Here is a 144179-nt window from a genome sequence, read left to right as displayed (position 1 = left end):
TTCTCTCCCTCTGCTTCTCTCTCTGTCGCCCTCACTTGCTCTGTCCCGCACTCAGAATCTTATATGATTCGATCAGGTCGCCTCTTACTCTTCCAAACGCCAGTGGATATAAGCCTAGCCTGTCCGACCTTTCCTAATAAGACAGCCCGCCCATATTAGTCCAGTAAACATTCTCTAAACTGCTTCCAACGCATTTACATCCTTCCTTAAATAATGAGACCAATGCTGTACACAGCACGCCAGATATGGTTTCAACAATGCCCTCCCTACTTCTGTATTCCGCTCACAATAAGTGATAACATTATATTAACTTTCCTAATTACTTGTTGAACCTGCAGAGTAACCTTATGTAATTCATGCACCAGGGCACCCAGATCCCTCTGCATCTCAGAGCTCTGCAATCGATCACCATTCAGACAAAATGTTTTTTTTATTATTCCTGCCGATATGTACAATTTCACATTTTCTCACGTTATACTCCATTTGCCAGATCTTTGCCCTCTCACTCAACCTATCTATGTCACTTCGTAGCCTCCTTATGTCCTCTTCACAACTTTGTGTCATCAACAGATTTATTAACCATACCTTCGGTCCCTTCATCCAAGTCATTTATTAAAATTGCAAAAAGTTGAGGCCCCTGTACTGATCCCTGTGGCACATCTTTGGTTACGACCTTCCAACCAGAAAATGACCCATTGATGCCTCCTCTCTATTTTGCTTTTAGCTAGCCAATTTTCTATCCATGTCAATATGTTACCCCGTATACCATGAGCTTTTATTTTCCTCAATAACCCTTGATGTGGCACCTTATCAAATGCCTTCTGGTAATCTATGTACAGTGCATCCACCGGTTCCCCGTTATCCACAGCACATGTTACTCCTTCAGAGAACTCCAGTTAATTGGTTAAACATGATTTCCCTTTCACAAAACCACATTGACTCTGCCTGATCACTTTGATTTTTTCTACGTGCCTGCTTTAACATCTTTAATAATAGCTTCAAACATCTGATTCATAGTCAGAAAGTCTTTCTCACCTGTCACAGGTCGTATGTCTACTATGTCTATTCTGATTTTGTGCTGTATTTGAAATGTCATTCCTCAATAAACTGCTTGTGACCCTTCGACCTCCTTTTGGGTAATCTGTGACTCTAGATCAGATCTTACAGTGGTATAGGAGAGGGATCACAGAGATCGGTATCATAGGCTTGGTTTACTTGGTTTTTGCGAAATGAGCGATCATTGCTGGGAATGGGTAGGAGATTTGGAGACAGAGAGAGGTTGCAAACGGTCAAACGCTTTTGGCTATGGCAAAGACTGGGCAGGGAGTTGTGACAGAGAGAGAGAATGTACACTCAAACACGTGCGATCATCGTTGAGACTGGTTTGGACATCTCGAGACATTGAGAGGTTACACTCAATCAAACGTGTGTGTTCATCACTAATCGCGGGTGTGGGGGGTTGCTTTCAAAAAGTAATGAATATGTAAAGCCGGAAATACAATGTCATTAGCATATCACAGGAAATAATCAATTGGTAAACTGGCAGAGGGAAAAAAAGTCAGTAACACCTGGAGAGACGGACATCCTCAGGATTATCGAGCAGTATGATGGGGATTACGATTTTATTCCCAATAGAATATCTCAGGCTGTCCAGAAATGCAAATTTAAGATAAAAACAATAGGGCTTAAATAAGTTGGTCAATGGAGTACATCTGTGAACCTGACGGTGAAATAAAAGACAAAAATAATTGAAGGAAGAGACGGACAATTTACAGAAGGAAGTGAAGGTTTGCAGGAGAACATTGGCATGCTGTACAATCAGTTACTCTGGGATCAGGAGCCACGTGATGGAGTATATTATCTACAGATAAAATTAGAATAAATGCTGGACCAAAACACTGAGTTACCGGCAGAAACTCCCAGACTAGGTGAGGAGTTAGAAGATATGAGGAGGGGCTTTGAGGGAATTAGACACATGTTAATGCTCTGCCTCCCCTGAAGCTGACCACACCCTGTGTTTAAATAAAATCCAACAGATTCAGACATAATGGGCGGCACAGTGGCGCAGTGGTTAGCACCGCAGCCTCACAGCTCCAGGAACACGCGTTCGATTCTGGGTACTGCCTGTGCGGAGTTTGCAAGTTCTCTCTGTGACTGCGTGGGTTTTCCCCGGGTGCTCCGGTTTCCTCCCACAGCCAAAGACTTGCAGCTGATAGGTAAATTGGCCGTTGTAAATTGACTCGAGTGTAGGTAGGTGATAGGGAATATGGGAGTCGTGTAACGTTGATATAAATGGCTGGTTGTTGGTCGGCACGGACTCGGTGGGCTGGAGGGCCTGTTTCAGTGCTGTATCTACAAATAAATAAAAGAAACAATCAGTCAACAGTGGGCAGTAGTGGCTGCTGTCTCCAAACACAAAGCTAGATATCTTGGGTCTTCTTAGGACAACATATTTGTGAGCCTCACAGTCTCTGCTCCACTTCCTCCATACAAGGACGACAAGATAACTGGAAAATACCAGGGTGTGTGGTAACCTGGGCCTAAACTGCAGGCCAGACTAAGAAGAAGATTTATATAGATGGTGTCAGTGAGAAACTAACCACTGTCACTGACAGTGAGAGAGATGTCACCACCAGAACCACACAGAGGTCCCTTACCGCCGATGAGGCCAGGGCTCAAAATCAGGAACTGGGAATGGTGGATATGAGCAGCAGCTCCCTCGATCTGAGTGTTCTGTGTTCCAATATCCAAATTATTTATATATATCACAAGACTATCAGTGGTCCAAGCACTGCCCCTTGGGGAAACACCACTGCCTACCTTCCTGCAGTCTGAAAAGCAACTATTTACAACAACTCACTGTTTTCTGTCATTAAGCCAGTTTTTTAAAAAATCCAAGCTGACACTGACCCTCATGCTCCATGAGAATCAATTAACTGTCCAGCTGTCACAAACAGACTGTGAAGGAAACTACAAGTCCAGCTTAAAATTAAGTGAAATGCGAAATGCAATAGTTAACTAACTTTTGGAAAGAGATCAACTTTTTGATCTTTAAAATTCAGTCACTCGTTAACTTTACAGTATTTAGTTCCCTGTACAAGTAGTACTCCCTAAAACTTGACTCTACGCAACTTACTGTATTTAGGGTTTAGGGAGAGAATTCCAGACCTAAGGCAAGAGAACAGAAAGTGCTGGAAATACTCAGCTGGTCTGGCAGCATCTGTGTCGAGAGAAACACTGTTAATGTTTCAGATCTGTGACCCTTCATCAGAACTGGTATACGTCAGAAATGATGATGTACAAGCTTGAGATGGTGAGACCATGGACGTCATGCTTTCCACTACCCCCAATCCCTCACCCAATCCTCCCCTTCTGATTTTATACTTTCCAATGACAACCCAGAACTGCCAGCTTCCCTGTCACAGCAGCTCCAGGAGACACAGAGAGAGCACTGATGGTGATTCCCCATCACTTCGTCTGATACTCACAGTCACCAGATCACTGTGTGTACCTTAGAGGCTGGTATAGAGCCAGAATCTACACGTGGTGAGTCACCGACAACGAGTGAGCTGCAGCCAGGCCAGGGGGAAAGGATAGTTCATGTATCAGCTCACTGGAGGGCGAGGTCACCAACGAGATATAATACACAGGACTCAGATGTAAACATTGCTGGAGCTGCTGCCTATGTCGAGGTTGTGCAGTCAGAATCTGGGCCCTCTAGACCCAGAGCTGCTCGAGGACGTCCTACAAGGCGATCTGCAGTCTCCCTCAGTAACAGTAAGCAGCCTTCCACCAGCCGTGCAGCAGCCACTGGGGAAACACAATGTAGGAGAACTAGGCAAGTTGAGGAAATCCATAGGACAGCACGAAAGGAATACACGAGTGAGAATAGTTCAGTTTGTTTGTATAATTGGATGTGTTGTTGGATAAAAATGTCAATGAAAAGGTTTATGTTGGTGTTTTTTATTGCAGAATGGTGACCAACGGGACACAGTGATGGGGCGTTTCAGGTGGGTGTAATGATGGAGAATGGGGGATCCATGCAGGGATAGGGAAGTTGTCCTATGGGAAATAAAATCTTCGCAGGGAATCTCCGACAGCCTGTCCGGGTCAAAGGCATCCAGGAAATATCCTCCCTGCCTCCTCCTCCTCCTCATGAGGCAGCCTCCGGATTCCTGGTACCAATGTCTGTGTCCTCATGATGGTGATGATGTGAAGGGTGCAGCAGAACACCATAAACTTGGACATCTGCTCCAGTGTGTACTGGAGGGCTCCCCCTGAGCGGTCCAAACATGGGAAGTATTGCTTCATCTGCAGATTTTGTGTGGGGGAGGGGAGTGTCTAGAGCTTAGAGGTCATGAGCCACATTCTGGTTCTGCATGGAGGCCCGAAGTGTTGGGAATGGCCGCCTGCTTCAGTATGAAGGTACAGTGGCTGCTGCCAGGATAGTGGACATTTCCCAACATGATGTACTGGGCATGCTCACACACCAACTGTACATTAATGGAGTGAGAGTTATTTCAGTTCCTGTCCCTCTCCCGTTGACATGGGGACCCCGCAAAGACACCTACACCATCAGGAATCCCGCTCTCCTGGCAAAGCCACGGGATCTCTCATCCTGCTTCTCCCTGTTGAGATAGCAGACAGTATAATTCACCTCACCCGACATAGATGGCCTCCGTCAGACAGCAGATACATCAATAGACAACAAAAAGAGAGATAATGGATACGTCATCCGCTCTTGTTTAGAAGGATCCAGATAAAACAAAAGAAGTAGGAGCAGGAGGAGGCAGTTCCACCCCTCGAGCCTGCTTCGCCATTCAATATGATCATGGCTGATCTCATCTTGGCCTCAACTCCACTTTCCTGCCTGTTCTCCATAACTCTTCAACTCATTATTCATTAAAAATCTGTATATCTCCGCCTTAAATTTACTCAGTGTCCTGGCATCCACCGCAATATGGGTTGGTGAATTCCACAGACTCACGACTGTTTGAGAGAAGAAATTTCTCTTCATCTTTATATTAAATCTGCTACCCCTTATCCTAAAACTATGACCTCTCGTTGCCCCACAAGAGGAAACATCTTCTCTATGTCTAGTTGGTCAATCCCTTAATCATCTTATATACCTCAATTAGATTTCCTCTCATTCTTCTAAACTCCAGAGAGTAAAGGCATTACTGCTTAATCTCTTCAGAAGACAAACCCCTCATCCCTGGAATCAATCTCGTGACCCTCCTCTGAACTGCCTTCAATGCAACTACATCGATCCTCAATTAAGGAGACCAAAACTGTACGCAATACTCCAGGTGCGGTCTCATTATTACCTTGTACAGTTACAGCAACACTCTCCTATATTCTGTTCCTTTAGCAATAAATGCCAAAATTCAATTTGCCTTCCTTATCACCTGCGGTACCTGCAAACTAGCTTTCTGTGATTCATGCACGAGGGCACCCAGATCCCTCTTCACCAAAGTACTGTGAAGTTTCTTTCCAATTAGATAATTTGCCATTCTATTTTTCCGACCAAAATGGATAACCTCACACTTATCCACGTTAAACTCCATCTGACAAATTTTGGCTTATTCACCTAACCAATCCATATCTATTCGTAAATCTCTTATATATTTATTGCAACTTACTATCTGCAAATTTGGCTGTAGTACCTTCTATCCCTGCATCCAAGTCATTAATATAGATTGTAAATAGTTGTGGCCCAAGGACGAACCCTGTGGCACCTCACTAGTTACATCTTGCCAACCAGAAGAAGACCCATTTATCCCGACTCTCTGTTTTCTGTTGGTTAGCCAATTCTCTACCCAAACTAATAAATTTCCCCTAACCCCATGTGATCTTACCCTGTGTGTTATCTTTTTGTGTGGCACCGTATCAATTCCCTTCTGGAAGTCCAGATATACAACATCTACAGGATCCCCATTTTCCACATTTCGTGTCACACTTCGAAGAACTCCAGCAAATTCGTCAAACACGATTTTCCATTCATAAAACTATGCTGACTCTGATGAATTGCGTTTTGACTTTCTAAATGTCCTGTTATTACTTCCTTAATAAAGGATTCTAACAATTTCCCAACGATAGATGTTAAACTAATTGGTCGAGTGTTTCCTACTTTCTGCCTCCCGCCCTTTTTTAGTAAAGGCATTATACTTTCTTTTTTGCAATCCACTGGTACCTTCTCCGCCTCCAGGGAATTTTGGAATATTGCAACCAATGGATCCACTATCTCCGCTGACATTTCTTTTAAGACCCTAGGATGTAGGCCATCAGGCCCTGGGGACTTGTCTGCCTTCAATCCCAATAGTTTGTTCAGTACTTTTTCCCTAGTGATTTATTTTTCTTTTTATTCATTCATGGGATGAGGGCGTCGCTGGCCAGGCCAACATTTATTTCCCATCCCTAATTGCCCTTGAGAAGGAGGTGGTGAACTGCCTTCTTGAACCGCTGCAGTCCATTTGGGGTACGTTGACCCACAGTGCTGTTAGGAAGGGAGTTCCAGGATTTTGACCCAGCGACAGTGAAGGAACGACGATATAGTTCCAAGTCAGGATGGTGTGTGACTTGGAGAGGAACTTGCAGGTGGTGGTGTTCCCATACATTTGCTGCCCTTGTCCTTCTAGTTGGTAAAGGTCGCGGGTTTGGAAGGTGCTGTCGAAGGAGCCTTGGTGCATTGCTGCAGTGCATCTTGTAGATGGTACACACTGCTGCCACTGTGCGTCGGTGGTAGAGGGAGTGAATGTTTGTAGATGGGGTGCCAACAAGCGGGCTGCATTGTCCTGGATGCTGTCGAGCTTCTTGAGTGTTGTTGGAGGTGCACCCATCCAGGCAAGTGGAGAGTATTCCATCACACTCTTGACTTGTGCCTTGTAGATGGTGGACAAGCGTTGGGGAGGCAGGAGGTGAATTACTCGCCTCAGGCCTCCTAGCTGCTGACCTGCACTTGTCGTAATTGTATTTATATGGCTACTCCAGTTCAGTTTCTGGTCAATGGTAGCCCCTCGAATGTTGATAGTGGGGGATTCAGCGATGGTAATGCCATTGAATGTCAAGGGGAGATGGTTAGATTCTCTCTTGTTGGAGATGGTCATTGCCTGGCACTTGTGTGGCGCGAATATTACTTGCCACTTACCAGCCCAAGCCTGGATATTGTCCAGGTCCTGCTGCATTTCTACACAGGCCGCTTCAGTATCTGAGGAGTCACGAATGGTGCTGAACAGTGTGCAATCATCGCGAGCATCCCCACTTCTGACCTGATGATTGAAGGAAGGTCATTGATGAAGCAGCTGAAGATGCTGGGGCCGAGGACACTACGCTGAGGAATTCCTGCAGTGATGTCCTGGAGCTCAGATGATTGACCTCCAAAATCACAGCCATCTTCCTTTGCGCTAGGTATGAATCCAGCCAGCGGAGGGTTTTCCCCTGATTCCCATTGATCTCTGTTTTGCTAGGACTCCTTGATGCCATACTTGGTCAAGTGCTGCCTTGATGTCAAGGGCAGTCATTCTCACCTCACCTCTTGAGTTCAGCTCTTTTGTCCATGTTTGAACCAAGGCTGTAATGAGGTCAGGAACTGAGTGGCCCTGTCGGAATCCAAACTGAGCGTCACTGAGCAGGTTATTGCTAAGCAAGTGCCGCTTGATGGCACTGTTAATGACACCTTCCATCACATTACTGATGATTGAGAGTAGGCTGATGGGGCGGTAATTGGCCAGTTGGACTTGTCCTGCTTTTTGTGTACAGGACATATCTGGGCAATTTACCACATTGCCGGGTAGATGTCAGTGTTGTAGCTGTACTGGAACAGCTTGGCTCGGGGTGCAGCAAGTTCTGGAGCACAGGTCTTCAGTACTAATGCCGGAATATTGTCAGGGCCCATCGCCTTTGCGGTATCCAGTGCCTTCAGTCGTTTCTTGATATCACGCGGAATGAAACGAATTGGCTGAAGTCTGGCATTTGTGATGCTGGGGACTTCAGGAAGAGGCCGAGAAGGATCATCAACTCGGCACTTCTGGCTGAAGATTGTTGCAAATGCTTCAGCCTTATCTTTTGCACTGATGTGCTGGGCTCCCCCATCACTGAGGATGGGGATATTTGTGGAGCCACCTCCTCCACTTAGTTGTTTAATTGTCCACCACCATTCATGGCTGGATGTGGCAGGGGTGCAGAGCTGAGATCTGATCCTTTGGTTATGGGATCGCTTAGCTCTGTCTATTGCATGCTTCTTACGCAGTTTGACATGCAGATAATCCTGGGTTGTAGCTTCACCAGGTTGACACCTCATTTTGAGGTATGCCTCGTGCTGCTTCTGGCATGCTCTCCTGCACTCTTCATTGAACCAGCGTTGGTCTCCTGGCTTGATGGTAATGGTAGATTGGGGGATACGCCGGGCCATGAGGTTACAGATTGTGGTTGAGTGCAATTCTGCTGCTGCTGATGGCCCAAAGCCCCTCATGGATGTCCAGTTTCTTATTGCTCGATCTGTTCGAAATCTATCCCTTTTAGCAAGGTGGTAGTGCCACACAACACGATGGACGGTATCCCCAATGTGAAGTTGGGACTTTGTCTCCACAAGGACTGTGCAGTGGTCACTCCTACCAACACTGTCATGGACAGATGCATTTGCGGCAGGCAGATTGGTGAGGACGAGGTCAAGTATGTTTTCCGCTCTTGTTGGTTCCCTCACCACCAGCCGCATACCCAGTTTAGGACTCGGTGAGCTCGGTCACTCGTGGTGCTACCGAGCCACTCTTGGTGATGGACATTGAAGTCCCCCACGCAGAATACATTTTGTGCCCTCGCCACCCTCAGTGCTTCCTCCAAGTGCTGTTCAACATTGAGAATACTGACTCATCAGCTGAGCGAGGGCGGTAGCCGGAAATCAGCAGGATGTTTCCTTGCCCATGTTTGATCTGATGCCATGAGACTTCGTGCGGTCCAGGGTCGTTGTTGAGGACTCTCAGGGCAAATCCCTCCCTACTGTATACCACTGTACCACCACCTCTGCTGGGTCTGTCCTGCCGGTGGGACAGGACATACCTGGGGATGATGATGGCAGTGTCTGAGACATTGTCTGTACGGTATGATTCCGTGAGTATGACTAAGTCAGGCTGTTGCTTGACTAGCCTATGGGACAGCTCTCCCAACTTTGGCACAAGCTCCCAGATGTTAGTAGGGAGGACTTTGTAGGGTCGACAGGGCTGGGTTTGCCGTTGTCGTTCCCGGTGCCGTGTTCAATGCTGGGTGGTCCGTCCGTTTTCATTCCTTTTTGTTGACTTCGTAGTAGTTAGTTACAACTGAGTGGCTTGCTGGGCCACGTCAGAGGGCATGTAAGAGTCAACCACATTGTTGTGGGTCTGGAGTCACCTGCAGGCCAGTCCAGGTAAGGACAGCAGATTTCCTTCCCTAAAGGACATTAGTGAACCCGATGTGTTTTTTACAAAAATCGACAATGGTTTCATGGCCATCACCAGACTAGCTTTTAATTCCAGTTTTATTAATTGAATTCAAAGTTCACCTTCTGCTGTGGTGGGATTCGAACCCATGTCCCCAGATCAATACCCTGGGTCTCTGGTTTATTAGCCTTGTGAAAATACCACGACGCCACCGCGTCCCCATGCTAACCCACCGCCTCCCCATATGATAATTGTTCTACATTCCTCTCTTTCTGTAACTTCTGCATTACCTGTTACTATTGGGATGGTACTAGTGTCCTCCACCGTGAAAACTGAGGCAAAATACTGATTTAGTGTCTCCGCCATTTCTGTGTCCCCCTCTATCAACTTCCCAGTCTCATCCTCCAAGGGACCAATATTCACTTTTGCTACTCTCTCACCTTTCATATACTTATATAAGGTTTTGCTATCCGTGTTTATATTTTGCGCTAATTTTCTTTCATAATTAACTTTTTCACTTTTTTAGCACTTTTTTAGTAACCCTTTGTTGATCTTTAAAAATTTCCCAATCTTCCAGCCTGCCAGTGGCCTTTGCAATATGGTATGCCTTATTCTTTGTCTTTATGTTATTCTTAACTTCCCTGCTTAGCCATGGATGTCTTTCCCTGTCTTCGAATCTTTCTTCCTCTCCAGAATATATTGGCGTTGGGAGGAATTGAATTTCTCCTTAAACATCTGCCACTGCTCATCAACTTTCCTACCTTCTAGTCTTCCTGCCCAGTCCACTCGGGCCAAGTCAGTCCTCATGTCTATGTAATTACCTTTGTTTAACTCCAGAACGCCGGAGTGGGACTCCAGTTTCTCGCCCTAAAACTGGATTTGAAATTCCAGCATGTTATGATCACTCTTCCGTCGAGGATCCTTAACTGTGAGATCATTAATTAATCCCACCTCATTTCACAATATCAAATCTAGAATAGCCTGCTCCCTGGTTGGTTCCACAACATATTGCTCCGAAAAACAATCTCTAATACATTCAATGAACTCTCCCTCGTGACTACCTTTGCCAATTTGACTAATCCAGTCTGTATACATATTAAAATCACCCTTTCCATACCTTTCTCACAAGCGCACAGTATTTCTTGGTTTATACTGTTCCCCACTGCAGAACTACTGTTTGGGGACCTATAGATTACTCCCACCAGGGACTTCTTCCCCTTTCTATTGCTTATTTCTACCCATACTGAATCTACGTCTTGATCTTCAGTGCCTATGTCATTTCTCACCATAGCACTGATCATCTTCTTTACTAACAATGCTACACCTCCTAATTTTCCTTTCTGTCTATCCTTCCAAAACACTGAGTACCCTTGGGTATTCAATTCCCAAACCTGGTTTCCCTGCAACCACGTCTCAGTAATCGCCAATAAATCATACCCATTCGTCTTCATTTGTGCTGTTAACTCATTTATTTTATTTCGAATTCTTCGTGCATTCAGATACAAAGCCTTTAAGTTTGTTTGATTATCAATTTTCAAAGATACATAACATTTCAATGAAACTGAGACCTCAATAGCCACTGAGAGCTCCGTCCTCACCCTGGTGTGAGGCTCCAGGTCGTCTTGCAGGAGTTGACATAGCTCTCCGTATTGAATCAGAGTCACCTCACACACTGCTCCTGGGTTCGGTGTAGGTGGGGAAAGTGCTCTTGGAAAACCCGTGGTGGGTAGGGACGAACCCCCTCCTCCTCCCGCTTTACAGAGCTTCCCCTCTCTGCAGCTTCTGCTCCTTTTGGTGGTAGGTCACAGACCCAGGGACACTGTAACTACAGTCCCAATACCTCGTCCAGAGTTGGGTCACAAATCCTCTGTCCTCCCTGTGTCTTTGCAGCAGATCCGAACACAACCACCAGAAAACCATCCACAGCATCTCCACTAACTTTACAATAGCAGAAGTAAGTCAAAAGACCCTCACCTGTAAGTTGGATGCCTGGTCCTTTTAAATAACACGAGATGGGGTTCCTCGCGCTGCTGAATGTGTTCAGCTGAGAGTGACTAACACAGGCAGTCAGTGCACATGCATGGACAAAGTGTCAAAGAAGTACATCAAAGCTGTCGGAATGGCTGATTGACGTCAATTCAAACCCTTCCTCACACGAACAGCACATGCATGGTATACCCAGGCTAGATCCCTTCACAGCATGGGGCACTGTGCTGGACACACTAGAAGTGGCTGGCTGTGTAGTTCACATTATTTTCTGGATCCAGGTTTCATCGCGTTGGCACCAGTGCTGCCACAGAGTCAAAATCACAGCAGATGAAGATATAGAGTGAAAGCAACTCACTTCAAGAAGGGAAATGGAAAAAGACTTGACGGCATAAGGTTTTCAATAATATGTGAAATGGAAGTGAAATGTGACTAATTAGAAGGGTGAGACCATGAGAATATTAAAATTAAGGTGCTGCCAGACCGGGAGCCAATGTCGATCAGTGAGTACAGGGGTGATGGGTGATCAGGATTTGGTGTGAGTTAGGATACAGGCAGCAGAGATCTGGATGGGCTGTGGTTTATGGAGGTTTATAACTGGGAGGGTGATCAGGATAGAATTGGAATAGTCAAGAGTGGATTTAACAAAGGCACAGATGAGGGCTTATTCAGCAGATGGGCTGAGGCAGAGGTGATGATGGGTGATGTTGCAGAGGTGGTAGTTGGTAGTGTTGGCGTTGGGGGGAATATGGCGATGGACTCATCTCAGGTATAAATATAAAACAGAGGTTCCAAACAGTCTGTTTCAGTCTCAGACATTGGGTAGGTAGGGGAATGCAGATAGTGGATGTAGTGTGGAGTTTGTGACAGAGACTGAACACAGTGGCTTACGTCTTCCCAAGATTTACATGACAAGAACACTAAATCAGTAAAATGTGGTTTATAGATCTAATGGTTGGATACAGAGACTTACCAGGGACACCAATAATTGTGAGGATGGGGTTGTAAATCGTTTCAATCATTTTCAGAGCATAATAGATCCGAAATTCTAATATCATCCAAACATAATCAGCAGTAACCAAGCCAAACCAAAAGGAGAAAGTCCTGCTGTAATATTCCAATCTATTGCCCTCAGAATCTGACCCATTGTTGCAATATTCCTATCTATTGTTCGGAGATTCTGATCGATCTTCTCGCTCTCTCTCTACAGCCACGGATCTCTGTTCATGCCGGGGGTAATGCTCCCACTGACACTATGAGTTAACACATTGACAGGACTCCCTTATTAATAGAACAGGGAAAACCTCCCGTGACACTATTAGTGTCCTTACTGACTGACATTGATTACATGCAATGAACAAACAGGTTCAGTTAACCCCTTTTTCTCCAACACTTTTTGTACCACAATAGTGTGTAAGTGTTCCTTTGTCTAGTTGGGATATATGAGGTTTGTTGAAAAAAGGAATGGTGGAAATAGCAGAGGCACTGGCCAGAAGCTTTCAACCCTCCTTGGATCTGGGAGTGATGACAGAGGACTAGAGGGTTGTAAATGTTACACCCTGTTTACAAAATGAGACATTAGCTAAACCCTGTAACTACTGACCAGTCAGTCCAATGTCAGTGGTTGGAAATTTCTAGAGGCCATAACCCTGTACAAACAGATATCTTTCTTGAAAAAACATGGGATAATAAATGACAAACAGCACGGATACGTTCATGACCAATCACGTCTGATAATCATGATCAAGTTCGCTGATAACATAACTGAGTGTTGAAGAGGATAGTGTGTTTTGTGTTATGTATACGGACTTTCAAAAGGCATGTGATCAAATGACATGTCATAGACTTGTTATGAAAAATGGAGCACATGGATTAATGTGACAGTCATAGCGTGGATATGACATTGACTCAGAGACAGAAAGCAGGGAGAAGTGGTGAACGGTCATTGTTCAGACTGGGGAAGGGGCAGTATACAGTGTTGTTTCTCAGGGGTTAGTATTAGTATCAGTGTTCTTTATGGCATGTAGATAGATATACAAGTGATAGAGACTTATATGTTAAAACACATAATTTCAATGCTTGCAGATGACGATGAAACTCGTAAATAAGGATGGCAAAGACGCAGACCACAGAATTATCCAATCTCACAGACTTTGTTTATTTTTGATTTATTCTGGACTCCAATACAAATTCAAATTTATTTCTCACTCTGTAACTTATTTGTGTGATTTGCCTATGAGTGTGTGTATGAATATGTACCGTATATTTTTATTATTTGATTCAGATCCAGTTTAGATTCTTAAGTATAATAAACTCACTTCTTGTTTAAACTCAAGAAAACCTGTCCGATTGGTTCTTTCACGATCACAATAAAGGTAAAAGGTGAAATACTCAATGAGGTGGTCAGCACGTCCACTGCTAAAAAGGAATAAATCCAGTTGCGAACAAATGAAAGATAGGGCAAGAGGGGAGAATGAGACCTCTCCTCACTTGCTGTAACAGAAATGTGGAAGTTATCGAGATCGTAACCCAACGACAAACGGGAAATTGGAAGTGTCAAAGAGTCACAGAGTTAAACAGTCCCTTCGGACCACTGTGCCCTTGCCGACCATCAAGCCTGTCCATTTTAATCCCATTTTCCAGCACTAGTCCCGTAACCTTGCATGCTGTGGCATTTCAAGTGCTAATCTATATACTTCTTAAATCTTGTAAGGGTCCTGCCTCTCCCACCACTTCAGGTAGTGTGTTCCTGATTCCAACCACCGTCTGGGCGAATTTTTTTCCCTCAAATCCCTTCTAAACCACCTGCCTCTTAAGTTAAATCAATGCCCCATGGTTATTGACACCGCCACGAAGGGAATAGATTTCTACCCTATCTATGCCCCTCATAATTTTTCGTGCTTTCTGTCTCTATCCCTTTTGAATAAAGGAGGTAGATTTGCAATAAGGGAGTAACTTGGGGCAGGCTAAAACCCGTCTCTGTTACAAAGTTGAGTAATGTAGCTGGGCAGTTAGGAATTAATCTCCGTCCAAAAGCTAGGAAACCCGAAATCCTAAGACTTGTGGCCAACCATTTTTCACTTGAAGCTGAAGACTCAAACAGGGTTAGAATCACTAACAGATAGAGCTATGTTAGCTAAGGTAAAACTAGAACAGGAGAGACTAGAATTAGAATTCCGGAGAGAGCGAGAAAGAGCAGAGTGAGTGTCATGAAAGGGAAAAAGTAAGAGTGTTCCAGAAGGAGAAGGAAGAAACGGAGTTAAGGTGGCTCAAAAAACTAAATGAAGACCCAGTACACCTAGTGAATGCACAGCTAGTGAGAGAGCTGCCCCTAGCTCAGGATCATGTGCTGAGCTTTTAAAGTTCTCCCAGTTCATTCCAAAGTTCAATGAGAAGGATGTGGCAGAATTTTACATCACGTTTGAAAAACTTTCAAAGCAGCTGAAATGGCCAGCAGAGAGCTAGATACTGTTTTTACAAAGCAAAATAACAGGCGAAGCCCATGGGGTTTATTCACTGCTGCCAGATAAATGTTCATCAGATTATGAGATGACTAAAAATGCTATCCTGGGTGTATTTGAGATATTGGCAGAAGTGTACCGCCAAAGATTCTGAACCCTCAGAAAGCAACCTGACTAAACTGACCTCAAATCTGAAGGAGTTAAGCAGCTAAGGAATATAGGAACATAGGAGCTGAATTCAACCATTCAGCCCAACGATCCTGCTCCACCATTCAATATGATCATGGCAGATCATCCTCTTCAATGCCTTTTCCCCACACTATCCTCATATCCCCTTCTGTCAGTGATATTTAGAAATTCTTCGAAACTCGAGAGAATGCATGTTCAGTTTCTTCAATCCCTTTTCGTAGAACAGTCCCGCCATCCCGGAAACAAGTCTACTGAACCTTTGTTGCAGTCCCTCTATGGTCATAATATCGTTCCTCAGGTAAGGGGACCAAAACTGCACACAGTACTCCAGGTGCGATCGAGACAAGGTTCTATACAATTGAATAAAGACTTCACTACTCCTGTATTCAAATCCTCTAACGGTAAAAGTAACATACATTAGCCTTCCTAAATGCTTGCTGCACCTGCATGTTAGCTTTAAGTGACCTATTGACAAGGGCACCCAGGTCCCTTTGTACATCTACACTTTCTCGTCTCTTACCATTTAAGAAATACGCTGCACATCAATTCATTCTACCCAAGTGGCCCACCTCACATTTTCCCACATTATATTCCATCTACCATGTTCTTGCCCACTCACTAAGTCTGTCCAAATCCCCTTTAAGCCGCTTTGCATCTTCCTCTCAACTCACATTCCCACCTAGTTTTGTGCCATCTGCAAACTTGAAAATATTACTTTGGTCCCCATATCCAAATCATTGATATATATTGTGAACAGCTGGGGCCCAAGTACTGATCCCTGTGGTACCCCACTAGTCACATCCTGCCAACGTAAGAATGGCCCGTTTATTCCTACTCACTGTTTCCAACCTGTTAACCAATCTTGATTCCATGCCAGTATATTGCCTCCTATCCCATGTGCTTTAATTTTGCGAACCAAACGCCTTTGGGAGACTTATCAGAAATCTGAAAATACAGGGAAACCATGTCCACCAACTCCCCTTTAACAATTCTCTTAGTAACATCCTCAAAATCTCCAACAGGTTCATCAAACATGATTTCCCATTCATAAACCATGTTAACTATGCCCAATTAGATCATTATTATCCAAGTGTCCATTTAACATTCTTCAGAAATGATTCTGGCAGTTTCCCAACGATTAATGAAAGGCTTACACGTCTGTAATTCCCTGTTTTCTTTCTCCCTCCCTTCTTAAATAGTGGGGTGACATTTGCGCCCTTCCAATCTGCAGGAAGCGCTCCGGAATCTACAGAATTTTTGAAGATGATCGGCAATGCATCCACTATCTCCATAGCGATCTCCTCAAACACTCTGGGATGTAGAATATCAGGTCCTGGGGACTTATCAACCTTCAGCTCCATTAATTTCTCCAATACAACATTTTTACTAATACTAATTTCCTTCAATTCATTGCAGTTCTGAAGAAAGATCACTGACCTGAAACGTTAACTCTGCTTCTCTCTGCACAGATGTTGCCAGACCTGCTGAGTGTTTCCAGCATTTCTTGTTTTTATTTCAGATTTCCAGCATCCACAGTATTTTTCTTTTAAATTCCTTCAATTCCTCATTCCCCCAATCCATTGGATCTCTAATTCTGGAAGATTTCTTATATATTCCTCAGTGAAGACAGACAAAAAGTAATCATTTAGCTTCTCTGCCATTTCTTTGTTCCCCATTTTCAATTCTACTGACACTGCCTGTGATGGACCCACATTTGTCTAAGCCAAACGGGTCCTTTTTACATACCTGTAGAAGCTTTTACAGTCCGTTTTTATATTTTTCCCAGCTAACATTCATATTTTTTTCTCCCTTTCTTTATCAGTTTCTTGATCCTCCTTTGGTGCATTATAAAATCCTCCCAATTCTCAGGTTTACTACTATTTATTGCAACTTTATAGACCTTGGATAGAGTCATAGAGAGATACAGCACTGAAACAGGCCCTTCGGCCCACCGAATCTTTGCCGACCAACAACCACCCATTTATACTAATCCTACATTAATCCCATATGCCCTACCACATTCCCACCATTCGCTTACCACCTACCTACACTAGGGGCAATTTACAATAGCCAGTATACCTATCAACCTGCAGGTCTTTGGCTGTGGGAAGAAACCGGAGCACCCGGCGGAAACCCACGAGGTCACAGGGAGAACTTGAAAACTCCGCACAGGCAGTACCCAGAACTGAACCCGGGTCGCTAGAGCCCTGAGGCTGTGGTGCTAACCACAGTTTTAATCTTGCACAATCCTCAACTTCCTTTGTTGTCCACAGTTGACTGCCTTTACTTTTGGGGTTTGTGTGCCTGGAATGGATGTATAGTTGCTGTAAACTATATAATATTTCTTTAAAGACTATGGATTGCCTATGTACTGTCATACCTTTTAATGTATTTTTCCAATCCACCTCGGGCAATTTGCCCCTCATACCTTCCTAATTTCCTTTGTTCAAATTTCACACCTTGGCTTAAGATTGAACGAACTTACTTTCAAGCATAATGTAAAATTCTATCACATTATGGTAATTCATCCCTAAAGGTAATTTTACAATAAAATTATTAATTATCCCTGACTCATTACATAATACTAGCTCTAAAATAGCCTGTTTTTTGGTCGGTTCCTGAACATACTGCTCTCGAATACCATCCTGAACACACTCCAGAAACTCATCATCCATAGCATTTGTTCTCATTAGGTTACCCAGTCTATAAGAACATTTTAATCACCCGTGATTACTGTATTAACCATGCTATATGATTCTCCCATCTCCATCAATGCCATGCCCCACACTGACACTACTGTTTGGTGGCCTATAAACAGCTCCGACCAATGTTTTCTGCCCCCTGCTGTTTCTTAGCTCTACCCAAGCACATCCCATATTTAGTTCTTCAGACCTGAGATCCTCCCTTACTAATGTACTGATTCCATCCCTTAATATCAGCGCAACATTACGTTGTTTCCCTTTTTGCCTGTCCTTTCTAAAGGTCGAATATGTCTGCATATTCAGTTCTCAGTGTTAGTCAACCAGTAGCACGTTTCCGTTATGACAATTCAATCATACACATTTACTTCTATTTGGGCCTTTAGATCATCTACCCTGCTCCGAATACTGCATACATTCATGTACAGTAGCCTTAACCGTGTCTTCTTTACATTCTACATTCTAGTTGATGCTCATCTTTGTTTCGCCGACCTTGGAATGTCACTTTCTGCTTTTCCACCTCCTATTACCAGCTTTACTTCCTCCCAATTTGATCCTTCCTTCCAATTTCAAAAGGAAACTGGATGGGTGCTTGAAGTGCATCAAGGCAGCATTTGACCGAGTATAGCATCAAGGAGCACAAGTAAAACAGGTCAATGGGAATCAGGGGGAAAACCCTCCGCTGGCTGGAGTCATCGCTGGCACAAAGGTTGTGGTTGTTGCAGATCAACCATCTCAACTCCAGGACATCACTGCAGGGGTTCCTCAGGGTAGTGTACTAGGCCCAACAATCTTCAGCTGCTTCATCAATGACCTTCATTCAATCATCAGGTCAGAGGTGAGGATATTCACTGATGATTGCACAATGTTCAGCACCATTCGTGACTTCTCAGATACTGAAGCAGTCTGTGTAGAAATGCAGCAAGTCCTGGACAACATCCAGGCTTGGGCTGATCAGTGACAAGTAACATTCGCGCCACACAAGTGCCAGGCAATGACCATCTCCAACAAGAGAGAATCAAACCATCTCCCCTTGAATTTAACGGCATTACCATCGCTGAATCCCCCACAATGAACAGCCTAGGGGCCACCATTGACCAGCAAATGAACTGGAATAGCCATATATACACCGTGGCTACAAAAGCACGTCAGAGGCTAGGAATCCTGAGGCGGGTAATTCACCTCCTGACTCCCCAAATCCTGTCCACCAACTACAAGGCACAAGTCAGGAGTGTGATGGAATACTCTCCACTTGCCTGGATGGGTGAAGATCCAACAACACTCAAGAAGCTCAGGACCATTCCCGACAAAGCAGCAAAATTGATTGGCATCCCACCGACAACATTCACTCCCTCCACCACTGATGTACAGTGGCAACAGTGTGTACCATCTGCAAGATGCACTGCAACAACTCACCAAAGCTCCTGAGGCAGCATCATCCAAACTCGAGACTTCCACCACCTAGAAGGACAAGAGCACCAGATGCATGGGAACACCAGTACCTGCAAGTCCCCCCCAAGTCACACACTAACCTGACTTGGAACGATATCGCCATTCCTTCAATGTTGCTGGGTGAAAATCCTGGCAATCCCTTCCGAACAGCACTGTGGGTGCACCTACCCCACATGTGCAAGAAGGGAGCTCAGCACCACCTTCTCAAGGGCAATTAGGGATGTGCAATAAATGCTGGCCTAGACCGCGACCCCCACATCCCATGAATGAGCGAATAAAATAAATGCCCTGCGTTTAGCTGAAACCTAACAGCTTCAGACACAATCAGTCAACAGTGGGCAGTAGTGGCTGCTGTCTCCAAATACAAAGCTGGATATCTGCGTCCTTGTTGGGACAAAACTGTAGAATTGAGTTTATTTTATGATAGGACTGTTAGAACATAGTTGTCATATTCTTCAGTATGACGGTTAAATAGTATTCTGTATGTAACATAACCACAACGCATGATGTTAACTAAACTTCTGGACAAGTCCTGACCTGTTTCGACCCGTTATTTAAAAGTCGTTAGACTGTGGATTATCTCAGGGAGACTGTTAGCTTTTTAACTGGTATAAAACTGTAAACAATGCCCGTGTGGACAGGAAGCTGTGAAATGAGATAAGTCCATATCAATGCCATTAAGTGGTCACTGTACTTGAACATCCACAACAGGGTGGCACCGGGTCAGATATGACCTTTTGTAAAGGAATTCGTGGAGTCAAGGCAGCTGGAATCTGGAGGTCCCTCCTCCACCCCCCCCACTGAATGACAATGATAATAACCTAAACCAGGCTCGAAGTACCATCATGGAAGGGTAGTTAGTTAATGGCTGACCAATCAAATGAGCAGAAACGGGCTTTTACCTAATATGGAACAGAACCAAGCTGGGAAAGGTGTATAAATTAATAACTTGTAAGACCCTAAAAGCGCACATCATCATCAAGAAGAAGACAGAAGATAGAGTTCAATAAAGAGACAAGGTTCCACAGATAACCGGAGGTTGAGGACCGGTGTTCCACTGTGAACACAACTGCTGACCACTGCCCTTTGCTCAGTATCACCATTTTGTGCTTATTGTGGAGAACTTCATTAAGTCTGTGAAAGCAGCCTCGTACCCATGTAGTCTTATAGCAAGTCTGAGCTGCAATCCCTTTTAGATCTGAACTCCCAGCATAGACAGTCATTGTAATTGAGCTAAGTCTAACAATTACATTAAAACAAACCCCGGATCTTGCAAGTGGTGCTGAAACCCGGGACTTTGACTACTGCACAAACCGAGGGTGTTGGAGCAAGTTGCATAAACATGGGAACAATCGTTTAACCAGTGACAATTCTTGCAGGGATTAGCTCTTTGGAGGGGCAGCAGGTTATACTGACCCAGTGATGTCCCTGTCCAGGCACAGGTCTTGGGAAGAGAAATAGAAAGAGAGACACACATCCATGGATGTGGATGACTCAGACTGATGTTTACTACAGGTTGAATCACATTGTTTGGAGTTAGCATGTTTACTTGTGAGAATTCACCTCTGTTTTCAGTTTTAATTCTAATTGTTTGAAAGTAATTTGAAGAAAGAACAGATCAAAACCAGTGAAGTTATTTATTTCCTTTGTTTTCTTTCTTTTAAAACCCCTTGTTATTCTAATCTTTTAACATAACTTTTAAATTGTTAAGATAAGTGTTGTGAATGGAGAATATAAAGTAAAGGATGGAAATCTTCCAGCGGCACTTCTGGCTGAAGATTGTTACAAATGCTTCAGCCTTATCTTTTACACTGATGTGCTGGGCTCCCCCATCATTGAGGATGGGGATATTTATGGAGCCACCTCCTCCAGTTAGTTGTTTAATTGTCCACCACCATTCACGACTTGATGTGGCAGGACTGCAGAGCTTAGATCTGATCCGTTCGTTATGGGATTCCTTAGCTCTGTCTATCGCATGCTGCTTACGCAGTTTGGCATGCAAGTAGTCATGTGTTGTAGCTGCACCAGGTTGACACCTCATTTTGAGCTATGCCAGGTGCTGCTGCGGGTATAGCGTCCTTCATTCCTCACTGAACAGCATATGGAAGCCATAGCAAGAGTTGCCCCCTGTCATGGATTCATAACAGCAGTGAAGGAGTCCATTCCACCCATCAGGTCCATGCCAGCTCTCTGTAGAACAATCCAGTCAGTCCCATTTACTATTCCATTCCCGTATTCCTGCATGATTATTTCCCTCACGTGTCCATCCAAAGTCCTTTTAAAATCGTTCACTGTTTCTGCTTCCAACATCCCTGTGGGCAGTAATTTCCAGGTTATTACCACCTGGTACATAATAACGTTCATCCTCACATTTCCCCTGCATCTCTTGCCCAAACCTTATCTCTAGTCCTTGTACCATCATCTACTGGGAACCGATTTTCTTTGTTTACCTTATCTAAACCTGTTACAATCATACACATCTCCTTCATAACTCCCCTTATTCTCCGTTCTACAAGGAAAATCACACAAGATTTTCCAAAATAACCTTGAACTCAAAATCCCGCATCCCTAGAACCATTCTGGTAAATCTCCTCTATACCCACACAAGGACCTTCACATCCTTCCGAAAGTGTGGTGACCAGAACTGGACGCACTTGTCTAGTTGAGCTTTATAAAGAGTCAGCATAACTTCCCTGAATTTCTCGGGGTACTAATCACCATGCTGATCTGGTACAGTGTGAATATGGAAAATATTTAATTGGGGGAGGGGGAATTGCAATGCAATTAGGCAGGAACTGGGGAGCATAAATTGGGAACAGATGTTCTCAGGGAAATGCACGACAGAATTGTGGAGGTTGTTTAGGGAGCACCTGCTACGAGTGCTGGATAGGTTTGTCCCGATGAGGCAAGGAAGGGATGTAGGGTGAAGGAACCTTGGATGACAGGAGAAGTGGAACAGCTAGTCAAGAGGAAGAAGGAAGCTTACTTAAGGTTGAGGAAGCAAGGATCAGACAGGGCTCTCGAGGGTTACAAGGTAGCCAGGAAGGAACTGAAGAATGGACTTAGGAAAGATAGAAGGGAACATGAAAAAGTCTTGGCGGGTAGGATTAAGGAAAATCCCAAGGCGTTCCACACTTATGTGAGGAACAAGAGGATGGCCAGAGTGAGGGAAGGGCCGATCAGGGTTTGTGGAGGGAACTTGTGCCTGGGGTTGGAGGAGGTAGGGGAGGTCCTAAATGAATACTTTGCTTTAGCATTCACTGGTGAGAGGGACCTGGTCGTTTGTGAGGACAGCGTGAAACAGGCTGAAATGCTCGAACAAGTTGAGGTTAAGAAGGAGGATGTGCTGGAAATTTTGAATGATATGAGGACAGATAAGTCCCCGGGGCCAGACGGGATATACCCAAGGATATTACGGGAATTGAGGGAAGCGATTGCTGCGCCTTTCGCGACGATCTTTACATCCACATTGTCCACTGGAGTAGTACCAGATGATTGGAGGGTGGCAAGTGTTATTCCCTTGTTCAAGAAACGGAATTAGGATACGAAATTATAGACCAGTCAGTCTTACGTCGGTAGTGGGCAAATGATTGGAGAGGATTCTGAGAGACAGGATTTATGATTGTTTGGAAAAGCATGGTTTGCCCCACAAGCCTTATTGAATTCTTTGAAGATGTGACAAAACACATTGATGAAAGAAGAGCAGTGGATGTGGTGAATATGGATTTTAGCAAGGCGTTTGATAAGTTTCCCCACGGCAGGCTCATTCAGAAAGTAAGGAGGCATGGGATACAGGGAAAGTTGGCTTTCTGGATACAAAATTGGCTGGCCTGTAGAAGACAGAGGGTGATAGCAGGTGGAAAGTATTCAGCATGGAGCTCGGTGACCAGTGGTATTCCGCAAGGATCTGTACTGGGACCACTTCTCTTTGTGATTTTTATAAATGACTTGGATGAGGAAGTGGAAGGCTGGGTTAACAAGGTTGTCGATGACACGAAGATTGCTGGAGTTGTGGATAGTGTGGAAGGCTGTTGTAGGTTCAACGGGACATTGACAGGATGCAGAGCTGGGCTGAGAAGTGGCAGATGGAGTTCAACAAGGAAAAGTGTGAAGTGATTCATTTTGGAAGGTCGAATTTGAATGCAGAATTCAGGCTTAAAGACAGGATTCTTGGTAGTGTGGAGGAACAAAGGGATCTTGGGGTCCATGTCCATAGATCGCTCAACGTTGCCACCCAAGTTGATAGGGTTGTGAAGAAGGTGTATGGTTTGTTGGCTGTCATTAACAGGGGGATTGAGTTTAAGAGCCGCGAGGTTATGTTGCAGCTCTATAAGACCCTGGTTAGACCACACTTGGAATATTGTGTTCAGTTCTGGTCGCCTCATGAGAGGAAGGATGTGGAAGCTTTAGAGAGGGTGCAGAGGAGATTGACCAGGATGCTGCCTGGACTGGAGGGCATGTCTTACGAAGAAAGGTTGAGGGAGCTAGGGCTTTTCTCATTGGAGCGAAGAAGGATGAGAGGTGACTTGATAGAGGGGTACAAGATGATGAGAGGCATCGATAGAGTGGATAGCCAGATACATTTTCCCAGGGCGGAAAGGGCTATCACCAGGGGACATTATTTTAATGTTATTGGAGGATGGCTTTGGGGAGATATCAGAGGTAGGTTCTTTACACAGAGAGTGGTGGGTGCATGGAATGCGCTGCCAGCGGTGGTAGTAGAAGCCGCAGCATTAGGTACATTTATGCGACTCTTGGATAGGTACATGGATGATAGTAGAATGAAGGGTAGGAATGCAGTTTGATCTTAGAGTAGGTTAAAGGTTCGGCACAACATCGTGGGCGAAGGGTCTGTACTGTGCTGTACTGTTCTATGTTCTAACCCGCCCAGGATACTGATCACCAGGCCGAGATGGTACTGTCTGAATATGGGTCAACCATCCCAGGATACCGATCGAAATGCCGCTCTGGTGCAGTCTGAATATGGGTCAACCAGCCTAGGATACTGATCACCATGCTGAGCTGGTCCCGTGTGAATATGGGTCAACCAGCACAGGGTACTGATCACCATGCTGAGCTGGTCCATTGTGAATATGGGTCAACCAGCTCAGGATACTGATCACCATGCTGAGCTGGTCCCGTGTGAATATGGGTCAACCAGCACAGGGTACTGATCACCATGCTGAGCTGGTCCATTGTGAATATGGGTCAACCAGCTCAGGATACTGATCACCATGCTGAGCTGGTCCCGTGTGAATATGGGTCAACCAGCACAGGATACTGATCACCTTGCTGAGCTGGTCCATTGTGAATGTGGGTCAACCAGTTCAGGATACTGATCACCATGCCGAGCTGGTACAGTGTGAATAGAGGTGAACCAGCTTAGGATACTGATCACCTTGCTGAGCTGGTCCATTGTGAATATGGATGAACCAGCCCAGGATACCGATCACCTTGCTGAGCTGGTCCATTGTGAATATGGGTCCACCAGCCCAGGATACTGATTACCATGCCGAGCTGGTACAGTGTGAATATGGGTCAACCAGCGCAGGATACTAATCACTATGCCAAGCTGGTGCAGTCCGAATAGAGGTCAACCAGCCGAGGATACTGATCACCATGCCGAGCTGGTACAGTGTGAACATGGGTCAAGCAGCCCAGGATACTAATCGCCATGCCGAGCTGGTATAGTGTGAATTTGGGTCAAGCAGCCCAGGATAGCGATCACCATGCCGAGCTGGTACATGTCAATGTGGGTCAACCAGATCAGGATACTGATCACCATTCCGAGCTTGTACATTTGTATTATTCATCTCCTAGCCAAGGATACTGATCGCCACGGCGAGCAGTTACAGTCTGAATATGGGCACTCACGGGCCTGTATGCCAATTTTCCGTCTCCTTAAGGGTAAGTCGGAAGTGTTCCAACAGCCATGCTTCCACCACCCTTCTGCCTACTGTCATTCATCAGCCATGTAATGGAAGGTGTCATCAATAGTGCTATCAAGTGGCATTTAATCACCAGTAATCTGCTCAACGATGATCAGTTTGAGTTCCCCTAGATCCACTCATCTCCGAATTTCATTAGAATCTTGGTTCAAACATGGACAAAACAGCTGAACTCCAGAGGTGGGGTGAGAGTGACTGCCTTGGACATCAAGTCAGCATTTGACCGAGTATGGCATCAAGCAGCCCTAGCAAAACTGAAGTCAATGGGTATCAGGGGGGAAACCCTCTGCTGGTTGGAGTGATACCTAGCACAAAGGAAGATGGTTCTGGTTTTTGGAGATCAATTATCTCAGTCCCGGGACATCACTGCAGGAGTTCCTCAGGGTAGTGTCCTAGGCCCAACCATTTTCAACTGCTTCATCAATCACTGTCCCTCCATCATAAGGTCAGAAATGGGAGTATTTGTGAATGACTGAATCGGGTTTAGTACCATCTGTGACTGCACAGGTACTGAAGCAGTCCATACCTAAATGCAGCAAGACCTCGACAATATCCAACCTTAGGCTGATAATTGACAAGTAAAGTTTGCTCCACACAAGTCAGGAGTTTAACGATATAATCTCCACTTGCCTGGATGGGTGCAGCTCAACAACACTCAGGAAGTTTTACACCATCCAGGACAAAGCAGCCCGATTGATCAGCACCTCATCCACCACCTTAAACATCTACTATCATCCAACATAAAAGAGAACCCAAAAAGCTTCTAATAGGCAATACAAACATTTGGTCCAGGCATGTAGATATCAATCAGGTAGGACTAGGTGGGGTGGTGACTATCCGGGACAAAGCGTGTATATATGCTTCGAGGCACAGGTCAAGGTTGAAATAGCTAATGGTTACTTCGTTTCGCTGTTGGAACAGGAATCTTATAAAATATCAGTGGAAGCGGAGGGAGTAGAGGCAATGGATAGAGTGAAAATTCAGAGGGAGGAGGTACTGGAAAGGCTGGCCATGTTAGAGCAGATAATCCACCTTGTGCGGATGGCTAAAGAAAGTGGGTATGTAGATTGCAGAAGAGCTTTCCATAATCTTACATTCGTCCTTAGATGGGCGAGGTGACAGAAGATTGGAGAGTGGTAAATGTGACACCCTTTTACTGGAATGGGTGTAAGTACCGTCCTCGCAACTACAGGCCATTCTGTTCAACATCAGTGGTAAGTCAGGGTATAGAAACAATTATCAGGGAAACACTCAAGAGGCACATGGAGAGTGTGAGGGAGAAAATGATGCATTCACCTCACTCAGCATAGATGGCCTTCATCACCTACTGGATACATAAATGGACAGCAGACTGGGAGATGTTGAATATGTCACGTGCTCCCATCTGGAAAGATCCGGATACAGAGAAGTTCAATTAAACTGTGACCTTAACAGCCACTTACAGCTCCGTCCTCACCCTGGTGTGAGGCTGAAGGTCGTGTTGCAGGAGGTGATACAGCTCTGTGACCATCTCCTTATTGAATCAGAGTCACCTAACACACTGCTCCTGGGTTAAGTGTTGGTAGGAAACCCGAGCTGGGCAGGGCAGAGCCCCCTCCTCTTCCCTCTTCACAGTGCTCCCCTCTCTGCAGCCTCTGCTCCATTTGTTGGTCATGTTACAGACCCAGAGACATGGGAACTACAGTCCCCATACCTCGTCCAGAGTTGGGTCACCAAATCCTCTGTCCTCCATGAATGTCTGCTGCAGCTCACAAAACAACCTCCAGAAAACCATCGACAGCACCTCCACTAACTTTACAATAGCAGAAGTAAGTCAAAAGCCCTTCAACTGTAAGTTGGATTCCTGGTCCTTTCAAATAACACTCGAGAGTGTTCCTCATGCTGCTGAATGTATGTTCAGCTGAGAGTGACTAACAGAGGCTGTCAGTGGACATGTGCAGACCAAGTTTCAAAGACGTGTATCAATGCTTTTGGAATGCCCTGCTCAGCATGAAACACCACTGGAGAGAAGCCACAAGTGGCCCGTGGTGCATCCTACCTTTTTAAGGGTTCTAGAATTCAAAGCTTCAGCACCAGTGGCTCTAAAGAGTCCACAATTACAGCCACAGAGAGATATAGAGGGAGAAAATTCACTTTTAAAATTGAATTGTATAAATATTACAAGGGAAACAATTTGCAGGAATATGGGAAACTGGCTGGTGAATGATACTAATTGGAGGGGTGAGGTCATAGAGGAGTCTGAACACAAGAATAAGAATAATAGAATTGTGGTGCGACTGGACCAGGAACCATTGTATATCTGTGAGCACAGGGTTAATGGGTGATTGGAATTTGGTATGAGTTAGGGTACAAGCAGCAAAGATTTCAATGGCTGTGGTTCATGAAGGTTTGTAACTGGGAGACTTGTCGCTTAGCATTCGGACAGCCGAGTCTGGTTTTAACAAAGCGACACATCGTGGTTTAAGGAGCATATGGTCTGAGACAGGGGATGATATTACGGAGGTGGCAGTAGACAGGATTGGTGATGGACAGGATACAGTATTGGAACTCAGCTTAGGGTCAAATCAATCAGCCTCATATATTGGTGGATTCATGAAGAAGAGAATAGAGTTTGCATTGTGGATTGAAAAGTATGGCTTCAATCTCCCCAGTGCTGAAATAACAAGGACAGTAATGCAGTTAAACATGGTTTATAGAACTAATAGCTGGACAGAAAGACTTACCAGGGACTCCAACAATAGCTAGGATGGGATAATAAATGCATTGAATCATCCGCAGTGCATCATAGATCCGCCATGCTAATGGTATCCAATCATCATCTGCAGTAAGACTATCAAACCAATAGGATAAACTCCTGTCTATTGTTGTAACATTCCAATCTATTGTTCTCAGATTCTGATCTGTCCCTCTTTCTGGAGCCGCTGATCCCTGTTAGTGCTGGGGATGATGCTCCCGCTGACACTATTGGATAACACATTGAGAGGATCCGCTTATTAATTGAAGATGGAAACCCTCCAGTGACGCAATTAGGGTCCATAGAGACTGACATTAATTACAGTCACTGAACAAGCAGGTTCAGTTAACACATTTCAATCCAACACTGTTGGTACCATGATAATGAATAACATTTACGCTTTCCAGGTGGATGTATGACGGTTGCTGATGGAAAGAATGCTTGAAATGGCAGAGGAAATGGCCCGATTCTTTCAATATTCCTAGGATATGGCAGTGGTGACAGATGACTTCAGATTCCCCAATGTATCATAAAAGCAAAATACTGCGGATGCTGGAAATCTGAAACAAACACAAGAAATGCTGGAATCACTCAGCAGGTCTGGCAGCATCTGTGGAAAGAGAAGCAGAGTTAACGTTTCGGGTCAGTGACCCTTCTTCGGAACTGACAAATATTAGAAAAGTCACAGATTATAAACAAGTGAGGTGGGGATGGGGCAAGAGATAACAAAGGAGAAGGTGCAGATTGGACCAGGCCACATAGCTGACCATAAGGTCACGGAGCAAAGGCAAACAATATCTTAGTGGTGTGTTTTTCTTTAGGTTTGCACTTGCTGCTGTTCAATATTCAGTGTATTCACACCTATTTTGTACTAATGCTTTGTCTTTCAACACACCATTAACATATTGTTTGTCTTTGCTCCGTGACCTTATGGTCAGCTATGTGGCCTGGTCCAATCTGCACCTTCTCCTTTGTTATATCTTGCCCTCCCCCCACCCCCCACCTCACTTGTTTATACTCTGTGACTTTTCTAATATTTGTCAGTTGACCCGAAACGTTAACTCTGCTTCTCTTTCCACAGATGCTGCCAGACCTGCTGAGTGATTCCAGCATTTCTTGTGTTTGTCCCCAATGTATCATCCTGTTTAAAACGAGATAAATGGATAAACTCTGGAATCACAGTACCAGCAGAATAACATCGATGTAAATTTGGGGAAACAGACTGTAATCTGGGACAAATCCTTTTTGCCTTGGAAAAACAGGAGTTTATAAATGACAAGCAATCTGGATATGTTAATGCCAATCATGTCTGACAAACTTGATCGAGTTCTTCAATGGCGTCATGGAGCGGCTTGTTGAAGGCAGCATGGCTGATGTTATTTATATGGACTTTCAAATGTCATCTGATCAAGTGCCATCTAATTGATTTGTCAGGAAAACTACAGCCCATGGATTAAAGGGGCAGGGACAGTGTGGATATGACACTGGCTAAGAAACAGAAGGCAGAGAGAAGTTGTGAATAGTTGTTGTTGAAACTGGTTGGGAGTATACTGTAGTTTAGTTTTAGTTTAATTGAGTTTAGAGATGCAGCACTGAAACAGGCCCTTCGGCCCACCGAGTCTGTGCTGACCATCAACCACCCATTTTTACTAATCCTACACTAATCCCATATTCCTACAACATCCCCACCTGTCCCTATATTTCCCTACCTATACTAGGGGCAATTTATAATGTTCAATTAACCTATCAACCTGCAAGTCTTTGGCATGTGGGAGGAAACCGGAGCACCCGGAGGAAACCCACGCAGACACAGGGAGAACTTGCAAACTCCACACAGGCAGTACCCTGAATTGAACCCGGGTCGCTGGAGCTGTGAGGCTACGGTGCTAACCACTGTGCCGCCCGTTTACGCTGCCTCTACACTGTACCCATCAAACACTCCCAGGACAGGTACAGCACGTGGTTAGATACAGAGTAAAGCTCCCTCCACACTGTCCCATATCAAAAACTCCCAGGACAGGTACAGTGTTTCCCAGTGATCAGTATTAGGATCATTCCTCCTTTTGCCACATATTAATGGCACAGACGTATATATAAATGGCATAATTTCAACGTTTGCAGATGCTATGGAGCTGGGAAATGTAAACTGTGAGGTGGATAGTCAGAGACTTCAGGAAGACATAGTTACCAGACCAGGAGCCAATGTAGAACAGCAAGCGCAGGCATGATGGATGAATGGGATTTAGTGTGAATTAGGATACAGACAGCAGAGTTTTAGATGGGCTGAAGTTTATAGGGGGCAACGTGGGATGTAAGTGATGAGAAGATTGGAATAGTTGCATCTGGAGCTAACAAAGTAATGGGTGAGGGATTCAACAACAGATGAACCAAGGCAGAAACAGAGACAGGCAAGGATATGGAGGTGAAAGTAAATGGTCTGGCTGATGGAGTTCCAGCTCGGCTCAGAGTTCTATATGAAGCCTCGTTTGTGAACAAGCTGGTTCAGCCACAGACTCTGGTTGGGGATTGGGATTGAATGGTTGGAGAGGGTCAGTTGAGGGAGCACATTATGGCAACCAGCAGTGACTGCTCCCATAGTTCAATAGCAACACTCAGCAATAACCAATGAGGCAACTACTTGATGAACACAAACTCCAGTGATAGACAGCAACAGAAAGAGTTGTATCATATAAGGACAGAACAGCGCAAACACCATCACAGAGATTAATGTTCCGGAATGCCACACATGCAGAATATCAATCATTTTAGTTTAATCTGCTCCAAGGACAGGTACAGTGTGGGGAAGATATAGAGTCAAGCTCGCTCTGCACTGTCCCCATCAATCACTCCCAGGACAGGTACAGAACTGGGATTGGCTGCTCTCTGATCTGGAAGCCTGAGTGCATCAACGAGGTGCAGCTGACTGTGGCTGTGTGCACAGGTTAGAGGCTGCAGGCTGTGTGACTGCTGCAAGAGGGAGATTCAAACTGAAACAAAAGTTTGTTCCAAATTTCAACAAAGGAAGGTAGGCAGAGAACTTGAAGAACTGGAAGCCCTTTTGAGAGTTTGTTTTATCCTGAAGTCTTTTTCATTGATTGTTGGGGGTGGGGAAAGAAGAGACTTGAAGACCTTGGGTGGGGCTGCATTGTTCAATAGGGAGCTCCTGTGTTTAACATCTTTGGATAGGGAGCCCCCTCCCCACCCCAACTACTAAGCCTGGGACAGCTGGAGATGCCCAGGTGAAGAGAACTCTCTTCTCTTTTCTCTTATCTGAACATCGAAGGAGGCGTGTGCCTTGGCAGCTTACAGCTGACCCAGGTGAAGACATCACCCCACCCTCCCAACTGGAAGACCAGCTACAAGACTTCTTTAAAATACCAACAAAGACTGATTCCTCCTGGCCTTCCTCTCTCTCAGCCTCTTCCCCTGTGCTACATCCTTTAAATGTTGCTTTTTTGATTTATTGCATTTGCTCTTTTTTTTTTCTCTCAGCAAAGTGCCTGTAACTCTTCTACCCCATGACTTCTAGGTCCTCTCTGGTGGCGGGGCCCTTCTGTGCTGCAGAAGCTGCGGCAGCTGCTCCTGTGGCCCAGTCACCATTTAAAATCTTAACATCAAAGCATGGGGTGAAGAGTTACACTCATCCTAATATGACTATTGAGGCTTGTGTTAAGGCAAAGGCCGTGGTTGTCGGCCCCTCGGCCATTGTTGCAGCCTCAAAGATGTATGGGAAGGCTGTGTTCTTCCTCAAGACCGAGCGGGCTGTGTCCCTCGCCCGAAGTACGGGGCTCACAGTGGGTGGGATTTTCCTTCCAGTGGACCATCTGGGGGCCACTGCACATCGGGTAACCTTGTCGAACGTCCCACCCTTCATTCCTGATGAGCTCCTCCTCCCCCACCTACACCATCTGGGGGAGGTGAGGTCAGGGATGACCCCAGTCCCGCTCGGTCTTCGGGAGCACAGCCTCCGACATGTGTACTCCTTCCGCCGCCAGCTATTTATGCAGCTGGCTTGGGAGGAGATCTTGGAGGGCCACTTCGGTATAGAGTTTCAGGGGACGGCCTACCTCGTCTTCTGGACCTCGGATGGGGCGCGGTGCCACGTCTGCAAGGGGGTGGGGCATGTTCGTAAGAACTGCCCCAACCTCCCGGCTGCCAGCTCCAACTCGGCGGCCCAGAGTGGTTCCACAGCACCTCCTCCCACTCCCCTCACACATCCAATAGACGCCGCTCAGTCGGTTCCGGAGGCTGTGGATTTCACTGCCTCCGGCGGGGAGGGGAGCGTCTGTCCGAACAGAAGGAAGACGCGGGGAAAAAAGAAACATCATGAGGTGCGTCCCCTGGACACTTTGACTCAACACGAGCCTGAGCTCAGCCCAAAGCCCATTCCCATGGAATCCGCCTGTCCCAGGGCTGGGCTCAGGCCCAGGGTGACTAAAAAGGAAAAAAAGGGTGCGGAGGCGGAGGCCTCTGATGACATGGAGGTCTCTGAGCCTCCGCGCCTTAGTGGGAAAAAGAGGAGAAGGCACCCCTCCGCAGAAATAACGCAGGGCCCTCAAATCTCCTCGAAACCACTTGCCCCTTACCTTGAATCAATGCCCCCTGGTTATTGTCACCTCTTCTAAGAGAAACATTTCTTCTTCTCTACCCTATCTCTGGGACTCATAATTCTTCCTGCTTTCTGTCTCCCTCCCTTTTTGAATAAAGGAGTTACATTGGCATAAAAGGAGTTACATACAGAGAGAAGTAACTCGGTACAGCTTAGAATCCCTCTCTGTTGAAAAGTTGAGTAATGTAGCTGGACAGTAAGGGATTACTCTCCGTCCAAAAGCTAGGAAACCCAAAATTCTAAGACCTGTGGCCAATCATTTTTCACTTGAAGCTGAAGCCTCAAGCAGAGTTAGAATCACTAACAGATAGAGTAATGTTAGCTAAGGTAAAACTAGAACAGAAGAGACAAGAATTAGAATTCCAGAGAGATCGAGAAAGAACAGAGTGAGCGTCAAGAAAGGGAAAAAGTAAGAGTGTTCCAGAAGGAGAAGGAGGAAAGGGAGTAAAGGTGGCTCAAATAACTAGAGGAAGACCCAGTACACCCAGTGAAGGCACAGCAAGTGAGGGAGCTGCCCAGAGCTCAGGACCATGTGCTGAGATCTTACAGTTATCCCACTATATTCTAAAGTTCAATGAGGAGGATGTGGCAGAATGTTTTGTCACTTTTAAAAAACTTGCAAAGCAGCTGAAATGGCCGGCAGAGAGCTGGACACTGTTTTTATCAAGCAAAGTAACAGGAAAAGCTCATGAGGTTTATTCACTGTTGCCAGATGAAAGTTCATCAGATTCTGAGATGACTAAAAACGCTATCCTGGGTGCATATGAAATAGTATCAGAAGCGTACTAACAAAAATTCGGAAAACTACGAAAGTAGCCTGAGCGAACTTACCTCCAGTTTGAAAGAGTTAAGCAGCTTCGGAACATCGGAGCAGGAGTAGGCCATTCAGCCCATTTAGTCTGCCCTGCCATTCAATACGATTATGGGTTATCTTCTATTTCAATTCCTTTTTACCACACTATCCCCATATCCCTTTATGTCATTTGTATTTAGAAATCTGTCAATGTCTGCTTCAAACATACTCAATGACTGAGCTTCCACAGCCCTCTGGGGTAGAGAATTCCAAAGATTCACAACCCCCTAAGTAAAGAAATTTCGCCTCATCTCTGTCCTAAGTGACTTCCCCCTTATTTTAAAATTGTCTCTGCTGGTTCGAGACTCCCCAACCAGGGGAGACATCTTAGCTGCATCAACCCGTCTATCCATTTAATTCTGTTGTAGGTTTCAATGAGATCACCTCTCATTCTTCGAAATTCTGGAGAATCCAGGCCCAGTTTTCCTAATCTCTTCACAGGACAGTCCTGCCATCCCAGGAACAAGTCTAGTGAATCTTCGTTGCACTCCCCCTATAGCAATAATATACTTCCTAAAGTAAGGGGAGCAAAGCTGCACACAGTACTCCAGGTGTGGTCTCACAAGGTTCCATACAATTGAAGCAAGAGTTCACCACTCCTTTACTCAAATTCTCTTGTGATAAAGGCTAACATACCATTAGCCTACTTAAGTGCTTGCTGTCCCTGCATGTCAGCTTTCAGTGACTTATTGACAAGGACATCCAGATCCCTTTGTACATCTACACTTTCTAATTTCTTACCATTCAAGAAATACCCTGCACATCTATTCCTCCTTCCAAAGTGGATAACCTCATATTTTCCACATTATATTCCATCTGCCACGTTCTTGCCCTCCCACGAAGTCTGTCCAAATTCCCTTGAAGCCGCTTTGCACCTTCCTCACAACACATACATTCCCACATCTTTTTGTATCATCTGCAAACTTGGGAATATTACTCTGGTCCCTATATCTAAATCAATGATTTATATTGTGAACAGATGGGGCCCAAGTACTTACCCAAATGTTTCCTTTTTACTTACCCCACTGGTCACAGCCTGCCAAAGTGAGAATAACCCATTTATTCCTACTCTCTGTTTTATGCTTGTTAACCAATCCTTAATCCATGCCAGTATATTACGTCCTATCCCATGTGCTTTAATTTTACTAACCAACCTCTTGTGGGGGACTTTATCAAAAATTCATCTGCAAATCCAAATAGACTACATCCACCGACTCCACGTTATCTATTCTGTGAGTAATATCCTCAAAAAACTACAACAGGTTCATCAAACATGATTTCCCATTCATAAATCCATGTTGACTATGCACAATCAGATCATTATTATCCAATTATCCATTTATCACACCCTTTATGATAGATTCTACCATTTTCCCTACTATTGATGTCAGGCTAACAGATTTGTAATTCCCCGTTTTCTCTCTCCCTCCCTTCTTAAATCGTGGGGTGACATTTGCGACCTTCCAATATGCTGGAACCGTTCCAGAAGGTGATCACCGATCCACCCACCGTCTCCATAGCTACCTCTGTCAACACTCTGGAATTTAGAATATCAGGTCCTGGGGACTTATCAACCTTCAACCCCATTCATTTCTCCAACACAAACTTCTTACTAATATTAATTTCCTTCACTTCCTCATTCCCCCCAATCCCTTGGATCTCTAATTCTGGGATATTTCTTGTATCTTTCTCAGTGAAGACAGACACAAAGTGATCATTTAGCTTCTCTGCGATTTCTTGATTCCCCATTATAAATTCCCCTGACTCTGCCTGCAATGGACACATACACGTCTTACCCAAACGTTTCCTTTTTACATACCAATAGAAGATTTTACAGTCCGCTTTTATGTTTGCCTCTGACTAGTAGATACGGAAAATCAGGATACAGCCCACATATGTAAACCTCAGAGTGGTGATCCTTCTCGAGGAGTTCAAAAACTCGCTCCCGCTCCCATTAAAACCCACACAGAGGAAAAAAGGTTCGAAGAGCCAGGAAGTTTGCAATTCTGGATGATGATTTTTTTCCATGTACACAAGGCCTTAACCCCAAAGGGAATGAATTCCCGAGTCACCCCAAAGGCCGGGAATAAAAGGTGGGAGGGTGATAAGAGCCTGAGCAGCCACAGGCAAGGAGGAAAATCTGGACACACAGGCGTCCACGCTCAGGCCAAATAGGGCGGTACTGAGAGCAGGAGTAATGGCCAATGATCTGTATGTTTCCACTGCAGCAAGGCAGGTCACCATCGAGTTGAATGCTGTAAGTGATTGGGAAAACCTGTAGGATTACTCAGGGTCCACCAGATCAGTGCAGGAAAACGGGCGCTGATGGAAAGCACAGCAGGTCAGGCTGTGCCTTTAACTGTAACAGTCAGACACAGTAACCCAACCACAGAGAGTGGGGGAAAACTTAACAAAATCCTTGAGCGTTACTAGGATTTTGAATCCCAGGGAAAAGTGACCCTATACCCTTTTAATGAGGTAAGCAAGCCTTGGTCATACTCAATGATAAAGGGGCCACCCAATCCCTTCTGATGGGAATAGGCATGACCTTTCTCCGAGAGTGCAGTGAATGCTAGAGTGTTAGAGAATGGTATTGGAAGGCAGTATATGTCCATACCTGTATATTGGGTGCACTTGGAGTGCGACCTATTTTCAGGACCAGTGGCCATGGGGACCTGCGCCTGGGTATTGATCTGGCAGGGAAAAGGTGGCAGCTTCCGCAAAGGTTCTGGAGAGACCACAAGAGATCAGGGACACAGAGCAGTTACAGGAGAATGTCCCCAGCATTCTCCCTGATTCTGTGGTGACTCGGTCCATGGCTAAACAATCCCCATCAGAGGTGGCTGAACTGACACTGGAGACGGATGACCCTACTGTCTGGTTGTCTGAAACCTTCTTTGGGAAGGTAGAGAACACAAAGGATGTGTTAAATAGATCTTCCTTAGTTGAGGCTCAACAACTCGACCCAGTGTTAAAATATATCACAGACTGTCCAAACCATAACTGAAGCCGAGGGAGTTGCAGAGTGCTACTATTTGAAGAATAGGGTGCTGGTGAGGAAGTGGAGACCTCCTCACAGACCTGCGGATGAAGATTGGACAGTGCTTCACCAGATAATGGTGCTTCTGTGGTCCCTTAAAGAAATATTAATGGCCCACGAACTTCCAATGACTGGACATGTTGATGGATGAAAATTTAAAGCCCACATAAGACAGCATTTTGACTGACTACAACGGCACAAAGATGTGGTGGAGTTCTGTGAAACTGGGCACACCTGCCACCTTGTGGGGAAGCTCCAACCGGCAATAAAACCTTCACCCTTATTCCCATACCAGATTTTGTGGAACCCTTCAGCAGAATGCTGGTACTTTATGTGGGACGGCTGCTGAAATCAAAACGGGACACCCAGTATCATCTCACCATGATGAATGTTGTGACCAGATTCCCAGAAGCCATTCCCCCGAAGAACTATCTAGGCCAAGGTAGTGGTGGAGGGGCTAACCCGTTATGGGCTACCTGCTGAGATTCAGATGGATCAGGGCACACATTGTACGTCCAGTATTTTTGAAAAGGTCATGGGTATTCTCGACATAACCCAGCTACAGTCTACCACCCACAGTCACAAGGAGCTTTGGAGCAGTACCACCAGACCCTAAAGGCAATGATCAGGCCATACTGCTATGAGTAACCCCATGACTGGGACAAAGGGATGGCATTTCACCTGTTGGTTACCAGTAACTTATCCACTGAGTCCACTGGCTTTAGTCTCTTTGAATTAGTTTATGGACACGAGGTGCGAGGTCCTCTTAACCTAATCAAGGAGAAGTTTTTGGGACACAGGGATGAGTCTTCCATGTCAGACTACATTTCCATGCTCCGGGAGTGGCTCACGACAGCCTGTGCAATTGCTCAAGAACACCTAAAGATCTCCCAGGCAGTTATGAAAAGGTAAGCAGGCAAACATGCCAAGCACAAAACATTTCAGGACAGAGACCATGTATTGTTACTATTCCCAATGCAGGGTGAATCCCTGAAATCCCGGTTCAGTGGTCCATATCGAGTGGCAAAATGAATCGTCAGGTAAATTATTTAATTGACACCCAGACCAAAGGAAAAAATCAAAGGCTGTGGAGGGAACAGACAAGTACAGATCTGGCAGACTGACAGGAGAGAAGGATTGAAAAGGACAGTGAGGACAGGTTAGAGGAGGGCCAGGAGGATTCCCAACTCTCCGATTTTCCAACCCTGAAATGTTAGATAAATGAGACCCCACACTCTCCTTCTTAAATGCAGGTCAATGAGGCAACCTAAAAAGTCTGCTAACAGCATTTACAGAAATATGCAATGACAAAGGAAAGTTCCCAAAAAGCCAAGCCAATAGTGAGGGAGATGCTTCACCGAGTCGAGGTGCCGGAGGAGAGTGCAGTGAAAGATGGACACCCACCTGCGAGCCATATAATCCCAGAGGACATGGGGCTGGTTAGAAAAATGATGCTCCCCATAGTAGAGGGAAAAGGGAAGGGAAAATACGCTAAAGTAAACAGCACTTGTGTACCTCACCAGAAAGCAAAAAGTAAGCTGAGTGTTGATCTACCCACTGAAGAACACAATGATCAGGTCCCAAACACAAAGCTAATCAAACCCAACAATTTCAAAGCCAAACTCAGCAAGAACAAAGGCCCAGAGGAAATCCCAGACACCTCACAGGGTCTAAAAAGACAATTTATTACACACTGTCCGTTTAGGGAGAAAGATTATCAAGGTGAAGGAACCTGAATGGTTAAAGATTCATTGCAGGAGAGAAAAAAAAAAGTATAATCGCTGATACAATGTCCAGGGTCGATTCCGACACATAACCATCCCAGACAAAACATCAAAACATTAAATCAGTACAACTGTAACAGACAATGTCAGCTGCAGTAATTCTAAGATTAATATGTCAGTTAGGGAAGTGATTATTGAGAATGAATGTGTGCTTTCTTCTTTTTATTCCCACAATTCTGCAATGAAATATTCTTGTTATCACATTTTTTCCCCGTGTGCTGTGGCGGTGTCAAGATAACACAATATGCCAAATAATGAAATTTAATTCATCGTTTGGAAACTTACAGTAAAAGTTTAATAGAAAAAAAATCTTGCAGCTATCCTTGAAAAAACTGGCAGCCAAGATGGCCACGGCAATTGGCATCTGAAACACCTTTTCACATTCTAAATCCTACAATAGGAGATACATGTCTGATGAGCCTGGACCCAAATCATTGGCTTGCTCCAGTGATTGAATTACCGAAGATTACATTCATTAACACGGCATACAAGGCCATCCTGACACATTGACTTTGAAAGAGTCACTCCTCCAAGAGTAAATACTGGTATCCTGAGCCCTGGACAGATAGAAGTTCCTAACCTTGAATCTCATTGTACGGGTCCAGCGAATGCACTGAGGCAGTCAGGAGACTGTCTATCTCTGTGAAAGCTGAGAGTTTCCCCTGGACAAAAATAGACAAGTCAGTGTTTCAAAATGTGATGAAACAGAAGGGCTATGTCCCCCCCCACACCCTTCCCTTTCTCTCCGTCTCTCTCTCCAGATAACATCACAAATTTGAAACCCACTTGCGACTGTGGGCCCTCCAAGCCTACAGATTGCTCCAGACAGAGTAACCAGGGGAAGAAAGCCTGCTACAAGTCTGCCTCAAAGAAATCCCTGAGCCATGTGGACCATGTGACAAACTGCACTTTGACCAGAAAAAGACTTCAAGGTTACAACTTCAGCAAGAAGACCACGGAATAGTCAAACCTCACAGAATTAGTTTTTTTAAAAAAATATTTCTTCTGGACGCCAATCCAACCACAAATTTACTTCTCACTCTGTAATCTATTTCTGTGTGATTCTCGTATGAGTGAGTGCATAAATGTGTTCTATTTATTTTAATGATTTTATTTAGATCGGGTTTATATAAGTATAATAAACTCACCTCTTTCATGTTTAAACTTAAGAGAACCAGTCTAATCGGTCCCTCCCCCATCACACCAAAGGTAAAATGTAAAACACTCACTCAGACGTTCAGCATATTCACTGTTTATAAAGGGCAAACACTGTTGTGGTCAAATAAAGACGAGCGACTTTGACCCCTCCTCACCTGGCCATAACAAGAGGCAGGGTTGGGGATGGGGAGAATATGGGGATGAACTCAGCTCAGCATTAAACAGATACCAGAGGTTGTAAACTTCCTGGTTCAGCCTCTGACAACGGCCAGTAAGGGGATGCAGATCATGGACCGGGAATGGAGTTTGTGACAGAAACTGAAGATAATGGTTTCAGTCTTCTCACGATTTAAATGACAAGAAAACTAAATCAGTGAAATATGGTTTATGAATCTAACAGTTGGATACAGAGACTTACCAGGGACACCAATAATAGCGAGGATGGGATAGTAAATAAATTGAATCATCTTCAGAGCATAATAGAGCCAGTATTCTAATGGTATCCAATAATAATCTGCAGTAACCAGGCCAAACCAATCGGATAAACTCCTGTCCATTGTTGTAACATTCCAATCTATTGTTCTCAGATTCTGACCCATTGTTGTAACATTCCAATCTATTGTTCAGATTCTGATATATCCTCTCCCTCTCTCTGCAGCCTCTGATCCCTGTTAGTGCCGGGGTTGATGCTCCCGCTGACACTATAGGATAACACATTGAAAGGAGTCCTTCTTAATAGAAGAGGGAAACCCTCCAGTGACACCATTAAGGTCCATGGAGACTGACATTGATTACAGTCACTGAACAAACAGGTTCAGTTAACACCTTTCAATCCAACACATCTTGTGCCGCAGTAAAGTAGAACATTTATCCAGTCTGGATGGGATGTATGATAGTTACTGAGGGAAGGAATGGTGGGAATAACAGAGGTATTGGACAGAAACGTTCAATCCTCCTTGGATATGGGAATAATGACAGAGGACCGCAGGGATGTAAACGGTACACTGTTTAAAAAAGTAGAGGTGGGATAAACCCTGTAACTATCAGTCGAACGTTGGTGGTTGGAGACTTCTAGAGGTCATAACCCAGCACCAAAATATATCTTGCTTGCAAAAACATGGGTTAATCAATGACAAGTAGCATGGATAGGTTAATGGAAACTCATTTCTGATAATCTTGATCGAGTTCGTTCAGGACGAAACTGTGAGTGTTCATGAGGAAAGCGTATTTCATGTAATATACTCATAGAAAGTTTAAGACAGAGAAAGAGGCCACTTGGCCCATTGTGTCTGTGCCGGCCGTTAAATGATCCACCTATTTTAATCCCACCTTCCAGCATTTGATCCATAGCCCTGCAGATTATGGCACTTGAGGTGAACATCCAGACACCTTTTGAATGAGTGGAGGGATTCTGCCTCAACTATCCTTCCAGGCAGTAAGTCCTAGACCCTCACTAAAAACAGGGGACCCAGGACTGCACCCTGTGGAATGCCAAAGGAAGCAGTCCTCCAGTCACTAAAATACCCCTCAACAATTACAGTTTCATATAAACAAGAAATGCTGGAAATACTCAGCAGGTCTGGCAGCATCTATGGAGAGAGAAGCAGAGTTAGCGTTACAGGTCAGTGACCCTTCTTCACTGACCTGAAACATTATCTCTGCTTCTCCATCCACATATGCTGCCAGACCTGCTGAGTATTTCCAGCATTTCTTGTTTTTACTTCAGATTACCAGCATCCGCAGCATTTTGCTTTTATTCTAACAATTACCCTTTGTTTCCTGTCACTGAGCCAATTCTGTATTTTTGGGTGAACAAGTTTCTCCTGAATTCCCTGCTAGTCCTTCTACCAAGCACTTTAAGTCACTGCCCTCTATTCACTGATCTCTCTGCTAAGGTGAATAGATGCTTGACCTCCACTCTATCCAGGCCCCACGAAATTATGTCCATTTCAATCAGGTCTCCCTTCAGCCTTCTCTGTTCCAAGTAGAACAACCCCAGCCTATCTAAACTTTCTTCATAGCTGCATTTTACCACTCCTGGCAACATCCTCGTTAATCTCCTCTGTCCCCTCTCTCGTGAAATTACGTCCTTTGTGTAATGAGGTGACAAGAACTGCACACAGTACTCAGGTTGTGACCGAACCAATGATTTATGCAGTTCCAGCATAACCTCCCTGCTCTTATATTCTATACCTCAGCTAATAAAGGAAACGAGTTCATATGCCTTCTTAACTACCTTATCGACCTGTCCTGCTACCTTCAGGTATCAGTGGACATTGACTCCAAGGTCTCTCACTTCCTCTACACTTCTCAGCATTTTCCGATTAATCGTCTATCCCTTTGCCTTGTTTGACCTCCTCAATTGCAACACCTTAGACTTATCCAGGTTGAATTCCATTTGTCACTTTTCTGCCGTCAATATCTTCCTGCAGCCTACAGCTATCCTCCTCTCTATCGACCGCACGACCAATCTGTGTACCATCTGCACAAATCTTGATCATGCCCCCTACATTTACGTTCAAATCGTTAATATATACTACAAAAAAGCAGGAAGTCCAGTACTGAGCCCTGTGGAACGTCACTGGAAGCAGGCCTCAAGTCAGTAAATCACCCATCAACAATCACCCTTTGTTTCCTGTCACTGAGCCTATTTTGCATCCAGCATGTTGAATTTCCCTGGATTCCATGGGATTTTATTTTTTTAACTAGTATGCCACATGGGACCTTGACAAAAGCCTTGTCAAAATCCATGTAGACCATATCAACTGCACTACCCTCATCTATCATCCTTGCTACTTCTTCGAAAAATTCAGTCAACTTGGTCAAACAATATCTTCCCTTATCAAATCCATGCTCAATATTCGTGATTAACGTGTGCCTTTCTAAGTGACACTTTATCCTGTCTTTCAGAATAGATTCCAATAATGTGCCCACTACTGAGGTTAGACTGACTGGCCTGCAATTATTCGGTCTATCCCTTGCTTCCTTTTTAAAGAGGTACAATTTTAACAGTTCACCAATCCTCTGGCTCTACACCTGGATCCAGTGCGGACTGGAAAATGATGGTCAGACCCTCTGCCATTTCCTCTCTCACCTCTTCTGACCGCCTAGGATACATTTCAACTGGCCCTGGCGATGGATCCACTTTCAAGGATGCTAATCCCATTAGTACTTCCTCTCTCCCTATGTATATCACATCCAATAATTCACACTCCTCCTCATTAACCACAATATCTGCATCGTCCCCCCTTCTGTTAAGACAGATCCAAAGTATTCATGAAGAACCATACCAACATGTACCTCCCCTACTCGTGTATATCCATTTATGTATATAGACTTTCAAAAGGCCTGTAAACAAATAACATTTCATAGACTTGTTATGAAAAATGGAAGACATGGATTAATGTGACAGTGATGGTGTGGATATGACAGTGACTCAGGGACAGAAAGCAGAGAGAAGTGGTGAAAAGTCATTGCTCAGACTGGAGGTGGAGGGGAGTACACAGTACTGTTTCTCATGGTTTGATTCACACCGTGTGATATCAAGATATGACAGAAGGCACTGGATACTGCAATGGCTATGAGCCCTGACAATATTCCGGCAATAGTACTGAAGACCTGTGCTCGAGAACTTGCCGCACCCCTGGGCAAGCAGTTCCAGTAGAGCTACAACACTGGCATCAACCCGGCAATGTGGAAAGTTGCCCAGGTATGTCCTGTAGTCAAAAAGCAGGACAAGTCCAACCCAGCCAATTACAGCCCCATCAGCCTTCTCTCAATCATCAGTAAAGTGATGTAAGGTGTCATCAGCAGAGCTACCAAACAGCACTTGCTTAGCAATAACCTGCTCAGTGACGCTCAGTTTAGGTTCTGCGAGAGCCACTCAGCTCCTGATCTCATTACCTCATTATCTCAAACCGTCCGCTGGCTGGTGTCATACCGAGTGCAAAAGGAAGATGGTTGTGGTTGTTGGAGGTCAATCATCTGAGCTCCAGGATATCACTGCAGGAGTTCCTCAGGGTAGAGTCCTAGGCCCAACCATTTTCCGCTGCTTCATCAATGACCTACCTTCAATAATAAGGTCAGAAGTGGGGATGTTCGCTGAGGATTGCACAATGTTCAGCACCATTCGTGACTCCTCAGATACTGAAGCAGTCCGTGCAGAACTGCAGCAAGACCTGAACAATATCCAGCCTTTGGCTGATAAGTGGCATGGAACATTCGTGCCACACAAGTGCCAGGCAATGACCATCTCCAACAAGAGAGAATCTAACCATCTCCCCTTGATATTCAATGGTATACCATCGCTGAATCCCCCACTTTCAACATTCTGGGGGCTACCATTGACCTGAAACTGAACTGGAGTAGCCATATAAATACCGTGGCTACAAGAGCAGGTCAGAGGCGAGGAATCCTGAGGCGAGTAACTCACCTCCTGACTCCCCAAAGCCTGTCCACCATCTACAAGGCACATGTCAGGAGTGTGATGTCAGGAGTACTCTCCACTTGCCTGGATGGGTGCAGCTCCAACAACACTCAAGAACCTCGACACCATTCAGGAAAAAACAGCCCGCTTGATTGCCACCCCATCTACAAACATTCACTCCCTCCACCACCGACGCACAGTGGCAGCAGCATGTACCATCTACAAGATGCACTGCAGCAATGCACCAAGGCCCCTTCGACAGCACCTTCCAAATCCACGACCTCTACCAACTGGAAGGACAAGGGCAGAAAATACATAAGAAAATCACCACCTTCAAGTTCCCGTTCAAGTCACACACCATCCTGACTTGGAATTATATCGCCGTTCCTTCAGTGTCGCTGGGTCAAAATCCCTTCCTAACAGCACTGTGGGTCTACTTACTCCAAATGGACTGCAGCGGTTGAAGAAGGCAGCTCACCATCAACTTCTCAAGGGCAACAAGGGCAATAAATGCTGGCCAAGCCAGTGCCGCCCAAATCCCATGAATGAATATAAAAAAGAGCCAGGGTGTGGGACTAACTGGTAGATCTTCAAAAGGGCCAGCACTGACATGTTGGACCAAATGGCCTTCTTCAGTGCAATGCTATTCTATGTTTCCATGATTGTTCTTGCCTCTACTTTCCTAATATTCCTATCCTTTAAACAGGCGTTTGATAAAGTACCAAATAACAGCCATGTTACCAAGTTAGAAACACATGGGATTAAAGGACCAATGACAGCAGTGGCTCAGTTTGTAGCTCTTCCGCTTTCAGTCACAAGCTTCGAGGATCAAGTGTCATTTGATCGCAAGAAACAAGTAACAGGACTTAATCACAAGATTCAAGGCCGATACTGCAGTGACATTACTGAGGGAGTATTGCACTGTCAGATGTGCCGTCTATCGAATCAAACATTAAACCAACATCTGCCCTCTCAGGTGGATGTTAAAGATCTGATCATTATCACTTTGCTGCTTGTGGGAGCTTGCTGTGCGGAAATCTTCTGCCATCTTTCCTACATTACAATAGTGACTAGGGTTTAATAAGTACTCATTGATTGCAAATCGCTTTGGGACATGCAGTGATCATGAAGGCGCTCCATAAATGGAAGTTATTTTAAAAATTTACAACGACAGCATGCAGGAAATTAGCTAAGTGTCCGAAAGCAGAGAGTAGTGGAGAATGGTTGTTGTTCAGTCCGGAGGGAAGTTCATTTGGGTTTCCCCAGGGTCACAGTTGGGATCACAGTTGCTGTATGTTAATGCAATGGGCTTGTGTAAAAAGGGGATAATGTCAAAGTTTTCAGATGGCAGGAAACTCAGAAATGTTAACAAACAGTGAGAAGGATAGTAACAGACTTCAGGAAGACAGGGACTGACTGGTAAAATAGGCAGGAACATAGCAGATGCAATTTAACACAGTGAAGTGTGAAGTGAGACATTTGGGTAGGAAGTATGTGGAGAAACAATATAAACTTAATGGTACCATTATAAAGTGGGTGCAGGATTGGAGAGACCTGGGCTGGACACACACAGATCTTTGAAGGTAACATGTAGTGTCCTTGGTGTGTGAGAGAGAGGCACAGATTAAAAAAGCTCAGGAGGAAATGCTGATCTTTATACATCATTGGTTAGATCCCAGCTGGAGAATTGTGTCCAATTCTAATCACCACACTTTGGTAAGGATGTCAAGCACTTAGTGAAGATACAGAGGTGATTTTCTGGAATGGTACCAGGGATCTGGGTACCAGTTACGTGGAGAGATTGGAAAAGCTGCGGTTGCAATGAAGGGTAAGAGGAGATTTAATATAGAATTCAAAATCATGAAGGGTTTTGATGGGATAATTAATGTGAAACGGTTTCCAGTGTCTGAAAGTTCAGTATTAAGAAGACACAGATTGGAAAAGAACCAGAGGTGAAAAGAAAATAATTTTCTTACACAGCGAGTTGTTGGGATCTGGCATTCACTGCCTGAAAAGATGGTGGACGCAGATTCAATGTTATATTTCAAAAGGAAATTTAACAAAGACTTGAAAAGGAGAAAAAACGCAGGAGTCTGGGGAAAGAGGAGGGGAGAGGAACTAATTAGATAGTTTTGGATTAGTTTAGAGATACAGCACTGAAACAGGCCCTTTGGCCCACAGTGTCTGTGCCGACCATCAACCACCCATTTATACTAATCCTACACTAAGTCCATATCCCTACCACATCCCCACCTATCCCTATATTTCCCTACCACCTACCTATACTGGTGGCAATTTATAATGGTCAATTAACCTATCAACCTTCAAGTCTTTGGCATGTGGGTGGAAATCGGAGCACCCGGAGGAAACCAACACAGACACAGGGAAAATTTGCAAACTCCACGCAGGCAGTAACCCGGGTGGCTGGAGCTGTGAGGCTGCGGTGCTAACCACTGCACGACTGTCCTGCCCTGCGCCACTGTGCCGATTAATACCAGCTGGAGTGGTACAGAATCTCACTCACACACCAGGAAAGAGCCAATTCAAACCAGACCTCTATTAATAGCAGCTGGAGTGGAACTGAGTCCCACTCAAGCACCAGGAAAGAGACAGTTCGTTCCAGGCCACCATTAATATCAGCTGGAGTGGGACTGAGTCTCACGTACACAGCAGGAAAGAGATAATTCAATCTAGGCCTCTATTAATACTAATTAGATAGCTCTTTCAAAGAGACAGTACTGACACAATGGGCCGACAGACCTCCTTCTGTGCTGCATCAATCTCTGATTCTATGAGCAATAAACAGAGAGTGAAGAGAGAGAGAGAGAGAGGGGAAAGTGTGAATGACGGAAAGGGAAATAGCAAGAACGAGAAAATCGGGTTTGCATCGCTTTGTCGGCAGAGGGATCATGATCCGCACGTGTCCGCTCCTGTTGAGGCAGGTGACACATAAAGCTCCTGCTATGTCCTCATTTCCATGAAAAATTCGTGTCGCCCATGGTGACCCGCGCTGCTGTTTGCCTGCACATTTAACAGGAGCCTAACTGTGTGTGCGCTGGCTCGTCTTTCAGCCAGCATTCAGCTCTTAAAGACAGTCTGTCCCTCTTGAAGAGAAGCTGCACTGTATCACAGGAGGCTGCTGCTGCTGACTGTAAATGCAGTAATTGGAGACAAGGTAAATGGAATACAAGGACAGAGAGAGGGCTCTGCGGCTCACGAATGCGGTGCTGGAGGCCTTAGTCATGGAGAGTAACAGGAGAAGAGAGCCCATGTTTCTGCAGGGTGGTGTGGAGACCCTCAAGAAACACCCTCCGAAGGGAATGGGAGCAAGTGGCCACGGAGGTGAATGCAAGAAGTATGGCCCCGACGACCAGGCAGCAGAGCAATAAGAAGTTTAATGAGCTCACACGGGTGGTAAATGTCAGTGACTTCATCACCACATGGCATCTCCTATCCTCAACACCACCAACCTTTCACACTGCTCAATATAACACACCCCTATCACTCACCCATCCCTAACACTCAGGACTCACACCTAACATGCACATACTCCACCTTACCCTCACACACCTTCCACTGATACCAGCCTCACACTCAACTCTTACTGCCTCCACATAACTCCAGCTATTCAGCTATGGTAGGCACAGCACCCAAACACAGTGCAACACAGTCACTGACATTCTTCCCTCTCTCTTACAGGACAAGGTGGCCCATAATCACAGGGAGCAGCAGTGAACCAGCGAGGACGAGGCATACCTTCATCCCCTGAGCCTGAGGGAGGAGATGGTTTTCCACATCATGGGACCGGCTGTGACAGAGCCCGTAGCATCCGGCATCACCGAGAGCATTCAGGATGATGCTATGTTCCTGCCTTATGTCCCTTCTTAACTCCCACAAACCCCTCATCCTGCTGTCTGGGATGATGTACAAGCTGCAGATGGCGGGACCATGGACTTCCTGCTTTCCATCCCACCCCCAATTCCTGACCGAACCCTCCCTTTCTGATTTTATACTTTCCGATAATAACCCAAAACTGCCAGTTTCCCAGTCACAGCAGATCCAGGAGACAGAGAGAGAGCAGCAGCAGCACAGCACTGATGGTGAAGCCCCATCACTTGGTCTGATACTCACAGTCACCAGATCAAATACGTGCATTGTGTCAACCTTAGAGGCTGGTATAGAGACACAATCTGCACGGGTTGAGTCACCGAGCACGAATGAGCTGCAGCCAGGCCAGGGGGAAAGGATAGTTCATGTGTCAGCTCACCAGAGGGCGGGGTCAAAAACGAGTTATAATACACAGGACTCAGATGTGAACATTACTGGAACAGCATACAGGAGAATGCTGAGGGACATGTACACTGAGATACTTGGTCCATTGACAGGCCTGTCAGACAGTCTGTTGTCACTGTCAGGGAACACGGAGGAGTCCAGCTCCAACATGGCACAGGGCATTTCACAGAGCTTGAAGCCCATTCTTTCCCCTGTGGAAGTGGTCACTAACTCCATGACAGCACTAGTGGACCCAGCCGTGATACAGTGTCTGATACCATTGTCTCAGCTTCCACTGCAGCACAGACGGCAGACACCAAAAGTCTCACTGCTGCAGTGGAAGCTCAGATTGAGGACATGAGATCCATGTTTGCTGCCAGGCAGGATCAGACAGCTGTTATCATGGCTGTGGATCTCAGTGTTCAAAGGGGTTTGCAGGCTCTCACAGCAGTCCAGCAAACTGTGATCCAGTAGATTACCAGGATTGCTGAGGTGTCGCCCCTTGGCAGTGACAGTGTCTCTGTGGAGCATGAACTTGCTGTCCTCTCTCAGGATGACAGTATTTGTCCTCCATTCACTGCCACTCCACCAGTGTCCTGGCTGTTCCCCATCAGCCAGTCCAGGCTGCTGCTGCCCATGTCGAGGTGGTGCAATCCGACTACGAACCCACAAAGCCCTGTGCTGCTCGAGGACGTCCTGCAAGGCCATCTGCAGTCTCCCCCGTGAACGTCAGCAGCCTTCCACCAGCCATGCTGCAGTCACTGGGGAAACACTGTGTCGGAGCAGTAGACAAGTCGAGGGAAGCCACAAGATAGGCACTAAGGGAATACACAAGGGTGAATAGTTCAGTTTTGTTCGTATAATTGGATGTGTTGTTGGATAAAGATGTTAATGAAAAGGTTTTTGTTGGTGTTTTTCATTGCAGGATGGTGACCAAAGGGACACTGTGATGGGGCGTCTCAGATGGGTGCAATGGGGGAGAATGGGGGATCCACGGTGGGAAATAGAAGTTGGCCTATGGAACCAGAATCTTAGCAGGGACTCTCCGACAGCCTGTCCGGGTCGATGGCATCCAGGAAATATCCTCCCGGTCTCCTCCTCCTCCTCCTCCTGAGGTGTCCTCCGGATTCCTGTTGCCAATGCCTGTGTCCTCATGATAGTGATGATATAAAGGGTGCAGCAGAACACCATGAACTTGGACACCTACTCCAGTGTGTACTGGAGGACTCCCCCGAGCGGTTCAGACATCGGAAGCATTGCTTCATCACACCGATGATCTGTTCCACCATGTTCCTGGTGACTCCATTGCTCACGTTATACACATGTTAATTGTGTGAGGTTGGTTGGCGGTGGGAGGTGGTTTGGGGGTGTAGAAACATGAGCTGTGTCTAGAGAATGGAATCTTTCATCTCCGAGGTGCCACATTCTTGTTTTGCATGGCGGCCAAAGTGTTGGAACCGGCTGACTGCATCAGAATGAATGTATGGCGGTTGCTGCCAGGATAGTGGACATTCGCCAACATGATGTACTGGGCATGCTCACACACCAACTGTACATTCATGGAGTGAGAGTTTTTCTAGTTCCTGTACCTCTCCCCCTTGACAACGGGGAACCCGCAGAGACACCCACACCATCAGGAATCCCTCTATCCTGACAAAGCCACGGGATCTCTCATCCTGCTTCCCCCTGCTGAGTGAGAAAATGATGACATCGATGGTCACCGTCACCTCCCAGAATTATCAATGGACAACACACAAGACGAGTAACTACTGGTCAGTTAGTTTAACATCAGTGGCGAGTAAGGTTTTAGAAACAATAATCAGGGAAAAAGGACAACACACACATTTGGAGAGGTTTGAGTTAATTACGGATTGTCAGCACGGATTTCTAAAAGACAGATTATGCTTGATGAAGTAATTGAATAGATTTCGATGATCAGAGAAGGTTGATGAAGGGAATGTGGTGGATGTTGTCTACCTGGATTTTATTAAATGAAGAACCACACAAAAGCTTGGTTAACAAAATTGAAGCTCATGGAATAGCATCCAATTGGATCAAAAATTGTCCAAAGGCAGCAAAAAGAGTCTTGTGTTAAATGGCTGTTTTTCAGACAGGAGGATGGTGGACAGTGATGTTCCTCAAGGGTCAGTGCTAGGAACGCTGATTTTTTTTCCTTGCTATATATAAATGTCATGCACCTTGGAATGCAAAGTAGAATTTCAAAATTTTCCAATGATACCAATCTTGTAGGTGTGATAAACAGGGAGGATGATGCAAACCATCCGCAACAGAACATAGATCGGCTGGCAGAATGGACAGAGAAGTGGCAGGTAGAATTTGTTGCAGAGCAGTGTGCAGTGATGCATTTCGTCAGAAGGAAAAGTAAGGCAATGTAGACTTAATGACACATTACTAAAGATTGTGCAGGAACAGAGGGACCTGGGCCTCCATATGCATTGATCTTTGAAGGTGGCAGGACATATTAGGAGAGTGTTTAGCAAATCATATCAGATCTTGGGCTTCATAATTACAGACAAAGATATAATGGCAGGGAAGGTATGCTGAGACGTTATAAAGCTTTGGTTAGGCCTCAACTAGAGAACTGTGTCCAGTTCTGGTCACCACACTTTAGGAAGGATGTGAAAGTCCTTGAGAGGGTGCAGAGGAGATTTACCAAAATGGTTTCAGGGATGGGGTTTAGCGACAAGGTTAGTTTGGAGAAGATGGAGTTGTTCTCCCTGGAGTAAAGGAGATTTAGAGAGCTTTGGTAGAGGTGTACAAGATTATGATAAGTTTAGAGAAGACAGACAAGGAAAAACTGTTCCCATTAACTGATGAAACACGGGGGACACAGATCAGATTAGAGATACAGATTTGAAACAGGCCCTTCGGCCCACCGAGTCTGTGCCGAATATCAACCACCCATTTATACTAATCCGACACGAATCCCATATTCCTATCAAACATCCCCACCTGTCCCTATATTTCCCTACCACCTAACTATACTAGTGAAAATTTATAATGGCCAATTTACCTATCAACCTGCAAGTCTTTTGGCTGGTGGGAGGAAACCGGAGCACCCGGAGAAAACCCACGCAGACACAGGGAGAACTTGCAAACTCCACACAGGCAGTACCCAGAATTGAACCCTGGTCGCTGGAGCTGTGAGGCTGCGGCGCTAACCACTGTGCCACTGTGCCGCCCGGAAAGTGTCGGGTAAGAGATGCAGGGGGAATATGAGGAGAAACATTTTTAGACAGTGGATGGAAATAAGCTGTAACTCACTGCCCATGAGGGTGCTGGACGCTGAGGCAATTAATGATGTCAAAAGGAAACTGGATGGACACCAGAAGGAAATTAACTTACAGGGATACGGGGACTGAGCGGGGGATTGGGACTGACTGGATTGTTCCAGGGAGAGCTGGCATGGAGGGGCCGAATTACCACCTTCAGTGCCGCAAATGACTCCATCACTCTCTGTGACTCGATGTTGGATATGTCTCCTGCTCCTGTCTGGAAAGATCTAGATACACAGAAGTTCAATGAAACTGTGACTTTAACCGCCACTGACAACTCCTTCCTCTCCCTGCTGTGAGGCTCCAGGTCGTGTTACAGGAGGTGACACTGCTATGTGACCACATCCTTATTGAATCAGAGCCACCTCATGCACTGCTCCTGGGTTATGTGTAGGTAGAAAAAGTGCTCTTGGAAAACCCGGGGTGAGTAGGGCAAAGCCCCCTCCTCCTCCCTCTTTACAGAGCTTCCCCTCTCTGCAGCCTCTGCTCCATTTGTTGGTCATGTCATAGACCCATAGACACTGTAAATATAGTCCCCATTCCTTGTCCAGATTTGGGTCACCAAATCTTCTGTCCTCCCTGAATGTCTGCAGCAGCTCACAACACAACCTCCAGAAAACCATCGACAGCATCTCCACTAACTTTACAACAGCAGAATTAAGTCAAACGCCCGTCACCTCCAAGCTGGATGCCTGGTTTTTTCAATAACATTAGAGGGGATTCATTGTGATGCTAAATGTATGTTCAGCTGACATTGACTAACACAGGCGGTCAGTGGACATGCACAGACCAACTTTCAAAGAAGGACATCAAAGCTGCTGGTATGGTACATTGACATCACTTTCAAATCCACCCTCAAAAAAACAACACATACAAGGCACAATTGAGCTAGAGCCCTGCCCAGCATATGATATTGTGCAGGCCACAGTAGACGTGGCCGGCTGTGAAGAGCACGCTGACAGCACATAGATGATACGACTGGGCTGGAGCCCCGCTCAGCATGGGATATTGCGCAGACGGCACCGGAAGTGGCCGGCTGTGCGATTCACATCTCTTTATGGATCCCAATTCTGTACCGCCAGCAGCAGTCTTGCTGCAGAGTCTAAAATCGTGGCTCAGAACAGATACAGAGGGAAATAAATTCACTTTAAAAGGAGAAATGAAAAAAGATTGAAGTCGAAAGATTTGCAGGAATATGTGAAATGGACTGGGGAATGTGAATAAATGGAGGTGTGAGGCCATGGAGAGATTCAAACACAAAAAAGAGAATATTAAAAATAAGGTGCTGCCAGTCCGGGAGCCAATGTAGATCAGTGAGCACAGGGGTGATGGGTGATCGGGATTTGGTGTGAGACAGGATACAGGCAGCAGAGTTCTGGATGGGCTGTGGTTTATGGAGGTTTATAACTGAGAGGGTGACCAAGATGGAATTGGAATAGTCAGCTCTGTATCTAACAGTGATGCAGATGAGGGTTTATGCAGTAGATGGACTGAGGCAGAGGTGGAGAAGGGTGAAATCACAGAGGTGGTATTAGTCAGGGTTGGTATTGAACAGAATATGAAGATGAACTTAGCTCAGGTTGAAATATAACACAGACGTTGTAAACTGTTTGGTTCAGTCTCAGATATTGGGCAGGGTGGAGTATGTGCTTCACAGATAGGGGATGGAGTTTGTGATGGAGACCAATGACACTGGCTTCAGTCTTCCCAAAATTTACATTACAGAACAGTATTTCAGTGAAACAGGTTTACAGATCTCCTAGCCTGAAATAGAGACAGCAACAGCAGCAAAGATATATGACAAGAACTGTAATACAGCTGACAATGGTTTATAGTGCTCATGGCTGAAGATATTCACCAGGAATACAATGGCAGCAAGAAGGGCAGAGTAAATTACAGGAGCAGTAATGCAGTTAAACATGGTTTACAGAATTAATAGCTGGATAGAGAGACTTACCAGGGACACCAATAATAGCCAGGATGGGATAGTAAATGTATTGAATAATCTTCAGTGCGAGATAGATACGAGAGTTTAATGAGTACCGATCATAATATGTCGAAGGAGAGTAAAGATCCGAGGATAAACTCCTGTCCATTGTTGTAACATTCCAATCTGTTGTTCTCAGATTCTGACCCATTGTTGTAACATTCCAGTCTTTTGTTCTCAGATTCTAACCTATCCTCTCTCTATCTCTCTGGAGCAGCTGATCTCTGTAAGTGCAGGGGCTGATGTTCCCACTGACACTATGGAATAACACATTGAAAGAAGCCCCTTATTAATAGGAGATGGAAAACGTCCAGTGACACAATTAGGGTCCATGGAGACTGACATTAATTACAGTCACGGAACAAACAGATTCAGTTAACCCTTTTCAATCCAACACTTTTGTACCACAATAAAGTTGAACATTTATCCAGTCTGGATGGGATTTATGAGGGTTGCTGAGGGAAGGAATGGGGGTAATAGCAGAGGCGCTGACCAGAATCTTCCAATCCCCCTTGGATATGGGCATGATGGCAGGTTTCCACAGGCTCACCACTCTCTGTGTGAAGAAACGTCTCCACATCTCAGTCCTCCAAGTTTTACCCCATATCCTGTGGTTCGGGAGTCCCCCACCATAGGGAACATCCTTCCTGCATCTAATCTGTCAAGTCATGTTCGAATTTTATAGGTTTCGATGAGATCCCTCCTCACTCTTCTGAATTCCAGTGAATATAGTCCTAACCGACTCAATCTCTCCTCATGCGGCAGTTCTACCACCCCAGGAATCAGTAAAACTCTACTGCACTCCCTCTTGCAAGACCATCCTTCCTCCGATAAGGAGACCACAACTGCGCACAATATTCCAAGTGCGGCTTCACCAAGGCCCTGTATAATTGCAGCAAAACATCCCTGCTCCTGTACTCGAATCCTGTCTCTATAAAGGCCAACATAACATTCGCCTTTTTCTACCGCCTGTTGCACCTGCATGCTTACCTTCAGTGACTGGTGTACGAGAACACCCAGGTCTCACTGCATATTCCCCTCTCTCAGTTTATAGTCGTTCAGATAATAATCTGCCTTCTGTTTTTGCTAGCAAAGTGGATAACTTCACATTTATCCACATTATACTGCATCTGCCATGCATTTGCCCACTCACTCAACTTGTCCAAATCACCCTGAAGCCTCTCTGCATCCTCCTCACAACTTACCCTCACACTCAATTTTGTATCATCTGCAAATTTGGAGATATTACATTTAGTTTCCTCATCTAAATCATTAACATAGATATTGTGAATAGCTGGGGTCCTAGCACCGATCCCTGCGGTACCCACTAGTCATTGCCTGCCATTCAGAAAAAAATCTGTATGTTCCAATACTTTGTTTCCTGTCTGCCAACCAATTTTCTATTCAACGCAATACACTACCCCCAGTCTCGTGCACTTTAATTTTACATGCGAAACCCTTACGTGGAACGTTGTCGAGAGCCTTCTGAAAGTGCAAATAAACTGCACCCACTGGCTCCCTCTCATCAACTCTACCAGTTACATCCTCGAAGAATGCTAGTAGATTTATCAAGCATGATTTCCCTTTCATAAATCCATGCTGACTCTGTCCGATTCCACCACTATTCTCCAAGTGCTCTGCTGCAAAATATTTGATAATGGGCTCCAGAATTTTCCCCACGACCGATGTCAGGCTGACAGGTCTACAATTTCCTGCTTTCTCTCTACCTCCCTTTTTTAATAGTGGGGAAACATTAGCTACCTTCCAATCTGTAGGAACTGTTCCAGAGTCCATAGAATCTTGGAAGATGATCATCAATGCATCCACTATTTCCAGGGCCACTTCCTCAAGTACTCTGGGATGTAGATTACCAGGACCTGGGGATTTATCGGCCTTCAATGCCATCAACTTCCCCAACACCATTTCTCTACTAATACTGATTTCTTTCAGTTCCTCTCTCTCACTAAACCCTGCATTCACCAACATTTCTGGTATGATATTTGCGTCCCCCTTTGTGAAGACAGAACTAAAGTATGCAATTAGTTGGTCATCCATTTCTTTGTTTCCCATAATAAATTTCCCTGTTTCTGACTGTAATGGACCTACATTTGTCTTCGCCAATCTTTTCCGCTTCACATACCTATAGATTCGTTTACAGTCAGTTTTTATGTTCCCCGCAAGCTTACTCTCGTGCTCCATTTTCCCCTTCTTAATCAATCCCTTGGTGCTCCTTTGCTGAATTTTAAACTGCTCCCAATCCTCAGGTCTGTTGCTTTTTCCTGGCGAATTTATATGCCTCATCCTTGGATCTAATGCTATCTCGAACTTTCCTTGTTAGCCATGATTTGGCTACCTTTTCTGTTTTACTTTTGCGCCAGACAGGAGTAAACAATTGTTGCAGTTCATCCATGCGCTCTTTGAATGTTTGCCATTGCCTATCCAGGATCATCTCTTTAAGGAACGTTTCCCAATGTATCATCGACAACTCATGCCTCATACCTTCGTAGCTTACTTTATTAAGATTCACGACCTTAGTCTCAGAATCAACTAGGTCACTCTCCATCGTGATGAAGAATTCTATCATATTATGGTCGCTCATCCCCAAGGGATCTCGCACAACTAGATTGTCAATTATTCCGCTCTCATTACACAATAACCAGTCTAGGATGTCCTGTTCTTCAGTTGGTTCCTCAAAGAATTGGCCCTGAAAAGCATCCCGTATATTCTCCAGGCATTCCTCCACAATGTATTGTGACCAATTTAATTTGCCCAATCTATATGCAGATTCAAGAAACCCAAAATTACAGATGTTCCTTTATCGCATGCATCTCTAATTTCCTGTTCAATGCCATTCCCAAATTCTGCACTACAGTCTGGGTGTCTATATACAACGCCCACTAACGTTTTTTGCCCCTTAGTGTTTCTCAGCTCGACCCATACATATTCTGCATCGTCAGAGCTAATATCCTGCCTCACTGTTGCGTTAATTTCCTCTTTCACCAGCAGTGCAACTCCACCAGGGGTGGAAATAGGCCGTTTTCCTGATGGTGTGAAAATTTGGTAGGAAGCTCATCTCAAGGGATCTCAAGGTTAGCTATGTAAACAAGTTTGTGAACAGCTTGGCTTAGTCTCAAACATTTGCAAAGGAGAGGGATGGAGTGTGTAACTAGGAAATGTTTGGAGCAGAGACAGAAAACAATGGCTTCAATCTTCTCAAGATTTAATTAGCATTGCAGATGTGTGAGGTAATACATTTTGAAAGGATGAATGAGGAGAGACAATACAAGTTAAATGGCGTCACTATGAAGGTGGTGAAATAACAGAGACACATGGGGTGTTTGTACACAAATCTTTGAAAGTGGCAGGAAAGGTTAACTGGACAATTAATAAATACATAGGATCCTAGGGTTTATAAATAGAGGCAAAAAGAACAAGAGCAAGGACATTATGTGAAACATATATAAAATACTAGTTCAGCTCCACCTGGAGTCTTGTGTCGAAGACTGGGAACCACACTTTAGGAAGGACATGAAGCCTTCAGAGAGGGCACAGAACTGTTTTATTAGAATTTGTCCAGGCATGAGGGATTACAGTTATGTAGCTGGGGTTGTTCTGCTTAGAGCAGAGAACTTTCAGAGGAGATTTGATTGATGTGTTTAACATTAGAAGGATTTAGATAAATTAAATAAAGAGAAACTATTTCCAATGTCCAAGAGACACAGATTTAAGGCATTTGGTAAAAGAAGCAGACCTGAGGATTTTTGCTTCTGAGTGGTTTGGATTCGGAATGCACTGCCTGATAGGCTAATGGATACAGATTCAATAGTAGATCCCAAAAGGGAATTGGCTAAATATCTGAAGGAGAAAAAATGCAAGAATATAGTGAAAAAGCGTGGGAGTGGGACTAACTGGATTTCTCTTTGAAAGGGGCAGCACAATGGCTGAATGACCTCATTCAGTTTGTGCCATTCTATTATTTCTCCTGCCTGTACTTTCACAATATCCCTATCCTTTCCACAGGCGTTTGAGAAAGTACCACATAACAACCGTGTTACCGAATTAGAAACACATGGGATTAACGGACCAATGTCAGCCGTGTCTCAGTTTGTAACTCTCTCCCCTTTCAGTCACAAGCTTCTAGGATCAAGTGTCACTGCAGGACTTGATCACAAGAATCAAGGCTGTCATTTCAGTGCAGCACTGAGGGAGTGTTGCACTGTCAGATGTGCAGTCTATCGAATGAATCTTTAAACCAAGTTACAGTCTGCCCTCTCAGGTGAATGTTGAAGATCCCATTGCACTATGTAGAAGCAGAGCAGGGGAATTATTCCCGGTGTCCTGGTCAATATTTATCCTTCAACCAGCATCGCAAAAACAGATCTGATCATCATCACATTACTGTTTGTGGGAGCTTGCTGTGCAGAAATTGTCTGCCTGTTTCCTGCATTACAAGAATGACTTCGCTTTAAGAAGTATTCATTGGTTGTAAATCACTTTGGGACATGCAGTGGTCATGAAAGGCGTTTCATAAATGGAAGTCTGTTTTTTATTTTCAATGTCAGCATGCGGGAAATTAGCTCAGTGACAGAAGGTAGAGAGTAGTGGAGAATGGTTATTCTTCAGTCTGGAGGGAAGTAGTCAATGGGGTTCCCCAGGGTCACTGTTGGGATCACTGTTGTTGTTTGTTAATGCAATGGGCTTGTGTACAGTGGGGATAATGTCAAAGTTTTCAGATGGCATGAAAGTCAGAAATGTTAATTAACAGTGAGAAGGATCGTAGCAGACTTCAGGATGATTGAGACTGACTGGTGAAATGGGCAGGAACATGGCAGATGTAATTTAACACAGTGAAGTATGAAGCGAGACATTTGGGTAAGACGTGTAAGGGAAAGCAACAGAAACAAATGGGTATTGTTTAAATGAGGAGACAGGAACAGAAAGACTTGGTGTGTATTCAGACAGATCTCTGAAGGCCGCACGAAAGGTTGACAAGTTTATGTCTGATATAACAGACGTCAGGTAGAAAATACTATTGAGAAGCAGGCTGAATACAGAAGGTCCAGAGGGAAGTGAAAAAGCAAATAAGGGAAGCAAAGAGAGAGCATGAAATTAGGTGAGCATTGAAGGAAATCCCAAAGTTTTCTATTGGCAAATAAATAGTAAAAGGGTAGTAAAAGGAACAATGGGGCCGACTCAGGACCATAACGGGGATTTGCACATGGAGGCAGAGGATATAGCTGAGGTACTAAATGAATAATTTCCACCTGTCTTCACCAAGGAAGAAGATATGGAATCCTTTCCTTTATTAGCCGAGGTATAGAATATACGGCCAGGGAGGTTATGCTAGAAGTCATTAACTCATTGGTTAGCACATAACTTGAGAACTGTGTGCAGTTCTGGTCACCTCATTACAGAAAATATGTAATTGCACCAGAGAGGGTGCAGAGGAGATTTATGAGGATGTGGCAAGGACTGGAAAAATGCAGCTATGAGGAAAGATTGGACAGGCTGGGATTGTTCTCCTTGAAATAGAGAAGGCTGAGGGTAAATCTGATTGAAATGTACAAAACTGAGAGGGGCCTGGGTAGAGTGGAGCTGAAGGGTCCATTCACCTTAGCAAAGAGGTCAGTGACGAGGGGGCATGTACTTAAAGTGATTGGTAGAAAGATTAAAAGGGAGCTGCGGATTTTATTTTTCACCCAGCGGGTGGTGGGAGTCTGGAACTCACTGTCCGAAAGGGTAGTTGAGGCAGAAACCAACAACTCATTCAAAAGGTGTCTGGATATGCACCTCAAGTGCTGTAATCTATCAAATGCTGCAAGGTAGGATTAGAATGGATGGATCGTTTTTTGGACAGCATTGGCACGTTGGTCCAAGTTATCTCTCTCTGTGCCATAAACTGTCTATGATTCCAAGATGCAACCCAGGCAATGTTGAAAGAGGAGGTAAGTCAGACACTAGTGGGGTTTAAAATTGATAAATAGGAAGTATTAGATATGGCTGTCTGGGCTTAAGTTGAATAAAGCACCAGGAAAAGATGAGATGCATCCAAGGATACTGAGGGAAGTGAGGGTGGAAATCGCAGACGCACTGACCATAATTTTTCCGTCTTCCTTAGACGTGAAGGTGATGCAAGAGAACTGAAGAATTGTAAACGTTACACCCTTGTTCAAAAAAGGGTGTAAAGATAAGGCCAGCAACTACAGGCCTGTCAGTTTAACTTCGGTGGTGGGAAAACTTCTGGAAAGAAATAATCTTGGACAAAGCTAATAGTCACATGGACAAATGCGAGTTAATTAAACAAGCCAGCATGGATTTCTTGAGAGAACATCATGTTTAACTAATTAGCTGGAGATGTTTGAGGTGGTATCAGAGAAAGTTGATGAGAGCAATTCTGTTGATGTGGTGCACATTGACTTTCATATAACGGTCTATTTAGTTTCAAATGAACCTGCCTCCACCATTCTCAAGCAGTGCATTCCAGACATTTAACTATTCCCTGCATGCAAAAACCTTTTGATACAAAGCCGCACAAAAGACCTGTGAGCAAACTTGTAGCTCATGGAATAAAAGGGACTGTAGCAACATGGATACGAAATTAGCTAAGTGACAGGAAACAAACATTAATGATTAATGGATGTTTTGCAGGCTGGAGGAAGGTTTGTTGTGGAGTTCCCCAGTCATCCTTGCTTTTACTGATATATATTAAGGACCTAAACCTGGGTATGCAGGCACAATTTCAAAGTTTGCAGCTGATACGAAAGTTGGAAGCATTGTGAACTGTGAGGAGGATAGTGTAGAACTTCAAAAGGACACACACAAGTTGGCGGAATGGGCAGAGAGGTGGCAGATGAAGTTCAATACAGAGAAATGTGAAGTGATTCATGTTGATAGGAAGAACATGGGGAGACAATATACAATAAAGGGTACACTTCTATAGGGTGTGCAGGAGCAGAGGAACCTGTGTGTATATGTGCAGAAGTCATCGAAGGCGGCAGGACAGGTTGAGAAAGTGTTTCATAAAGCATACAGTATCCTGGGCTTTATTAATAGGGGCATAGAGTACAAGAGCAAGGAAGTTATGTTGAACTTATATAAGACACTATTTCAGCCACAGCTGTGGCATTGCGTCCAGTTCTGGGTGCCACACTTGAGGAAAGACGTGAGGGCATTGGAGAGAGTACAGAAAATATTCACGTGAATGATTCCCGGGATGGGGATTTTCAGTTATGAAGATAGGCTGGAGAAGTTAGGACTGCTTCCCTCGGAGAAGGCTGAGAGGTGCTTCATTAGAGGTTTCAAAAATCATGAGGTGTCTGGACAGAGTAGATAGAGAGAAACAGTTCCAACTGGTGAAAGGATCGAGAACGAAAGGGCACAGATTTAAAGTCATGGGTAAAAGAAGCAAAGATGACCTGAGGAAAATATTTTTTCACATAGTGAGTCGTTAGAGTCTGGAATGCACTGCCTGAGAGTGTGGTGGAGGCAGGTTCAATTGAAGCTGAATAGACTGTTATATGAGAAGGAAGAATGTGCAGGGTTACAGGGAGAATGCAGGGAACGGCATTCGGTGAATTGCTCATTCGGAGAGCCAGTGCAGACACGAAAGGCTGAATTGGACCTTCTGTGCTATAATAATTCTCTGATGTTTTTATTGCAGGATGCTGACCAAGGTGACACTGTGATGGGGCGTCTCAGATGGGTGTAATGGTGGAGAATGGGGGATCCATGGTGGGAAAGGGAAGTTGTCCTATGGGAACTGGAATCTTAGCAGGGACTCTCCGACAGTCTGTCCGGGTCGAAGGCATGGAGGAAACATCTTCCCTCCCACCACCTCCTGAGGTGGCCTCCGGATTCCTGGTGCCAATGCCTGTGTCCACATGCTGCTGATGATATGAAGCGTGTAGCAGAACACCATGAGCTCAGACACCTGCTCCAATGTGTACTGGAGGGATCTCCCCGAGCGGTTCAGACATCGGAAGCATTGCTTCATCACACCGTTGGTCTGTTCCACCATGTTCCTGGTGACTCCATTGCTCACATTACACACGTTAATTGCGGAACTAACAGTTGACGGTGGGAGATGGTTTGGGGGTGTCGAAACATGAGCTGTGTCTGGAGGGGATTCATTTGTCTCCAAGGAGCCACATTCTGGTTCTGCATGGAGCCCCGAAGTGTAGGGACTGGCTGACTGCTTCAGAATGAATGTATGGTGTCTGCTGCCAGGATAGTGGACATTCACCAGCATGATGTACTGGGCATGCTCACACACCACCTGTACATTAATGGAGTGAGAGTTCTTCCAGTTCCTGTACCTCAACCCATTGACATGGGGGCCCCGTAGATCAACCTAAACCATCAGGAATCCCGCTATCCTGACAAACCCACGGGATGTCTTATCCTGCTTCTCCCTGCTGAGGGAAAAATTGATGACAGAGATGGCCACACTCACCTCCCAGAATTATCAATGGACAACACACAAGCCTCGCAACTACTGGCCAGTTAGTTTAACATCAGTGGTGAGTAAGGTTTTAGAAACAATAATCAGGGGAAAAGGACAACACACACTTGGAGAGATTGAGTTAATTAAGGATTGTCAGCACGGATTTCTTAAAGGCAGATCATGCTTGATGAACTAATTGAATTTATTCGGAAAATGAGAGAAGGTTGATAAAGGGAATGTGGTGGATGTTGTCTACGTGGACTTTATGAAATTATTTGATGATGAACAACACAGAAGCTTGGTTGATAAAATTGAACCTCATGGAATAGCATCCAATTGGAAAAACATTGTCCAGAGGACAAGAAAAAGAGAAATGTGTTAAATGGTTGTTGTTCAGACCGGAGGATGGTAGACAGTGATGTTCCCCAAGGTTCAGTGCTTAGGACCACTGTTTTTCGTTTGCTATATATAAATGGCATGGCTCTTGGAATACAGAGTAGAATTTCAAAATTTCCAATGATACCAATCTTGGAGGTGTGGTAAACAGTGAGGATGTTACAAACCACCTGTAGCAGGATATAGATAGGCTAGCAGAATGGACAGAGAAGTGGCAGGTGGAATTTAATACAGAGGAGTGTGTGGTGATATATTTTGTCAGAAGGAATAGGAAGGTAGTATAGACTTAATGACACAGTTCTCAAGATTGTGCACGAACAGAGGGACCTGGGGCTGCATATGCATTGATCTTTGAAGTTGGCAGGACATATTAGGAGCGTGTTTAGAGAAGCATGTCAGATCTTGGACTTCATCATTAGAGGCAATGACTTCAAAAGGATACTGGATGGACACCCGAAGGAAATGAACTTGCGGGGATCCGGGGACTGACTGGAAGAGTGGGACTGACTGGATTGTTCCACAGGGAGCGGGCACCGAGGGGCCGAATGGCCTTCTCCTATGTCATAAATGTATCTATCACTCTCTATGACTCTATGTTGGATATGTCTCCTGCTGCTGCCTGGAAAGATTCAGATACAGAGAAGATCAATGAAACTGTGACTTTAACAGCCACTGACAACTCCGTCCTCACCCTTTTGTGAGGATCCAGGTTGTGTTACAGGAGGAGACGCAGCTCTGTGACCACCTCATTATTGAATCAGAGTCACCTCACACACTGCTCCTGGGTTAGGTGCAGATAGGAAAAGTACTCCTGGAAAACCCGGGGTGGGTAGGGCAGAGCCCACTCCTCCTCCCTCTTTACAGAGCTTCCCTTCTCTGCAGCCTCTGCTCCATGTGTTGGTCATGTTACAGACCCAGAGACACTGTAACTACAGTCCCTGTACCTCGTCCAGAGTTGGGTCATCAAATCCTCTGTCCTCCCTGAATGTCTGCAGCAGCGCACAACACAACCTCCAGGAAACCATCCACAGCACCTCCACTAACTTGACAATAGCAGAAGTAAGTCAAAGGCCCCTCACCTGTAAGTTGAATGCCTGGTACTTTTAAATAACACTGCAGGGAGTTCCTCGTGCTGCTGAATGTATATCAGCTGAGAGTGACTGTCACAGGCGGTCAGTGGACATGCAGAGACCAAGTTTCAAAGACGTACATCGAAGTTCCCGGTATGGAACATTGACATCACTTTCAACTCCATCCTCAAAGGAACAACATATATATGGTACGATTGAGCGAGAGCCCTGCCCAGATTGGGACACTGTGCAGGCCACACTAGAATTGGGCGGCTGTGAAGACCACACGAATGGAACATAGATGATACGAGTTTGCTGGAGCCCTGCCCAGCATGGGGTATTGTGCACCAGCAGTGGTCGGCTCTGCGGTTCTCATCATTTTATGGATCCCAGCTTCTGTAACGTCAGCACCAGTAGTGCTGCAGAGTCTAAAATCGTGGCTCAGGACAGATACAGCGGGAAATAAATTCACTTTATCAGGAGAACTGAAAAAAGATTGAAGTCAAAAGAGTTGCAGCAATATGGGAAATGGACAGGGAAATGGGACTAACTGGAGGGGTGGGCCATGGAGAGATTCAAACACAGGAATGAGAGCATTAAAATTAAGGTGCTGACAGACTGGGAGCCAACGTAGATCATCTGAGCACTGGTGTGATGGGTGATCAGGATTTGGTGTGAGTTAGAATACAGGCAGCAGAGTGCTGGATGAACTGTGGTTTATGGGGGGTTATAACTGGGAGGGTGACCAGGATAAAATTGGAACAGTCAGGTGTGGATTCAACAGTGACACGTATGAGAGTGTATGCAGCAGATGGGTGAGGCAGAAGTGGAGACGGGTGATATTACAAAGGTGTTAATAGGCAGGGTTGGTGATGGAAGGAATATGGAGATGACCTCAGCTCAGGTTTAAATATAAGCGGGCAGAACCCGGTCCTCCTCCCTCTTTACAGAGCTTCCCCTTTCTGCAGCCTCTTCTCCATTTGTTGATCACGTTACAGACCCAGGGACATTGTAACTACAGTCAAGAACAAAGAACAAAGAACAGTGCAGCACAGGAACAGGCCATTCGGCCCTCCAAGCCTGCACCGATCTTGATGCCTGCCTAAACTAACACCTTCTTCACTTCCGGGGCCCATATCCCTCTATTCCCTTCCTATTCATGTATTTGTCAAGATGTCTCTTAAACGTCGCTATCGTATCTGCTCCCACCACCTCCCCTGGCAGCAAGTTCCAGGTACTCACCACCCTCTGTGTAAAAAACCTGCCTCGCACATCCCCTCTAAATTTTACCCCTCGCACCTTAAACTGACTCTTCCACCTTGGGAAAAAGCTTCTGACTATCCACTCTGTCCATGCCGCTCATAACTTTGTAAACCTCTATTATGTCGCCCCTGCACCTCCGTCGTTCCAGTGAAAACAATCCGAGTTTTTCCAACCTCTCCTCATAGCTAATGCCCTCCAAACCAGGCAACATCCTGGTAAACCTCCTCTGCACCCTCTCCAAAGCCTCCACATCCTTCTGGTAGTGTGGCGACCAGAAGTTCCCGCAATATTCCAAGTGTGGCCTAACTAAGGTTTGGTACAGCTGCAACATGACTTGCCAATGTTTATACTCTGTGCCCCGACCGATGAAGGCAAGTATGCCGTATGCCTTTTTGACTACCTTACCCACCTGTGTTGCCACTTTCAGTGACCTGTGCACCTGTACGCCCAGATCCCTCTGCCTGTCAATACTCCTAAGGGTTCTGCCATTTACTGTATACCTCCCACCTGCAATCGACCTTCCAAAATGCATTACCTAACATTTTTCCGTATTAAACTCCATCTGCCATTTCTCCGCCCAAGTCTCCAACTGATCTATATCCTGCTGTATCCTCTGACAATCCTCATCATTATCCGCAACTCCACCAACCTTTGTGTCCTTCGCAAACTTACTAATCAGAGCAGCTACATTTTCCTCCAAATCATTTAGATATACTACAAACAGCAAAGGTCCCAGCACTGATCCCTGCGGAACACCACTAATCACATCCCGCCATTCAGAAAAACGCCCATCCACTGTTACCCTCTGTCTTCTCTGACCGAGCCAGTTCTGTATCCATCTTGCCAGCTCACCTCTGATCCCGTGTGACTTCACCTTTCGTACCAGTCTGCCATGCGGGACCTTGTCAAAGGATTTAGTAAAGTCCATACAGATAACATCCACTGCCCTTTCTTCATCATTCATCATCGTCAATTCCTCAAAAAACTCAATCAAATTAGTATGACACCACCTCCCCTTCACAAAACCATGCTGCCTCTCGCTAATCAGTTCGTTTATTTCCAAATGGGAGTAAGTCATGTCCGGAATAATAATCTCTAATAGTTTCCCTACCACTGACGTAAGGCTCACCAGCCTATAATTTCGTGGATTATCCTTGCCACCATTCTTAAACAAAGGAACAACATTGGCTATTCTCCAGTCCTCTGGGACCTCAACTGTAGCAAATGAGGATGCAAAGATTTCTGTCAAGGCGCCAGCAATTTCTTCCCTTGCCTCCCTCAGTATTCTAGGTTAGATCCCATCAGGCCCTGGAGACTTATCTACCTGAATGCTTTGCAAGACATCCAACACCTCCTCCTTATTGATAATGAAATGACTGAGAGTATCTGCACTCCCTTCTCTCGGCTCATCATCCACCAAGTCCTTATCTTTGGTGAATACTGATGCAAAGTACTCATGTCGCACCTCGCCCACTTCCTCTGGCTCCACACATAGTTTCCCGTCTCTGTCCTTGAGTGGGCCAACCCGTTCCCCGGTTACACTCTTGCTCTTTATATATGTATAAAAAGCCTTGGGAATTTCCTTAATCCTGTTTGCCAATGACTTTTCATGACCCCTTTTAGCCCTCCTAACTCCTTGCTTAAGTTCCTTCCTACTGTCTTTATATTCCTCAAGTGCTTTTCTGTTCCTAGCCTTCCAGCCCTTACAAATGATTCCTTTTTCTTTTTGACTAGGCTCACAATATCCCGTGTTATCCAAGCTTCCCGAAACTTGCCAAACTTGTCTTTCTTCCAGAACATGCCGGTCCTGGATTCTTATCAGCTGAAGTTTGAAAGACTCCCACATGTCAGATGTTGATTTACCCTCAAAGAGACGCCCCCAATCTAAATTCTTCAGATCCTGCCATATATTGTTATAATTAGCCTTCCCCCAATTTAGCACCTTCACCCGAGGACTACTCTTATCTTTTTCCACAAGTACCTTAAAACTTATGGAATTATGGTCACTGTTCCCGAACTGCTCCGCCACTGCAACTTCGACCACCTTGCCGGGCTCATTCCACAATACCAGGTCCAGAATGGCCCCATCCCTAGTTGGAATATCTACAGACTGTTGCAGGAAGCCCTCCTGGATGCTCCTCAGAAATTCTGCCACATCCAAGCCGCACAAAGCGATTCCCAGTCAATATTGGGGAAGTTACAATCACCCACCACTACAACCCTGTCACCTTTACATCTTTCCAAAATCTGTCTACATATCTGCTCCTCACCCTCCCGCTGGCTGCTGGGATGCCTGTAGTAAACCCCCAACATCGTTTCTGCAACCTTCCTATTCCTGAGCTCCACCTATATTGCGTCGCTGCATGACCCCTCTGAGATGTCCTCCCGCAGTACAACTGTGATATTCTCCTTAACCAGTAATGCAACTCCCCCACCCCTTTTACATTCCCCTCTATCCCGCCTGAAGCTTCTAAAGCCTGCAACATTTAGCTGCCAATCCTGCCCTTCCCTCAACCAAGTCTCTGCAATAGCAACAACATCAGATTTCCAAGTACTAATACAAGTTCTAAGTTCATCTGCCTTACCTGTTATACTTCACGCATTGAAACAAATGCACATCAGACCACTAGTCCCGCTGTACTCAACAACATCTTAGTGCCTGCTCTTCCTCTTCGTCCTACTGGCCTTATTTACGATGTCCTCCTCATTTATTTCACTAGCTGTCCTCCTGCTCTGGTTCCCACGCCCCTGCCACAGTAGTTTAAACCCTTCCGAGTGGCGCTAGCAAACCTTGCAGTCAGGATATTAGTGCCCTTCCAGTTTGGATGCAACCCGTCCTTCTTGTACAGGTCCCATCTGCCCTGAAGAGAGCCCAATGGTCCACATATCTGAACCCCTCCCTCCTGCACCAGCTGCTCAGCCACGTGTTTAGCTGCACTATCTTCCTATTTCTAGCCTCACTGGCACGTGGCACAGGGAGGAATCCAGCGATTACAACCCTCGAGGTCTTGTTTTGTAACTTACTGCCTAACTTCCTAAACTCCCCCTGCAGGACCTCATCACTCTTTCTGCCTATGTCATTGCTACCGATGTGTACCACAACCTCTGGCCGTTCACCCTCCTCCTTCTGAATGCCCCCTGTCCGTTCAGAGACATCCTTGACCCTGGCACCAGGGAGGTAACATACCATCCTGGAGTCTCGTTCACGCCCACAGAAGGGCATATCTGTGCCCCTGACTATAAAGTCCCCTATAACTAATGCTCTTCTGCTCTTTGTCCCTCTCTGTTGAACAACAGTGCCAGCCGTGTTGCCACTGCTCTGGCTGCTGCTGATTTCCCCTGATAGGCCATACCTCATGCAGAGTTGGGTCACCAAATGCTCTGTCCTCCCTGAATGTCTGCAGCAGCTCACAACACGACCTCCAACAAACCATCCACAGCACCTCCAGTAACTTTACAATAATAGAAGTAAGTTAAAAGCCCCTCACCTGTAAGTTGGATGCCTGGTCCTTTTAAATAATACTAGATGCGTTTCCTCATGCTGCTGAATATATGTTCAGCTGAGAGTCACTTACACAAGCAGTCAGTGGACATGCACAGACCAAGTTTCAAAGATGTACATCAAAGCTGCCGGTATGGTCCATTGACAACACAATCAAAACCATCCTCAGAGCAACAACACAAACATGGTAGGATTGAACTAGAGCCCTGCCCAGCTTGGGGCACTGTGCAGGCCGCACTGGAAGTGCCTGGCTGAGCAGCTCACATCTCTGTATGGATCCCAACTTCTGTACCGTCATCACCAGTAGTGTTGGAGAGTCTAAATAGTGGCTCGGGACAGATACAGAGGGAAAGGAATTCACTTTAAAAGGAGAAATGAGAAAAGATTGAAGTCAAAACATTTTCAGGAATATGAGAATGGGCAGGAGAATGGGACTAATTGTAGGGGTGAGGCCATGGAGGGATTCAAACACAAGAATGAGAATATTAAAATTAAGGTGCTGCCAGACTGGGAGCCAATGTAGATCAGTGAGCACAGGGGTGATGGGCGATCGGGATTTGGTGTGAGTTAGGATACAGGCAGCAGAGTTCTGGATGGGCTGTGGTTTATGGAGGTTTATAACTGGGAGGGTGACCAGGATAGAATTGGAATAGTCAAGTGTGGATTTAACAAAGGTACAGGTGAGGGTTTATGCAGCAGATTGGCTGAGACAGAGGTGGAGATGGGGGATATGACAGAGGTGGTAGTGGACAGGGTTGGTCATGGAGAGAATATGGAGATGGACTCAGCTCAGGTTTAAATAGAACACACCGATTGCAAACAGTCTGGTTCAGCCTCAGTATTGGGCAGCGTGGTGAATTTGTTTCACAGATAAGGGATGGCGTTTGTGATGGAGACCAATGACACTGGCTTCAGTCTTCCCAAAATTTACATAACAGAACAGTATTTCAGTAAAACAGGGTTTACAGATCTCCTAGCTGGAAATACAGACAGCAAGAGCAGCAACGATGAGAGAGTAAATGACAAGAACTGTAACACAGTTGGCAATGGTTTATAGAGCTAACAGCTGGACATATTCACCAGGAATACAACGGCAGCAAAAAGGGCAGAGTAAATTACAGGAGCAGTAATGCTGTTAAACTTGGTTTATAGAATTAATAGCTAGATAGAGAGACTTACCAGGGACACCAATAATAGCCAGGATGGGATAGTAAATGTATTGAATAATCTTCAGTGCGAGATAGATACGGAAGTTTAATGAGTACCGATCATAATATGTAGAAAGGTAGTAAAATTCCGAGGATAAACTCCTGTCCATTGTTGTAACATTCCAAGCTATTGTTCTCAGATTCTGACCCATTGTTGTAACATTCCAATCTGTTGTTCTCAGATTCTGACCCATTGTTGTAACATTCCAATCGATTGTTCTCAGATTCTGATCTCTCCTTTCTCTCTCTCTGGAGCCGCTGATCTCTGTTGTGCCGGGGCTGATGTTCCGGCTGAAATGATGGGATAACACATGGAAGCCCCTTATTAATAGAAGATGGAAAACTTCCAGTGACACAATTAGGGTCCATGGAGACTGATATTATTTGCAGTCACTGAACAAACAGATTCAGTTAACCATTTTCAATACAGCACTTTTTGTACCACAATAAAGTAGATCATTTACGCAGTCTGGATGGGATGCATGAGGGTTGCTGAGGGATGGAATGGTGGAAGTAGCAGAGGCACTGGCCAGCATATTCCGATCCCTCTTGGATATGGGAGTGATGACGTAATTTCACTGGGTCACCACTCTCTGGATGAAGAAATTTCTCCTCATTTCAGTCCTGAAAAGTATACCCCGTATCCTGAGACTATCACCCCTGGTTCTGGACTCCCCCACCATCGGGAGCATCCTTCCTGCAACTACCCCGTCAAGTCCTGTTAGAGTTTTATACAATTCTATGAGATCCCTCTTCACTCTTCTGAACTCCAGCGAATATAATCCTAACTCTCCTCATACGTGAGTCCCGCCATCCCAGAATCAGTCTGATAAACCTTCGTTGCACTCTCTCTAAAGCAAGAACATCCTTTCTCAGAGAAGGAGATCAAAACGGCACACAATATTCCAAGTGCGGCCTCACCAAGGCCCTGTATAATTGCAGCAAAACATCCCTGCTCCTTTCCTCGAATCCTGTCTCTATGAAGGCCAACATAACATTCGCCTTTTTTTTACTGCCTGTTGCACCTGCATGCTTACGTTCACTGACTGGTGTACGAGAACACCCAAGTCTCGCTGCATATTCCCCTCTCTCAGTTTGTAGCCGTTCAGATAATAATCAGCCTTCCTGTTTTTGCTACCAAAGTGGATAACTTCACATTTATTCACATTATATTGCATCTGCCATGCAATAGCCCACTCACTCAACTTGTCCAAATCACCCTGAAGCCTCTCTGCATCCTCCTCACAACTCACCCTCCCATCCAGTTTTGTGTCTTCTGAAAATTTGGAGATATTACATTTAGTTCCCTCATCTAAGTCATTAATATGGAGTGTGAATAGTTGGTATCCTAGCACCGATCCCTGTGGTACCCCACTAATCACTGCCTGCCATTTTGAAAAAAGATCCGTTTATCCCTACTCTTTTTTTCCATCTGCCAACCAATTTTCTATCTATCGCAATACACTACCACTAATCCCATGCGCTTTAATTTTACTCACTAATCTCTTATGTGGGACTTTGTCGAAAGCCTTCTGAAAGTCCAAATAAACCACATTCTCTGGCACCCCATCATCCACTCTATTAGTTACATATTCGAAGAATTCTAATCGATTTATCAAGCATGATTTCCCTTTCGTAAATCCATGCTGACTCTATCCGATTCTAACACTGTTCTCCAAGTGCTCTGCCATAAAAACTTTGATAATGGACTCTAGAATTTTCCCCACTACCGACGTCAGACTGACTTGTCCATAATGCCCTGCTTTATTTCTACCTCCCTTTTTAAATGGTGGGGTTACATTAGCTGCCCTTCAATCAGCTGGAACTGTTCCAAAGTCGATAGAATCTGGAAAGATGACCACCAATGCATCCACTATTTCTAGGGTCACTTCTTTAAGTAATCTGGGATGTAGATTATCAGGCCCTGAGGATTTATCGGCCTTCAATACCATCAACTTCCTCAACACAATTTCTCTACTAATACTGATTTCCTTCGGTTCCTTCCTCTCACCAAACATTGTGTTCCCCCACATTTCTGGTAAGATACTTGTGCCATCCTTTGTGAAGACAGAATCAAAGTATGCATATTGTTGGTTAGCCATTTCTTTGTTTCCCATAATAAATTCCCATGTTTCTAACTGTAAGGACCTACATTTGTCTGAACCAATCCTTTCCTCTTCACATGCCTACAGAAAACTTTACAGTCAGGTTGGATGTTCCCCGCAAGCTTACTCATGTACTTTATTTTCCCCTTATTAATCAATCCCTTGGTCCTCCTTTGCTGATTTCTAAACTGCTCCCAATCCTCAGGTCTGTTGTTTCTTTCTGGCGAATGCATATGCCTCTTCCATGGATCTAATACGATCTCTAATTTTCCTTGTAAGCCATGGTTTGGCGACCTTTCCCATTTTACTTTTGCGCCAGACAGGAGTAAACAATTGTTGCAGTTCATCAATGCACTCTTTGAATAATGCCATTACCTTTCCACCATCATCCCTTTAAGTAACGTTACCCAATCCATCATAGCCAACTCGTGCCTCATACCTTCATACTTATTAAGATTCACGACCCTCGTCTCAGAATCAACTACGTCACTCTCCATCTTGGAGTCATAGATTCGTACAGCATAGAAACAGGCCCTTCGGCCCACTGCATCCATGCCGACCATAATGCCGATCTATACTAGTTCCACGTGCCTGCATTAATTCCATATCGGTCTGTGCTTTGCTCATTCAAATACCTGTCCAGATGACTCTTAAATGTGGCTACTGTTCCTGCCTCCACCACCTCCTCTGGCAGCTCATTCCAGATACGCAATATTCTTTGCGTGAAAAAATAACCCTTTTAATCCCCATTAAACCTCCTCCCTTTCATCTTAAATCTATGCCCTCTAGTTTTAGTCACCCCGACCATTGGAGACGGACTCTGGCTACCTGCTCTATCTATGCCTCTCATAATTTTATACACCTCCATCATGTCCCCTCTCAGCCGTCTTTGCTCCAGGGAAAACAAACCCAGCCTACCCAATCTCTCTTTATAACTCAAGCCCTCCAAACTAGGCAACATCCTTATGACTCTTTTCCGCACCCTGTCTAGCTTAATCACATCTTTCCTGTAGTGCTGCGACCAGAACTTCACACTGTACTCCAAATGCGGAATAACCAATGTTATGTACAACTGTAACATGACGTCCCAACTCTTGTACTCCATGCCGCATTTGATGAAGACAAGCATGCCATACACCGTCTTCACCACCCTGTCTACCTGTGTTGCCACATTCAGGGAACTATGCACTTGCACCCCAAGTTCTCTCTGCTCAACAACACTCCCCAGGCCCTGTCATTCACTGTATATGTCCTGCACTGGTTTAACTTCCCAAAATGCATCACTTCGCACTTGTCTGCATTAAATTCCATTTGCCAATCCCTTGCCCACTTTCCAAGTTTATCTATATCCTGTTGGAACCTTAGACAACCTTCTTCACTTTCGACTATTCCATCAATTTTTGTATCATCTGCAAACTTACCAATCATGCCCCCTACATTCATATCCAAATCATTAATATATTTGACAAATATATATGTCAGTATTTACAGTGGAGAAAGAAAATGTTGTCGAGATTACTGAGATACAGACTACTAGGCTAGATGGGATTGAGGTTCACAAGGAGGAGGTGTTAGCAATTTTAGATAGTGTGAAAATAGATAAGTCCCCTGGGCCAGATGGGATTTATCTGAGGATTCTCTGGGAAGACAGGGGGGAGATTGCAGAGCCTTTGTCCTTGATCTTTATGTCGTCATTGTCGACAGGAATAGTGCCGGAGGACTGGAGGATAGCAAATGTTGTCCCCTTGTTCAAGAAGGGGAGTAGAGACAGCCCTGGTAATTATAGACCTGTGAGCCTTACTTCGGTTGTGGGTAAAATGTTGGAAAAGGTTATAAGAGATAGGATTTATAATCATCTTGAAAAGAATAAGTTCATTAGCGATAGTCAGCACGGTTTTGTGATGGGTAGGTCGTGCCTCACAAACCTTATTGAGTTTTTTGACAAGGTGATCAAACAGGTGGATGAGGGTAAAGCCGTGGATGTGGTCTATATGGATTTCAGTAAGGCGTTTGATAAAGTTCCCCACGGTAGGCTATTGCAGAAAATACAGAAGTATGGGATTGAAGGTGAATTAGTGCTTTGGATCAGAATTTGACTAGCTGAAAGAAGACAGAGGGTGTTGGTTGATGGCAAATGTTCATCCTGGAGTTTAGTTACTAGTGGTGTACCGCAAGGATCTGTTTTGGGGCCACTGCTGTTTGTCATTTTTATAAATGACCTGGATGAGGGTGTAGAAGGGTGGGTTAGTAAATTTGCGGACGACACGCAGGTCGGTGGAGTTGTGGATAGTGCCGAAGGATGTTGTAGGTTACAGAGGGACATAGATAGGCTGCAGAACTGGGCTGAGAGATGGCAAATGACGTTTAATGCGGAAAAGTGTGAGGTGATTCACTTCGGAAGGAGTAACAGGATTGCAGAATACTGGGCTAATGGGAAGATTCTTGGTAGTGTGGATGAGCAGAGAGATCTTGGTGTCCAGGTACATAAATCCCTGAAAGTTGCCACCCAGGTTAATAGGGCTGTTAAGAAGTGTTAGCTTTTATTAGTAGGGGGATCGAGTTTCGGAGCCACGAGGTCATGCTGCAGCTGTGCAGAACTCTGGTGCGGCTGCACCTGGAGTATTGCGTGCAGTTCTGATCACCGCATTATAGGAAGGATGTGGAAGCTTTGGAAAAGGTGCAGACGAGATTTACTGGGATGTTGCCTGGTATGGAGGGAAGGTCTTACGAGGAAAGGCTGAGGGACTTGAGGTTGTTTTCGTTAGAGAGAAGGAGGAGAAGAGGTGACTTAATTGAGACATATAAGATAATCAGAGGGTTGTACAGGGTGGATAGTGAAAGCCTTTTTCCTCGGATGGTGATGGCAAACACGAGGGGACATAGCTTTAAGTTGAGGGGTGATAGATTTAGGACAGATGTCAGAGGTTGTTTCTTTGCACGGAGAGTACTAGGAGCGTGGAACGCCCTGCCTGCAACAGTAGTAGAGTCGCCAACTTTAAGGGCATTTAAGTGGTCATTGGATAGACATATGGATGAAAATGGAATAGTGTAGGTCAGATGGTTTCACAGGTCGGCGCAAAATCGAGTTCTGAAGGGCCTGTACTACGCTGTAATGTTCTAGGTTCTATGTTCTAAAATTAAAATCCCCTATCACCACCACCCTGTTGCTCCTGCAGCTTTCCATAATCTGTTTACATATTTGTACCTCTGTCTCACGCCCGCTGTTGGGAGGCCTGTAGTACAGCCCCATCATTGTTACCGCACCCTTCCTATTTCTGAGTTCGACCCATATTGCCTCACAGCTCGAGTCCTCCATAGTGCCTTCCTTCAGCACAGCTGTGATATCCTCTTTGACCAGTAATGCAACTCCTCCACCCCTTTTACCTCCCTCTCTCTCACGCCTGAAGCATCGGTATCCTGGGATATTTAGTTGCCAATCATGCCTTTCCCTTAACCAAGTCTCAGCAATAGCAATAATATCATACTCCCAGGTACTAATCCAAGCCCTAAGTTCATCTGCCTTACCTACTACACTTCTTGCATTAAAACAAATACACCTCAGACCACCAGTCCCTTTGCTTTCATCATCTGCTCCATGCCTACTCTTCCCCTTAGTCACGCTGACTTCATTATCTCGTTCCTGACAGGCTTTCGTTAATACATCCTTACTCTCCACTGACCTCATTTGGTTCCCATCCAGAGCTTTCCCTCTCTGCAGCCTCTGCTCCATTTGTTGATCATGTTTCAGACCCAGAGACACTGCAACTACAGTCCCGATACCTCGTCTAGAGTTGGATCACTAAATCCTCTGTCCTCCCTGAATGTCTGCAGCAGCTCACAACACAAACTCCAGAAAACCATCCACAGCACCTCCACTAACTTTACAATAGCAGAACTAAGACAAAAGCCCCTCACCTGCAAGTTGGATGCTCGGTCTTTTTAAATCACCCCAGAGGGGATTCCTTGTGCCAGCTGAATGGATGCTTAACTGACAGTGACTAACACAGGCGGTCAGTGAACATGCATAGGCCAAGTTTCCAAGCTGCTGGAACAGGTTGTTGATATGCCATCCAGACCCCTGTTCAGTCTACCAGTCCATGCAGGGTACTCTTGGACTCGTGCCCTGTCCAGCGTGAGAACGGTGTCGGCCACACCAGAAATGCCCATCAACGTGGATTCCACTGCACCAGCACCAGTGATAGTACTGAGACCAAATCAGAGTCAGGGACAGATCCATAGCTAATGAAATTCACATCAAAACGAGAAATGACAAACACTTCAAATAGAACAAATGGAAGGAATATGGGAAACGGGCAGGGGAATGGGGATAATTGGAAGTTTGAGGCCATTTAGAGCTTTTAATCCAAGTATGATTATCTTAAAATTGTGGCATTGCCAGACTGGGAGGTCGGTTATGTCAGTGAGTACAGGGGTGATGGGTGATCTGGACTGGGTGTGAGTTGTGATGCAGCCAGTAGAGTTCTGGATGAGCTGCAGTTTATCGAGCTTTGTTACTGTGAGCGTGACCAGGAAAACATTGGTATCATCAAGTGTGGATCTAAGAAAGGCACGGCTGAGGGTTCATAATTAGATGAACTGAAGGAGATGTGGAAATGAACAAAATTATCGAGGTGGCTGTAGGCAGGGTTAGTGATCGACAGGATATTGAATATGAACTAAGCTTCGGATGAAAGGAATCGCTGAAGTTGTGAAGAGTCTGGTTTGTTCTCAGACATTGGACAGGGAGTGTGATAGAGTCGGAGGACAGGGACAGAATTTGTGACAGAAATCGATGGCAGTGGATTTAGTCTTCCCAATATTTAAATAACAGGAACAGGAATGCAGTGAAACATGATCTGTACTTCTAATAACTGGATAGAGACGCTTACCAGGAACAATAATATTAGCAAGAAGGGCAGAGTAATTGACTCGAACAGTACTGCAGTTAAACAAGGGTTACAACATTAATAGCTAGGTAGAGAGAGACTTACCAGGGACACCAACAATACTGAGGGCCGGATAGTAAATCATTTGGATAGTCAAAAGGGCGTAATAGATCCGATATTGAAAAGAAAGCCGATGATAATTTGTAGAAAGAAAGTCAGACACCCACGAGAAACTCCTCTCCATTATTGTCACATTCCAATCGATTGTTCTCAGATTCCGACCCATTGTTGCAACATTCCAATCGATTGTTCTCAGATTCTGATCTATCCTCTCCCTCTCTCTGGAGCCACTTATCCCTGTCAGTGCCGGTGAGAGGGATGGAGGTGGGGGTGAGCGGGGTGGAGGCTCCCGCTGATACTATGGGATAACACATTGGAGGGAGTCCTGCATTAATAGAAGTGGAAGACCCTCCAATGACACAATTAGGGTCCACGGAGACTTACATTAATTACAGTCACTGAACAAACAGGTTCAGTCAACACCTTTCAATCCAACACTTTCTGTACCGCAATAAACAATTATCCAGTCTAGGTGGGATGTCTGAGGGTTGCTGAGGGAAGGAATGTTGGAAATAGCGGAGCCACTGGCCCGAATCGTCCAATCCTCCTTGGATATGGCAGTGATGTCAGAGGACTGAAGTGTTGCAAATTCTACAACCTGTTCAAAACAGTAGTGATAGGCTACACCCTGGAATACTGACCCATCAGTCTAACCTCACTGAAATGTTGGGGAAGCTTGTAGAGTCTGTAATCTGGGACAAGATAATTGTGGTTTAAATAGCATGAGTTTATAAATGACAAGAAGGTCCAAAAGATATATTAGTGGCAAATCATGTCTGAAAAACTTGATCAAATTCTTTGATGAAGTAATAAAGAACAAAGAACAAAGAAAATTACAGCACAGGAACAGGCCCTTCGGCCCTCCAAACCTGCGCCGATCCAGATCCTCTATTTAAACATGTCGCCTATTTTCTAAGGGTCTGTATCTCTTTTCTACCTGCCCATTCATGTATCTGTCTAGATACATCTTAAAAGACGCCATCATGCCCGCATCTACCACCTCTGCTGGCAACGCGTTCCAGGCACCCACCACCCTCTGCGTAAAGAACTTTCCACGCATATCCCCCCCTAAACGTTTCCCCTTTCACTTTGAACTCGTGTCCTTTAGTAATTGAATCCCCCACTCTGGGAAAAAGCCTCTTGCTATCCACCCTGTCTATACCTCTCATGATTTTGTGCACCTCAATCAGGTCCCCCCTCAACCTCCGTCTTTCTAATGAAAATAATCCTAATCTACTCAACCTCTCTACATAGCCAGCGCCCTCCATACCAGGCAACATCCTTGTGAACCTCCTCTGCACCCTCTCCAAAGCATCCACATCCTTTTGTTAATGTGGCGACCAGAACTGCACGCAGTATTCCAAATGTGGCCGAACCAAAGTCCTATATAACTGTAACATGACCTGCCAACTCTTGTACTCAATACCCCGTCCGATGAAGGAAAGCGTGCCGTATGCCTTCTTGACCACTCCAGTTACCTGCGTTGCCACCTTCAGGGAACAATGGACCTGAACACCCAAATCTCTCTGGACATCAATTTTCCCCAGGACTTTTCCATTTACTGTATAGTTCACTCTTGAATTGGATCTTCCAAAATGCATCACCTCGCATTTGCCCTGATTAAACTCCATCTGCCATTTCTCTGCCTAACAACCAATCTATCCATATTCTGCTGTGTTCACTGACAGTCCCCTTCACTATCTGCTACTCCACCAATCTTAGTGTCGTCTGCAAACTTGCTAATCAGTCCACCTATACTTTCCTCCAAATCATTGATGTTTATCACAAACAACAGTGGTCCCAGCACGGATCCCTGTGGAACACCACTGGTCACACGTCTCCATTTTGAGAAACTCCCTTCTGCTGCTACTCTCTGTCTCCTGTTGCCCAGCCAGTTCTTTATCCATCTAGCTAGTACAACTTGGACCCCATGCGCCTTCACTTTCTCCATCAGCCTACCATGGGGAACCTTATCAAACGCCTTCCTGAAGTCCATGTATATGACATCGACAGCCCTTCCCTCATCAACCAACTTGGTCACTTCCTCAAAGAATTCTATTAAGTTGGTAAGACATGACCTTCCCTGCACAAAGCCATGTTGCCTATCACTGATAAGCCCATTTTCTTCCAAATGGGAATAGATCCTATCCCTCAGTATCTTCTCCAGCAGCTTCCCTACCACTGACGTCAGGCTCACCGGTCTATAATTACCTGGATTATCCCTGCTGCCCTTCTTAAACAAGGGGACAACATTAGCAATTCTCCAGTCCTCCGGGACCTCACCCGCGTTTAAGGATGCTGCAAAGATATCTGTTAAGGCCCCAGCTATTTCCTCTCTCACTTCCCTCAGTAACCTGGGATAGATCCCATCCGGACCTGGGGACTTGTCCACCTTAATGCACTTTAGAATACCCAACACTTCCTCCCTCCTTATGCCGACTTGACCTAGAGTAATCAAACATCAGTTCCTAACCTCAACATCAGTCATGTCCCTCTCCTCGGTGAATACCGATGCAAAGTACTCGTTTAGAATCTCACCCACTTTCTCTGACTCCAAGCATAACATTCCTCCTTTGTCCTTGAGTGGGCCAATCCTTTCTCTAGTTACCCTCTTTCTCCTCATATATGAATAAAAGGCTTTGGGATTTTCTTTAACCCTGTTTGCTAAAGATATTTCATGACCCCTTTTAGCCCTCTTAATTCCTCGTTTCAGATTGGTCCTACATTCCCGATATTCTTTCAAAGCTTCGTCTTTCATCAGCCGCCTAGATCTTATGTATGCTTCCTTTTTCCTCTTAGCTAGTCTCGCAATTTCACCTGTCATCCATGGTTCCCTAATCTTGCCATTTCTATCCCTCATTTTCACAGGAACATGTCTCTCCTGCACGCTAATCAACCTATCTTTTAAAGCCTCCCACACATCACATGTGGATTTACCTTCAAACGGCAGCTCCCAATCTACATTCCCCAGCTCCTGCCGAATTTTGGTAGAGTTGGCCTTCCCCCAATTTAGCACTCTTCCTTTAGGACCACTCTCGTCTTTGTCCATGAGTATTTTAAAGCTTACGGAATTGTGATCACTATTCCCAAAGTAGTCCCCTACTGAAACTTTAAACACCTGGCCGGGCTCATTCCCGAACACCAGGTCCAGTATGGCCCCTTCCCGAGTTGGACTATTTACATACTGTTCTAGAAAACCCTCCTGTCTGCTCCTTACAAATTCTGCTCCATCCAGACCTCTAACACTAAGTGAATCCCAGTCAATGTTGGGAAAATTAAAATCCCCTATCACCACCACCCTGTTGCTCCTGCAGCTTTCCATAATCTGTTTACATATTTGTACCTCTATCTAACGCTCGCTGTTGGGAGGCCTGTAGTACAGCCCCAACATTGTTACCGCACCCTTCCTATTTCTGAGTTCTGTCCATATTGCCTCACTGCCCGAGTCCTCCATAGTGCCCTCCTTCAGCACAGCTGTGATATCCTCTTTGACACGTAATGCAACTCCTCCACCCCTTTTACCTCCCTCTCTATCCCGCCTGAAGCATCGATATCCTGGGATATTTAGTTGACAATCTTGCCCTTCCCTCAACCAAGTCTCAGTAATAGCAATAACATCATACTCCCAGGTACTAATCCAAGCCCTAAGTTCATCTGCCTTACCTACTACACTTCTTGCATTAAAACAAATGCACCTCAGACCACCAGTCCCTTTACATTCATCATCTGCTCCCTTCATTATCTAAATCCTTACAGGCTTCTGTTACTACCTCCTTCCTGTCAACTGACCTCCTCAATTGGTTCCCATCCCCCTGCCACATTAGTTTAAACCCTCCCCAACAGCGTTAGCAAAAGCACCCCCAAGGACTTTGGTTTCAGTCCGGCCCAGGTGTAGACCGTCCAATTTGTAATAGTCCCACCTACCCCAGAACCAGTCCCAATGTCCCAAAAATCTGAACCCCTCCTTCCTGCACCATCTCTCAAGCCATGCATTCATCCTGACTATTCTTTCATTTTTACTCTGACTATCACGTGGCACTGGTAGCAATCCTGAGATTACTGCCTCTGAGATCCTACTTTTTAACTTGGCTCCTAACTCCCTAAACTCTGCTTGTCGGACCTCATCCCGTTTTTTACCTGGATCATTGGTGTCTATGTGCACAACGACAACTGGCTGTTCACCCTCCCCCTTTAGAATGTTCTGCAGCCGATCTGAGACATCCCTGACCCGTGCACCTGGGAGGCAACATACCATTCGTGATCCTCGTTTTCGACCACAGAACCGCCTATCTACTCCCCTTACAATCGAATCCCCTACGACTATAGCCCTTCCACACTTTTTCCCGCCCTTCTGAACAGCAGAGCCAGCCACGGTGCCATGAACCTGACTACTGCTGCCTTCCCCTGGTGAGCCATCTCCCTCAACAGTATCCAAAACGGTATACTTGTTTTGGAGGGAGATGACCGCAGGGGACTCCTGCGCTGCCTTCCTGCTCTTTCTCTGCCTTTTGGTCACCCATTCCCTTTCTCCCTCAGCAATCCTAATCTGCGGTGTGACCAATTCACTAAACGTGCTATCCACGACCTCCTCAGCATCGCGCATGCTCCAAAGTGAGTCCATCCGCAGCTCGAGAGCCGTCATGCGGTCTAACAAGAGCTGCATTTGGACACACTTCCTGCACATGAAGGAATCAGGGACATCAGCCATGTCCCTGAGCTCCCACATTGAGCAAGAGGAGCATGACACGGGTCTGAGATCTCCTGCCATTTTTAATCTTGAGCTTAATTTAGTTAAATGAAAAAGGAAAGAAAAGTTTTTACCAATCACGATAAAACCAAAGAAATAGAAAAAGCCCTACCTTATATACACCCCACCGAGTCCTTTTTTTTGGTTAGAGGAGGAGGGCGGGTGGGAGACCCTACAAGTGTGGTGTCTCGGTTCAGAAACCGCCCAAATATATAGTGTTTTACTTACCCAGCAGCCCCCTGGCCTCCGCCGAAAACAAAAGGAAATTAAGTTTACTTTCAAACTGACCTTCCCAGCTGCTCACTCGCTCGCAATCTCTGCTCCCGAAAAAGCTGCTGCAATGAAAGGAAAGTTATTTTAAACCGCCCAAATATATAGTGGTTTACTTACCCAGCAGCCCCCTGGCCTCCGCCGAAAACAAAAGTAAATTAAATTTACTTTCAAACTGACCTTCCCAGCTGCTCACTCGCTCGCACTCTCTGCTCCCGAAAAAGCTGCTGCAATGAAAGGAAAGTTATTTTAAACCGCCCAAATATATGGTGTTTTACTTACCCAGCAGCCCCCTGGCCTCCACCGAAAACAGAAGGAAATTAAGTTTACTTTCAAACTGACCTTCCCAGCTGCTCACTCGCTCGCACTCTCTGCTCCCGAAATAGCTGCTGCAATGAAAGGAAAGTTATTTTAAACCGCCCAAATAAATAGTGCTTTACTTACCCAGCAGCCCCCTGGCCTCCGCCGTAAACAAAAGGAAATTAAGTTTACTTTCAAATTGACCTTCCCAGCTGCTCACTCGCTCGCACTCTCTGCTCCCGAAAAAGCTGCTTCCCAGCTGCTCACTCGCTCGCACTCTCGATTCCCGAAATAGCTGCTGCAATGAAAGGGAGAGTGTTGCTGCAGATAGCATGGTTGCTACTTTGGATATGAACGATCAAAAGTCGTGGAATCAAATGCCATTTAATAGATTCGTTAGGAAGTCTGAACCTCATGGATTCAAGAGGCAGTAACAGTGTGGATATGACATTGGCTAAGGAACAGAATACAGAGGGAAGTGGTGATCTATTGTTGCTCAGACAGTGGAGGGGATTATACAGTGAAGCTCCCCAATGGTCGGTATTCGGGCCATTGCTTCTTTATGGAAACATACATAAATATATATCTGTGTATTGTGTTTGTGTGTGACATTTACTTATGTATAAAAGGCATAATTTCAATGTACTCAGGTGACAGAAACTCGGAAATGCAAAAAAAAAATGAGGATGATATTAGAAGGATTCAGGGAGACCGATGAAATGAGGAAATGAAGCAGATGAAATTTAGTGCAGACATGGGCTCAGGGAGGAAGAATAAGGTGAGGCAATGTAAATGAAATGGGGCAATTTTAAATTGGGTGCATAAACAGATGTCTTTGAATATAGCAGAACAAGTCGATAAAATTATTAAAAACACATCCAGGATATCGAGCTTTATAAATAGAGGCATAGCGTGCAAAAGTAAGGAAGCTAACTAAAACTTTGTAAATCACTGGTTAGGTCTCAGCTGAGGAATTGTGTCCAATTCTGAGCATTACTTATTAGAAAGGATGTCAGAATGTTGGAGAAGGTGCAGAGGAGATTTACTGGAATGGTCCAGGAATGTGGGAGTTCAGGTACATGGGGAGACTTCAGAAACAGGATTCAGAGAAGATCAGGTAAAGGGGGGAATTTTATGGAACAGATCACAATTATGTGCGGTTTTGACAGAGTAAGGGTAAACTGTTTCCTTTGGGAAAAGGACCGATAACAAGACTCAAAATACTTGGCAAAAGATGCAGAGGTGCCATAAGGAAAACATTTTTTATACAGTGAGTTGCTTTAATCTGGAATACACGGCCTGAAGATGTGCTGGAAGTCGATTCGAGAGCAAGTTTCAAAAGGGAACTGGATAAACGCTGCAGAGGGGGATTTGCAGGGCTTTGGGAAAAGAGGAGGAAAGAGGGGCGAAATAAAAAGCTCTTTCAAAGATGGCACAGGCACGATGGGCCAATGGACTGCTTCCATGTTTTGTGATTCTCCGATTCTATGGTAACAGAATCCATTGAGTCCTTATTTCGTGCGTACAATTGATGTCCAGCAGTTCTTGAGCCAGCGGCTCATTGTTACTTGTATCCTCACACAGATAACAGAAGAAAGGCTAACACAAGGGCCAGGTGAGGTGAATTGTGTTGACAATTTGCTATATTGGGTTATGACGTCTCTCTGTTTGATCACTTCGATCAGTCAATTACAAACTCATTGATTTTATTCCTATTTTATTTCCTGTCTATTTGTTCTCAGGATATGGCTGATACTGACAAGGCTGGCATTACTTCACCATCCCTAGTTACCATGAGAAAATGATGGGCCTTCATTCTAAACCACTGCAGTCCATTTGGTGAAGGTGTTCCCACAATACTGTTGCAGAAAGGATGTCAGGCTTTTAACCCAGTGATGATGAAGGAACGGTGATATCTGTCCAAGTCTAGATGGTCTGTGCCTCGGAGGAGGGGAATATGGTGATGATGGTGTTTTGTGTCAGAGTCCGAGCTGAATTCTGCCCCCTCCCCTCGATCTCGTGTCCCTTGACTGCAAACTGTAAGTGTTCTCTTTAGAGCAGGAATGTTAAATGGAGGTTGAATAGAGATATGCAAAATCTTGAAGAGTATTTGGTGGAGTAAAGACAGAGAATTTGGTTTCACTGGAAGTACTTTCAGTAACCAGAGGACACATTTTTAAGGTGATCGACCAACAAAAACGCATTGATTTATTATAATCCGAAATTCACAGCCTGAAAGAGTGGTGAAGCAGATTCAATAATAAATTTAAAAAAGACAATTGGTTGAATAGTATCAGAGGAGATTTTCATCGATATGGGAATTGTGTAGAGGAGAGGGACAAATGGGATTGCTCCTTCAAACAGCATGCACAGACACGATGGGCCAAATAACCTTCTCAGTGCTGTATGATTCTTTGAGTCTGTGAAAACAGAAACTATTGAAACCTTACCTGATGGGTACAATTGACGGTCAGCAATTTTAAGCAGAGGCTGATCGTTACTTGCACTTGGAACACACCTTGTTGGATTAACACAGGCGAGGGAGAGAGATGGAAATCTCCGGCTCAGTTTGTGGGGCTCATGAACACAACTTGTTGGATTCGCGCTGGCCAGGAAAGAAATATAAATTTCCTGCTCTGTGTGTGTATTTGGGGGTCGGTACCACACTATGTGGGAATTACACAGATCAGGGATAGAATCGGTCCTTTTCTGCTCTCTGTCTGCATGTATAAGTCAGTACCACACTGTGTGGGATCAAGAGGCCGGGGATAGAATTGGATCTATCCTGCTCTCTGTGTGAGTCAATACCACATCGGGTGGAATTAAGAGACCGGAGATAGAACTGGATCTTTCCTGCTCTCTGTGTGTCAGTACCATACCGGGTGGGATTAACACAGACTGGGGACAGAATTGTTCTTTCCTGCTCTCTGTGTGGGTCAGTACCATACCGGGTGGGATTAACACAGGCCGGGGACAGAATTGTTCTTTCCTGCTCTCTGTGTGGGTCAGTACCACACCGGGTGAGATTAACACAGACCGGGGACAGAATTGTTCTTTCCTGCTCTCTGTGTGGGTCAGTACCACACCGGGTGGGATTAACACAGACCGGGGACAGAATTGTTCTTTCCTGGTCTCTGTGTGGGTCAGTACCACACCGGGTGGGATTAACACAGACCGGGGAGAGCATTAGGTCTTTCCTGCTCTCTGTGGGGGTCAGTACCACACCGGCTGGGATTAACACAGGCTGGGAACAGAATTGGGTCTTTCCTACTTTCTGTGTGGGTCAGTACCACACCGGGTGGGATTAACACTGGTCGGGGATAGAATTGGGTTTTTCCTGCTCTCTGTGTGGGTCAGTACCACACCCGGTGGGATTAACACAGGCCGGGGATAGAATTGGGTCTTTCCTGCTCTCTGTGTGGGTCAGTACCACACCGGGTGGGATTAACACAGGCCGGGGACAGAATTGGGTCTTTCCTGCTCTCTGTGTAGGTCAGTACCACACCGGGTGGGATTAATGCAGGTCGGGGATAGTATTGGGTCTTTCCTGCTCTCTGTGTGGGTCAGTACCACACTGGGTGGGATTAACGTAGGCCAGGGATGGAATTGAGTCTTTTCTGCTCTATTTGGAGCTCGGTACCAGACTGGGTGAAAGCCGCTAACTCAGCACAGACTGAGGATGGAGCCTGGTCTGTCCCAATGAGGACAGAGAGTGACTGGTGAAATGGCCAGTCACCCGGCAGATTGAACTTTACACATTGAACTGTGAAGTGATACATATCGGTAGGAAATATGAGGAAAGGCAAACTAATGTGGGTGGTTGAATGGACAGACCTCGGGCTGTACTAATTTCTGAGGCAGCAGGACACTGAGAAGGCTGCTAAAAAAACAACATATCGTGTCCTTGGCTTTATAAACACAGCACAGAGTAATAAAACTCAGGAGGAAATGTTGATCTTTATACATCATTTGTTCGGTACCAGCTGGAGAATTGTGTCCAATTCTGATCACCACACGTTGGTAAGGATGACAAGGACTTAGTGAAGATACAGAGGTGATTTACTAGAATGGTACCAGGGATCTGGGAATTCAGTTACATGGAGAGATCGGAAAAGCTGGGATTTTTCTCTTTAGAGCAGTGAAGGGTAAGAGGGGATTTCATAGAGAATTCAAAATCATGAAGGGTTTTGATAGGGTAATTAATGTGAAAATGATTCCAGTGTCTGAAAGTTCAGTATTCAGAAGACATAGCTTTAAGGTAATTGACAAAGAACCAGGGGTGAAATGAGGAGAATTTTCTTACACAGCGAGTTGTTGAGATCTGGAACTCACTGCCTGAAAACATGATGGAAGCAGATTCAATAGTAATATGGTGGAGAAGGCAGATGGAATCCTTTCCTTTATTAGCTGAGGTATAGAATAAAAGAGCAGGGAAATTATGCTGGAACTGCATAACTCATTGGCTAGGCCACAACTTGAGTACTGAGTGCAATTCTGGTCACCTCATTACAGAAAGGATGCAATTGCACCAGAGAGGATACAGAGGAGATTGATGAGGATGTTGCTCGGACTAGAAAAATGCAGCTGTGAGGAACGACTGGATAGGCTGGGGTTGTTCAATTTGGAATAGAGAAATCTGAGAGGAGAGCGGACTGAAATGTACAACATTTTGAGGGGCCTGGACAGAGTGGAGGTGAAGGGTCAATTCACCTTGGCAGAAAAGTCAGTGACATGGGGGGCGGGTGGGAGGGGGGGAGTGTATATAAAGTGATTGGTCGAAAGATCAGAGGGGAGATGAGGAAAGCTTTTTCATACAGAGTGTGGTGGGGTCTGGAACTCACTGCCTGAAAGTGTAGTTGAGGCGGAGAGAGAGAGCGAGAGAGAGAGAGAGAGCGAGAGAGAGAGGAGAGAGAGAGAGAGAGAGAGAGAGAGAGAGAGAGAGAGAGAGAGAGAGAGAGAGAGAGAGAGAGAGAGAATGAGTGAGAGAGAGAGAATGAGGGAGAGAGAGAGAGAGAGAGAGAGAGAGAGAGAGAGAGAGAGAGAGAGAGAGAGAGAGAGAGAGAGAGAGAGAGAGAGAGAGAGAGAGAGAGAGAGAGAGAGAGAGAGAGAGAGAGAGAGAGAGAGAGAGAGAGTGAGTGAGTGAGTGAGTGAGGCCGGCTCGTGTTTCAGCCAGGATTCAGCTCTTAAATGTAGTCTTTCCCTCTTAAAGGGAAACTGCTATGGATCACAGGAGGCCGCTGCTGCTGACTGTTAATGCAGTGACAATTGGAGACAAGGTAAATCGAATACTAGGACAGAGAGAGGGCTCTGCGATTCACAGATGTGGTGCATCTGTGGGGTGATAGGACGAGAGAGGCCATGTTTCTGTGGGGTGCGTTGAAGACCCTCAAGAAACGTCCTCCGAAGGGAATGGGTGCAGGCAGCCAGGGAGGTCAATGCAAGAATTCAGGCCCCGAGGGCCTGGCAGCAGAGCCAGAAGACGTTTAATGAGCTCACTCGGGTGGTAAATGTCAGTGAATTCATCTCCACATGGCATCTCCTACCCCCAACACCACCAGCCTCTCACACTGCTCAATGTGCCACACCCCCATCACTCACCCATCAGCAGTCCCTAACACTCAGGACTCACACCTAACATTCACCTACTCCATCTCACCCTCACAGACCTTCCACTGATACCAGCCTCACATCCACCTCTCACTGCCTCCACATACCACCAGCTATTTAGCTATGGCAGGCACATCACCCAAATACATTGCAACACAGGCACTGACATTCTGCTCTCTCTCTTACAGGACAAGGTGGCCCATAATCGCAGCAGTAATCCGGCGGGGACCAGGATACCTTCATCGCTTGAGCCTGAAGGAGTAGATGGTTCTCCACATCTACTGGGGCGGCACAGTGGCGCAGTGGTTAGCACCGCAGCCTCACAGCTCCAGCGACCCGGGTTCGATTCCGGGTACTGCCTGTGTGGAGTTTGCAAGTTCTCCCTGTGTCTGCGTGGGTTTTCTCCGGGTGCTCCGGTTTCCTCCCACAAGCCAAAAGACTTGCAGGTTGATAGGTAAATTGGCCATTATAAATTGTCACTAGTATAGGTAGGTGGTAGGGAAATATAGGGACAAGTGGGGATGTTTGGTAGGAATATGGAATTCGTGTAGGATTAGTATAAATGGGTGGTTGATGTTCGGCACAGACTCGGTGGGCTGAAGGGCCTGTTTCAGTGTTGTATCTCTAATCTAATATAAAAACATCATAGGAACGGCTGTGACAGAGCCCATAGCATCCGGCATCACCGAGAGCATTCAGAATAATGATATGTTCCTGCCTTCTGTCCCTTCTTAACTCGCACCTCCCCCTCCCCCCTCCCCCCACCCCCATCTTGCTGTCCAGGATGATGTACAAGCTGCAGATGTTGGGACCATGGACCTCCTGCGTTCTATCGCACCCCCATTCTCTCACTCAACACTTCCCTTCTGATTTTATACTTTCCAATGATAACCCAAAACTGCCAGCTTCCCCTTCGCCACAGCCCCAGGAGACAGAGAGAGAGAGAGCAGCAGCACAGCACTGATGGTGAAGCCCCATCACTTGGTCTGACACTCACAGTCACCAGATCAAATACTTAGACTGCGTGTACCTTAGAGGCTGGTATAGAGTTGGAATCTGCACGTGGTGAGTCACCGAGCATGAGTGAGCTGCAGCCAGGCATGGGGGAAATTGGTTATGATAAAGAGGACACAGATAAGAACATTGCTGGAACAGCATACAGGAGAATGCTGATGGACATGTACATTGAGATACTTTGTCCACTGACTGGCCTGTCAGACAGTCTGTTGTCACTGTCAAGGAACATGGAGGAGTCCAGCTCCAACATGGTTCAGAACATTTCACGGAGATTGAAGTCCATTCTTTCTCCTGTGGAAGTGGTCACTAACTCCATGACAGCACTGGCGGATCCAGCCGTGATACAGCGCCTGGTGACCATTGTCTCAGCTTCCACTGCAGCACAGACAGCAGACACCCAACGTCTCAGTACTGCAGTGGAAACTCAGACTGAGGCCATGAGATCCATGCTTGCTGCCATGCAGGATCAGACTGCTGTCATCATGGCTGTTGAACTCAGAGATCAAATGGGTTTTCAGGCTTTCATAGCAGTCCAGCAATCTATGATCCAATAGATTACTAGGATTGCTGAGGTGTCACCAGGTGGGAGTGACAGGGTCTCCGTGGAGTATGAACCTGCTGTCTTCTCACAGGATATCAGTATTTGTGAGTGTCCTTGCTGTTACCCATCAGCCAGCCCAGGCTTCTGCTGCCTATGTCGAGGTGGTGCAGTCCGAATCCGAGCCCTCAAGACCCAGAGCTGCTCGAGGACGCCCTGCAAGGCCATCTGCAGTCTCCCCAGTGAAGGTCAGCAGCCTTCCACCAGCCATGCTGCAGTCACTGGGGAAACACTGTGTAGGAGCACTAGGCAAGTTGAGGGAACCCACAAGACAGGCACTAAGGGAATACACAAGGGCGAATAGTTCGGTAATGTTTGTATCATTGGTGACGGATAAATATGTTAATGAAAAGGTTTTTGCTGGTGGTTTTTATTGCAGGATGGTGACCAAGAGAACGCTGTAATGGGGCGTCTAAGATGAGTGTAATGGTGGAGAATGGGGATGGTGGGGGTCCATGGTGGGAAGGGGAGGTTGTCCTATGGGAACTGGAATCTTGGCAGGGACTCTCGAACAGCCTGTCTGGGTAGAAGACATCCAGGAAATATCCTCCCTGCCTCCTCCTCCTCTCCTCCTGAAGTGGCCTCCGGATTCCTGGTGCCAATGCCTGTGTCCTCACGATGGTGATGATTTGAAGGTTGCAGCAGAACACCATGAACTTGGACACCTGCTCCAGTGTGTACTGCAGGGCTTCCCCTGAGCGGTTCAGACATTGGAAGTATTGCTTCATCACACCGATGGTCTGTTCCATCGTGTTCCTGCTGGAGTGTTTGACTGGCAGTGGGAAGTGGGTTTAGGTGTGTAGAAGGTATAGCCATGTGTAGAGGGGTGATGGGGGGTGGGGGGGGGGGGGTGGGGGTGCTGGTGGCGGATGCCATTGTCTCTGAGGAAACGCATTCCGGTTGTCCATGGAGATCCGAAGTGGTGCGACCGGCTGACTGCTTCAGAATGAAGTTATCATTGCTGCTGCCAGGGTAGTGGAAATTCACCAACATGATGTACTCGGCATGTTAGCACACCAACTATACATCAATGGAGTGAGAGATCTATCAGTTCCTGTACCTCTCCCCATTGACATGGGGGCCCCGCAGAGCCACCTACACCTTCAGGAATCCTGCTATCCTGACAAAGCCATGGGATCTCTCATCCTGCTTCTCTCTGCTGAGGGAGAAAATGATATATTTACCTCACCCGAGATGGATGGCCTTCGTCACCAGCATATACGTCAATGGACAGCATAGAGAGAGATAATGGATACGTCACCCGCTCCTGCCTGGAAATATCCAGATACGTAGAAGTTCAATGAAATTATGACCTTAACAACCACCGACAGCTCCGTCCTCACCCTGGTGTGAGGCTCCAGGTCATGTTACAGGAGGTGATACAGCTCTGTGTCCACCTCCTTAGTGAATTAGAGTCTCCTCACACACTGCTCCTGGGTCAGGTGTAGGTAGGAAAAATGCTCTTGGAAAACGTGGGGTGGGTAGGGCAGAGCCCCCTCCTCCTCCCTCTTTACAGAGCTTCCCTTGTCTGCAGACTCTGCTTCATTTGATGGCCATGTTACAGACCCAGAGACATTGTTACTACAGACCCCATACCTCGTCCAGAGTTGGTTCACCAAATCCTTGTCCTCCCTGGATACCTGCAGCAGCTCACAACACAACCTCCAGAAAACCACCCACAGCACCTCCACTAACTTTACAATAGCAGAAGTATGTCAAAGGCCCCTCACCTGTAAGTTGGATGCCTGGTCTTTTTAAATAGCAGTGAACATAGAAACATAGAAAATAGGAGCAGAAGTAGGCCATTCGGCCCTACGAGCCTGCTCCACCATTCATTATGACCATGGTAGATCATCAGTAACCTATTCCCGCTTTCCCCCCATATCCTTTGATGCACTTCGCCCCAAGAGCCATATCTAACTCCTCCTTGGTGTTCCTCATGCTGCTGAATGTATATTCAACTGAGAGTGACGAACACAGGCGGTCAGTGGACATGCACAGTCCAAGTTTCAAAGACGTACATCAAAACTGCTGAAATGAGTGACATTCATTCAGACCCCTCCTCACACTATCAGCACATACATGGTACACCCAAGCTAATGACCTGCCCAGCATAGGGCACTGTGCTGGCCGCACTAGAAGTGGATGGCTTTGCAGTTCACATCATTTTATGGATCCAGGTTTCCATCATGTTGGTACCAGTGAGCCATAGAGTGAAAAGCTTCCAGGGAAGATATAGTGTGAAAGCAACTCATTTTAAAAAGAACATTGATATAAACTTGAAGGCATAAGATTTTAAATAGTTTGTGTAATGGAGAGGGGAATGTGACTAATTTGGGGGGTGAAGCCATGGAGGAATTCAAACACAAGAATGAGGATATTAAAATTAAGGTGCTGCCAGACTGGGTGCCAATGTGAATCAGTGAGCACAGGAGTGATGGGTGATCGGGATTTGGTGTGAGTTAGGATACAGACAGCAGAGTTCTGGATTGCCTGGGGTTTATGGAGGTTTATAACTGGGAGGGTGACCAGGATAGAATTGGACTAGTCAAGTGTGGATTTAACAATGGCATGGATGAGGGTTTATGCAGCAGATGGGCTGAGCCAGAGGTGGAGACGGGAAATATTACAGAGGTGGTAGTAGGCAGAGTTGGTGATGGAGAGAATATGAGGATGGACTCAGCTCAGGTATGAATGGAGCACAGATGTTGAAACAGTCTGCTTCAGCCTCAGACATTGGGCAGGGAGTGGAATGGAGTGGATAGGGAATTGAGTTTGTGACAGAGACTGAAGAAAATGGCTTGAGGCTTCTCATGATTTTACATGACAAGAACGCTATATCAGTGAAATATGGTTTATAGATCAAATAGTTAGATACAGAGACTTACCAGGTACACCAATAATAGCGAGGATGGGATAGTAAATCGTTTCAATCATCTTCAGTGCCAAATAGATCCGTCATTCTAATGTTATCCAAAAATAATCTGCAGTAACTTCGCCAAGCCAATAGGATAAACTCCTGCTGCCCATTGTTGTAACATTCCAATCTAATGTTCTCAGATTCTGAACCATTGTTGTTACATTCCAATTCATTTTTCTCAGATTCTGATATATCCTCTCCATCTCAATCTAGCCGCGGATCCCTGTTCGTGTCAGGGTTAATGCTCCCACTGACACTATGGGATAGCACTTTGAAAGGAGTCCCTTATTAATAAAAGAGGGAAATCCTCCAGTGAAACAATTAGGGTCCTTGGGGACTGACATTAATTACAGTCACTGAACAAACAGGTTTAGTTAACCCATTTCAATCCAACACTTATTGTACCACAATAAAGTAGAAGATTTACCCGGTTTAGATAGGATACATGAGGTTTGTTGAGGGAAAGAATGGTGGAAATAGCAGAGGCACTGACCAGAATTCTACAGTCCTCCTTGGATGTGAGAGTGTTATCAGAGGAGTGGAAGGCTATCAAGGTCACACACTGTCTCCAACTGGAGAGATTAGATAAACCCTATAACTACTGATCAGTCAGTGTAATGCTGATGGTTGGAAATTTATAGAGGCCGTAACCCAGTACAAATATATATCTTGCTTGGGAAAACAGGGGATAATAAATGACAGGCAGCACGGATAGGTCAATGGAAAATCATGCCTGCTAATCTTGATCAAGTTCGTCGATGACATAACTGTGAGTGTTGATGAGGATAGTGTGTTTAGTATTATGTATATGGACTTTCAAATGGCCTGCGATCAAATGACATGTCATAGACTTGTTATGAAAAATGGAACACATGGATTAATGTGACAGTTATAGTGTGGATATGACACTGACTCAGGGACAGAAAGCAGACAGAAGTGGTGAACAGGCATTGTTCAGGCTGGGGGAGGGGGAGTATACAGTATTGTTTCTCAGGGGTCTGTATAAGAACGAGTGCTGTTCCTGACATGTAGATAGATATATGAATGACATAGACCTGTATGTAAAGAAAGACATAAGTTCATGTGTTGCAGATGACATGAAACTCATAACTAATGTTGGCAAAGGCGCAGACCACAGAATCATTCAATCTCACAGATCTTGTTTTTTTTAAAAGAAATTATTCCAGATTCATATCCAACCACAAATTTATTTCTCATTCTAATTTATTTGTGTGTGAATCTCGTGTCAGTGTCTGCGTGAATGTACAGCGTATATTTTAATTATTTTATTTAGATCCAATCAGAATTTTAAAATGTAATAAACTCACCTCTAGCTTAATCTCAAGAAAATCTCTCTGATTGGTTCTTTCACGATCACAACAAAAATAAAAACGTAAAACACTCACTGAGGTGGTAAGCACGTCCACTGTTGAAAAGGAATAAACCTTGTTGTGATCAAATAAAAGCTAGGCCAAATGGGGAGTCTAGGACTCATCCCCATCTGGCTTCTACAGAACTCTGGAGGTTCTAGTGACCATAACCCAGCAACAAACGACAAATTGGAGTCACAGGGTTATACAGCACAGAAACAGTCCCATTGGCCCACCGTGTCCACGCCGGCCATTAGGCCTATCCCGCGCTGGCCATCAGGCCTATCTATTCTAATCCCATTTTTCAGCACTTGGCCCATAATCTTGTACAGTATGGCGCTTTAAGTGCTCATCTAAATACATCTTAAATGTTGTTGTGAGGGTTCCTGCCTCTACCACACTTCAGGCAGTGTGTTCCAGATTCCAGCCACCCTCTGGGTAAGAATAATTTTTCCTCAAATTTTCTCTAAACCTCGTGCCCCTTAACTTAAGTCTTTGCCCCCCTGGTTATTGACACTTCCGATAAGGGAAACATTTCTTCCTATCTCAGCCCCTTATAATTTTGTGCACCTCAGTCAGGTCCCCAGTCAGCCATCTCTGCTCTAAGGAAAACAACCCTAGCCTATCCAATCTCTCTTCATAGCTGAAACGCTCCAGCCCAGGCAACATCCTGGTGAATCTACTCTGACTCTCCCCAGTGCAATCACATCCTTCCTATAGTGTGGTGACCAGATCCGTACACAGTACTCCAGCTGTGGCCTAACTAGCGAGTTATACATCTCCATCATAGCCCCCCTGCTCTTACATTCCATACCTCGGCAAGTGCCCCATATGCCTTCCTAACCACCTTATCTACTTGTCCTGCTGCTTTCAGTGCTCCATAGACAATTACACCATGGTCCTTCTGACCCTCGGTGCTTCCTGGGCTCCTACTATCCCTTCCATATTCCCTTGCCGTGTTATTCCTCCCAAAATGCATCACCTCACATTTCTCAGGATTAAATTCCATTTGCCACTGTTTGCCCATTTTGCCAGCCCATCTATATCGTCCTGTAATTTCAAGCTTTCCTCCTCACTATTTACATCACCACCAATTTTCGTGTCATCTGCGAACTTATTGATCATGCCTCCCAAATTCACGTCTCAATCTTTAATGCATACTGCAAACAGCAAGGGTCGCAGCACCAATCCCTGTGGTACACCACTGGTCACAGGCTTCCACTCGTAAAAACAACCCTCAACCATCACCCTCTGCCTCCAGCCACGAAGGCAATTTTGGATCCAATTTGCCAAATTACCCTTGATCCCATGGGCTCTTACATTCATAACCAATCCCCCATGCGGGACCTTATCAAAAGCCGTACTGAAGTCCATGTAGACTTCATCAACTGCTTTACCCTCATCGACACATTTAGTCACTTCATCAAAAATTCAATCAAATTTGTTAGACCCGATCTCCCCCGACAAAGCCATGCTAACTATCCCTGATTGATCTCTGCCTCTCCAAGTGGAGATTAATCCTGTCCCGCAGATTTTTTTCCAATAGTTTCCCAACCACTGATGTTAGACTCACGGGCCTGCACTTAACTGGTACACGTGGCAGAGTGGCGCAGTAGTTAGCACCGCAGCCTCACAACTCCAGTGACCCGGGTTCAATTCTGGGTACTGCCTATGTGGAGTTTACAAGTTCTCCCTGTTTCTGCGTGGGTTTCCTCCGGGTGCTCCAGTTTTCCCCCACATGCCAAAGACTTGCAGGTTGATAGGTAAATTGGCCATTAGCAATTACCCCGAGTATAGGTAGGTGGTCGGGGAGTATAGGGACAGGTGGGGATGTGGTAGGAATATGGGATTAGTGTAGGATGAATATAAATGTGAGGTTGATGGTCGGCACAGACTTGGTGGGCCGAAGGGCCTGCTTCAGTGCTGTATCTCTAAACTAAACCAAACTAAAATCCCTGCTACCCTTCTTGAATATGGCACCACATTCGCTGTCCACCAGTCCTCTGGTACCTCGCCTGTGGCCAGAGAAGTGGTAAAAGCTATTGATCCTGAGAATACAATTTCAAAGCAGTTTTATTGTGTTTTTCACTGCTGGAGCACTACAATATCCACATTCAAAGCCAGCACCTTGCAAAACCAGAGCAAACGAACACGTGAACATACGAATTAAGAGCAGGAGTAGGCCACTCGGCCCCTCAAACCTGCTTTGTCATTCAATAAGATCATCGCTAATCCGAGTTTAACCTCGACTTTACATTCTCATCTACCTACGATAACATTTTACCCCTTGTTTATCAAGAATCTATCGATCTCTGACTTAAAATATCTAAAGACTCTGCTTCCACTGCCTTTAGAGGACGAGAGTTCCAAAATCTCACGGCCCTCTGAGAGAAAGCAATTCTCCGCTTTCAATGGGCGACCCCTTATTTTTAAATAGTGACCCCTAGTTCCAGATTCTCCCACAAGGGGTAACATCCTTTCCACATCCACCCTGTCAAGACCCCTCATGATCTTATATGTTCCAATCAAGTTGCCTCTTACTCTTCTAAACTGCAGTGGATACAAGCCTAGCCTGTCCAATGTTTCCTCATAAGACAATCCACCCATTCCAGGTATTATTCTCGCAAACCTTTTCTGAATTGCTACAATGCATTTACATCCTTCCTTAAATAAGGAGACTACTACTGTACACAGTACTCCAGATGTTGTCTCACCAATGCCTTGTATAGCTGAAACATAATCTTCCTTCTTTTGTATTCAATTCCCCTCATGATAATCAATAACATTCTATTAGCTTTCCTAATTACGTGCTGCACCTGCATACTCACATTTTGCGATTCATGCACTAGAACACCCAGATCCCTCTACATCTCAGAGCTCTGCAATCTCTCACCATTTAGATATTATGATTCTTTTTATTCTTCCTGCCAAAATAGACAATTTCACATTTTTCCACATTGTACTCCATTTGCCAGATCTTTGCCCACTGACTTCACCTATCTATATTCCATTTTAACCTCCTGATGTCCTCTTCACAACTTACTTTACTGCCTAACTTTGTGTCATCAGCAAATTTAGCAACTATACCTTTGGTCCATTCATCCAAGTCATTTCTATAAATTGTAAAAGGTTGAGGCCCCAATATTGATTCCTGTGGCACACCACTCATTACACCTTGCCAACCAGAAAATTACCTATTTATGCCTACCTTCTGTTTCCTGTGAACTAGGCAATCTTCTATCCATGCCAATATGTTACCCCTTACACCATGAGCAATACCGTTTGATGTGACACCTTATCAAATGCATTCTGGAACTCTAAGTACAGTACATCCACCTGTTTACCTTTCTCCACAGCACATGCTGCTTCTTCAAAGAAGTCGAATAAATTTTATTAAACATGATTTCCTTTTGAGAAAACCATGTTGACTCTGCCTGATTATCTTGATTTTATCTATTACGTCTTTAATAATAACTGCTCACATTTTCTGCAAGACAGATATAAAGCTAACTAGCCTGGAGCTTCCAGCTTTCTGTCTCCCTGTCTTTTTGGATAAAGGAGTTCCATTCGCAATAAAGGAGTTACATACCCAGTGAAGTAACTCGGTACAGGTTAAAAGTCCTATCAGTTGAAAAGTTGAGTAATGTGGCTGGACAGTAAAGGATTACTCTCCGTCCAAAAGCTCAGAACCTGAAATCCTAAGACCTGTGTCCAACCATTTTTCACTTGAAGCTGAAGACTCACACAGGGTTAGAATCACTAACAGATAGAGTAATGTTAGCTAAGGTAAAACTAGAACAGAAGAGACTAGAATTAGAATTCCAGAGAATGCGAGAAAGTGCAGAGTGAAAGGTAGAAAGTAAGAGTGTTCCAGAAGGAGGAAAGGGAGTTAAGGCAGCTCAAACAACTAGAGGAAGACCCAATACGCCCAGTGAAGACACAGCTAGTGAGGGAGCTGTCCCTAGCTCAGGGCCATGCGCTGATCTCTTAAAGATGTCCGAGTTCATGCGAAAGTTCAATGAGGAGGATGTGGCAGAAATTTTCGTCACTATTGTAAAACTTGCAAAGCTGCTCCTATGCATAGGGGGTGACTGAACATGCTTTAAAATGCGAATTCTGCTGGCCTAAGTTTTCCAAAGTGCCAGTTTCCAAACCGAGAGAGTAACATAAACTGTAATTGCTTGGCGATGTCAGAGTATGTCTTGTTCTGAAGTGCAAATAAACTAGAAATTCTCTGAGCGTTAGTTTGTAAGACCTCAGGAATCTAAAAGATTTCGATTGTTTAATTGTCCTGTGGTTTAAAATGTGTGTGTGACCAGGAAGGAGAGCTGCAATTGTTTGTGCTGAAAACAATCCTGAGGCATCTGTAACATGCACAAGGGGTTATGAAATTACTGAAGAAAATGTAAACACATACTCACCATCAAGGCAGTCTCTCATATCACAGTCTGAGCAAAGAATTAGACATCTCATTGGACAAATGTAGCTTTAGGTGGATTTTGATAGGGCAGGGTAATCTTGCCAATGAAACATGCAGGCCAACTTGGCAAGAAAGGCATACAAATCATTGCAAATATTGTGTCAATGGTAAGAAGGAGCTTGATCAGCTACTGAACTTTTAGGAGGGAGGTTTATTGCTCTTTGGGTGATCATGTGTGCATGACGCCTTGTAATACATCTGTGACTAATGGGTGTACTGCTAACAGGTGCATTCCAAATGGGAATGTTCTCTAATTGTTAACTAGTAGTATTCCTACTGAATTTAGTAGAGGCATTGATGTTTAATTTGAGCTTTGAATGCTGCCTCATTATTTCTTGTAATTCTCATGTTTGATCCATGGCATAATCAATCAAAACAGATGAAAATTATCAGCAACAAGAGTTTAGATATGTGGATGTGAGACTTCACATTATCATTCCAAGGAATGTCGACACAAAGACATGTGTCCAGAGTTATGTCCTTGACTGGATAACGACCCTCATGAAGAAACTCTGGAATACCATTCCTACCCTTTTTTTAGTTTCTCTTTTATTTTTTATGGGATGTCGTTGGCAAAGTCAACATTTGTTGCCCGTCCATAATTATCCTTGACAACTGAGTGGCTTGCTAGTCTATATCAGAAAACAGTTAAAAGTGAACCACATTGAGTGGTTCTTTCTACATGTAGACCAGATCATGTAAGGATGGCAGATCTCCTGCCCTGAAGGACAATAGTGAACCAGATGGATTGCTGCAAAAATCGATGATAGTTTCATGGCAAGATTACTAAGTCCAGCTTTAAATTCCAGATTTTTATTTATCAATTGAATTTATTAAGTAAATACATTTTAAATTCAGGCAGCTGCTATGGTGGGATTTGAACCCATGCCCCCAGGGCATTAGCCTGAGCCTGTGGATAACTAGTTCAGTGACATTACCACTATGCCACTGTCACTGCCGCTCTGCCTCACTTTCCTCCCTTAAGACACGACTGAAAACCATCCTCTTTGCCAAGCTATTGGTCATCTGACTTCATATCTCCTGTTGTGTCGCGTGTCATACATTGCACGAAAATGATCCTGTGAAGCACTTTGGGATGTTTTATTGCATCAAATGCAATACGGCACAGTGGTGCAGTGGTTAGCACCGCAGCCTCACAGCTCCAGGGACCCGGGTTCGATTCTGGGTATTGCCTGTGTGGAGTTTGCAAGTTCTCCCTGTGTCTGCGTGGGTTTCCTCCGGGTGCTCCGGTTTCCTCCCACATGCCAAAAGACTTGCAGGTTGATAGGTAAATTGGCCATTATAAAAATTGTCACTAGTATAGGTAGGTGGTAGGGAAATACAGGGGCAGGTGGGGATGTTTGGTAGGAATGTAGGATTAGTATAAATGGGTGGTTGATGTTCGGCACAGACTCGGTGGGCCGAGGGGCCTGTTTCAGTGCTGTATCTCTAATCTAATCTATATTCAAAAACGTTGTTGTTGGTGTTGACATTTACCAGACATGGATTGTCTTACCATATCCTTGCTGCTGGCCATTTACTGTCCATTATTTCATCTTTCTCAAACAGTGAATACTGTTGTCCTGGGATGCGATCTCCAGAACGTTCACCATCAACGATGTTAAACAGACTGGTCGATAAATATAGGGTTTATTCCATCTCTGCTTTTTTTTAAACAGGGTGTAACATTTATAACACTCCAGTCCACTGCCACGACTCCCATGTCCAAGCAGGATTGGAAGATTCTGGCCAGTGCATCTGCTATTTCCACGTTTCCCTCCCTCAGCAACCCTCACACATCCCATCCAGGCAGGGTAAATGTTCTACTTTATTGTGGTACAAGAGGTGTTGGATTGATAGTGGTTAATTGAACATATTTGATCAGTGACTGGAATGAATGTCAGTATCCATGGATTCCTATTTGTGTCACTGAAGGGTTTCTCTCTTCAATTAATAAGGGACTCATTTCAATGTGTTATTCCATCGTGTCAGCAGGGACTTCACCTCCGGCACTAACAGGGATCAACGGCTCCAGAGAAAGGGAGAGGATAAATCAGAATCTGAGACCAATAAATTTGAATGTTGCAGCAATGGATCAGAATCTGAGAACAATGGATTAGCTTGTTGCAATAATGGGTCAGAATCTGAGAACAGTAGATTGGAATGTGACAACAATGGGTCAGAATCTTAGAGCAAAAAAATTGGAATGTTACAACAATGGGTCAGAGTCTGAGAACAATACAATGAAATGTTACAACAGTGGACAGGAGTTCCTCCTCGGATCTTTACTTTCTTTCCACATGTTATGAGATGATCGGATCCTCTATGCACTTGAGATTATTCAATACATTTACCATCCCATCCTGGTTATTTTTGTTGTCCCTGGTAAGTCACACTAGACAGCTATTAATTCAATAAACCACATTTATCCACATTACTGTTCTTGCCATTTACTCTGCCCTCCTTGCTCCTGTTATTATTTTTGGTGATTCTGTACCATCAGCTATTATTTCTATAAACCATTGCTAACTGTATTACAGTTCCTGTCATTTATTCTCTTCTTTGTTGATGTTGGTGTCTCTTTTTCCACCTCGGCGATCTGAAAACCCTGTTTCACTGAAATACTGTCATGTATTATAAATTTTGGGAAGGCCGACGCCAGTGCCATTGATCTCCATCACAAACTCCGCCCCCTAACATTGAAACAGATACCCCACACTGGCCAATGCCTGAGACTGAGCCACACTGTTTACAACCTCTGTGTTCTATTTACACCTGAACTGAATTCATCTCTATATTCTCTCCATCACCAACCCTGCCTACTGCCATCTCTGTTATAGCACTCGACTCCATCTCTAAATCAGGCCATCTTCTGCATAAACCCACATCCGTGCATTCGTCAAATCCACACTTGACTTTCTCAATTCTATCCTGATCACCCTCTCAGTTATAAACCTCCATAAACCACAGCCCATCCGGAACTCTTCTGCCTGTATCCTAACTCACACCAAATCCCGATCACCCATCGTGCCCGTGCTTACTGATCTGCATTGGCTCCTGGTCTGGTGGCACCTTTATTTTAATATTCTCATTCTTGTGTTTGAGTCCTTCCATGTTCGCACTCCTCCAATTAGTAACATTACCCTGTCCATTCCCATATTCCTGCAAATATTTTGCCTTCAAGTCTAATTAAATGTCCCCCTTTAAATTGAATTTCCATGCCTCTGAATCTCTGCCTACTGGTGACTTTTGGCTGCACAGCACCGATGTTGCCCACACTATGGAAGCCTGGATCCAAAAACAGTGTGAGTTGAGGTCCCAGCTACTTCCTCTGTGGCCTGCACACTGTCCCATGTTGTGTAGCGTTCTAGCCTGGCTGTACATTGTGTGCACTAGTAGCTTGAGGAGTTGTGGAATATCATGTCAAACTGCTTTTCCAGGAACTGTGATGCACGTCTTTTAAATGCACGCCAACTGACCGCCTGTGTTAGTCACTCTTAGACGAAGATACATTCAGCAGCACGAGGAACCCTCTCCACTGTTATATAAAATTACCAGACATCCAATTTACATGTGAGGGGCTTATTATTTACTTCAATGCGAGAAGCATAACGATTAAGGCAGATGAAGTTAGAGCTTGGATTAATACTTGGAAATATGATGTTGTTGCTATTACAGAGACTTGGTTGAGGGAAGGGCAGGATTGGCAGCTAAATGTTCCAGTCTTTAGAAGCTTCAGGCGGGATAGAGGGGGATGTGAAAGGGGTGGGGGAGTTGCATTACTGGTTAAGGAGAATATCACAGCTGTACTGAGGGAGGACACCTCAGAGGGGTCATGCAGCGAGGCAATATGGGTGGAGCTCAGGAATAGGAAGGTTGCAGTCACGATGTTGGGGGTTGACTACAGGCCTCCCAACAGCCAGCGGGAGGTAGAGGAGCAGATATGCAGACAGATATTGGAAAGATGTAAAGGTAACAGGGTTGTGTGGTGGGTGATTTTAACTTCCTCAATATTGACTGGGACTCAATTAGTGCCAGGGACTTGGATGGGGCAGAATTTGTGAGGAGCATCCAGGAGGGCTTCCTGAAACAGTATGTAGATAGTTCAACTCGGGATGAGGCCATTCTGGACCTGGTATTGGGGAATGAGCCCGGCCAGGTGGTCGAAGTTTCAGTGGGGGAGCATTCCCGGAACAGTGACCATAATTCCATAAGTTTTAAGATACTTGTGGATAAGGATGAGAGTAGTCCTCGGGTGAAGGTGGTAATTTGCAGGAAGGCTAATTATAACAATATTAGGTAGGAACTGAAGAATTTAGATCGGGGGCGGCTGTTTGAGGGTAAATCAACATCTGACATGTGGGAGTTTTTCAAACGTCAGCTGATTAGAATCCAGGTCCAGCATGTTCCTGTGAGGAAGAAAGACAAGTTTGGCAAGTTTCGGGAAGCTTGGATAACGTGGGATATTGTGAGCCTCGTCAAAAAGAAAAAGGAAGCATTTGTGAGGGCTGGAAGGCTAGGAACAGACGAAGCACCTGAGGAATATAAAGACAGTTGGAAGGATCTTAAGCAAGGAGTTAGGAGGGCGACAAGTGGTCATGAAAAGTCATTGGCAAATAGGATTAAGGAAAATCCCAAGGCTTTTTATACGTATATAAAGAGCAAGAGGGTAACTAGGGAAAGGGTTGGCCCACTGAAGGACAGAGATGGGAATCTATGTGTGGAGCCAGAGGAAATGGGCGAGGTGCTAAATGAGCACTTTGCATCAGTATTCACCAAAGAGAAAGACTTGGTGGACAATGAGCCTAGGGAAGGGAGTGCAGATAGTCTCAATCATCTCATTATCAAAAAGGAGGAGGTGTTGGGTGTCTTGCATAGAATTAAGGTTGATATGTCCCCAGGGCCTGATGGGATCTACATCAGAATACTGAGGGAGGCAAGGGAGGAAATTGCTGGGGCCTTGACTGAAATCTTTGCATGCTCATTGGCTACAGGTGAGGTCCCAGAGGACTGGAGAATAGCCAATGTTGTTCCTTTGTTTAACAAGTGTGGCAAGGATAATCCAGGAAATTATAGGCCGGTGAGCCTTACGCCAGTGGTAGTGAAACTATTAGAGATGATTATTCGGGACAGGATTTACTCCCATTTGGCGACATGATAGAGCTTTACAAAGCTATGAGCGGCATGGACAGAGTGGATAGTCAGAAGCAGTTTCCCAGGGTGGAAGAGTCAGTTACTCGGGGACATAGGTTTAAGGTGCGAGGGGCAAAGTTTAGAGGGGATCTGCGAGGCAAGTGGTTTATATAGAGGGTGGTGACTGCCTGGAACTTGCTGCCAGGGGAGGTGGTGGAACCAGATACGATAGCGACGTTTAAGAGACATCTCGACAAATACATGAATAGGAAGGGAATAGAGGGATATGGGCAACGGAAGGTGTTACTTTAGGCAGGCATCGAGATCGACGCAGGCTTGGAGGGCCGAATGACCTGTTCCTGTGCTGTACTGTTCTTTGTTCTTTGTTCTGCTATTTTAAAGTTAGTGAAGGTGCTGTGGATCTTTTTCTGGAGGTTGTGTTGTGAGCTGCTGCAGACATTCAGGGATGACAGAGGATTTGGTGACCCAACACTGAACGAGGTATGAGGACTGGAGTTATAGTGTCTCTGTCTCTGCAACATGACCAACAAAAGGAGCAGAGGCTGCAGAGAGGGGAAGCTCTAAAAAGAGGGAGGAGGAGCGGGTTCTGCCATGCCCACCCTCAGTTTACCAGAAACACTTCTCCTACGTACACCTAACCCAGGACTAGAGTGTGAGGGAACTCTGATTTAATAAGGAGGTGGTCACAGAGCTGTGTCACCTCCTGCAACACGACCTGGATCCTGACACCAAGGTGAGGTCGTAGCTGTCTGTGGCAGTTAATGTAACAGTTTCATTGAAATTCTGTGTATCTGGATCTTTCCAGGCAGAAGCAGGCGCCACCATCATATAATCAGAGATAGTGATAGACAGAGTAATTTACCACGCAGAAGGAGTCCATTCTTCCCATCGAGACTGTGTCAGCTCTCTGTGGAGCAATTTGTTCAGTCCCACTCGCCCGTTCAATCCCCGTAGCCCTGCAGGTTCACTTTCTTCAAACGTCCATCCAGTTTCCTTCTTAAATTGGAAGGAAGAATCAAATTGTAAGAAATTAAAGCTGGTAACAGGAGCAGAAAAGTAACACGTGACATTAGAAGGCAGGCAAAACAAATGTAAGCTTCAAATAGACTTAGAATGGAAAATGTCATGAAGACAACGTTCAGGGCACTCTACCTGAATGCACGCAGCATCCGCAACTAGGTAGATGATTGAAAGGCTCAAATAGAGGGAACTTGGTATGTTCCAATTGCCATAACGGGTGACCAAGACTGAGAACGCAATATTCAAGCATATTCGACATTTACAGAGGACAGGCAAAAAGGCAAATGAGTTGGTGTTGTACTAATAATAAGGCATGGGATCAGTACATTAGTGAGGGAGGATCTCAGATCTGAAGAACAAAATGTGGAATCTGTTTGGGTGGCCTAAAAGCAGCAAAGGGCATCAAAGGGCAGCAAATATTGGTAGGAGTTGATTATAGGGCACCATACATTAGTTGTAGTGTGGGGCATGACATTAATCTGTAGAATAGAAAATCATGTATCATGGGTAATACGGTAACCATGGGTAAATTTTATCTTCATATAGACTGGCTAAAACTAATGAGAACTAATGCTATGGGGGACAAGTTTATGGAGTGTGTTAGGCATGGTTTTCTAGAGCAGCATGTTCAGGAACCGACTACAGAACAGGTTATTTTAGGTCCAGAATTATACAATGAGGGATAATTAACAACTTTATTGTAAAATAACCTTTAGCATTGAGTGACTATAATATGATAGAATTTTACATTGTATTTGAAAGTGAGCCAGTTCAATCTGAAGCCAGGGTGTTAATTTTGGAAACTGTGAAGATATAAGGTAGAATCTGGCTGAGGTAGATTGGAAAAATACATTAAAAGGTATGAAAGTACATAGGCAACGGATCGTCTTCAAAGAAATGCTACATAGTCTACAGCATCTATACTGTCCCTCAGAGCACAAAAACCCCAAAAGTAAAGGCAGTCAACCATGGATAACAAAGGAGATTAAGGATTGCATCAGATTAAAAGAAAGGGCCTATGAAGTTGCCAGAAATAGCTGTAAATCTGATGATTGGGAGGATTTTAGAATACATCAAAGGAAGATGAAGAAACTAATAAAGAAAGAGAGAATAGAATACGAAAGTTAGCTGCAGAATATATAAAATGGACTTTAAAAGCTTCCACCGGTGAGCCTTACGCCAGTGGAAGGGAAATTATTAGAGAGGATTCTTCGGGACAGGATTTACTCCCATTTGGAAACAAACGAACTGATTAGTGAAAGACAGCATGGTTTCCTGAAGGGTAGGTCGTGCCATACTAATTTGATTGAGTTTTTTGAGGAAGTGACGAACATTATTGATGAGGGAAAGGCGGCGGATGTTGTCTGTATGGACTTTAGTAAAGCCTTGGACAAGGTCCCGCATGGCAGACTGGTGCAAAAGGTGAAGTCACACGGGATCAGAGGTGAGCTGGCAAGATGGATACAGAACTGGCTCGGTCACAGAAGGCAGAGGGTAACAGTGGATGAGTGTTTTTCTGAATGGAGGGATGTGACTAGTGGTGTTCCGCAGGGAACGGTGCTGGGACCTTTGTTGTTTGTAGTATATATAAATGATTTGGAGGCAAATATAGCTGGTCTGATTAGTAAGTTTGCAGACCACACAAAGGAGTTGTGGATAATGATGACGATTGTTAGAGGATACAGCAGGATATAGATCGGTTGGAGACTTGGGCGCAGAAATGGCAGATGGAGTTTAATCTGGACAAATGTGAGGTAATGCATTTTGGAAGGTATAATGCAGGTGGGAGGTATACAGTAAATGGCAGAACCCTTCGGAGTACTGACAGGCAGAAAGATCTGGGCGTACAGGTCCACAGGTGACTGAAAGTGGCAACGCAGGTGGATAAGGTAGTCAAGAAGGCGTTCGGTATGCTTGCCTCCATTGATCGGGGCATAGAGTATAAAAATTGGCAAGTTATGTTGCAGCTGTACAGAACCTTAGTTAGGCCACACTTAGAATATTGCATGCAATTCTGGTCGCCGCACTACCAGAAGGACGTGGAGGCTTTGAAGAGGGTACAGAGGAGGTTTATCAGGATGTTGCCTGGTCTGCATGGCATTAGCTTTGAGGAAAGGTTGGAAAAACTCGAATTGTTTTCACTGGAATGACGGAGCTGGAGGGGCGACTTGATAGAGGTTTCCAAAGTTATGAGCGGCATGGACAGAGTGGATAGTCAGAAGCTTTTCCCAGGGTGGCAGAGTCACTTACTAGGGGACATATGTTTAAGGTGCGAGGGGCAAAGTTTAGAGGGGATGTGAGAGGCAATTTTGTGCACAGAGGGTGGTGAGTGCCTGGAACTTGCTGCCAGGGGAGGTGTGTGGAAGCAGATACGATAGCGACGTTTGAGAGACATCTTGACAAATAGATGAATAGGAAGGAAATAGAGGGATATAGGCCCCGGAAGTGCAGAAGGTGTTAGTTTCGGCAAGCATCGAGATCGGCGCAGGCTTGGAGGGCTGAATGGCCTGTTCCTGTGCTGTACTGTTCTTTCTTCTTTGCTCTTTGTTTGTCTAATATGAATGTGGGTCCATTACATGCAGAGTCATGAGAATTTACAAAGGGGAATAGAGAAATGGCAGAGATGCTAAATTATTACTTTGTGTCTGTCTTCCATGAGGAATCTATAAGAAATTGCCCAGAATTAGAGATTTGAGGGGTTAGAGGTCCTTCTTGTACAGGTCCCCTCTGCACCAGAAGAGTTCCCAATGATCCAAGTAGCTGAAGCCCTCCAGCCTACACCATCTCTTCAGTCACGCATTCATTTGCCTAGTCCTCCTATTCCTACCCTCACTCGCACGTGGCAAAGGGAGTGATACTGAGTTTACAACCTAAGAGGTCCTGCTTTTTAACCTACTGTCAAACTTCCTATATTCCATTTGCAGGACCTCATCTCTCTTCCTGCCTATGTCGTTAGTACCAATATGGACCACGACCTCTGGCTGCTCACCCTCCCCTTTCAGAATGTCCTGCAGCCGCTCCGAGCCATCATTGACCTTTCTGTACATAAGCCATTTTTTAATCCAATTGGACACTGGCCCTCCCATTCCATGAGATCCAATGTTGGTAATTAACCTTTTATGTGGTACTTTATCAAACACCTTCTTCAAAACAATATAGACAACATCCATCACATTTCCTTCATCATCCTTCTCTGTTACATCATCAAAAACTTCAATTAGGTTAGTCAAGCATGACTTTCCTTTTGTGAATCTACACTGGCTATCCTGATTTAACTCAAACCTCTCAAAATGACTGTTATTTTCCCTCTTGATTATTGGTTCTAAAAACTTTCCCACCACTGATGTTGGACGCTCTGGCCTGTCGTCGTGAAGACTGTGTGTTGTCCATTGATGTGTCCGCTGGGTGAGAGAGGCCATCTATTCCAGCGAGGTGAATACATCATTTTCTCCCTCCGCAGGGAGAAGCAGGATAAGGAATCTCGTGGATTTGTCAGGATAGCGGTATTCCTGATGGTGTCGGTGGCTCTGCAGGCCCCCATGTCAACGGGGAGAGGTACATGAACTGAAAGAACTCTCACTCCATTAATTTTTAGTTGGTGTGTGAGCATGCCCAGTACATCATGTTGGTGAATGTTCACTATCCTGGCAGAAGCCACGATACCTTAATGCTGAAGTAATCAGACATTCCCACGTCCATCGGGACTCTGCGGAGAAACATAATGTAGCTCCTCTGAGACAATGGCGACCTCCCTTTTAACATGCCTCATGATTCTACCCCAAGAAATTCAACCCCATCACGGATGCCAACCAACCAAATGAAAATAACCCGTGTGTAACGTGAGCAATGGAGTCACCAGGAACATTGTGGAACAGACCATTGGTGTGATGAAGCAATGTTTCCGATGTTTGAACCACTCGGGGAGCCCTCTAATATGCACCGGGGCAGGTGTCCTTGTTCATGTTCTTCTGCTGCACCCTTCATATCATCACCATCATGAGGACACAGGCATTGGCACCAGGAATGCGGAGGTTACGTCAGGAGGAGGAGGAGGCAGGGAGGATATTTCCTGGTACCTTCGACCCAGACAGACTGTCAGAGAGTGTCTGATAAGATTTCGGTTCCTATAGGAGAACTTCCCTTTCCTAGATCGTCCATTCTCCACCATTACACCCATCTGAGATACCCCATCACAGCGTTCTGCTGGTCACCATCTTGCAATAAAAACCACCCACACAAACCTTTGCATTAACATCTTTATCCAACAACACATCCAAATATACAAACAAAACTGAACTGTTCACCCTTGTCTATTCCCTTAGCGCCTGTCTTGTGGGTTCCCTCGACCTGCCTCGTGTTTCTACCCAGTTTTTCCCAATTGGCTCCCGCGTGGCTGGTGGAAGTCTGCTGCCTTTCACTGGGGGAGACTGCAGATGGCCTTGTAGGACGTCCTCCAGCAGGTCAGGGTCTTGAGGGCTCGAATTCGGACTGCACCACCTCGACATGGGCAGTAGCAGCCTGGGTCGGCTGATGGGTAAGAACAATGACAGTGGTGGAGTGGCAGTGAAGGAGGAACAAATATTGTCATCCTGAGAGAGTGCAGCAGGTTCATGCTCCACGGAGGCACTGCCACTCCCACGGGGCGACACCTCAGCAATCCTAGTAATCTACTGAATCACAGATTGCTGGACTGGTGTGACAGCCTGCAAATCCCTTTGAACACGAATATCCACAGCCATGATGGCAGCAGTCTGATCCTGCATGGCAGCAAGCATGAATCTCATGACATAAAAGCAAAATGCTGCAGATGCTGGAAATCTGAAATAAAAACAAGATATTCTGGAAATACTCAGCAGTTCTGGAAGCGTCTGTTGATGGAGAAGCAGAGTTAACGTTTTCGGTCAGTGACCCTTCTTCACAACTGGCAGACATGAGAAATGTGAAAGGTTTTAAGCAAGTAAAGCAGGCGTGAGGCAAGCAATTACAAGGAAGAAGGAGTAGATAGGACTAGGTCAAGAGAGTAACCGACCAGAAGGTCATGGAGCAAAGGCAAACAGTATGTTAATGGTCTGTTGAAAGACAATGCATTAGGACACATTGTGTGTTAACGGACTGAAAACTAACTGAAAACTACAGCCACAGCTAATGGTAGGCAAACTGAACACAGTAAGATAAAATAAAATAAGCACAAAAAACATATAGAAAAGAAAAAAGAACTAAAAATAAAAGTAAAATGGGGAGACCGTCATGCTCTGAAATTATTGAACTCCAGCAGGCTGTCGTGTACCTCATTGGCAAATGAGATGCTGTTCCTCGAGCTTGCGTTGATATTCACTGCAACACTGCAGTAATCCGAGGACAGAGATGTGAGCATGAGAGCAGGCGGGAGTGTTGAAATGGCCAGCTCTGGGTCATGCTTTCAGACGGAGCGGAGGTGTTCTGCAAAGCAGCCACCAAGTCTGCGTTTGGTCTCCCCAATATAGAGGAGACCACGTTGTAAGCAGCGAATACAGTATACTACATTGAAAGAAGTACAAGTAAATCGTTGCTTCCCCTGTAAGGAGTGCTTGGGGCCTGGGATAGTGAGGAGAAAGGGCAGGTATTACAACTCCTGCGATTGCAGGGGAAGGTGCCATTGGAAGGGGCGAGGTGGTGAGGGCGATGGAGGAGTGGACCAGGGTGTCACAGAGGGAACGATCCCTTTGGAATGCTGACACGGGAAGGGAGTCTACAACCTCTGTTTTCTATTTATACCTGAGCTGAGCTCATCGCAATATTCTCTCCATCACCAACCCTGCCGACAACCATCACTGTAATATCAGTTGTATCCGCCTCTGCCACAGCCCACTTGTTGCTTAAACCCTGATCTGTGCCTTTGTTAAATCCACACTTGACTATTACAATTCTATCCTGGTCACTTTCCCAGTTATAAACCTCCATAAACCACAGCCCATCCAGAACTCTGCTGCCTGGATCCTAACTCACACCAAATCCAATTCACTCATCACCCTTGTGCTCACTGATCTACATTGGCTCTCGGTCTGGTAGCACCTTTATTGTATTATCCTCAGTCTTACGTCTAAATCCCTCCATGTCCTGACCCCTCCAATTAGTACCAATCCCCTGCCCATTCCCCATTCCTGCAAATCATTTCAATCATTTTTCAGTTCAGCTTTTGAAGTGTTTGGTTCCCTCTGTATCTGTCCCTGGCCACGGTTTTCGATCCTACAGCACCACTGTTGCTGATGGTAAGGAACCTGGGATCCATAACATTATGTGAGTCACACAGCTGGCACTTCAATTGTGGCCAGCATAGTGCTACATGCTGGGCAGGTCTCTAGTGTGGTCAGCACTGTGCACCATGCTGGCCAGGGCTCTGGTGAGGTCTTCACAGTTCCCGATGCTGGACTGAGCTCTAATGTGGCCAGCACAGTGACCCATGCTGGGCAGGGTACCAGCTCAATCTTTCCATGTATGTGCTGTTAGTGTGATCTGCATTTTCCACCACTTTTAGAGTGGTCAGCACACTGCACCATGCTGGGCAGGGCTCCAGTGTGGGCTGCACAGTGCCCCATGCTGGGCAGGGCTCTGGTGTGGTCAGCACAGAGCACCATGCTGGGCAAGGATCTAGTGTGGCCAGCTCAGTGCCCCATGCTGGGCAGGGAGATAGTGTGGTCAGCACAGTACCCCATGCTGGACAGGCCTCAAGGGCAGTCGGACCATGTATGTGCTGCTCATATGACGAGGGGTTTGAATGTGACGTCACTGTACCATTCCAGCAGATTTGATGCACGTCTTTGAAACTTAGTCTGTGCATGTCCACTGACCGCCTGTGCTAGTCACTCTCAGCTGAACATACATTCAGCAGCACCAGGAACCCCCTTGAGTGTTATTCAAAGGACCAGGCATCTAACGAACAGGTGAGGGGCTTTTGACTTACTTCTGGATTGTAAAGTTTGTGGAGGTGCAGTGGATGGTTTTCTGGACGTTGTGTTGTGAGCTGCTGCTCAACCCTCTGCATTGTTTTATCAAAGAACTCCATCAAGTTTACCTCACCATCACCTCTCTCCACTCCAACACTGTTGTTAGACTGCTTATCCGACATCGAGTACTGGATGAGCAGAAATTTCCTACAATTAAATAGTGGAAAGACTGAAGCCATTGTTTTCACACCGCCCTCCAACTCTATTCCATTGCTGTTGATTCCATCCTTCTCACTGGTAACAGACGGAGATTTAGACAGTCTGTTTGCAACCTTGGTGTTACATTCTGGAGAAAAATAACAGGCATACAGATAAATGTGGTTTTTTTTTAATGAAAACCAGCACGGATTCATTAAGAGAAAATGGTGGTTAACTGACTTGCTGGAATTTTTTGAAGAGGTAAAAGGATGCTTGATGAAGGCAATGCTGTTGATGTGGCGTAAATAAACCTCCAAAAGGCATTTGATAACGTGCCACACAACAGACTTATGAAAAAAGTCATAGTTCATCGAATAAAAAGTTAATCGGACGGGGTATTGTGTACAAGGGTTGGCAGATCATGTTACAGTTTTATAAGACTTTGGTTCGGCCACATTTGGAATACTGCATGCAGCTCTGGTCGCCACATTACCAAAAGGATGTAGATGTTTTGTAAAGGGTGCAGAGGAGGTTCACCAGGATGTTGCCTGGTATGGAGGGCGCTAGCTATGAAGAGAGGTTGAGAAGATTAGGATTATTTTCATTAGAAAGACGGAGGTTGAGGGGGGACCTGCTTGAGGTGTACAAAATCATGAGAGGGATAGACAGGGTGGATAGCAAGAAGCTTTTTCCCAGAGTGGGGGATTCAATTACTAGGGGTCACGAGTTCAAAGTGAGAGGGGAAAAGTTTAGGGGGGATATGCGTGGAAAGTTCTTTACGCAGAGGGTGGTGGGTGCCTGGAACGCGTTGCCAGCGGAGGTGGTAGACGCGGGCACAATAGGTTCTTTTAAGATGTATCTAGACAGATACATGAATGCGCAGGAAGCAAAGAGATACAGACCCTTAGAAAATAGGCGACATGTTTAGATAGAGGATCTGGATGGGCGCAGGCTTTGAGGGCCGAAGGGCCTGTTCCTGTGCTGTAGTTTTCTTTGTTCTTTAGCAACATGAAACTAATTTGGTTGCGTGACAGGAAACAGACAGTAGTAATTAATGGATGGTTTTCGGGCTGGATAAATGTTTTTAGTGGAATAATAGCAAAATACTGCGAGTGATGGGAATCTGAAATAAAAACAGAAAGTGCTGGAAATAGCAGGTCTGACAATCATCTGTGGAGAGAGAAGCGAAATTAATGTTTCAGGTCTGTGTCCTTTCATCAGAACTTGAAAAGGTTAGAAATGCAATAGGTTTCAAGATAGTAATGCGGGAGTGAAGGGAAATACAAGGACAGAAATGTGGGCATTAGAGCGGGGGTGGGAGATGGAGGGTGTTGAAATGACAAGCGAGTGGAAACTTCGGGTCATGCTTTTGGATTGAGGGGAGGAGTTCCACAAAGTGATCACCCAATCTGCGTTTAGTCTGCTGCGGTGTTCCAGTGAACATCAAGGCCAGCTCGAGGAACAGTACCTCATTGTTCAATTAGTTACTCTACAGCCTTCCGGACTGAACATTAAGTTTAATAATTTCAGAGCATTACTGGTTTTTTTAAATTATTATTTTGTTTTATTGTGTTTTATAATTTTTTTTGTATGTGCCGGCCTTAACTTGGGTGTTTTATGTTGCTGATTTTGGCTAGGGCTGTTCATTATTTCGTCATTTAACATCCTCTGTGCATGAATGCTTTACCTTTCACAACACCATTAGAACGCTATGTTTGCCTTTGCCCCATGACCTCCTTGTCAGTTAATCTTTCTGATCCTCGGTTCTGTCACCTCCTTGCCTTTTGTTCTTTTTCTCTCCACCCCTGCTTTACTTGCTTAAAACCTATTACATTTCTAATCTTTGCCAATTCGGATGAAAGGTCACAGATCTGAAACGTTAACTCTGCTTCTGTCTCCACAGATGCTGCCAGACCTGCTGGGTATTGCCTGCACTTTTTGTTTTTATTTAATGTTTGTAGTGGAGTTCCCCATGTATTAGTGTTGGGATCCTTTCTGTTTCTGACATTTTTACTGGCCTAGACCTTGGCGTACAGGGCCCGATTTCAAAGTTTGTGGATGATACGAAACATGGGATCATTGTGAACTGTGAAGAGGATAGTGTAGAACTTCAAAAGGACATAGACAATTTGGTGGAATGGGCAGACAGGTGGCAGATGAAATTCCGTAATGTAAATTGATTAATTTTGGTAGAAAGAACAAGGAAAATAGAGAAGAAAGGATACAGCCCTAAAGGTGGCACAGAAAGAGAGTTACCTAGGTGTATATGTGCATAGGTCATTGAAGGTAGCAGGACAGTTTGAGAGAGTCCTTAATGAAGCATACAGTTTCCTGGGCTTTATTAACAGGAGCATGGAATATAAGAGCAAGGAGATTATTTTGAATTTGTATAAGGCCTCAGCTGTAGTATGATGTGTACTCCTGGGTGTTACACTTTAGGTAACATGTAGACATTGGAAAGTGTGTAAAAACATTCACAAGAATGGTTCCAGAGATGAAGAATATCAGTTATGAAGATAGACTGGTGAAGTTGGAATATTTTCCTTGCAGAAGAGAATGCTGAGAGGAGAGTTGAAAACAATATTCAAAATTATGAGGTGTCTGGGCAAGTGGATAGGGAAAAACTGTTCCCACTCCAAAAGGATCGAAAACGAGAGGGCAAAGAATTAAAGTAATTGGCAAAAGAAACAGAAGTTACATGAGGAAAACTTTTTCACACGGCAAGTGATTAAGGTCTTGAATGCACAGCATGAGAGTATGGTGGAGGCGGATTCAAGACGAAAATTCAGGACGAAATTGGATAGCTATCTGAAAAAGAACAGTGGACAGAGAGAAGACAGGGGAATGGTACTAGATGTATTGCTGTTTTGGAGAGCCAGTGCAGACACGATGGACTGAATGGCCGCCTTCTGTGCTGTAACAATTTTGTGATTCAGTGTCATTTGCTCACACCATGAGCATCCAAACTCATATGCATGTCGTCATTATGGCTACCTATGTCCACCTCAGTAACATTGCCCAACTACACCCCTGTCTCAGTTCATCTGTGGCTGAAACTCTCATTCATAATTTCATTACCTGTAGCCTAGACTAGTCATAGAGAGACACGGAACTGAAACCGGCCCTTTGGCCCACCATCAACCACCCAATTATACTAATCCTACATTAATCCCATATTCCTTATCACATCCCAACCTTCCCCTACTACCTACCTATACGAGGGGCAATTAACAACTTATCTATCAACTTGCAAGTCTATGGCTGTGGGAAGAAACTGGAGCACCCAGTAGAAACCCACGCCTTCGCAGGGATAACTTGCAAACACCGCACAGGCAGTACACAGAAACGAAGTCAGGCTGCTGGAGCTGTGAGGTTGCAGTGTTAACCACTGCGCCACTGTGCTGCCACAATTCTAGCTTGTTCTCCCATATTCGACTATCTGTAAACTGGAGGTCATCTAAAACTCTGCTGCCTGTGTCTTAACTCACAAGTCCCATTTCCTAATCACTGTGCTACATCAGCTCACTGCCAAGCAATGTCTTGATTTTAAAATTCTCAACAATGTTTTCAAATTCCTCCATGGTCTCAGCCCTCCCTGTCTCTGTCATGTACCCCAGCCGCACAACCCTCCGAGATATCTGTGCTCTTCTAATTCTGGGCTCTTGTCCATTCCTGATTTTAATTGCTCCAGCATTGGTGGCCACACCTGCAGTTGCCTCAGCCCTGAGCTCTGGAATATCCTCCCTACTCAGCTCCAGCAGTCCACCTCGCTTTTAACGTTTAGAAAACTCCTTTAAAACCTGCCTTTTGACCAAGCTTTTGGTCACCTAACCTAATATCTCCCTTTGTGTTTCAGTGACATATGTTGTTTCATAATACTGCTGTAAAGCACCTTGGGGTAAGTTCTTGTTGAAGTTTGCCAGACAGGATTTTACATTAGCATATTGTTGCTGCTTGAAATTTATTATGCTATGCTTTTGCAAACTACAGATATTTCTGTACTGGTGAAATAGCCTCACCACAGACGTCAGATTGACTGGCCTATACAGCGTTTACCCAATCACTCCTTTTTGTAAACAAGGTATATCATTTACAACCCTCCAGTCGTCTGTCATCACTCCCATATCCAAAGCGTATAGCAAGATTCTGTCCAGTACCTCTACTATTTCCACCATTCCTTCCCTCACTAACCCTCATACATCCCAGTCAGACCGCTTAAATGTTCTACTTTGTGGTGGTGAAAGAAGTATTGGATTAAAAGGGATTAACTGAGCCTGTTTGTTCAGTGACGGTAATTAATGTCAGTCTCCATGGATCCGAACTGTGTCACTGGAGGGTCTCCCTCTTCTACTAATACAAGGACTCCTTTCAATGTGTTACCCTCGGCACTAACAGTGATCAACGGCTCCAGAGAGAGGAAGAGGATAGATCAGAATATGAGAACAATAGATTGGAATTTTACAACATTGTGTCAGAATCTGAGAACACTAGACTGCAATGTTACAGTAATAGGTCAGAGTCTGAGAAAACTAGATTGGAATGTTACAACATCTGGCAGTTTGACATTCTTTCTGAAAATTATGTTTTGCACTCATTAGTCAGTAGGATCTGTTTGGCATGGAAGATTATTCAATAAATTTACTATCCCATCCTCACTATTTTTGGTGTCGCTGGCAAGTTTCTCTTTCCAGCTATTAATTCTACAAAACATGTTTAAATGCATTACTGTTCTTGTCATTTAATCTGCCCTCGTTGCTGCATTTGTTATTCCTGCCAAATCACTATCTTCAGATATTAGCTCGATCAACCATTGCGAAATTTATTAGAGATCTTGCAATTGACTCTTTCATCTTTGCTGCTGTTGCTGTCCCTGGTAAGTCTCTATTCCCTGGAAAGAGATATAAAAAACCTGCTTCACAGAAATAATATTCTTGCAATTTTAATTTTGAGAAGAGTAGAGCTAGTGTTATTGGCCTCCATAAGGAATTCTGCCCCCTATCTGTGAACCATTTACACCTCACTGGCCAATGTTTGATGCTGAACCAGACTGTGTTCAATTTGTACTTGAGCTGAGATCATCTCCATATTCATCACCAACACTGCCGACCACCACGTTTGCAATATCACGTGTCTCCACCTCTGCCTCAGCCCATCTGTTGCATAAAACCTCATCCGTGCCTTTGTTAAATCCACACTTGACTATTCCAATTCTACCCTTGTCACCCTCCCAGTAATAAACCTCCGTAAACGACAGCCCATCCAGAACTTTGCTGTCTGTATCCTAACTCACACCAAATCCCTATCACCCATCAACCTTGTGATCACTGATCGACATTATGTCCCGGTCTGGCAGCACCTCAATTTTAATATTCTCATTCTTGTGTTTCAATCACTTCATAGTTTCACCCTCCAATTAGTCCCATCCCTCTGCCCATTCCCATATTCCTACAAATCATTTGCCTTGAAGTCTCTTCTTTAATTTCCCTTTAAAAATAATTGTTTGAAAAGGCCCATTGTTAAAATTAGGGGTCGCACTTTCAGGACATGTATGAGAAGAACGTTTTACCTAAGAGCGACTTTGTGACTTTGGAATTATTTGCCTCAGAAGATGGGGGAGGCGGGGTCATTGAATATAAGGTGAGGGTAGATAGATTCTGGCAAGGCAAGGGAATCAATCGTTATCAGGGGTAGGTGGGCATGTGGAATTCGAACCACAAACAGATCACCCAAGATTATATTAAGTGGTGGAGCTCGAGGGTCTGAATGTACTTCTGCTACGAATCAGTATGGTTGTATGGTCTTTCTCCTTGTACCTTCTAATGGCCATTAATTGCAGCTCGACAGCACCACTGGGAACAACGCCATGGAAGCCTGGATCCATAAAATGGTACGAGCTGAGCTGCTAGTCACGTCCAATGCTCCATGCTGGACAGGGCTCCAGTGCCGGTTCCCCAAGCATGTGCTGGTTGTGTGAGGACGGGTTTGAAGTAATGTCAATCAGCCATTCCAGCAGCTTTGATGTCCGTCTTTGAAACGTGGTCTGCACATGCCCACTGACCGCCTGTGTTAGTCACTCTCAGCTGAGCATGCGTTCGCAGCATGAGGAAGCCCCTCTAGTGTTATATAAAAGGACCAGGCACCCAGCTTATGGGTAAGGAGCTTTTGATCTACTTCTGCAATTGCAAAGCTAGTGGAGGTGCTTTGGATGGTTTTCGTGAGGTTGTGTTGTGAGCTGCTGCAGACAGTCAGGGAGGACAGAGGATTTGGTAAACCAACTCTGGGCGAGGTATGAGGACTGTAGTTACAGTGTCTCTGCGTCTGTAACATGACCAACAAATGGAGCGGAGACTGCAGAGAGGGAAAACTCTGTAAAGATGGAGGAGAAAGGGGCTCTGCCCAACCCACCCCGGGAATTTCCAAGAGCACTTTTCCTACCTATACCTAACCCAGGAGCCGTGTGTGAGGCAACTCTGATTCAATAAGGAGGTGGTCACAGAGCTGTGTCACCTCCTGCAACACGACCTGGAGCCTCACAGTAGGATGAGGATGAAGCTGCCAGTGGCTGTTAAGGTCATAGTTTCATTGAACTTCAATGTGTCCCGACCATGCCAGGCAGGAGCAGTTGACATATCCAACATAGCATTGCAGAAATTAATGGAGTCATAGTGTCATTTACGACACAGAAGGAGGCAATTCGGCCCCTCCATTCCAGCTGTCAGTGGAACAGTCCATTCAGTCCCACTCCCCTGCTCAGTACCTCTATCTCTGCAAGTTCATTTCCTTCAGATGCCCATCCAGTTTCCTTTTGAAATCAGTGACTGTCGCGGCTTCCACCACCCTCATGGGCAATGAGTTCCAGCTCATTACCATCCACTGTGTAAAAACAGTTCTTAATCTTATTCCCTGTGCATCCCTTAGCCAAAACCTTCCATCTGTTTCCCCTAGTCCGTGTGTCATCAGTTAATGAGAACAGTATTTCCTTGTTTATCTTATCGAAGCCGATCATAATCTTGTACACATCGATAAAACCTCTCTCAGTCTCCTTTACTCGATGGAGAACAACTCCAGTTTCTCCAAACTAACCTTGTAACTAAAACCCTCCATCCACGGAACCATTCTGGGAAATCTCCTCTGCATCCTCTCAAGGACCTTCACATCCTTCCCAAAGTGTGGTGACCAGAACTGGACACAGTTCTCTGGTTGGGGCCTACCAAAGCCTTACACAGTTTCATCACAACTTCCCTGCTTTTGTACCTTTGTCTCTAATGAAGAAGACCACGATTAAGAGGGCGAAAAGGGGTATGAAATATCTTTAGCAAACAGGGTTAAGGAAAATCCCAAAGCCTTTTATTCACATATAAGGAACAAGAGGGCAACTAGAGAAAGGATTGGCCAACTCAAGGACAAAGGAGGAAAATTATGCGTGGAGTCAGAGAAAATGGGTGAGATTCTAAACGAGTACTTTGCATCGGTATTCACCGAGGAGAGTGACATGACGGATATTGAGGTTAGGGACTGATGTTTGATTACTCTAGGTCAAGTCGGCATAAGGAGGGAGGAAGTGTTGGGTATTCTAAAAGGCATTAAGGTGGACAAGTCCCCAGGTCCGGATGGGATCTATCCCAGGTTACTGAGGGAAGCGAGAGAGGAAATAGCTGGGGCCTTAACAGATATCTTTGCAGCATTCTTAAACACGGGTGAGGTCCCGGAGGACTGGAGAATTGCTAATGTTGTCACCTTGTTTAAGAAGGGTAGCAGGGTTAATCCAGGTAATTATAGACCGGTGAGCCTGAAGTCAGTGGTAGGGAAGATGCTGGAGAAGATACTGAGGGATAGGATCCATTCCCATTTGGAAGAAAATGAGCTTATCAGTGATAGGCAACATGGTTTTGTGCAGGGAAGGTCATGTCTTACCAACTTAATAGAATTCTTTGAGGAAGTGACAAAGTTGATTGATGAGGGAAGGTCTGTAGATGTCATATACATGGACTTCAGTAAGGCGATGATAAGGTACCCCATGGTAGGCTGATGGGGAAACTAAAGTCGCATGGGGTCCACGGCGTACTAGCTAGATGGATAAAGAACTGGCTGGGCAACAGGAGACAGAGAGTAGCATTGGAAGGGAGTTTCTCAAAAAGGAGACGTGTGACCAGTGGTGTTCCACAGGGATCCGTGCTGGGAGCACTGTTGTTTGTGAGATACATAAATGATTTGGAGGATATATAGGTAGTTTGAATGGCAAGTTTGCAGACGACACAAATATTGTTGGAGGAGCAGATAGTGAAGGGGACTGTCTGAGAATACAGAAGAATAGAGATAGATTCGAGAGTTGGGCAGAGAAATGGCAGATGGACTTCAATCCGGGCAAATACGAGGTGATGCATTTTGGAAGATCCAATTCAAGAGTGGACTATACAATAAATGGAAAAGTCCTGGAGAAAATTGATGTACAGAGAGATTTGGGTGTTCAGGTCCATTGTTCCCTGAAGGTGGCAACGCAGGTCAAAAGAGTGGTCAAGAAGGCATACGGCACGCTTTCCTTCATCGGACGGGGTATTGAGTATGAGAGTTGGCATTTCATGTTACAGTTGTATAGGACATTGGTTCGGCCACATTTGGAATACTGCATGCAGTTCTGGTCGCCACATTACCAAAATGATGTAGATGCTTTGGAGAGGGTGCAGAGGAGGTTCACCAGGATAAAAGCAAAATACTGCGGATGCTGGAAATCTGAAACAAAAACAAGAAATGCTGGATTCACTCAGCAGGTCTGGCAGCATCTGTGGAAAGAGAAGCAGAGTTAACGTTTCGGGTCAGTGACCCTTCTTCGGAACTTCCGAAGAAGGGTCACTGACCCGAAACGTTAACTCTGCTTCTCTTTCCACAGATGCTGCCAGACCTGCTGAGTGAATCCAGCATTTCTTGTTTAGGTTCACCAGGATGTTGCCTGGTATGGAGGGCGCTAGCTATGAAGAGAGGTTGAGTAGATTAGGATTATTTTCATTAGAAAGACGGAGGTTGAGGGGGGTCCTGATTGAGGTGTACAAAATCATGAGAGGTATAGACAGGGTGGATAGCAAGAAGCTTTTTCCCAGAGTGGGGAATTCAATTACTAGGGGTCACGAGTTCAAAGTGAGAGGGGAAAAGTTTGGGGGAGATATGCCTGGAAAGTTCTTTATGCAGAGGGTGGTGGGTGCCTGGAATGCCTTGCCAGCGGAGGTGGTAGACGCGGGCACGATAGCGTCTTTTAAGATGTATCTAGACAGATACATGAATGGGCAGGAAACAAAGAGGTACAGACCCTTCGAAAATAGGCGACAGGTATAGATAGAGGATCTGGATCTGCGCAGGCTTGGAGGGCCGAAGGGCCTGTTCCTGTGCTGTAATTTTCTTTGTTCTTTGTTCTTTGATCTGATATGTTTTGCTGAACACTCTCCAAATATGTCCTGCCTCCTTCAAAGATCAATGCCTATGGAGCCGCAGGTCCCTCTGCTCCTGCACAATATTTAGAACTGTGCCATTACATATATATTTCCTTCCCATTCCTTAAGCCAAAATCCAACACCTCATACTCCTCTGTATTCAATTCCAACCGCCATTGCTCTGTCGATTCTACTAGCCTATCTATTACCTGTTTCAGGCAGTTTGTATCATCCACACTGTTTGCCACTCCTCCAAGATTGGAATCATCGGAAAAAATGAAATTCTACTCTGTCTTCCAAGCTACAAGTCATTTATATGTAGCAAATAAAAACAGAAACGGTGGTCCTCGCATTGTCTCTTGGAGAACATCCCTGTCTACCATCCTCCAGTCTGAAAAATAACCATTTCCCTTGACTCGGTCTTTTGTGTCCTTTAGACAATATTTGATTCAATTGGATGCTACTCTTTGAGCTTCAATTTTGTTAACCAACTTTTTGTGTGGTATTTCATCAACAACTTTCTTACAATCCTTGTAGACAACATCCACTGCATTCACTTCATCAGCCTTCTCTGTTATGTGTTACTTCATCAAACAAAGATTAATTAGTTTAGTCATGTGCGATCCACCTTTTAAAAGTCCGTGTATGCTTTCGACCCAGACAGACTGTCAGAGACAAAAACAAGAAATGCTGGAGTCACTCAGCAGGTCTGGCAGCATCTGTGGAAAGAGAAGCAGAGTTAACGCTTCGGGTCAGTGACCCTTCTTCTGAACCCGAGTCTTTGCTAAGATTCCGGTTCCCATCGGACAACTTTCCTTTCTCACCATGAATCAGCCAGTCCCCAAAATACACCAATCTGAGACGCCCCATCGCAGCGTCCCCTTGGTCATCATCCTTTAAGAAAGCAATCAGAGAGTTATTACAGCACAGAAGAAACCATTCAGCCCATCTTGTCTGAATTGAGTCTCCAAATGAGCAATTCACTGCCGTTCTCTGCCTTCTCCGGTGAGCCCTGCACATTCTTCCTTCCCATATAACAGTCTATTCAGCTTCAATTGAATCTGCCTCCACCACACTCTCAGGCAGTGCATTCCAGACCATGACCACACAATGCGAGAAAAAAGCTTCTCCTCATGTCGTCTTTGCTTCGTTTACCCATTAGTTTAAATCTGTGCCCTCTCGTTCTTGATGCTTTCACGAGTGGGAACAGTTTCTCTCTACCTGCCCTGTTCAACCCCCTCATGATTTTGAATACTCGATCCAATCACCTCTCAGCCTTCACTTCTGCAAGGAAAAGAGCTTCCTAACTTCTCCAATCTATTTTCATTCCTGGAATCCTGCATCTCTGGAGCCATTCTCATGAATCTTTTCTGAACTCTCTCTAATGCCCTCATGTCATTCCTCAAGTATGGGACCCAGAACTGAAGGCAATACTCCAGCTGAGGCTGAACTACGGTCTTATCAAGTTCAACATTACTTCCTTGTTCTTGTACTATATGCCCTATTAATAAAGCCCAAGATACTATATGCTTTATTAACCACTCTCTCAACCTCTCCTTCCACCTTCAATGACTCATGCACATATACACCGAGGTCCCTCTGCTCCTGCAGCCCCTTTAGAATTGTAACATTTATTCGATATTGTCTCGCCATGTTCTTCCTACCAAAACGAACCTCTTCACATTTCTCTGCGTCGAACTGCATCTGCCACCTGTCTTCCCATTCCAACAACTTGTCTTTGTCCTTTTGAAATTCTACACTATTCTCCTCACACTTGACAATGCTTCCATGTTTCGTATCATCTGCAAACTTTGAAATTGCGCCCTTTACACCAAGGTCTAGGTCATTAATTTATATCAGGAAAAGCAAGGCTCCCAACACTGATCCCTGGGGAACTCCACTACAAACCTTCCTCCAACACGAAAAAACAGCCATTAACCACTCCACTTTGTTTCATGTCACTCGGCCAATTTCGTATCTATGTTGATACTGTACCTTTTATTCCATGAGCAACAGTTTTGTTCACAGTTCTGTTGTGTGGCACTGTATCAAATGCCTTTTGAAAGTCCATGTACATCACATCAACAGCATTGCCCTCATCAACCATCCCTGTTACCTCCTCCAATCCAGCTAGTTACTTGAACATGATTTTTCCCTTCGGAAATCCATGCTGACTTTCCTTTATTGACTCACATTTGTCCATGTGAATAGTAATTTTGTCCCGAATTATGTCTGTGTAAGTGTTAACATGAAAAATTATCCACCCACCCTAATCCCCCCTTCCGGCATTTGATCCATAGCCCTGCAGAGTATGGCAATTGAGGTGTATATCCAGATCCCTTTTAAATGATTTGAAAGTTTATTCCTCACCTACACTTCCATGCACCGATTTCCAGCTCCCCACCACCCACTGGGTGAAAACAAAAACATTCCTCATCTACCCTATAACATTTCTACCAATCACTTTAAACCTGTGTCCCTCGTCACTGACCTCTCTGCAAAGGTGAAAAGATACTTCCCCTCCACTCTAACCTGGCACCTCACAATTTTTTACATTCTAATCAAATCTCCCCTCAGCCTTCTCTATTCCAAGGAGAACAACACCAGCCTCTCCAGACTTCCCTCATAGCTGCATGTTTCCAGTCCTGGCAACATCCTTGTAAATCTTCTCTGAACCCTCTGCAGATCAATTACATCCTTTCTGAAATGAGAAAGCCAGGACTGCACACAGTACTCAGGTTGTGCCCTAACAAATGATTTATGTAGTTTCAGCATAACCGCGCTGCTCTTATATTCTATACCTTTGCTAATAAAGGAACAAAATCCATACCTTCTTCCTTGGTAAAGACAGATGCAAAGTGTTCATTTATTAGCTGAGCTACGGCCTCTGACTCCATGTGTAAATCCCCTTTATGGTTCCAAATCATCCCTATTGCTCCTTGTACTACCCTTTTAACTATTTAAATGCCTATCAAAAACTTTAGGATTTCCTTTCATGCTAGCTGCTAGTCTCTTTTCATGCTCTCTCTTTGCTTCTCTTATCTGCATTTTTTCACTTTCCCTCTGGACCTGCTATATTTATCCTGGTTCTCAATAGAATTGTCCACCTTACATCTTTCATAGGTTTGAATATCAGGCAATACATTTTTCAACTTTTAGTGCTAACTTCAAAAATCTGTGTGAACAAACATCAAGTTTTTATATCCATGTCTCCTTATTTAAGCAATACCCATTTGTTTATATTGCCTTCCTTTACACTTCTTACAAAAATACATCATTTTAAACTTAGCTGTGTTAAATTACATCTGCAAATGTATGCCCATTTCACCAGTAAGTCTCTGTCCTCCTGAAGTCTGTTACTATCCTTCTGACTGCTTATTAACACTTCTGAGTTTCTTGCCATCTAAAACATTGACATTATCCTCAATGTACACAAGCCCATTGCATTGACATACAGGAACAGTGATCCTAACAGCTGTGTACTTCCCTCCAGACTAGACAGCAAACATTCTCGACTACTCTCTGCTTTCTGTCACTTAGCTAATTTTCCACATGTTGGCATTGAAAACAAAAGACTTCCATTTACGTAGCGCCTTTCATGACCACTGCATGTCCCAAACCGATTTACAACCAATGCGTAGTTTTTTAATCCTTTGTCACTCTTGCATTGTAGGAAACACGGCATCAAATTTCTGCATGGCAGGAGCCAAAGGTAGCAATGTCCTCATGATCATATCTGTTTTTGTGAAGTTGATTGAAGGGTAACTTTTGACCAGGACATCGGGAATAATTCAAGCAAAATACTGCGGATGCTGGAAATCTGAAACAAAAACAAGAAACGCTGGAATCACTCAGCAGGTCTGGCAGCATCTGTGGAAAGAGAAGCAGAGTTAACGTTTCGGGTCAGTGACCCTTCTTCGGAACTGACAAATATTAGAAAAGTCACAGATTATAAGCAAGTGACCCCCATCTCACTTGCTTATAATCTGTGACTTTTCTAATATTTGTCAGTTCCGAAGAAGGGTCACTGACCCGAAACGTTAACTCTGTTTCTCTTTCCACAGATGCTGCCTGACCTGCTGAGTGATTTCAGCGTTTCTTGTCTTTGTATCGGGAATAATTCCCCTGCTCAACTTCTGCATAGTGCAATGGGATATTTAGCATCCACCTGAGAGGGCAGACGGGGTCTTGGTTTAACTATTCATTCGAAAGACGGCACCTCTGACAGTGCAACACTCCCACAGTTCTGTCACTGCAGTGTCAGCCTTGACTCTTGTGATCAGGTCCTGCAGTGACACTTGCTCCGAGAAGCCTGTGACTGAAAGGGGAGAGAGCTACAAACTGAGCCACGGCTGACATTGGCCCTTTAATCCCATGTGTTTCTAATTTGGTAGCACGGCTGCCGTATGTTACATTGCCAAGCACCTTTTGGAAGGATAGTAAAATTGGCAAAGTACAGATAGTACAGCAGTCATGGAATCATAGACTAGAACAGCCCTGAATTAGGTTATTCGGCTCATCAAGTCTGTGCTGGTCCTGTCAAAGAGTAATTCAGTTCGTCCCACTCCCTGGCTCTTTCACTATATCCTTGCATTTCTTTCTGCTTCAGATATTTATCAAATTCCCTTTTCGGATCTACTATTGAATCTGCATCCATCAGCCTATCAGACAGTGCACTCCAAATCCAAACCACCCAGAAACAAAAATACTCATGGCTGCTTCTTTTACCAATCGCCTTAAATCTGTGTCTCTGGTTAGTCACTCCTTGGCTATTTGAAAATGTTTCTCTTTATTTAACTTATCTAAACCATTCGTAATGTTAAACACCTCAATAAAATCTCCTCTGAAAGTTCTCTGCTCTAAGCAGTACAATCCCAGCTGCATAACTGTAATCCCTCATACCCGGACAAATTCCAGTAAATAAATTTTGCACCCTCTCTGAAGGCTTCATGTCTTTCCTAAAGTGTGGTTCCCAGTATTCGACACAAGACTCCAGGTGGATCCGAATTATTATTTTATATACGTTTCGCATAATGTCCTTGCTTTTGTTCTTTTTGCTTCTATTTATAAACTCTCGGATTCCATATATTTATGAACTGTTTAGTTAACCTTTCCTGCCACCTTCAAAGATTGGTGTACAAACACCCCAGGTGTCTCTGTTATTTCACCACATTTATAGTTGTATCATTTAACTTGTATTGTCTCTTTTCATTTATCCTTCCCAAATGTTTACCTCACACATCTGCAATGCCAATTAAATATTGAGAACATTGAAGCCATTGTTTCCTGTCTCTGCTCCAAATATGTCCGTGCTCCACACTCCATCCCCCTCCTTTATAAATGTTTGGGACTACGTCAAACTTGGCTGCATAGTTAACACTAAGATGCCTTGAGATGAGCTTCCGACCAAATATTCACACCATCAGTCAAACGGCCTATTTCCACCTCCTTAACATAGGACAACTTCAGCCCTGTCTCAGATCTTCTGCTGATGAAATTCTCCCTTGCCTGTGTTACCTGCACACTAGACTATTCCAACACACTCTGGGCTGGTCTCCCACATTCTCCCCTCCATAAGCTTGAGGTGATCCAAAACACTGCTGCCCATGTCCAACTCACACCAGGTCCTGTTCACCCATCACCCTAGTTCTCATTGGCTCCTGGTCAGCAGCACCTCAATTTTAAAACTCTCAGCCTTCTTTGCAAATCCCTCATTGCCCTACCCCTCCATATCTATGTAATCACCTTCAGCCCTCCGAGATATCGGCACTCATCTCATTCTGGCCTCTTGAGCATCCCCGAGTTTAATTACTCTACCGTTGGCGGCCGTGCCTTCAGCTGCCGAGGCCCCAAGCTCCGGAAGATAAGAGCAGAACTTCGTCAGGGTAGGCATTCCTGTAAGATAAGTGGCAGTGATTAAACACTAAAGTAAAAGCAAAATACTGCGGATACCGGAACTCTGAAATGAGGACAGAATGTTCCGAAAATACTCAGCAGGTCCGGCAGCATCGGTGTAGAGTAAACAGAGTTAATTATTCTTCAGATCTGTGACCCTTCATCAGAACTGGTAAACGTTATAAATGTAACAGCCTGTCATTTAATCACTCCCCTCTCCCTTCCATCACAGTCCTTCCTTCCTGTTCTTCTCTCCCATTCCCCTCTTTCACTTGCTGAAAGATTGCTACATTTCTAACGTTTACCAGTTCTGATCTGAAGCATTAACTCTGTTTCTCGCTGCACAGATGCTGCCAGGCCTGATGAGTATTTCTGGCACTTTCTTTTTTCATCCCTAAACTCTGGTATTCTCCAGCAAACGCTAAATAGAGTAAGTTGCGCAGAGTCCAGTTTTAGGGAGTACTGCTTGCACTGACTACTAAATACAGTACTGTTAATGAGTGACTGAACTTTAAGAGATCTAAGAGTTGATCTATTTCCAAAAACATATTAATTTTTGCATTTATTATTTCACTTAATTATAAGCTGACCATGTAGTTTTTTTTTTAGAGAAAGAGATACAGCACCGAAACAGGCCCGTTGGCCCACAAAGTCTGTCCGGACCAACAACCACCCATTTATCCTAATCCTACATTAACCCCTTATTCCCTACCACAGACCTAAACTAGGGGCAATTCATAATGGCCAATTTACCTATCAACTTGCACGTCTTTGGCTGCGGGAGAAAACCGGAGCACCCGGTGGTAACCCACACGGTCACAGGGAGAATGTACAAAAACTCCGCACAGGCAGTACCCAGGTTGCTCGAGTTGTGAGGCTGAGGTGCTAACCACTGCGTCACTGTGCCACCCCAATTCTTTTACAGTCTGTTTGTGACAACTGTGCCCATGGAATATGAGGGTCAGTATCAGCTTGGATTTAAAAAAAAACTGGTTTAATGATAGAAAACAGTGAGTTGTGGTAAATAGTTTCTCTTCAGACTGGAAGAAAGTAGACAGTGGTGTACCCCAAGGGTCATTGCTAGGATCACTGTTTTTTTCTGATATGTACAACTAATTTGGATATTGGAATACAGAGCAATGAAACTGAGGGAACTGCTGCTCATGCCCACCATTCCCAGTTCCTGCTGTTGAGCCCTGGCCTCAGAGTGGCTGTGGTGGTGAAATCTCCCTCACTTCCCTCACATGCTCACTCATCCAATCTATGCCAGTCTTGTTCTGAGGCTGGCATGCAGCTTAGGCCCAGGTTACGACACACGCAGGTATGTTTCAGTTATCTTACCATCCTTGTATGGACGAGGTGGAGCAGAGGCTGTGAGGCTCACACATATGTTGTCCCAAGAAGAACAGGGATATATGGCTTTGTGTTTGGAGACAGCAGCCACTACTGTCCACTGTTGACTGAATGTGGCTGAAGCTGCTGTATTTTATCTAAACACAAGGTATGCTCTGCTTCAGTGGAAGCAGACCTTTAACACGTGTATAATTTCCTGAAAGCCCCTCCTCACATCTTCTAACTCCTCACCTAGTCTGGGAGTTTCTACGTGTAACTCAGTGTGTTGGTCCAATATTTGTTCTGATTTTCTCTGCGGATAATATACTCCGTCATGTGGCCCCTGATCCCGGAGTAACTGATTGTACAGGATGCCAACCTTCATTTTCCTTCTGTAAATTGTCCTTCTCTTCCTTCACTTCTTTGTGTCTTTTATTTAACTGTCAGGTGCACAGATGTGCCCCATTGACCAACTTATCCCAGCCCTTTGTTTTTAAAGATTACATTGCATTTCTGGACATCCTCAGACATTCCATTGAAAAAATTCGTTATCCTCATCATACTCCTCGAAAATCCATAGGATGTCCATCTCCCCAGCTGCACCTGTTTTTCTCTGTCAGGTTGACTATTTCCTGTGATATGCTAATAACATTGTATTTCTGGCTTTACTTATTCAAAACTCTCTTAAAGTCCCCCCCTTTTGCTTTTAGTGATGAACAGACACGTTTGTTCGAGTGTAAACTCTCTCTGTCTCAGGATTAACTAACTAGTCCCACGCTGAGCACATGTGTTTGCTTGTACATTCTCTCTCTCTGTCACAAATTCCGACCAAGCTTCTGCAATAAGCACACATATTCGATGGATTGTAATCTCTCTCTGTCTTCAAATCTCCTACCCATTCCCAGCAATGATTGCTCAACTGCGTTTGTCATTTCTCACAACCAAAGTAAACCAAGCCTATGATCCCGATCTCTGTGATCCCTCTCCTACACCACTGTGAGATATGATCTCGGGTCACGGTTTACCCAAAAGGAGGTTGAAGGGTCACAAGTAATCTGTTGAGGAATGACAGTTCAAATACAGCACAAAATCAGAATAGACATAGTAGACAAATGACATCGGACAGGTGAGAAAGGCTTTCTGGCTACGGATCAGATGTTAGAAGCTATTAGTGAAGCCGTTATAGTAGGGCACGTAGAAAAGTTATAGGTGATCAGCCAGCATGAACATGGGTTTGTGAAAGCGAAATCAGTTTAAACCAATTTACTGGAGTTCTTTGAAGAAGTAACATGTGCTGTGCATAAAGGGGAACCAGTGGATACACTGTACATAGATTATCAGAAGGCATTTGATAAGGTGCCACATCAATGGTTATTGCGGAAAATAAAAGCTCATGGTGCAAGGGGATACATATTGGCATGGATAGAAGATTGGCCAGCTAACAGGAAACAGAGAGTAGGCATAAATGGGTAATTTTCTGGTTGGTAATATTTAACGAGTGGTGTGCCACAGGGATCAATGCTGGGGCCTTAACTTGTTACAAATCTTATAAATGACTTGGATGAAGAACATAAGAAATAGGAGCAGGAATAGGCCATTCGGCCCATCAAGCTTACCCCACCGTTCAATAAGATCATGGCTGATCAGTCCCAGTCCTCAACTTCTCTTTTGTGCCTGTTCTCCCCAACCCTCAACTCCCGGAGATTTCAATAAATTGTCTACCTCCTCCACAAATACCTTTAGTGACCTAGCCTCCGCAACTCGCTGAGGCAGAGAATTTCAGAGATTCACCACCCTCTGAGGGAAGAAACTCCTTCGCATCTCAGTTTTACATTTATGACCCCCTTATTCTGTAATAATTCGCCTGGTTCGAGATTCCCCCACTAGTCTAAACATCTTCTCGACATCTGCCATGCTGAGCCCCCTTAAAATCTTATATGTTTCTATAAAATCACCTCTCATTCTTCTAAACTCCAATGAATAAAGGTCTAACCTGTTTGTTTAGTTACTCTTGATAAGACAACCCCTTCATCCTAGGAATCAGCCTAGTGAACCTTTTCTTTACTGCCTCCAATGCTAGTATATCATTCTTTACATACAGGGACCAAAACAGTACGCAGTACCCCAGGTGTGGCCTCACAGGTACAGATGTAATAGAACTTCGCTATTTCTAACATACAAGGTCTGTGCCTTATCCAGCAATGAAAGTGAAAATCCCTTTCGCCTCATTAATTACTTGCTGTACCTATTTGCCAACCTTTTATGCTTCATGCACAAGAACACCCAGATCCCTCTGAACTGCAGTGTTTTGTAGTCTTGCTCCATCGAAATAATAATCTGCCTTTTTATTCTTCCTACCAAAGTGGATTGCCTCACACTTTTTTACATTGAACACAATCTGAAAATTTTTGCCTACTCAGTTGAGGATTGGGACAGATCAGTAATGAACTGATTGAATGGTGGGGCAGGCTTGATGGGCCGAATGGCCTACTCCTGCTCCTATTTCTTATGTTCTTCATCCACGTCATTTATAAGATGGGTGGCACAGTGGCGCAGTGGTTAGCATCACAGCTCCAGGGACCCAGGTTCGATTCTGGGTACTGCCTGTGTGGAGTTTGCAAGTTCTCCCTGTGATCGCGTGGGTTTTCGCCGGGTGCTCCGGTTTCCTCCCACAGCCAAAGACTTGCAGGTTGATAGATAAATTGGCCATTATAGATTGCACCTATTGTTGGTCGGTGGTAGGAAATATGGGATTACTGTAGGGTTAGTGTAAATGGGTGATTGTTGGTTGGCACAGACACAGTGGGCCGAAGGGCCTGTTTCAGTGCTGTATCTCTAAATAAGTAAAGTATCACTTAACCTATCTATATCCCTTTGCAAATTCTTTGTGTCGTCATCACAACATGCCTGCACACCAAAATTTGGATCGTCAGCAAATTTGGATACACTACATTCTGTCCGTTCCTCAAAATCATTAGTGTAGATAATAAATAGCTGAGGCTCTGGGTCCGATAATTCTAGCACTAGTTATGGATTTCCAACCTGAAAACGGTCCAATTGATCCCGATCCTCTGCCTTCAGTGTGTTAGCCAATCCTCAGTCCATGCCAACACATTACCCCAATACACTGAGCTACTACTTTGTACTATAACCTTTTATGTGGCAGCTTATCAAACTCCTTCTGAAAATCCAAATACACAACATCCACAGGTTCACCTTTATCCACTCTGCTTGTTATATCCTCAACGAACTCTACCAAATTTGTCAAACATGATTTCACTTTCATGAAACCATGTTCACTCTGTTTGATTGCATTTTGATTTTTTTCCTAACGTCCGGCTATTTCTTGCTCAATAATCGACTCAGGCATTTTCCCAATGACTGATGTTAAGCTAACTGGTCTGTAGTTTGCTGCTTTCTGTCTCCATCCTTTCTTGAAAAGGGGTATCACATCAGCGGTGGTCGAATTCACTGGTGCCCTACCGGAATCCAATGTTTTTATGACCAATGCCTCCGTTATCTCTGCAACCACTTCTTTCAAAACCCTTGGATGCAGGCCATCAGATCCTGGCGACTTGTATGCCTTTAATCCGAACAGGTTGTCCAGCACCTTTTCCCTCGTGATCGAGATTGTTACAAATTCCCCCCTCCCATTTCACCTTGTGCATCTATTATTGTCGGAATGTTTATAGTGACCTCCGCCGTGAAGACTGATGCACAATATTGGTTTAAATTATCTGCCATTTCCCTGTTCCTGTTAATAATTCCCCATTCTCACCCTCTAAGATCCGGACACTTACTTTAGCTGCTCTCTTCCCTTTAATATACCCTTAGAAGCGCTTATTCTTTGTTTTTGTATTTCTATCCAATTTATTCTCATAATCAATTTTCTCCCTCTTTATTAGCTTTTTAGTCATCCGCTGCTGGTTTCTAAAAACTTCCCAATCCTCTGACTTACCACGCGTTTTCGCCGTATTGTACGCCTTTGTTTTTGATTTGATACTCTCCTTAACTTCCTTTGTTCTCCACGGGTGGTTCATCTTTCTCTTCGAGTCCTTCCTTCTGACTGGAATAAATGTTTGTTGACTGATATGAAATATCTGCTTAAACGTCTGCCACTGCTCATCTACCGATTTCCCCTGCAGTCTATGTTCCATGCCTGCTTTAGACTACTCCTTCTTCATACCTCTGTTATTGCCCTTGTTTAAGCTGAAGACATTGATTTGAGACCTGAGTTGCTCAACCTCAAACTGAATTTGAAATTCTACCATCTTATGATCACTTCCCCCTAAAGGATCCTTAAATATGGGATATATGAAGGGACTGAAGGTATGGTTGCTAACTTTGTTGATGACACAAAGATAGGTAGGAAGGTAAGTTGTGAAGAGGACATAAGGAGCTACACAGAGATATAGATAGGTTAAGTGAGAGGGCAAAGATCTGACAAATTGAGTATAATGTGCGAAAATGTGAAATTGACCATTTTGGCAGAAATAATTTTAAAAATAAGCATGTTATCTGGCTTGTGAGAGATTACAGAGCTCTAAGATGCAGAGGGATCTGGGTGTCCTGGTGCATGAATTGCAGTTACAGCAAGTATTAGGAAGACTAATACAATGTTATCATTTATTGCATGCAGAATTGAATACAAAAGTCGGGATGTTATGTTTCAGCTATACAGAACATTGGTGTGACCATATCTGGAGGACTGTGTACAGTACTGGTCTCCTTATTTATGGAAGAATGTAATTGTGTTGGAAGCCGTTCAGAGAAGGTTTACTAGACTAATACCTGGAATGGACGGGTTGTCTTATGAGGAAAGGTTGGACAGGCTACTCCTACATCCGCTGGCGTTTGGAAAATTAAACGGAGACTTGATTGAAACATATAAGATTCGGGAGGGGGGTGGTGGGGGGTGGTGGGGGGCGGCAGTGCAAGTGCAGGTGGCAGACAGAGAAATAGAGAGGGAGAGGGAGAGAGAGAGAGAGTGGGGAGGGGGCTGGTGGGGGGAGAGAGATCTTCTAATTTGCAGCAAATTCTGTTCACCCAGCATCTCTGTGCTTACTGATGTGCATTGGCTCTTGATCCAGTATCACGACAATTTATATATTCTCACTCGTGTGATCAAACAATTCCATGGCCTCACCCCTCTGATTATCCCAGTCCCCTGTCCACATCCAGTATTTCTGCATCTTGTTCATCTGAAAGTCTTATTTTAATTCCCTTTTTAGAGTGATTTCTCTCCCTCTGCATATCTCCCTAACCACACATGTCATCTCTCGAGCTCCACTCGTGCTGTGGATGTTTGGATCCATACAATGGCGTGAATTGCACTGCCAGTCACATGCAGTACATTGTGAAGAACACCCTGCACAATGTGGGTGTAAAATGTAACGGGGTACAGCATGAGGAGGCGTCTGAATATAGCGTCTGTCAGCCATTCGGACAGCTTTGTTGTACATCTTTGAAACTTGGCCTCTGCATGTCCACTTACCGCCTGTGTTAGTCACTCACCGCTGAATGTACATTCAGCAGCACGGGAACCCGTTCAAGTGTTATTTAAAAGGACCAGGCGTCCAACTTACAGGGGAGGGGCTTTTGAGTTACTTCTTCTAGTGTAAAGTTAGTGGAGGTGCTGTGGATCTTTCATGGAGGCTGTGTTGTGCGCTGCTGCAGACATTCAGGGAGGACAGAAGATTTGGCGACCCAACCCTGGGCGAGGTATGGGGACAGTAGTCACAGTGTCCCTGTGTCTGTAACATGACCAGCAAATGGAGCAGAGGCTGCAGAGACGGGACACTCTGTAAAGAAAGAGGAGGAGGGGCCTCTGCCCTACACACCACGAATTTTCCAAGAGCAGAAAGAGCAGTGGTCCTAACACTGACACCTGGGAAAACAAGTGTATACTCTCATCGAGTCTGAACAACAATATTACATCACTTCTCACTGTTTATTCTTCCTTACTTAATGTTCTATCCACACACTCACTGTCCCTTTAGTCCATAGGGTTCAGTTTTCCGAACCTGTTTGTTGAATGGCACTTGATAAAGCACCTTTTCAAAGTCCATATATGTAACCTCAACACACCACCCTCATCAACCCTCTCCATTGTTTTATCAAAGAACTCCATCAAGTTTACCTCAGCACCACCTCTCTCCACTCCTCCACTGTTGTTAAATTATCAGACTGCTTATCCGACATCCAGTACTGGATGAGCAGAAATTTCCTCCAATTAAATACTGGGAAGACTGAAGCCATTGTTTTCACTTCCCACTCCAACTCTGTTCCTTTGCTATTGATGCCATCCCTCTGCTTGGGAGAGTGTTTGTAACCCTGGTGTCACGTTATTCCACAAAATGAGCTTCAAACCTCACTTACAGATATCATTAAAACCGCCTATTTCCACCACAGTAACATCTCCCGACTGCACCCCTGTATCAGTCCATCTACTGCTGAAAACTCATTCATGACTTCGTCACCTCCAGATGTGATTATTCCAACTCACTCCTGGCTGATCTTCCACAATCTACTCTCTGTAAACTTGAGGTCATCCAAAACTCTGCTGCCCATGCCTTAGCTCACAACTAGTCCCGTGCATCTATCACTGACCGACATTGGCTCCCAGTCAAGCAATGTCTTGATTTTAAAATTCTCATCCTTGATTTCAGATCCCTTAATGGCCTCGCCCTCCCTATCTCTGTAATCTCCTCCAGCCCAACAACCCACCGAGATATCTGTGCTCCTATAATTCTGGTCTCTTGTGCATCCCTGATATTAATCACTGCACCACTGGTGGTCGTGCCTTCAGCCGCCGGGGCCCCAAGCTCTAGAATATCCTCCCGACACCTCTCTGCCTTCCACCTCACTTTCCTCCTTTAAGACACTCCTGAAAAACTTAATCTTTGATCAAGCTGTTGGTCATCTGAGCTAATATCACCTGTTGTGTCTCAGTGTCATAGCTTGCTTCATAATATTCCAGTGAAGCACCCTGGGATGTGTTATAACGTTAAAGACACTCGATAATTATAAGTTGTTGTTGTTGCAGTTTGCCAGCCGTGATTTGTCATTAGCATATCCATGTTGCTAGCCAGCTACTATCCACTGTTTTAAAAGCAATATATATATATATATATATATTTTATTATGGGTTGTCACCTCCAGACTGGTCAGTAATTAGAGGGTTTATGCTATCCTTCCTTTTTCAAACAGGTTGTAACATTTACAATCCTCCGGTCCTCTGTCATCACTCCCATATCCAAGGAGGATTGAAAGGTTCTGGTCACTGCTTCTAATATTTCCACCATTCCTTCCCTCAGCAACCCTCACACATCCCATCAAGACCTGGTAAATGTTTTGCTTTATTGTGATACAAGAAGTGCTGGATTGAAAGGGGTCAACTGAAGCTGTTTGTTCAATGGCTGCAAATAATGTCAGTCTCCATGGACCCGAATTGTGCCACTTGAGGGTTGCCCTCTGCAACTAATAAGGGACTCCTTTCAATGTGTTATCACATAGTGTCAGCCACAGCATCACCCCCGGCAATAACAGGGATTAGCGGCTCCAGAGAGAGGGAAAGAATAGATCAGATTCTGAGAGCAATAGATTGGAATGTTACAACAATGGGTCATCATCTGAGAACAATAGATTGGAATGCTACAACAATGTGTCAGAATCTGAGAACAATAGATTGGAATGTTACAACAATGGGTCAGAATCTGAGAACAATAGAATTAGAATTAGGACATTACAGCGCAGTACAGGCCCTTCGGCCCTCGATGTTGCGCCGACCTGTGAAATCATCTGACCTACACTATTCCATTTACATCCATATGTCTATCCAATGACCACTTAAATGCCCTTAAAGTTGGCGAACCTACTACTGCTGCAGGCAGGGCATTCCACGCCCTTACTACTCTCTGAGTAAAGAAACTACCTCTGACATCTGTCCTATATCTATCACCCCTCAACTTGAAGCTATGTCCCCTCGTGTTTGCCATCACCATCCGAGGAAAAAGACTCTCACTATCCACCCTATCTAACCCTCTGATTATCTTATATGTCTCTATTAAGTCACCTCTCCTCCTCCTTCTCTCCAACGAAAACAACCTCAAGTCCCTCAGCCTTTCCTCGTAAGACCTTTCCTCCATACCAGGCAACATCCGAGTAAATCTCCTCTGCACCCTTTCCATAGCTTCCACATCCTTCCTATAATGCGGTGACCAGAACTGCACGCAATACTCCAGGTGCGGTCTCACCAGAGTTTTGTACAGCTGCAGCATGACCTCGTGGCTCCGAAACTCGATCCCCCTACTAATAAAAGCTAACACACCATATGCCTTCTTAACAGCCCTAATAACCTGGGTAGCAACATTAAGGGATTTATGCACCTGGACACCAAGATCTCTCTGTTCATCTACACTGCCAAGAATCTTCCCATTAGCCCAGTACTCTGCATTGCTGTTCCTCCTTCCAAAGTGAATCACCTCACACTTTTCCGCATTAAACTCCATTTGCCATCTCTCAGCCCAGCTCTGCAGCCTATCTATGTCCCTCTGTACCCTACAACATCCTTCGGCACTATCCTCAACTCCACCGACCTTAGTATCATCTGCAAATTTACTAACTCACCCTTCTACACCCTCTTCCAGGTCATTTATAAAAATGACAAACAGCAGTGGCCCCAAAACAGATCCTTGCGGTACACCACTAGTAACTAAACTCCAGGATGAACATTTGCCATCAACCACCACCCTCTGTCTTCTTTCAGCTAGCCAATTTCTGATCCAAAGCTCTAAATCACCTTCAACCCCATACTTCCGTATTTTCTGCAATAGACTACCGTTGGGAACCTTATCAAACGCCTTACTGAAATCCATATGCACCACATCCACTGCTTTACCCTCAGCCACCTGTTTGGTCACCTTCTCGAAAAACTCAATAAGGTTTGTGAGGCACGACCTACCCTTCACAAAACCGTGCTGACTATCTCGAATGAACATATTCTTTTCAAGATCATTATAAATCCTGTCTCTTATAACCTTTTCCAACATTTTACCCACAACCGAAGTAAGGCTCACAGGTCTATAATTAACAGGGCTGTCTCTACTCCCCTTCTTGAACAAGGGGACAACAGTTGCTATCCTCCAGTCTTCGGCACTATTCCTGTCGACAATGACGACATAAAGATCAAGGACAAAGGCTCTGCAATCTCCTCCCTGGCTTTCCAGAGAATCCTAGGATAAATCCCATCTGGCCCAGGGGGCTTATCTATTTTCACACTTTCCAAAATTGCTAACACCTCCTCCTTGTGAACCTCAATCCCATCTAGCCTCGTAGCCTGAATCTCAGTATTCTCAACAACATTTTCTTTCTCTACTGCAAATACTGACGCAAAATATTCATTTAACACTTCCCCTATCTCCTCTGATTCCACACACAACTTCCCACTACTATCCTTGATTGGCCCTAATCTAACTCTAGTCATTCGTTTATTCCTGATATACCTATAGAAAGCCTTAGGGTTTTCCCTCATCCTATCCGCAAATGACTTCTCGTGTCCTCTCCTTGCTCTTCTTAGCTCTCCCTTTAGATCCTTCCTGGCTGGCTTGTAGCTCTCAAGCGCCCTAACTGAGCCTTCATGTCTCATCCTAACATAAGCCTTCTTCTTCCTCTTGACAAGCGCTTCAACTTCTTCAGTAAACCACGGCTCCCTCGCTCGACAACTTCCTCCCTGCCTCACAGGTACATACTTATCAAGGACACACAGTCGCTGCTCCTTGAATAAGCTCCACATTACGATTGTTCCCATCCCCTGCAGTTTCCTTCCCCATCCTACGCATCCTATATCTTGCCTAATCGCATCATAATTTCCGTTCCCCCAGCTATAGTTCTTGCCTTGCGGTATATACCTGTCCCTGCCCATCGCTAAGGTAAACCTAACCGAATTGTGATCACTATCACCAAAGTGCTCACCTACATCTAAATCTGACACCTGGCCGGGTTCATTTCCCAGTACCAAATCCAATGTGGCATCGCCCCTGTTTGGCCTGTCTGCATACTGTGTCAGAAAACCATCCTGCACACACTGGACAAACACTGACCCATCTAAAGTACTCGAACTATCGTATTTCCAGTCGATATTTGGAAAGTTGAAGTCCCCCACAACAACTACCCTGTTACTCTCGCCCCTGTCGAGAATCATCTTCGCTATCCTTTCCTCTACATCTCTGGAACTATTCGGAGGTCCACAAAAGACTCCCAACAGGGTAACCTCACCTCTCCTGTTTCAAACCTCGGCCCATACTACCTCAGTAGACGAGTCCTCAAACGTCCTTTCTGTCGCTGTAATACTCTCCTTGATTAACAATGCCACCCCCGCCCCCCTCTTTTACCATCTTCTCTGTTCTTACTGAAACATCTAAATCCCGGAATCTGCAACATCCATTCCTGCCCCTGCTCTACCCATGTCTCCGAAATGGCCACTACATCGAGATCCCAGGTACCAACCCATGCTGCAAGCTCACCCACCTTATTCCGGATGCTCCTGGCGTTGAAGTAGACACACGTTATACCAGGTTCTTGCTTGCCAGTGCCCTCTTGCGTCCTTGTAACCATATCCCTGACCTCACTACTCACAACAGCCTGTACACTGGAACGACAATTTAGGTTCCCATTCCCCTGCTGAATTAGTTTAAACCCCCCCGAAGAGCACTAGCAAATCTACCCCCCCCCCCCCCCCCCAGGATATTGGTACCCCTCTGGTTCAGGTGAAGACCATCCTGTTTGTAGAGGTCCCACCTACCCCAGAAAGAGCCCCAATTATCCAGGAAACCAAAACCCTCCCTCCTGCACCATCCCTGCAGCCACGTGTTCAACTCCTCTCTCTCCCGATTCCTCGCTTTGCTATCACGTGGCACGGGCAACAACCCAGAGATAACAACCCTGTTTGTTCTCGCTCTAAGCTTCCACCCTAGCTCCCTGAATTTCTGTCTTAAATCCCCATCTCTCTTCTTACCTATGTCGTTGGTGCCTATGTGGACCAGGACTTGGGAATGCTCCCCCTCCCTCTTAAGGATCTCATGAACACGATCCGAGACATCACGAACCCTGGCACGTGGGAGGCAACATACCAACCGTGAGTCTCTCTCGTTCCCACAGAACCTCCTATCTGTTCCCCTAACTATGGAGTCCCCAATGACTAATGTTCTGCTCCTCTTCCCCCTTCCCTTCTGAGCAACAGGGACAGACTCTGTGCCAGATACCTGTACCCCATTGCTTACCCCTGGTAAGTCGTCCCCCGCAACAGTATCCAAAACGGTTTACCTGTTGTTGAGGGAAACGGCCACAGGGGATCCCTGCACTGCCTGCTGGTTCCCTCTCCTTCCCCTGACGGTAACCCATCCACCTACTTCTTTTACCTGAGGTGTGACTACCTCCCCAAAACTCCTCTCAATAACCTCCTCCGCCTCCCGAATGATCCGAAGTTCATCCAGCTCCAGCTCCAGTTCCCTAACGCGGTTCTCGAGGAGCTGGAGTTGGGTGCACTTCCCACAGATGCAGTCAGCAGGGACACTCTTGGCGACCCTTACCTCACACATTCTGCAGGAGGAACATGCAACTGCCTTAACCTCCATTCCCACTATTCTAAATTCCCAACAAAACTACTGAAAAACCAAAAACAAAAAGTCAAAACTTGTTAGGTTAGCAATCCAACGGACAGAACTTCTTAAATACAAAGCTTACCTTATCAACACACCAGAGTCCTTTTTTTGGTTAGCGGAGGAGGGTGGGTGGTGGACACTACACGTGTAGTGTCTCGGGTACAGCCACCACACAAATATATACTTTTTACTTACCCAGCAGTCCCCTGGTCCTCCGAAAACAGAAGGGAATTCACTTTTCAACTGACACTGAAATTGACTTCACAGCGGTAAGTCCGCTCCCGCACCTCCGTTCCTATCAAAGCTGCAGTCACCGAAACTAAAAGGAAGAGATTTTAAACAACACAAATATATACTTTTTACTTACCCAGCAGTCCCCTGGTCCTCCGAAAACAAAAGGGAATTCACTGTTAAACTTACACTGAAATTGACTTCACAGCTGTAAGTCCGCTCCTGCACCTCCGTCACTATCAAAACAGTACATTGGAGTGTTACAACAATGGACAGGAGTTTATCCTCGAATCTTTACTATAATTTCTACATGTTATGATTGGTTCTCATTAAACTCTTGGATCCCTCTCACACTTGTGATTGCTCAATACATTCCCTATCCCCTCCTCGCTATTGTTGGTATCTCTGATAAGTCACTCGACCCAGATATTAATTCTATAAACTATGTTTAACTGTATTGCTGCTCCTGTAATTTACTCTGCACTACTTGTTGCTGTTGTTATTCCTTGTGAATATCTACAGCTATTTGCTCTATAAACCATTGACTATTCCAATTATATCCTAGTTACACTCCCAGTTACAACCCTGCATAAACCACAGCCCATCCAGAACTCTGCTGCCTGTATCCTAACTCATGCCCAATCCCGATCACACATCACCCCTGTGCTCACTGATCTACATTGGCTCCCGATCTGGCAGCACCTTAATTTTAATATTCTCATTCTTGTGTTTTCAAAGCGTCCATGGCGTCACCACTCCAATTAGCCCCAAACCCTTGTCCATTCCCCATATTCCTGCAAATATTATGCCTTCAATCTTTTTTCTATTCTTCCTTGAAAGTGAATTTCTTTCACTCTGTATCTGTCCCCTGCCATGGTTTCCGTCTCTACAGCGCCACGAGTGCTGTCGGTGCAGAAGATGGGATCAATGAAATGACTTGAACCGAAGAGTTGGGCACTTCTACTGTGGTCGGCATAGTTCCCCATGATGTGCAGGGCTCTAATCTGGTCATCACAGTGCCCTGTGCTGGACAGGGCTCTAGCCCAGTCGTACCATGTATATGTTTCGTTTATGAGGAGGGCTTTTAATGTGACATCAATGTACCATTCCAGCAGCTTCGAGACATGTCTTTGCAACGTGGTCTGTGCATGTCCATTGACTGTCTGTGTTAGTCACTCTCAGCTGAACATACATTCAGCAGCACGGGGAACCCCCTTTAACTGCCTCCAGCATTCTCCATCTTACCCGCTCTTGATCTTTTCATTGAAAACTGTCGGCGAGACATTGTTCATCTCAATTTCTCTGCCCCCGTCACTCACTCTAACCTGTCCCCTTCTGAAGTTGAGGCACTCCGTTCGCTCAGGTCTAACCTCGACATTGCCATTTAATCTTGAAACAAAGGTGGCGCTATTGTTGTATGGTGTACCGACCTCAACATTGTAGATGCACAGCACCAACTTTCAGACACTTCTTCCTACCTACCACTGGACCATGACCCCACCAGCGAACATCAAGCGACTGTCCACATGACTGTCACTGACCTCATCTCCTCTGGAGATCTTCCCTCTGCTGCTTCAAAACTCAAAGTCCCACAAACCAGGACCGCCTGCTTCTACCTCCTTCCCAAACTTCACAAACAGGACTGTCCCGGCAGACCCATTGTGTCAGCCTGCTCCTGCCCCACTGAACTTATTTCTTCCTATCTTGACTATCTTTTCTCCGCTGGTTCAGTCTCGTCCCACCTATATACGTGACTCTTCTGATGCCCTACGTCATTTTGAAAATTTCCAGTATCCTGGCCCCAACCACCTCCTCTTCACTACGGACGTCCAATCTCTCTGCACCTCCATCCCCCAACAGGATGATTCAAGGGCTCTCCGCTTCTTCCTTGAACAGAAGCCCAACCAGTCCCTATCCACTGCCAGCCTCCTCCGCCTCGCTGAACTTCATCTCACATTGAAAAACTTCTCCTTCAACTCCACTCACTTCCTTCAAGTAAAAGGTGTTGCTCTATGCACCCGCATGGGTCCTAATTATGCCTGTCTTTTTGTGGGATATGTGGAGCATTCCTTGTTCCAGTTCTACTCTGGACCCCTCCCCCAATTCTTTTTCCGGTACATTGATGACTGTACCGGTGCCGTTTCCTTCCCCCACCCCAGACTAGATTGCTTTCTCAACTTTGGTTCTAATTTCCATCCTTCCCTCGCCTTTATGTGGTCCATCTTCGACACTTCCCTTCCCTTCCTCGATTTCTCTGTCTCCATCTCTGGATGTAGGCTGTCTACTAATATCCATCATAAGCCCACCGACTCCCACAGCTACCTCGACTATACTTCTTCACACCCTGCCTCCTGAAAGGACTCCATTCCATTTTGACAGTTTCTCTGTCTGCAACGTGTCTGCTTTGATGATGCTACCTTCCATGACAGCACTTCCAATATGTCTTCCTTTTTCCACAATTGAGGATTTCCCCCCCACCCCTCTCCGCCCACTTTGTTTGACAAGGCCCTCAACCGTGTCTGGTCCATTTCCCGCACCTCTACCCTCACACCTTCCGCTCCCTTCCAGAACCGTGACAGGGTTCCCCTTGTCCTCACTTTCCACCCCATCAGCCTCCATATCCAAACTATCATCCTCCACCATTTCCACCATCTCCAGCGTGATGCTACTACTAAACGCGTCTTCCCACCCCCCTTCACCTGTCAGTACACTGAAGGGATCATTCCCTCCGCTACGCCCTGCTCTACTCTTCTATTACCCCCACCACCCCATCCCCTTCCCACGGGACCTTGCCTTGAACTCGCAGGAGGTGTAATACCTGCCATTTACCTCCGCTCTTCTCACTATCCTAGGCCCTAAACAATCCTTTCAGGCGAAGCAGCGATTTATTTGTACTTCTTTCAATGTAGTATACTGTATTCGCTGCTCACAACGTGGTCTCCTCTACATTGGGGAGACCAAACGTAGACTGGGCTCCTGCTTTGTGGAACACCTCCGCTCCATCCGAAAGCATAGCCCTGAGCTTCTGGTTGCTTGCCATTTCAACAATCCCCCCTGCTCTCATGCTCACATCTCTGTCCTGGGATTGCCAGGATGTTCCAGTGAACATCAACGTAAGCTCGAGGAACAACATCTCATTTATCGATGAGGCACGCTACAGCCTGCCGGACTGAACATTGAGTTCAATAATTCCAGAGCATGACAGCCCCCCATTTTATTTATATTTTTAGTTATTCTTTCTTGTGTTCTTTTTCATACTTTTCTGTTTAATTTATTTTATTTTATTTTATCCTAATTTGTTCAGTTTGTCCAACGACTGTTTTTTTCATGTTTGTGCTTGTGGCTGTTCGGTTTTCCGTCCATTATAGCCCTGTCTGTACTAATGCTTTGACTTTCAACACACAATTAACATATTGTTTGCTTTTGCTCCATGACTTTCTGGTCAGTTATGCTCTGTGATCTTGTCCGATCTGCACCTTCTCCTTTGTTTTCTCTTGCACTGCCCCGCTTTACTTGCTACAATCTTTCACATTTCTTTTATCTGCCAGTTCTGAAGAAGGATCACTGACCTGAAGCGTTAACTCTGCTTCTCTCGCCATTGATGTTGCCGCAGCTGATGAGTATTTCCAGCATTTCTTGTTTTCATTTAGAACCCCCTCTCGTGTTATTTATAAGCACCAGACATCCAATTTACAGGTGAGGGGCTTTTGATATACTAATCTATTTTAAAGTTCGGGGAGGTGTTGTGGATGGTTTTTTGGAGGCTGTGTTGTGAGCTGCTGCAGACATTCAGGGTGGACAGCTGATTTGGTGACCCAACTCTGGACGAGGTATGGGGACTGTAGTTACAGTGTCTGTGGGTCCGTAACTTGACCAACAAATGGAGCAGAGGCTATAGAGAAGGGAGGCTCTCTAAAGACGGAGGAGGGCAGGGTTCTGCCCCACCCACCTGGAGTTTTCCAAGATGCGCGTTCCTACCTATACCTAACCCAGGAGCATTGCGTGAGGTTAGTCTGAGTCAAGAAGCGGGTGGTCAAAGAGCTGAGTCACCTCCTGCAACACGACCTGGAGCCTCCCCTCTCCCCTTTACAATAGATCCCAGGAGAGCATGGAGCTGTCAGTGGCTGTTAAGGTCACAGTTTCATTGAACTTCTGTGGGTCTACATTTTTCCAGGCAGAAGCAGCTGCCGTATCCAACATAGAGACATCCACAGTGATAGTCATAGAGTCATTTACGGCACAGAAGAAGGCCATTCGGCCCCTCCATTCCATGCTCTGTGGAACAATCCAGTCAGTTCCACTTCTCCACGCAAGGACCTTCACATGTTTCCTAAAGTGTGGTGACCGGAACTGGACACAGTACTCTAGTTGGGGCCTAACCAGTGCTTTATAAAGTTTCAGCATACGTTCTCTGCTTTTGTACCTTTGCCTGCAATGAAGAAGCCCAAGATCTGATTCGCTTTACTCAACACTCTCCTAATATGTCTTGTCACATTCAAAGATCAATGCATATGGAGCCCTCTGTCCCTGCACAATCTTTAGAACTGTGTCATTACGTATATATTTCCTTCCTATGCCTTCTGCCAAAATGCAGCACGTCACACTCCTCTGTATTAAATTCAACCTGCCACACCCGTGTGCATTCTGATCGCCTATCTATATCCTGTTGCAGTCAGTTTGTCTCATCCTAACTGTTTGCTGCTCCTCCAAGATTGGTGTCATCAGAAAAGTTTGAAAT

This window comes from Heterodontus francisci, unplaced genomic scaffold (genome assembly GCF_036365525.1).
Source record: "Heterodontus francisci isolate sHetFra1 unplaced genomic scaffold, sHetFra1.hap1 HAP1_SCAFFOLD_222, whole genome shotgun sequence".
NCBI lineage: Eukaryota > Metazoa > Chordata > Chondrichthyes > Heterodontiformes > Heterodontidae > Heterodontus > Heterodontus francisci.
Note: the sequence above shows the minus strand (reverse complement) of the source record.